This window comes from Mirounga leonina, unplaced genomic scaffold, assembly GCF_011800145.1.
Source record: "Mirounga leonina isolate KUSES-001 unplaced genomic scaffold, KU_Mleo_1.0 Mir_166, whole genome shotgun sequence".
Classification (NCBI taxonomy): Eukaryota; Metazoa; Chordata; class Mammalia; order Carnivora; family Phocidae; genus Mirounga; species Mirounga leonina.
In genome coordinates this window covers 6,027,607-6,171,785 of record NW_023270418.1, presented here as the reverse complement: position 1 = coordinate 6,171,785, position 144,179 = coordinate 6,027,607, and the positions used below count along the sequence as shown (strand labels likewise).

The 144,179-nt window shown below is 35.6% G+C and overlaps 1 protein-coding gene across 1 annotated transcript; it reads right to left on the bottom strand.

The window, feature by feature from the left end:
* Positions 1 to 62,741: 62,741 nt before the first annotated feature.
* On the bottom strand, positions 62,742 to 63,473 carry LOC118016249 (RNA transcription, translation and transport factor protein-like; the record flags this gene model as incomplete). Its single annotated transcript, XM_035013703.1, has 1 exon — positions 62,742 to 63,473. A coding segment is annotated over one exon (732 nt), but the record flags the coding sequence as incomplete, so codon positions are not given.
* Positions 63,474 to 144,179: the final 80,706 nt, after the last annotated feature.

The window sequence follows — 144,179 nt, the reverse complement described above, 5'->3', positions numbered from 1 at the left end:
CAACATCTGTTGTGTTCCCAACTTTGTCCACAGGTTTGAGAGGAGCTTGGATCTTCCTCTATGTCTCCTTCATCTCAAGCTCATATCTCCAAATGGACATAACATCTCAAAATGGATGTTAATGTATCATCTTCATATTAGGGTCTGTATCCATACCCCACATTGACCTCATCCTATTAAAGTATCAGACTATCATTTTACCTCTTGAGTTTTATGTTTTCTCTTTATTTTCACAAATGTAGATTTCCTTTTTTTAAATTTGAGTTCAGCTTCTTATCACTATCTTTTCTATGACATCATAATTTCTAAATTTTTAGCAGTGTGTGGGAGATATAGAGGTTGTTGGGGATGTCTGCGTTAGTTCAGGCTGCCTTAATGCTTAATCCAGAAATCCACCATGTGAATCTTTGAATCTTGGTTTCTTCAATACAATAATCTAGTTTCACAGGATTTGAACTATGAAATGAATCTTTGAATAATCAAATACTTAGGGTGTTATGATATTTATGCTGATTTGGAGATGTTAGCAATATTATTCACTATCAAATCAGATTACTTAATCTTATAAGAGTCAGAAGTATTGTGAGAAAAGAAGAAAAATTTTTATCAGGACCAAAAAATTACAAGGAAATTGAGTACAATACTGATTGATTTGAATAGTTTGAGGAGAGATTCTGAATAAGGGAGGCTGAATCTCACAGAACGATGAAAGATGACAGAATTGTAAGGCAGATCTTTTCCACTTTGGGGTGAGACTAGACTATGTCCCCTTTAGTATAAAGTTTGCAGTTGAAATCATTATGTCGATGCATGAGAAACAAGTAAAATATTTCTCTGACTACTGAGGGTTCCAAATGCATGAAAAAATGATCACCCTCCTGGAAGCAGGCTGAATATGGAATAAAATGTAACTCACCTTAATCTATAAAATCGTTACTATTGAACTATGTATAGGACTCCAGTGTGAAAATTGAGGGCAGAGTATGAGAAGGGGAAGGTGGAAGTAGACAAAGAATAGCCAAAGCCACCTGTATAGAACTTGATGCCTCTTTGGTTTTGTTTATTTGTTTAGAATGAAAGCTCTGAAGGAGACTATATACAAGTCTATCTGACATCTTTTCTAATGATCAACATGACCCTCTGTGTCTATCACATTAATCCACTTCAGATGTTACCTTAACTCAGTAAAGTCGTCTCTAATGTTCCAGATGCAATGGCAAACTGAAAGGAACATTTTATTCTTGCTTAGAAGAGTAAAATCAAGTACTGTGTTGCTTTGTCAGCTTATTCTACAAATTTATCAGGGTGGAACCAAGAAGGATTTCGTATTCATTGAAAGATGAGGAAGACGATGGAAGATTTATAGTAACCCAGTTTGTAAAGTCTCCATAGTTGGGGAATGTTAGAAGGCAGCTTTTCATTTGTAGCGAATGTACAGACTCGCGTAGGCAATACCATCTGAATGTTAGAAAAAATGAATTATAGACTAGGTTAAACAAAATGTATGTTACTATTTTCAAATGCATCTTGTATACTGGAGATGGGAAAATACATTTTCCTTAGATGGTTAAACATTTTCTATACATACGTGTTTTCTTTATTTGTTTACTTGTGCCAGTGACTATCAACCCTGCTGTACATAGAATCACCTACAATTAGAGGTAGATGATTTCCCAAACTCACACAAAATCTTCAGAATCCTTGCAGTTAGGTTCCAGACATCAGTTTTTTAAAGGAGCCCCTAGGATGATTTTCACACTGTTGCGAGCATGCTAGAAAGTCATGTACATGAGTTGCATCTTTTCACAATGTTCACAATCATAAAGCAAGTTTAACATAATTGTATAGCAGGCTCAGGGTTCATAACTCAGTGACATTTCGCTATGCATTTATCTTGGCTTCATACACATCACACAAAGCAAAGCACAGTATAAAGTCACACAGATACAATAAGGGGTAAGAAGGTAACAAACCAAACACATACTGAGTGCATAGTTGAGATGAGGCCTCTGTCTGGTCTGTGTCAGCTTTTGGCACCTACTCCTTCTTATGTTCAAGCAGTGAAAGATCTTTATTATGTTTAGAGATTGGTTGGGCAGAGCCTTTGGTAGCAGTTGCTTTTTTAGTGTGGTCAGATGTGGAAGGGTCAGGGTCTGGAGAGTCTGACAGTTTGCTGCAAAAGTCCTCCCTTTTTAAAGGAGTTTAATCAGTCTTGGGCTTTCATAGGTCTCCTCTGGTTACAATGATTATCAGCTCTTGGTTCTTCCAGGTTTACGTGGCCTTACAGTTTCAGTCCTTAATATTGTCAGTCTGTGCTGGTTTTCGTGACATGTGGTCTTAGCTGCCATGTCCTTGGCTGCTTGTATCACTGCTTGACATGAGTCACTGCTTGGCATGACTGACCCCATCTTGCTCTCTACACACATACATTTAAATTTGAGAACCACTGAGATAAGCAAATCTTTCCATTCCCATCACTTTACAACAGAGCAAAGTAGAATTTCGGTGGTGTTGTCTGAATCATCAAAAACTTCAGTTTCTAAAGTCCATTTTTAAAAAGGCTTTAAATGAATAATGATGATACAAAATATTTACAAGAAAAATGCTTTTGGTTTTTTACAGCATTTCTTGAAGACTTCGTCCTCTAGTTATTCAAGCAAAATACATTGGATTTAGACCACACTGCCACCTTTCCATATTTTACCAATTTATTTTTGTCAGTTTTCTGTTTTTCTCCTTTAGAATGTAACTTCCACTGGAGCAAGAGTTTTTGGGTGTATAGCTTAATGCTTTACTCCTATCAATGTATGACACATAGTAAGTATTCAATAACTCTTTGGATTCAATGAATGAAATTGCTTCTAAAAAGCAGTTAAGAAAGCACCTGAAGCATCATGTTGATGCAATGCCTATATCTGATCTCAAGCTTTCTAAACAAGAATTATATGTGTTAATACATGTGAAGATGCTATAAAATGGGCTGTAATTAGCCTTGGAAAATGGAAAAGAATTGAATAAAGTAGCTCTATCACTTATAAAGTCTTCCCTTCCAAAAGTCTAGTCCAGCTATCTTAATCCAGATTACCTTGCCCTCTGCCTTTTCTGAAGCTCCATTGCCTTCATATGGGAGAGAATGGAATTGAGCAACTCCTTGTTTTCTGAGGATCTATATAAAATACAGTTCAGTCCCATTGAGACTTTTTTTTTAAAGATTTTATTTATTTATTTGAGAGAGAGAATGAGATAGAGAGAGCATGAGATGAGGGAGGGTCAGAGGGAGAAGCAGACTCCCTGCTGAGCAGGGAGCCCGATGTGGGACTCGATCCCAGGACTCCAGGATCATGACCTGAGCCAAAGGCAGTCGCTTAACCAACTGAGCCACCCAGGCGCCCCCATTGAGACTTTATAAGATCCTTAAAACCAGAGACAGTGCCAGTTATTTTTTTTTTTTTGTACATTGATTATGACTATTCAAGGATTAGCAAATGATAGATACTTACTCAGTAAATAATTGGTAGAAAAACTATTCAATTGCACCAAAAAGGCTGATTGCTCTATAGAAATAATTTGGAAGACAGTCTCCAGGAAGTGCCTGTTTCCTGACCTCAGCCAATTCAGATTGAAGCTTCTGATTTATGGCCAAAGGACTGGGTCTTTTCATCTACCTCTTATCTCATCTGGTGTGGCAGTTTCTTGAAGCATGGTATAAAAATAAACTTAGATTTTTATTGAAAATTCAGATTCATGGACCATAGCCCATAATATACTGAATCAAAATCTCTCATATTGGGGACCAAGAATTTACAGCTTTGATAAAGTACCCCAGATTATTCCTTATACCCTAAAGATTGAGAACCATGTTGCTTAATGATTATAGCCAAGATCTGGAGTTTACCCATTACGCTTCCTGAGGAAAAGGCCTGTTTGAAGAAGAGTGCAGATACATTTTGGGGGATCCAAAAGGAGCTGCAGTTTTAAAGTTTTCTAATGTACCACTTCACTGTCTAGACTACAGCAGGATTTTAGTTAGAGGTTGTGTATATTGTCCTTATTATCTGATCTTTAACTCAAGTAATATTAAAATGGCCTAAGAAAAAACGTCAGTTTCCTAAAGTTCCAAATAGGAATGGTTCACCAAACCCTGCAGCTGTATCCTGATGCTGGATGATATGTCTTTGTAGCCCCAAATGGGTTAACGTAAGTTAGCTCCACCACCTCAGAGGCACCACTGCCAGAGCTGCGGCTGCTCTTCACACCGGATGTGTCTTTACTGTGTGTTCTGTCACTTCGGGTTCCTTTCCCCAACACCTGACATGCCTAGTCCGTCTTTTCCAGTCAGTCACATCCTGGGATCCAATGTATAAATTCAATATTGCATGTATTGTACATAACTGTTCTAAAGGATCTTATTTTGTGTACCATGTATGTCAGAATATAGTGTACATGGCCATATAATGTAAAAAGACAATGCAACCAACTAAGTGTCATACCAACTAAAATACCAGATAAATTTTGAACAGTGGAAAAAAAAATTTTTTTTTGTTTTTTGTTGGAAATCCATCACTTCAATGAGAACTTCTTCTCCTGTACTGAACTCTCTCCCCTCCGAAGACTCTTTTCCTGTTGAAAGCCAGTATTTTATATTCCCCAACCAACTCCTAAACTCCAGATGTAGCTCTCTTCCATCTTCAGAGTTCCAGCCCTGGAGAGAGCATTATGTGGAGGGAGGGTAAAAAGTTGATAGGAAAAAGGGGATAATGACATGCCCCATGGTTCATTTCTGGGTTTCTTCCCAGGCCAATTCAAAACCTTCCAAATACGGTCAAGTAAACCAACAGGCTTGCACTTTCATCACAAATTGTTCACAAAACTGCCCACATCTCTCAGACTAGGTGTCCTCCCCACATGGGCAAGGCCCCATAGGAGGACACCCCAGCTTTTCCCAATAGTAATAAATAACCCTTTGGTCTGAGCAGCACTGGAAGCTGGCTTGGGAACTACTCATAGCTACCGCGGTGTGGCCACGCCTGTTTTATAGCCCTCTGTCTTCATGTCATCAAGCCCTAGCTCCTCGTTTTGGTCAAATGTGCGCTTATAATGCTCCACCTTCATCTGAGGATCATCTTCAGGTGCATACGCATTTCTTCCAAACTATATGGTCCACTTTTCTCTTTCTAGTTTGCTAACATTAAAAGTTATAATTTAATGTTTTTAACCAAAAACCTTTTTAAACAAGCGATGGTGTATAATTTTGTCATAAGTTTGATCCCAGTTGCTAAGCCATTTTTTTGGACCCAACGAAACACCCCTAGCTCTGTCATTATCTTAATGGCCCTTTTACATCTGGCATCTGACATCTACAGTAGAAAATAACTCTGTTGTTAAGTGACCAGTGTCTCCAGACCATAGTCTTGCTTACCCAAACTAGTACCACACTGTGAATTTTATCATTTATAAAATATTCATAGTTGCCACCCATATGAACTTGTGTCCATCTGATAACGTGATAAAATTACTCTATCAGTTGCTGGAAAAGAGAAGAGGCAAAGTCAACTATATTAGCTGAACTTGTATAGAATCAGCTTCTGTCATTTACAGAATGTGGAGTTCACAAAGCACAAAAAGGACTAGGCACAAAACAAAGAGTTGGCTTTCAATATATCACTCCTAGACACTTGCATTTTAGGGAAAAAGGAAACATTTTTTGCTGAATAACTTTCTCTTTATTGATCTTTTCTGGTTTTCAGGCCCACTTACTGGGAAAAAAAAAAGGCAGATTAGTTGGATGTGGTACACTGGGCATTTATATTTAAATGTTTGTTTAATCAAGAACAATTAAATTTAAACTCTGCTCATTAAATTGCTATTGATTATTAAAGACTGTATTATAGAGAATACACAAATTTAGAAAGCAAAAGGAAAAAAAGACAAAAAGAACAAGATGTTAAGAACTTCATGGACATGTTTTTACTTTGTACATTTTATCAGTGCAATGGAACCATTAATGTAAGATTAACTAAATAATGTTAAGTTTGTCTTGAAAATAATATAGTAAAAAATGATTCATTAAAAGTGATTTCTAATATATTTTTATTTTATTTATTTATTTATTTTTAAAGATTTTATTTATTTGAGAGAGAGAGAATGAGAGAGAGCAAGCACATGAGAGGGGGGAGGGTCAGAGGGAGAAGCAGACTCCCTGCCGAGCAGGGAGCCCGATGCGGGACTCGATCCAGGGACTCCAGGATCATGACCTGAGCCGAAGGCAGTCACTTAACCAACTGAGCCACCCAGGCACCCTCTAATATATTTTTAAACTTGCAACTTAGAGAGAAAGACTCTTACAATTTGAGAGGCTTTGGGAAATAGACCTTGGATGTCTTTTGCCAAAGTGATTTTTTAAAATTCAGAACTGAATTATACTCCCCTTAATTTTCAGGGATTTGTTACTATCACTGGGAAAAATCTCAGGCACCTTAATATAGTATAAAATATATTTTTAAATGGCCTTTTTTTTTAGCTTGCCTTTTCTGTCTCCTCTCTTCCCTCCACTCTGATGGACTCCTAGACTAGAATCTCATTTAATATATGCCATTTCCAGAATATCAGAATATGCTACCATCTGACAAATCTGTTCTTTAATATATTATTTCTTTTCTTTTTAATGTCCTGTCTATAAAAAAATATCATTGATCTGGGGTGCCTGGATTGCTCAGTCAGTTAAGCATCTGACTCTTGATTTTGGCTCAGGTCATGATCTCATGGGTCATGGGACCAAGCCCTGTGTGTAGGGCTCCTCACTCAGCAGAGAATCTTGCCTAAGGATTCTCTCCCTCTGCCCCTCCCCCTACTTGCAGTCTCTCTCTCTCTCTCTCTTTTTCTCTCTCTCTCAAATAAATAAATAAATAAATCTTTTTTTAAGAAAGTATCCTCAACCTTGAATATTCAACTCAACTGTTCAGGCTCTTAAAAATCTGAGGCAGAGTTCATTACTTCTGTGTTCTCATATCTCTTGGTCAGCACCATTAATATGACCCACATCACATTCATTTCCTATCTCTTCAAATAAACTCTGAGTCTCTCAATTCTGGAACCAAATCTTAAGATTATTCGTATTCACGGTTCTTAGAACAGGGCCTACTACAGATTATTCATTAATATTTTAGTGTTAAATAAATGATTGAAAATAGAATGAAAGAAATCAAAATTTTTCTTAAAGAAACTTGAATTTGATACTTACATTTTTTTTTAATTTTATTTTATGTCTTTCAATCTAGGTTAAATCTTCTGACATGGGATGGTAACTGTCCTTCCGTCTTGAAATTATTTTGGTATACCCAAATCATGTTGGACCAGGCCAGTCTCAACTGAGTTGAAAATTCCATTTGCATGAACATATGAAAGGATCTGAGATGAATTTGAGGTATGTACATGCCCAAGACTTAGGGTATCTGTCTCTGAAGTACTAAAATGGGAAACACTTCCAAATTGCTAAATAATTTAGAATTTGCAGATTTTTTTCTTATTTACATAAGAAAATGTGTTTTATCTACACCACAGAGGTTATCATAAAAACAACACTTTAGGGGCGCCTGGGTGGCTCAGTTGGTTAAATGTCCCTTGATTTTGGCTCAGGTCATGATCTCAGGGTCATGAGATTAAGCCCCATGTAGGGCTCTGCACTCGGTGTGGAGTCTGCTTGTCCTCTCTCTGCTTGCTGTCTCCCTTTCTTTCTCTCTCCCTCTCTCAAATAAAATCTTTAAAAAAATCACTATTACTAGGTATGGAAAGACTTTATAATGTAAAAAGTGTACTCAGAGCTTTGAGTATTGTTATCTTTTACCATTGGAAATGGCAGAAAGATGGGAGAAGAAAGTATCTCTGCTTTTAATGTTTTTCCATTTTTTTCTTTTTTAAAAATATCCCTCTTCTTTGAAAAGAGTACCTTTATAGTGTTTAACCTAATGAAACTCAAACAGAAGTACAGCATACTTTTCAGTTCATGAAAAATAAAAGATTAGTGCTATGGGATTGGTATTGGTAAAGTGCAAAGCCACCTACCCAGTTCTGTGCAGGTACAGAGGACGTACATCTTGACTGCAGGTAGTTATTTGACTCAAAGCAGGAACAAAGTTTTGGTTTAATTCAGTCTGATAATTCTGAGTGAAGCAGTTTTATAATTCTATAGATGTGTTACATTTATGTCCAACTCACAGTATATTTGGTTAAGTTTATCATTACATTAACTATTTTGTTATAAACCTGAATGTGTGGGAATTTCCTGACTTCTAGGCTTGAGTGATTTACTATAAGTATAATATTTGTTGAAATAAAAATTAATATTTATTATTTCTCTTGGCACATCACAGGAAAAATGTAGGAGGCATTCAGATGGGCTTGTTTATGGGATCACACATTTCTCAGAAATGATAATCAGAAAAATTTATTGTTGCAGATAAAATTTCAATCAATGTCAGTGAATATGCTCTGGGATATCTTCTTCATATATTTCCATTAGAAGCTTATTTGGATTTGCATTGTGTACATATTTTCAATCTTTCAGTACTAGCAAAAATATTTATAAATTTTGGTCTTAATCTCTGTGCAGTCATCTCACATATAATTTTAGAAATAACCTGAGTAGTATGCATGAATGAATGTAGGGCAACAAAACAGAATGAAGTTTCTGTACATACAAAAAGTACCTGCTTTAAATAAGAACATTTTGCTGGGAAGTCTTCAGAGTAGGGTAACTATAAAAACAGTAATTTAATGTGTTTAATTGGTTGAGGGCCATAACAAAATGCTGTCCTTAATTTCTCTCTCTTGTTCTTCAGTTTTCTTAGCACTGTTCTCATGGTGTTGTTAAGAACGTTAAATAAAAAATAATAATAAAAGTAAAAGCGGGAATGGGAAGATGCAGTCTCAGGAACCAAACCCCACCATAAGATCAACAAGGAAGTCTGTGTGGCTGAGGCTGAGAATAAATTTATTCACCTGTAGTTTATTTCTACTCTGGGGTCAACAGGCAGTTATATCATTATGTGAGGTAGGGAGATCTGTCTCATGTTCTCATTCAGAAGATTGGTTTCTCTCTCCATCAGAAGAGGAATAAGATGATCTCTGTCAGGATTCAAATTTCTCCAGATTATAACCACAGTCTAAAATTACAGCCACAAAAAAATAAAAATAAAATAAAATTACAGCCACATCCTTGTTTACTTACACATTCAAGTTAAGATGAAAACAAATGAACTACTTGGCTTACCCTACCCTGCACTGAGAAAGTTAGATTTTTTTTTTACATTGAGAAAATGAGCTGCCTGACTTACATTTTCACCTTTGTCTATTGCATCACCTTGATAATGCCGATACACTTTCTTAGACATAGTTAGCTAGTTTCAATTTCTACTCATTCAAACTGAGGGAAATAAGTGATCTACTAATTAGTCAAGAGCATATAGATAAACATTCTTTCTCTCATATCACTTCAATTTTGCAAATCTTAAACATTTAGGGCTAGTATGCCCTAAAACTTCTACGAAGTCATATGTACATTTGTACTGGAAACAAATCTATTACATAAATTCAACTGTATTGGGCGCCTGGGTGGCTCGGTCGTTAAGTGTCTGCCTTCAGCTTGGGTCGTGATCCCGGGGTCCTGGGATCGAGCCCCTCATCGGGCTCCCTGCTCAGCGGGAAGCCTGCTTCTCCCTCTCCCACTCCCCCTGCTTGTGTTCCCGCTCTCGCTGTGTGTCTCTCTGTCAAATACAATTTTTAAAAATAAATATATAAACAATAAATTCAATTATATTTATACAACTTGACCCATCAAGAACCTCTAGTAATATGTACATTAAAATAATGTATTTTAATGGCTAACCATCCCACACCTTATTCACATGCCTAGTGTTTCTCTGTTATTTTTGCCAAAAACAACTTAGTAGCTTCAGGAAGAGTTGTTAGATTTAACAAAAGTACAAAATAATTAATTTTGAATTTCAGATAAAGAACAAATAATATTTCAGTTTAAGTATGACTGTAAATTATTTGTTTATCTGAAATTTAAATTTAACTAGGCACCCTGTATTTATCAGACAACGCTCTTCCTGTGGGTTCCTAAAGAAAGAATCTGTAGTCAACTTGACTCATGTTGGAAACATGACCACCTCAAGATGTGGAATCTGGGTAATAATGGGGATGCCCCAATTGACACATTTAGGGGATTTTTCCAAAGAGGGATTTGGAGAGTTCCTGCCCAAACATACATGTAGGATCAAAGAATCCCATAGAAGATGATCTGAAATTTATAGGGGTAAAAGGACTGACTCATCACCTTGGATGTGCTGTTAATTTAACAGTGGAGAGGAGTAGGCCTGATCATGAAGTAAATCCTCTGTTCAGCTCTGGAGAGAGGCTTATAAATGAAATAAGGGAACATGCAAAGATCTTTTTAAAAATTTAATCAAAATGTTTGTATAGAGTATTACAACTATTCTAGCCATAAACAATTTAAAGTTCATTTTTTCAGCTTTATTACAGTAAAAGTAATGAATTATAAGCTGTATATATATATATATACATATATATATAAATTGTACAATTTAAAACTTTTAACATGTGTATACACCCATGAAATTATCATTATAGGAAGATAAAAACGTACTTGTCATTTCCACAGTTTTCTTCATGTTCTTTATAAGCTCTCTACCCACCCTTTTATGTTCTCCCACAGAGCTCATCTCCTTTATATCACTATGGATTAGTTTGTAATTTACTAGAACCATGTATAAATGGAATCAGAGATCAGTGCATTCTCTCTCTCTCCCACTGCATCTATCTTCTCTTATTCAGCATTATTCTTTTAAGACTCATTCATTTTCATAGATACATCAATAGTGCAGTTTTTGTATTGTGGAATAGTATTCTGTTACATGGATATACCATAAATCTGTGTATCTATTCAACTACTAATGGACATTTGTGTCATTTCTAGTTTTTATCTATTATAAGTTAAGCTGCTATCGATATTCATGTATTTGTATAATTACTTTTATTTATCTTGGGTAAATATTTAGGCATGCAAGGCACAATCATTTGCCAGGTGTAGATTTAATTTTTTTTAAGAAATTGCCAAAATGTTTTCCAAAGTGGTTGCACCATTTTATATTACTAGCAGCGGTGGTTGAGTGTTTATGGTGTATAAATATACATGTAGGTGAAAAACAATTTTAATTATCCGAGCCTGATCCAAAACTGTTTTACATGTAAACACAAAACACTTTTGCACATTTTAATATATACAGAATTTTCTAGGAATAAGACTACCATGTAAATCTCCCATGTTTGTTTGGAACTTTATCAGGTATTGTTCATTTTGAAAAATCTTGTTTTGAATTGCCAGCATAGTACACCCATACCAGTGTGAAAATATCAATATGTCAATATGTTACATCATTATTTCTGTCATATTCATGGTACTTTTACATTTCAATGAAGATATCTGCATAATTATATTTTTAGTGCAGTTGTGCCAAAGCATCTACATACTCAAATGCATATTTTATTATAAGTTTCCTTTTATTTCTGTTATATATTACAGTTAGGGAATTTTATATACTAAAGATAATTATAAGTAAAGATACATTTTATTTTATGTTAATACCATTTCACAATAGCTGTGTTAAGCTGAATAATGTGGCCTCCCAAAAAAATTCCCAAACACTAAATCCCGAACTTGTAAATATGCTATCTTACATAGTAAAAGGGACTTCTCAAATTTGATTAAGGATCATGAAGTGAGGATATTGCTTTGGATTACTTAGGTACACCCAGTGGAATCACAGGATCCTTATAAGAGGTAGGCAGGAGAATCAGAGTCACTATTAGGAGATGTAACAAGATGGGCATGAGGTTTAAGTAATACAAAGAAGAGACCAGAGCCAAAGAATACAGGTAGCCCCCAGATGTTGAAGAAGACACTGAAATGGATTCTCCATTTAGAGCCTTCAGAAGGAACTAGCTTTGCCAGCACTTTAGCACAGTGTGACTAGTTCTGGACTTATCCCCAGAACTTGAAGATAATAAATTTGTGTTGTTTTAAGCCACTGTGTTTGTAGAAATTTGTTACAATAGAACAGAAATACAGTGAAATAGAAATATAATAAAGGGATCATATACTAAATCATACAGTAAAGAGATAATTTAAAACTGTGGAAACATTGGGTCCTCGGTGCTTTATTTTTTATCATTATTAAATAATTTTTTTTTTTTTTTTTGAAAGGGAGAGAGCACAGGCGTGGCAGGGAGGGCAGAGGGAGAGGGAAAGAGAGAATCTTAAGCAGGCTCTATGCTCAGTGCAGAGCTGGAGCTGGGGCTCCATCTCATGACCCTGACATCATGACCTGAGCCAAAATCAAGAGTCGGATGCTTAACTGACTGAGCCACCCAGGTGCCCCTCAGTGCTTTATTTATGTTTATTGTGGAGACCTATTATGGCATATAAAATATACAAGAAATGTGTCTTAGAAATCACACTGACAGGCTTGTCAATGTTGGCTTGGAATTTGAGGATAAGGCCGGAGGTAGAGACTACTTAAAAGCAGTTGAAATGGTACTGTAATTCTTTCTATGTATGACCTTTTGACTGGACTGGGAGCATCTCAAGGGGAGGAGTATTAGTATATTTGCCTTTGTTTCATCTACTCCAAATTATAGTTGGCATACAGCTAATTCACAGATAATATTTGACTAGCGTACTGCTAAAGGTGTTGATCTTGCCAAGTACACAGAAAGAAATAGTTTTTTGGTCATTAATTCTGAAATATTTACCTCATTATGTTTATCAGTAGTGAATGACTATCCAACCTGCTTTCCTGAAGAGTAAATGTGATTTTGAAAGTCGTATTTGTCATAAATTATATTAATTTATTTTATTTTTTAAAAGACTTTATTTGATAGAATGTGAGAGAGAGCACAAGTGAGGTGAGGGGTAGAGGGAGAAGCAGACCCCCACTGAGAAGGGAGCCTGATGAGGGACTTGATCCCAGGACCCTGGGATCATGACCTCAGCCAAAGGCAGACGCTTAACAGACTGAGCTACCCAGGCGCCCCATAATTGTATTAATTTAATTAACTGAACTGAAATTCCATGAGGTCAGAACCTGTGTCGTCTTTGTTCATTGATGATTCCCAAGTGTCCATAAGAAGATCCACTGGGTACACAGAAGGCACTCAATAAATATTCATTGAAAGGATAAATTATAAGAGAATCTGAGGAATGCTTCTACATCTCATTTATAGTACCTAAAACTGTTTCTGTTACTGTACGTTTCTTTTTTTGGATATACTTTCACTATATTTGATTTAAACTATGTCATTGCTTTGTAATTTTAAGGTGCCTAACTAGACCAATTTATATGATGACCCTTTATTAAAATTTCTACATTTTTTGTCAATTTCATTTTCATCAAGCAAAAATATATTTCTATAAATTATACTTTCAATATATTTTTGCATAATTATGCCTAATTTAGCTCATCTTCCCTTTCTTCAGACTTTTTTTTAAACTCAAATTTAACATTTATTTTAGGGAGATGAATTGATGAATACCTACTAGGTTTTGAGCACAAATATTTGATTTTTAAGTAATCTTATGGGCTAAATTTTCCATTGTATCAATAAAGAAGGTGAGAACCAGATATTAAGTTATTTGACAGAAATTATACAAATAACAAATGGCACAATTGGAATTTGATTTTGGTTGTCTGTGTCTACAAAATTCAAGTTCTTTTCTCCAAACCCCAGTGGTTTTCTTATATTGAATCACCTATGCCAACATTTAAGCGTTATGGACTAAGAGAAAAGTCAGTGGTTACAAACCCATCTATTTCACTTCAACATCCAATTGCAAAAGAAGAAACAGCTGTTAGGTAGAAAATAGAAGAACTGCAAGGTGAGACTTTTTAAACCTGCAATATCCAAACTATATCAACGTGAAATGATTTATTCTTATTTGCACCCAAACTCTAGGGCCAGGCCCTGGGGGAACATATCAAGGAAATCATCTTTTCTACAAATCAAGTAACCAGGCTTCTTTTTCCTTTCTTTTTTCCCCCCTCCTCTTTCTCCTTCTCTGTCTTCCTCTATATTAGCCAGAGTTCTCCAGAGAACAAGAACCCTTAGATGATAGATAGATAGATAGATAGATAGATAGATAGATAGATAGATAGATGATAGATAGATAGATTTATTATAGGAATTGACTCACATGATTATGGGGTCTGAGAAGTCTCACAATCTGCTATCTGTAAGTTGGAGAATAAAGAAAACTAGTGGTGTAATTCAGTCCAGTCCAGGTAAACAGTCCTGAGAACCAGGGGAGCTGATGGTAGAAGTCCAAGGGGGAAGGCTCCAGGACCAGGAGCACTGATGTCTGAGGATAGGAGAAGGTGGATGTTACAGGTCAAGTGAAGAGAGCAAATTTACCCTCCATTCATTCTGTTGTTCTTTTCAGGCCCTAAAGAGATTGGATGATACTCACATTGCTGAAGGCCATGTTCTTTACTGGGTCTATCAATTTAATGCTAATTTCTGCTGGACCCCCCCCCCCCCACACACACACACTCACACAGACACACCCAGAAATAAAGTTTAACTAGCTATCAGGGCATCCTTTAGTCAAGTGGACACATAAAATTAAAATTAACCATCCCACTACCTTACCTCTCTCTCCTCTAACCTCCTCCTTTTCACCTTCCCCTCTTCCTCCTCCTCCTATTCATGCTTGCTGTTAAATATTTCATGCTCTAGAAGAATAAAACAGAAGGAATAGGCTTAAGTTGCAGAAAAATGGCTCAGGTTAAACAAAGGTCAAATATGAGAAATCCAAATAAACAAGGAAATAGAATATTGAAGAAAGTGTAGAATCTTATTTCCTGAAGATGTCATAGAGTACCATTAAAACACGTAAGCATCCTTAGGAAATAATTGAACAAGAAATAACATGTCATCTGCTTCTCCCCTTCATACCCAAGACTTCCTCATTCTGAATAGATAAAACCCTATAATAATTTATTTAGCTCCAAAAAATTATTTTGTACTTGGTAAGTGATGTAGGAAATGTTGGGGTTCAGAGCCAATGGTCAAGAAAGAATTCTTGAGATGTCTTCGGTGCAAAAAGGTGCTTTTAGTAAAAGCACAGGGACAGGACCCTTGGGGAGAAGGTGCTGCACTGGGGTTGTGACAGGTGACTGATACATACTTTCAAGTTGGGAGGAGGTTAGGGATAGCATAAGTCTCAGGAATTTTGGAAACAAGGTTTCCAGGACCTTCAGGGGGCTAGCTTGAGGGGACCATTTAGGAAAAGGTCATTTATTACTGTTTAGTCATGAGACCCTTTGGATGTATATCAGTGGATCATATGCTTGGAGGATAATTGCTAGCATATATCTTGGGGGGTAGAGATAAATGAAATTTCCAAAGGAATTTTTATATGTTAAAGTAGACTTACAGGATCCTGGGGGGTTGGGCTAAGATTGCTTTTTTGCCCTTAGCAAAGTGTCAACATCAAGGCAGCTGAGCTCCCGGAGGAAGGTCACTCTGCCTGTTTGAAGGACTTGTAAATGGGCTGTAGGCAATAAGGAAGTTTTTTTTTTTTTTTCTTTTGCCTTTGTTTGCCACATCAGTAAGTGTTTGTTCCCATAAAATACTGAAGAAATGTGTGATTCTGTGCCTTTGAAAAGCTCACAGTCAAATCTAGCAAAAAAAAAAGCATAAAATGTTTTGTTTTTGTGTGATTTTGGAAAAAAAAGAAACATTTACTGATAGAGTATTTGTATTCATATGAAGAAGGAGTGACTCTGTAGAGGTAGGAGCTGAGGAAAAATCTGGCTTAGGGGAGATATCTCTGTTTAAATTCTTTTGGGATTCTCTTTATTGTCGGCTAATCCTCCTTTGTCCTACAGGGTTGTTATAACTCAACTAGCTTAGACACATCCCAAGTCAAATCTCAGTCAGGTAAAGCCTATTAAAAGAATCAGTGAGTCCAACAGACTATAATTTTTATTCATCATCTTCCCCTTCTCTTCCTCTCAGTTTTATACGTGTATATATCAGCAATAGGCTTAAATGATTGCAGTACAGTGCTCACTGGAAATAGAGAGGTGTGAACTAAATGCCTCCTTAGCATCTTTTCATCTCTTTTCAGTTCTTTATATCCACTGTTTTGGAAAAGATTCATTATAAAAATATCTAGCCATAACATTTTTAACATTCATTCTTCTTCTAAGGAAAATGAAATTGCATTGTGTTTATAGTTATTGCCGTCGTTTTCCCCACGTTATTTCTAGGCCAAGAAGATTTTTGCCATTCTTAGCCTGATTTTGAAAGTACCATTTATCTCCCAAAAAATGTCTTTAGAAAATCTAGATGTACCTTCTATGGCACAATTAATAATACTCCCAAGCCACTGGGAAAGTAGAAAATACCTTTTTCCTTAACAGTTCCATTTACCATGTCTTCTTCCTTCTCCCTCATTTATCTGTAGACCTTCAGTTAGGGTTTTAGAAGGCAGAAGTGTGCTGTCCATTAGCTCCACAGTAAACTACAGGAAGAGATGTAAGCAGTGCAATAAGAGCAGGTGAAAGAAGAGCTATTTTTCCTGTTCAAGAAAACAGAAGTGACATCCTTGTAAACTTTCAGAAATGCAATATCAAATTCATCTTAGATGACAATATGTGCAAAGTGTGATGAGAAATCAGCCCATGCTATTTATTCATCATTATTATTCACATAATAAAGAAGGGAGGCCCTGGGTTAAAGCGCCAGTATCTTAAAAAAAAATGTATATATAATGTTTTTTTTTTTTTTCTTGTGAAAAATGATACTCAAACTCAGCTACTTAGCTGAGTCTTCCATTCCAAAGTGAGGCCTCTTCCACTGTAGTTACACCCTGCAAAGGGACTTCTCCATCAGCCCCAGGCTACCAAAACAGCTTTAGAACAGTAAAAGATGGAGAAATATAGCAGTGTCTATCTGGCCTTCTTTGGACAAAGATGCCTACCAAACTTTGATTAAAACCATCTTCCTAAACAGTCTCACTGAGCAGCTATAGAAATCATAATTAAAGAATCTTAAGAACGTCATTCTTTTTCTACTGAATTCAGAAATTCCTAAAAGAGTAACACACTGAGATTAAAAAGAACAACCACTTTTTATCCAAGAATTAGAGCATTGTCTTTTTTTTCCATTGTCATGGACAAATTTAAGGGGCTTTCTTCTTATATTAAAGGAAAAATGCTTTGATAATCCATGGTCATGATGCTTTTTTTATTTTTTGTATTTAGTTTTGCTTTCCATTGTAAAACCTCAGATTGAGTTCATGTTCAGATCATCAATTGTATGGCTTACTGCCCTGGCCTCCTCCTGTTTTCTTTGCTTCCAGTTGCTTGTCTAACTCCAGTTCCCTCTCTCTCCATACTGTTGTTGGTCTCCTTTGAAAAGTAATCATGTGTATTAGTTAACGTTCTCCAGAGAAATGGAACCAACAAGGTGTTTGTGTGTGTGTGTGTGTGTAATATATAATACATATATTTATTTTATATAATATGCAATCTCTTTATATATCATATCTTTATAAATATATATTTATTTTACATAATATGCAATCTCTTTATTGTAAGGAATTGGCTCATGCATTTATCGAGGCTGATAAATGCAAAATCTATAGTGGTAATGTTGCAGTTCAAGTACAAAGGCCTGAAGGCTGCTATAGAACTGGGAGGAGCTGATGTCCTGGTTTTAAGGCCCATCACACAGGAGAGTTATCTTTTGCTTAAGAGAAGGTCAGCCTTCTGTTTTATGAAGGCCTTTATAACTGATTGGATGAGGCCCACCTACTTTATGTAGGGTTAAGAACTACTGTAGTTTTTTGTGCAGTTAATTGCCCCTCCTCAGTTATGAGCAAAGGCAGTTTTTTTCAAAAGTGCTTTTCAGTATCTAACACATGACATGGAACACTATTATAGGCTTTCAAAAAACTTTTTTGAAATTTAAATGAGTTTGTGTGTGTGTGTGTGTATATATATATATATACATATATATATGTATATATATATATATACACTTTGTCTTTACAGCTCTGTATTTATGTCAACTTCTGGAATTTTAGATCAGATTTCTTTGTGGGTAGGAGGACGTCAAGGATTGTTGTGATTCTGAACTAACAAGATGGCCCAGGTCATTCAGTTGTTCATGCTAAGATTTAAATAAAAAAGAGGCATGAGGCACATGAATTACATAATTTCCTTTGACCCTCAGCAGAAAAGGACATGCCATGATTTTTTTTTAACTTTTCATAAATACCACTAGCAATTAATTAAATTTATCATAAATGTGACCCACTGGCCTACTGATCAGCAGCCCACATGTTACAAGGTATTGAACATTCTTAAATCTAAGACCTCTAACTTTTAAGTAGTAAATCTAAAATATGCATTTTTCAGAATATTAATAGTTGTACTTCATAATTTTATAGAGCCTTTCATACAGGATTTTAATAAAACTTGGAGATATTAATTAAACCTATTTGGGGTTTAATTTTCTTTTAAATATGTGCGGAGGGGGTCATGATACTACTATATTTCATTAGGTATTAGAAATGCCCAAATGAGTCTTAAAAATGCTATTTTCTTTTTTACTTAATTTAGAAAACAGTTGAGAGATCCATCACTAACCAAGTGTTTTACCTTTCTAACAAATTTTCCATACTTATGATTTAAAGATTTAAGAATTCTACCAAAGGAAATGCCCACTGTAGTTCACACAGTGAAAATATCCATCTAAGCTGTAATTCCAGCTCCACTATCTTTTTCATCTCCGTAGTCATTCTCACTATGAGCCTTTTTAGGGTATTTCAGTATCTTGTGTTATAATAATTTGTCAATATTTCTTACTCAAATATTATTGGAAGTATATTAAGTGTATGAGAAACTTTTTTCATTATTTAGCAGTGTTCAACTTTGAAAATGAGGATTGAGTGAATACTGTATCAAGAGCATACCCTCAACAATAAACAGTAAATATTAGCTGCTCACTGTTGGTACTAATAGTATCAATTGAACCTGTCTCCCTATTCCATACCAATGTTTGGAGTGATTGACTCTTCTGAGATTTAGCAATAATGTATCGTATGTAAACACATTGTAGCCGATGGGTCCATTAGGAAGAGCAAACTCATTGAGGCTAAACTATATCTTAGTTATTTTAGTGTCTTTAATTTTTTTTATCAAGAAACAGTACAAAGTAAAGATCAATGAATGTTTGATGAGTAAAAAAAAGTGATTAAAAATTGAATGAATAAAAGAGGAAATGGTCTTTCATTGGTCAGTTTATGACATGAGAGGCTGCTTCTTTCTCAGTGGGTTTACCCCATCCATAAAGGCATTCTGTCAAAGAATCGTATTCATTTTAATGATAGCCATGACTTTTCATATGAAACACACGCTCTCACATTTGATCATTAGCCATATTTATGCTCTAAATTTCAATCCCCATTATGGTACGAGTTTAAATGTCCCTTTAAAACTATCATCTGGGCTAATTTTAGTTTTTTTGCCCTTATAAAAAATGATGGCTATGACAATTCTTGTACATATTTTAGTAAAATTAGATAAGAACATGGGCAATTTTTAGATTTCTTAGTTCCACATTAAAATACTTAAAAGAGATGGAAGTAATTTTAACAATAAATTTTATTTTGGGTACACTATGTCCAAAATATTTTCATTTGACATACTAGCCTAATGCTCCTCTTGGCTTAACTAAACTTTAGACAGGTTTCTTCCTAACTATAGGTTCCTGACCTCCCTTTTCTTAGAGCATTTACTTTAGAAAGCTTCCATTTACAAATTCTTTCTTTACCCCTTTGAGATGTAAATCTTCTTCCAGCCTTTTGATATTTTATAACCAAGGGCTGTCTTTCTCTAGGGCCAAGAGTTATCCCTTTGAAATATAATCACCAAGAAAAATAGAGGCCCTGTCCTCCCAGCCTTGTGAGAGGGTAGGAGCCTAATTTAGTTAGGTGCCCATTAGCAAACACAGCCAAATCACACTGAACAACCTCCCAGTTTATATCCTCCAGTACTTTTCTACTAGCTCACCCTAGCGCTTAAAATCTCTTCTGCCTTTGGTTCAGGATAGTTGTGTTCAGTCTCTCTCCCCTAGTACAATAGTGTTGAATAAAGTCTTCCTTGCTTCTGGTGTAATTTTTCTTTGACAATATAAAGCTATAAAAGCACCAATGATACATTTTTCCTTATATTATTTGCACTAAGTCTTTGAAATCTGCTATGTATTTTACCTTTATAGCAAGCACATCTCAGTCAAAGCTAGCCATATTTCAAGTGTTCATTTGAAGCTAGTAACTATTGTTTTTGACAGCACGGCACTCAAGTATATTCTAGCATAGAAGTCAAATGATTGGATGAAAGGCTATATGCATATTGAACTTTATAGTTTATTGCCCAAATGTTTTCCACAAAGGTCTTAAATTATCCCTTCAATAGTGGGGCAGTATAACTCTTTTTTAACATCCTCACCTACAGCTATTATTATATAACTTATTAATTTTTCCAGTCTTGTTAGTGCCAATGGTAGCTTATGATGTTCTTAACTATATTTTCCTGAATACTAATGAAATTGAGCATCTTTTCTTAGGTTAATTCACTGTTGTGCTTGTTTTTCTTTCCTTTTTCTTTTTCTTTTTGGAAACATGCCTGATTATTCAATATGCTCCTATTCTTATTAATTTTTTATTTTTTCTTATTCATTTACATAAGTTGACTTTATACTCCCAGTACTCCTTTTTGAACTTGCAGTTATTCTTCTCTCAGTCTCTCTTTTCAGTTTCTTTAAGATTTCTGTTGATGAACAGTAGTTCTGAATTTTAATGTAGTAAATGTAATCTTTCAATTTATTTTCCTATTTTTTAAAAATCTTTCTGTAACCTTGATGCCAGTAATATCTTTACTTTCTTCCAAATTTCATAAACTCTTTCACATTAAATATTGAATCAATTTTGGAGTACTTTCAGGTTAATTGTTATTTAGGGAGGTGACTTAATTTATTTCAACATGAATGATTTTTTTTTACATTTGTTGAATTGTACACTTTTTCTCAAGGAATTGCAATTTTAGCTTTACCATGTAAGTTTCCTTTTTTTACAGTGCTTATTGCTAAGTTATATTTTTTCATCTAGGATTTCAGATGTATCAGTTTAAAGATTTTCAGAGTATTCTCTTTATTTTTTGAAATGTCCTAAATATAGCAACATTGTTATTCTGATTTCTGTTATTATTTATTTATGCTAACTTGTTTATCAATCTTTGTTAGTCTTAAGAATTATTTATTTTATTAATATTTTTAAATAACTTGTTGCCTTATTTTCCTTTTTATTCTAGATTTTTTTCTATTTCAGATATTTCTCCTCTTAGCTTTGTGATCACCAACTTTCACTTCCTCCTATATATTGTGTACTTCTACCTCTTTATTAGGGGAACTTGAAAGTTTACCATACATACTTAAATTATAAAAAGTGAAATAGTTCTATCTCTGACACAACACTTATTTTATGCTGATTGTTTTTCTGCATTTCATTTTCTCCCCTAACTTTTGTATAATTTGCAAAGGCTTGAGTTTATGTCTAGTCAAGCTATTCATATTACAGTATTTATGTCTGATGTATGGTAAGAGTTCAATTCTTATTTTAAGCTTGAAGTTAATTATGTGAAAGGTGAAAATAAATTTAACAAACTGGTGGATGTCATAGAACACTAGTGAAACAATCATATGCATATTTTTTCTTAGCAATAACAGGAAAATAATTTTTCTAATTTCAGTAAAACTTTTTTGTATAATGCCTATAAATGACATGAAGAAAATATGTACTTAATGAGTATCTGTTGTTCCATACATGAAAATGTTTTTGTGTGTAAAGAGTAACCATAATTTCATCAGCATTTTGCTACATGTGGGTAACTGTGGCAATGGTTTACAACCTAAAATTATGTTCATGGAAACCTTGGATATATGACACCATTGTGTTGATTAAGACTCAAGATTTTTGCAGACAGAATTGGTCATCCATAACCAGGGAGATTGTGAGAGTGTGAGAGAATAAGTTGAGAAAAATGGGATAGTGTTTTTATTTAAATTCCAGTTAGTTAACATACAGTGTAATTGGGATAGTGTGGTTTTGATTTTCCTTTTATTTTTTTTGGGGGGGGGGGGCATTCCCCACCATTCCCCAGTTAACAAAATGTCAGAAATAGTTAAACATAATTGGCCTAGATGGTTCTCCTTCTAACATTCTGCTCAAAGGTACAGAAACACTTTGTAAAAGCTGGATGGCACTGATTCTTCCCCAGGGAAGAATGTTAAGCTGTGATCAATACTCAGCTCAGGTTTTTCTGATTGCAAAGTCCAATCGTTTTTCTCTGGGTTCAGTCTCATTCTGGAATTAATTCATCAGACTCAAAGCTTTTTTTTTTTTTTTCTTTTTTTTCAGTTAGTGCCAACCACTTACAGAAAAGGCGTATTTGGGGGTTGCATTTATAATGTTTAAATATAATCAGTTTTTCCATTAAAGTTGAAACTACAAATTTTCATACTTCATTGCTCAGACTAGTATAGTGATGTATAAATTTTTATTATTAAAATTAATATATGTATGGGACTTCTCCTAACTGAAGTGAGTTGAGATAACTTCAAAGTTAACACATAAGCTAGAAAGTTAAGGACCCAGATATTCAATAGATAAGTACTAGAAAAGTTTTCAACATATTATTGGAAGAGGGAAATTTGCATTGTCATTTCTTTCCTCCTATTCTCTGTGCGTGTAAATAATTAATTCAGGTCCTTTTATTGCCCTGGCTTCTAAGTAGCTAGGGCTCATTTCAGCATCCCAAATGCAAAAGTCTCTAGAGAAAGCTCCTTATATTCTGGGCATATCCCTTGCCTCTAACTTCCTATTAAAAATGGAGACCCTTTCCAGAATGTATACTTTATGAGAAAACAGAATAAACATTTAGAGACATACTAACTGAAATATATACATATGTATAGTTTCAAATATGTGTGTGTGTGTGTCTGTGTATACACATAAAACAGAGTTTTAAATGTAAATGTTTAGGGGTGCTTGGGTGGTGCAGTTGGTTAAGCGTCCCACTCTTGGTTTGGCTCAGGTCGTGATCTCAGGCTCCTGAGATTGAGTCCCGTGTTGGGCTCCATGTTGAGCACAGAGACTGCTAAAGTTTCTCTCTCCTTCTGCCACTCCCTGTCTCTCTCTCTCTCTCTCACTCTCTAAAATAAATAATTAAACCTTTAAATGCTTTGTCGAAGATTATTTGACCATAGAGATGAGGGTCCATATCTGGGTTCTCTATTCTGTTCCATTGGTCTGTATGTCTGTTTTTGTGCCAGTACCATGCTGTCTTGGTGATCACTGCTTTGTAATATAGCTTGAAATGAGGCAATGTGATGCCCCCAGCTTTGTTTTTCTTTTTCAACATTTCCTTGGCGATTCGGGGTCTTTTCTGGTTCCATACAAATTTTAGGATTGTTTGTTCCAGCACTTTGAAAAATGTCATTGGAATTTTGAACAGGATGGCATTGAAGGAAGGTATAGATTGCTCTGGGCAGCATAGACATTTTAACAATGTTTATTCTTCCAATCCATGAGCATGAAATGTTTTTCCATCTTTTTGTGTCTTCTTCAATTTCTTTCACGAGTGTTCTGTAGTTCCTAAAGTATAGGTCATTTACTTCTTTGGTTAGGTTTATTCCGAGTTATCTTACGGTTTTTGGTGCTATTGTAAATGGAATTGTTTCTCTAATTTCTCTTTCTACAGTTGCATTCTTAGTGTATAAGAAAGCAACTGATTTCTGTGCATTGATTTTGTATCCTGCCACATTACTGAATTGCTGTATGAGTTCTGATAATTTGGGGGTGGGGTCTTTTGGATTTTCCACATAAAGTATCATGTCATCTGCAAAGACAGAGAGTTTGACTTCTTCTTTGCCAACTTGGATACCTTTTATTTCTTTTTGTTGTCTAATTGCTGTTGCTAGGACTTCTAGTACTATGTTGAACAATAGTGGCGAGAGTGGGCATCCTTGATGTGTTCCTGATCTTAAGGGAAAGGCTCTCATCTATTCCCCATTGAGGATGATACTCGCTGTGGGTTTTTCATAGATGGATTTTATGAACTTGAGGAATGTTCCCTCTATCGCTATACTCTGAAGAATTTTAATCAAGAAAGGATGCTGTATTTTGTCAAATGCTTTTTCTGCATCAATTGAGAGGACCATATGGTTCTTCTCTCTCCTCTTATTAATGTGTTCTATCACATTGATTGATTTGCGAATGTTGAACCACCCTTGCATCCCAGGGATAAATCCCACTTGGTCGTGGTGGATGATCCTTTTAATGTATTGTTGGATACTATTAGCTAGGATTTTGTTGAGAATTTTGGAATCCGTATTCCTCAGGGATATTGGTCTGAAATTCTCCTTTTTGATGGGGTCTTTGACTGGTTTGGGGATTAAGGTAATGCTGGCCTCATAGAATGAGCCTGGAAGCTTTCCTTCTGTTTCTATATTTTGAAACAGCTTCAGGAGAATAGGTGTTATGGAAAAAAGACAGTCTCTTCAATAAATGGTGCTGGGAAAATTGGACAGCCACATGCAGAAGAATGAAACTCGACCATTCTCTAACACCATACACAAAGATAAACTCAAAATGGATGAAAGACCTCAATGTGAGACAGGAATCCATCAAAATCCTAGAGGAGAACATAGGCAGTAACCTCTTCAACATCGGCCCCAGCAACTTCTTTCAAGATACATCTCCAAAGGCAAGTGAAACAAAAGGGAAAATGAACTTTTGGGACTTCATCAAGATAAAAAGCTTCTACATAGCAAAGGAAACAGTCAACACAACAAAGAGGCAACCCACAGAATGGGAGAAGATATTTGCAAATGACACTACAGATAAAGGGCTGATATCCAAGATCTATAAAGAACTTCTCAAACTCAACACCCAGAAAACAAATAATCAAGTCAAAAAATGGGCAGAAGACATGAACAGACACTTCTCTGAAGAAGACATACAAATGGCTAACAGACACATGAAAAAATGTTCATCATCATTAGCCATCAGGGAAATTTCAATCAAAACCACACTGAGATACCACCTTATACCAGTTAGAATGGCAAAAATTGACAAGGCAAGAAACAAATGTTGGAGAGGTTTTGTAGAAAGGGGAACCCTCTTACACTGTTGGTGGGAATGCAAGCTGGTACAGCCACTTTGGAAAACAGTGTGGAGGTTCCTCAAAAAATTAAAAATAGAGCTACCCTATGACCTATCAATTGCACTACTGGGTATTTATCCCAAAGACACAGATAGAGTGAAAAGAAGGGCCATATGCACCCCAATATTCATAGCAGCAATGTCTGCAATAGCCAAACTGTGGAAAGAGCTGAGATGCCCTTCAACGGAGGAATGGATAGAGAAGATATGGTCCATATATACAATGGAATATTACTCAGCCATCAGAAAGGATGAATCAGCATCAGCATGGATGGGACTGGAGGAGATTATGCTAAGTGAAGTAAGTCAAGCAGAGAAAGTAAATTATCATATGGTTTCACTTATTTGTGGAACATAAGGAATAACATGGAGGACATTAGGAGAAGGAAGGGAAAAATGAAGAGGGGGAAATCAGAGGGGGAGACAAACCATGAGAGACTATGGACTCTGAGAAACAAACTGAGGGTTTTAGAGGGGAGGGGGTGGCGGGCTGGGTTAGCCCAGTGATGGGTATTAAAAAGGGCACGTACTGTATGGAGCACTGGGTGTTATATGAAAACAATGAATCATGGAACACTACATCAAAAACTAATGATGTACTGTATGGTGACTAACATAACATAATAAAATTAAAAAGAAAAAAAACTTTAAATGTAAATTTTTTTTTCAGGGTCTTTGGTTTTGGTCAGAGTAATATTGGCCTCCTAGAATGTATTTGGAGGTTCCCCTTTCTCTTTAATTTTTGAAATAGTTTGAGGAAGATAGGTATTAACTCTTCTTAAATGTTTGGTGGAATTCACCTGTGATACTATCTGGTCCTGGACTTCTGTTTGTTTGGAGTTCTTTTCATTACCAATTCAGTTTCATTACTAGTAATTATTCTGTTTAGATTTTTTGTTTCTTCCTGATTCACTCTTGGAAGATTGTATGTTTATAGTTTCTTATAGGTTGTCTAATTGTTGGCATACAGTTTTCATAGTAGTCTCTTACAATCCTTTGTATTTCTGTGGTATCAGTTGTTACTTTTCCTCTTTCACACTTGGTTTTATCTGTTTGAGTCCTCTGTTATGATTAGCAAATACTTTTAAATGGGTTAAACCTTCCATCCATCTTGGTGAGGTTCTATTACTCTCTGAACTTCCTGACTGGGACAGTTATCTTTCCTTTCTGTTTCTGTTGTAAATCTTTATCCCACCACTTGTGCTCATTTCTTAGCTTTTAATTACTAGTTTCATCTATGCCTCTCTGGTTACAAACATAAAACAGTGACTTTGGCAAACTTAAACACATATTGCTACTGGCAGAACATTGGAAGCTCACAATATCAGAGACATTGAGAGAAAAAAAAAATCCCGGAATGGCATAGAAAAAAGCAATCCCATAGGTCAGGTAGCATGTGGGTAAGAGTGGTTTTATAGCAGAGAACCCTATTGAAATGAGGGTACCCACCCATTTTTAATCACTTTATACTTACTTCAATATTTAAATTCTGTGGAGGAATGTTCCCATATCTTGAGTCCATATGTAAAGTAAAGCTGGGTGTGGGATGCACCAAACTATATGCTCCATTCTGTATCCTGTGAGGAAGAGACTACTCTCCAAAAGGAGATCAGTTACTAGTAGGAAGAGAGAAGAAATGATGAGAAGAGATGTCCATTTACTGTTTGTGAGCATCGTGAACTCAATAATTATATTTATTTGTTGTTGACTTTGATTCCAGTATCCTAGCATAATGCTGTCACAGTGCGGAAGCTTAATAAATGCATGCTGACTCATGGTACTGCAGTAAATAAAGTTGACACATTTTAATAACATGGTTATAAACATAAAACATCTATTTTCCTCAGCAGTTACTTTTCATTCTCCTCTTTATCCTAAGAAGTGTATTATAAAAAATGATCAAAAGAAGAAAAGCAATTTAACAAAAAATGCTTGCGCTTAAAATATGCACGTATGATACAATAGTGAGAACAGTAAAATGTCTTCATTGTAGGGGCTCCCAGCTTATCAGGAGAGAGAGTCATGTAGACTACTGATTTCTGGTACTAGTTATCATAGTGGCTGATAACAAGAAGACTGATATTCATCACCACATTAGCTAAAATAAACCCAATCTGAAAACAACCCAAGCCTCCCATCACAGGGGAGTGATTTTTATAAATTTTCTCAGATGCACTCAATGGAATATTATTTAGACACTGAATATAAATATGAAGCCTGTATGGCAACCTGGAAACATTAAAAGCAAAATCCAAAATGGTGTGGGTTATAAATAATTGTGATTACGAAAATATAAATCTATATGACCAAAAAAGACTTGGAGACAATACAGAGAAATAAAAGCAGTTATTGCTAGAAGAGTAGATGCTTTATTTTTTCAATTTTTTAGACTGTTATAATATGGTTATATAATAAATTTTATAGGGAAAAATTGGAACTATTTGTTCAGTTTTCTCATTATTCAGCAACAACAAAATACTCTAAAATTGTTCTTTTACCTGTTAATGGGATTTAATTCTATTCTTTAACTTACAGCTGCGATCTCTGCTCTGAATGCCTGGGGAGACTGTCATTCTGTGTTAGTCCTTATTTATTCCTCATTAATTCTTGTTGGCTTTACTGCCTGGGAGCACCTGTACTTTGTGGGCTATGAAAGGAAATGTGTAGGTGGTTCAGTAGATTTTAGTTAGAATAAATGGTTGCTTTTGACCCTTGCTAATGTATGTTTTATTATTTTTTTATTCCTCTCCAATAGCATGTCTCTATGTAGAAGTCCCAAGCACTTTGCACTCTCTAATCCAAACTGAAAACCTCATCTTTCCTCAAAAAAAATTTTTTTTCTCCTGGATACTCTCTGTGGAATTCTCCCAAAAGTGCAGGTCGTAACATTTTCTGAAAACATAGGATCACTGACCAATTTCTGTAGCTTTTGAGATCCCTATAGGCATGTTATGTAGATATTAACCCTTTGTTGTCACCTACCTTGTCTTTTTAATAGCATCTTGCTGTTTTGCTCAGCCTATTTTTATTTTTCCTATTCTAATTCTGCCTACAAACTGCTACTACTTGCCTCTGACAGGGAATGAATAATATTGCATCTCTGCTTTAAAACCTCTAAAAGACTCCCCATCGGGCGCCTGGGTGGCTCAGTTGGTTAAGCGACTGCCTTTGGCTCAGGTCATGATCCTGGAGTCTCTGGATCGAGTCCCGCATCGGGCTCCCTGCTTGGCAGGGAGTCTGCTTTGCCCTCTGACCCTATCCCCTCTCATGTGTTCTCTCTCATTCTCTCTCTCTCAAAATAAATAAATAAAATCTTTAAATAAATAAATAAATAAATAAATAAAATAAAAGACTCCCCATGCATTACTTAAGTAAAGTACAAATTCTGTAGCTCAAATTCCTACCCAGTTCTGGAGCATTATTTTCCATGACTATCCTACTCCCGCCATATAAACTAGCCAAAGGGGCAGCTTCCTGTTCTTGGATCCCATAACTGACTACTAGCTCCATATCTTTGTTCATATTTTTTTCCTTTTCTTGGAATGTCCTCTCCCATTCTGACCCTAATCATTCTAATTTATAGCTATAATTAATGAAATGTTTAAGCAATTACCCATTTTATAATGCTTTTGTTATTAATCCAAATAGATTTGATTTGGAATAGATAATAATGGTTATTATTTCAAATAGATTTCCTTTCTTTCTAGCCAAATAGAAGTCTGCATGTGTCCCCTTTTACATTATTTAATCTGCTTTATTGTAATCTAAATGGCGATTGAACTGTGTATACTCTGAGCACAGGTGCAATACTTATTCATCCTGGTATCTACCTCCAGCATCCAGCACAGAGCCTGGCTTGGTTTTTATCTTAAATTAAAGGTGGACTCCAAAATTGTTGAAAGTAATGTATAGGATTAGAGAGTATAAATTTTTATTTCCAGTTTAATTATCTTACTGATTCTGAGAAAAGATACAAATGGGAAATCAGTAGGGGTCCTACAGATGGAAGAAAAGGAGAGAAAGATGAGTGAGAGATGGTAAAATAGTAAGTGCCTTCTAGAATTTGATGACTAAATTAATCTTTAATAAGTTAAGAGAAAGAGTAATAGCTTTCCGTGTGTGTGTGTGTGTGTGTATGTATGTATGTACTCCAAACCATGCAGTTTGGGTGTGTCAGTTGAAGAAATGTATTAGTAAAATATTGTGCTTTATTTTATCTTCTGTCTCTGAATGTTTTGATCAATTCATTTTTAATGATTTTCTTAAGTGATCTTATTTTATTTTATTAGAAACATCAGTTTCATAGCTGATACCCCTGCTGGGGTCTGTAATTGTTTGTAAGAAAATATCAGTACTGCATGGAAAGTAGCATAGTTGAACAAGCCTGGGTAGATTTTCATATCAGTGGGTCTTATTTATATTCTGACTCTACTCCCTAATATTCACTCCAGACAAAATTTTGGACACAAACATGTTAGCATTCACTGAAGTGATTTTTCTTCAGCCTTCAGTAACTTCACTAACTGATGAGAGTGAAGTCATAATTAAACCAGCTTTGCCTAAGGAACAAAAGCACTAAACTGAGTAGTCGTTCTTTCTTATAAAGTCCTAGACTTCTTTTTCTGTCCCCAGTATCAACAAGTATTTCTTCTCATCAACTCCAGCAGGGTCTCCATTCAGGGTCAAACCTTTCCCATATTCACCCATAGATGCCTTTTCTGTCATATTATTTTAATCTAAATACTGAATATTTTAATTCTAGGCTCTCATATACCTATTGTTTCTGCAGAGTTAATTCCAGGCTCCCTTTTGTTCACTCTGTCATCTCTTTTTCCTGCGATTTTCTTTTTACCATTTTACAGCCCGATGCTGATTACACCGCCCTGATTCTTGGACATATTCCTCCTACTTATTGCTCTGTACCAAAAAAGCAATCAGATGGCTGTTCTGCACAGCAGTTAAAATGCATTGTTGATAATATTAAAAGCTAAGATTAAGTAAACATCTAATACATGCAAGATTCTGTGCTAAGTGTTTTACATTCTTGCATTTTGTCTTCATAAGTAACCTAGAAGGTAGGTGCCATCCTAACTTTAAGAAAGAAGGAATTGAAAAAGGTTAAGTAATTTGTCTGGGATGACAAAGCAGGTCCCAGAGCCAGGATTCATATGCCAGCAGTTTGCTGTGAAGCCTGAACTCTTAGTCAACAGCCTTTTTTTGCTTTCTATTTATTTGGGGATTCTGGGTCACTTGAAATAAGTAGGGTATGATTGGCAAGATGTGAGGTTCCTTAAAAATTAGGATATGAAGGGCCCCTGAGAGAATCTTGATTGGATTCTATGACATCACTTCTTTGCTTTGTATTTTTGCGCATGTCAGTTAGCATCTCTGAGATTTGTTTTTCTCATCTGTGAAGGGCAGTTGTAATATTTCTCCCCCACTGCGTTCCCTTAAGATTAAATAAGATCATACAAGGGAAACTCTTTTGAAATTTTACAGATGGCAATAACTGGTATTTCAGTTGTGTAATCTCAAGTCAGTGTTAGGTCCATGCTCAGCCTCTACAATCTTGCTGCTTCCTGGGGCACATAGGAAAACTATAGACATCAGCAAAATTTTCTCAAGTGCCGAAGATAAATAAGAATCATCCACATTTATCTTTTTCTAGACTCTTCAGTCTCACATTCTCATCCTTGCTGCTGCCTTTGAAATATTTCACTCTAGTTGGGGAAAGAAGAGATCCTACAAACAAAAGCCACATCAATATATTACTTAGTGGATAGAGTTTCAGATCAGGAGAAAACCTATGATAGACATATTTAACCTCTGTAATACCTAAGAGAAACATACTCTGTTTTACAAATAAAAATCCAGAAAAGTGGTTAGTATTTTGACTGAGAGCACATGGATTGTTGGCAATGCCAGTTTTAAAAACTAGAGGCTGTGAGCCCTAGACCCATTTCTGCTGGACTCAGTTATGAGTTACTCCTGAATAAAGCCCCAACAAAGTGCAAGCTAAAAGGAAATTTGGAGACAATTAGTTGACCAGAATCCAGCTATCTTCTTCTGTTTATTCTCATAAAGAAAAGACGTAGGAAACCTTCTTCATAAGTATTTGAAATGTGACTATTTGTTTTTTCCCTTGGCCCTCATGCCACTCTGCACTGATTCTTCCAAGCCTAGCCATTCTGAGGCAGTAAGAAAAGGGGAGAGCATGGAAGAACATCTAACAGTGCCACATCAGTAACCCAGCTGCTTTTCTGAGTGCTCACTGCTTGCCAGAACTTGAATGAAAAACAAATCAATGATTAAATCAGTAGTTTCCCCTACTTACTCTGTGGAGAAAATGAACCCCTAAAATCACATACTTCTGAAATAGCATCTTTTTCTGTCTCCCCTATTCCATTCTCTCACTTTTTGAAGTCTTAAATTTTGAGATTAATCATGGCTAAAATGCTCTCAGGGAATTTGCAGTGTTCTTTTCAATAAATAAGAAAATAAAAGCATTTTATTATGAAATTATTATGGGACACAATTATGGGCTTTTCTTTTGGAATACATCTAAGGTATCATAATTATTTTAAATCAGGATTCTTAGATGACTTTCTGGGATATCATGAGTTTTCTCTAATTATTTATACATTTGCTTATATCTGCATTTTCTGGGCATCTGGTCCACTGCTGATTGTATCCAATTTACAAAATGGTCCATGACCTCCCAAAGAAAAAACAAAAACAAAAATGTAAACAGTAATTAAAGGAGAATATTATCTCATTAAACTACACATGGAAATATAACAGTACCTGCATAATGTCAGTAGGACTAGTGCGTTCTTTAATTGAAGTAAACCAAGTTATATTAAAATGTTTTAGTTCATGAATATGGGACTAGAGCAAATTCTTGTGGTACTGTCAATGCCTTCTGTCAAGCTGCAATAGCCTAACGTATATATATTTATGATAGGACTAGATCTGCCAAGAGACTGGAGATACACTCATCTAGCAGTAATGACATACTCTCACCTACACAGAGCCAGAGAGTTATTTTTTATGATTCTTTAATTATTTTAATTTTGGGGGGGGTTTTTTGAGAACTATTTTTTGATGGCGATGACAATGATAACAATGACAGGATTCTTAAAGGGTGCATTTGTTTAAAGGATGCATTTTTAAATAGCATATTGTGTTTTCCAGAGATTATCATTGTAGATGGTAAATCACAGCTTAAAAAGTTAGTACAACATCAGGATGAGTGTGAACTTTAGTGTGCATCACAATGACAGGGACAAAATATTCTTTCCATGTTTGTAGAATACAGAAAGCATAGTAAGTGAGCACTTACTGTGTCTCACTCTGGGGCTACAACAATAAAAAAAAAAAAAAAAAGATAATTTTCAGGGCACCTGGGTGGCTCAGTCAGTTGAGCAAACGACTCTTGATTTCAGCTCGGATCATGATCTCAGGGTCGTGAGATGGAAGCCCGTGTGGGACTCTGTGCTCAGTGCGGAGTCTACTTGAGACTCTCTCTTCCTCCTGCCCCCTCTCTCTAGCTCTCTCTCTAAAATAAATAAATAAATAAATAAAATATTTTTTTAAAGGATAATTTTCTACTTTTTGGTAAACAGAGAATTTCATATAAAATCTAGCTATTTAATGATAACAGTAATTTCTTTTGGGATACAGTCCCATCATGTATTCCCAGAAAAGCTGAATAAGGATTATTGATTGATTGATTTTTTAAACGACTTTATTTTATAGAACAGTTTTAGAATTGAGAGGAAGGTATAGATGTTTCCCATATACTTTATTTTTACATTGTCTTTCACAGAACCAGAAGTTTTTAAATTTTAATGAAGTCCAGTTTATCAGTCATAGATCCTGTCTTTGGGGTTCTCTCTAAAGTTATCACTATACCTAAGGTCTCTATAGTTTTTCTCCTGTTATCTTCTAAGAAGTTTTATAGTTTTGTTTTTTTGTTTGTTTGTTTTTTACATTTATGTCTGTGATCTGTTTTGAGTTAATTTTGTGTGTTTGAGTGAAAAGTGTAAAACCTGTATTTCCTTTTTTTTTTTTTTTTGCATTCCAGCCCCATTTGCTGAAAAGGCCATCTTAGCTCCATTGTATAGCCTTTGCACCTTTGTCAAAGATAAGTTGCCTGAATTTGTGTGGGTCTGTTTATGGGTTCCTGTTATTCTGTTCTATTGATCTATTTATTCTTTTACCAATACCATATTATCTTGATTACTTTACAGTAAGTCTTGAAGTTGGGTAGTATCAATTTTGTTATTCTTCAGTACTGTGTTGGTTATTCTGGGTCTTTTGCCTCCCCATTTAAACTATAGAATATATTTGTCAGCATCTGCAAAGTAACTGTAGAGATTTTGACTGGGATTGCTTTAAATCTATAGATCAGGTTGTAAAGGACTGATACCTAACAATATTGAGTCTTCCTATCAATGAACATGAAATAACTCTCCATTTATTTATTTTTTGAGTTCATTCATCAGAGTTTTATGGTTTTACTCATGTAGATCTTGTACATATTTTGTTAGATTTATACCTGAGTATTTCATTTGTGGGGGGTGCTAATGTAAATGATGCTATGTTTTTAGTTTCAAATCCCACTGTTCATTGCAGATATATAGGAAACCTCTTGACTCTTGTATATTAATTTTGTATCCTGCAAACTTGCAATAATTGCTTTTAAATTCCAGGCATGTTTTTGTCTGTGCTTTCAGATTTGCTACATAGATGATCCTGTCATCTGCAAACAAACACAGTTCCTACTTTCCAATTCATATACCTCTCATTTCCTTTTCTTGTCTTATTGTATTATGTAGGACTTCCAGAATAATGCTGAAAATGCATGATGATAGGAGACATTCTTGTCTTATTCCTGATCTTAGTAGGAAAGTGTCAAGCTTCTCATCATAAAGTATGATATTAACTATAGAGTTTTTTGTAGATGTTTGTTATAAAGTTGAGAAAGTTCTCCTCTATTCATAGTTTACTGAGAGTTTTTATCATGAAGAGTGTTGGATTTTGTCATATGATTTTTATGCATCTATTAAGATGATCATGTATTTTTTAAAAATTTTTCAGTCTGTTTATGTGATGGATTATATTAATTGATTTTTGAATGTTAAACCAACCTTACATAACTGGGATAAACCCCACTGGTTGTGGTATGTAATTCTTTTTATATATCATTTGATTCAATTTGCTAATATTTTGTTGAGAATTTTTGTATGAGTGTACATGAGAGATATTGGTTTGTAGTTTCTTGTAAATTTTTTTGTTTGGTTTTGGTATTAGAATAATGCTGACCTCATAGAATGAATTAGGAAGTATTCTTTCTGCTGCTATCCTCTGAAAGAGATCATAAATAATGATGATTTCTATTTTAAATGTTTTATGGAATTCACCAGTGAACCTATCTGAGCCTGGAGCTTTTTGTTTTTAGAAAGTTATTAATTATTGATTCAGTTTCTTTAATTGACTTTTCATTTAATTTTTACTTCTTTTCCTAGTTCATAAGATAATTAATTTTAGATCTCTCTTCTTTTTTATAAAGATGCATTCAGTGCTAAAAAACTCCTTCTAAACACTGCTTTCACTGCATCCCACAAATTTTGATCAGTTGTTCATTTGAATTTAGCTGATCATATATTCAGATTGTGTTTCTCTTTTGTGAATTTTGGCAAACTATGTCTTTCAAGGAATTGGTGCATTTCATTTAGATTAAGAAAATTGTGGGCATAGAATTGTTTATAGTATTCCTGTATTCTTTTAATTTCCAGAGTATCTTTAGTATTATCTTTTCTTTCATTTCTGATATTTGTAATTTATGTCCTTCCTCTTTTTTTCTTAATTAGACTGGCTAAGAACTTACCAATTTTATTAATCTTTTCAAAGAATCAGCTTTTGGCTTTGTTGATATTCTCTGTTTGATTTCCTATAATCGATTTCATTGAATCCTGTCCCCTTATTGTTATTATTTCCTTTTTCTACTTTTCATTTAATTTTTACTTCTTTTCCTAGTTCCATAAGATAATTAATTTTAGATCGCTCTTCTTTTTATAATATATGCATTCAGTGCTAAAAACTTCCTTCTAATCACTGCTTTCATTGCATCCCACAAATTTTTATGTCAGTTGTTCATTTGAATTTAGTTGATCATATATTTTAGATTGTATTGATGTTTCTTCTTTGACCTATGTGTTATTTAATCTCCATGTATTTTGGCATTTTCCAACTACTTTTCTGTTATTAATTTTTAGTTGAATTCCATTATAGTATTAGAGCAGACATTATGATTTCTATTGTTTTAATTTGTTAAGGTATATTTTATGGCAAATTTATTTTTTAAAGTATCAGTTTTATAAAATACTGAGGGTCCAGGGTCTCTAATATATACAAATTTATACTTTAGTTTCATTAATGTTTATAATGTTATAATTGTATTCTTTTTTATATTAATAAATATTAATATTGAATCTATTTGTTAAATCTCCTTATATATATTTGTTTTATCTTCATTTTCTCCCTGTCTGTTCTTAAACCTCAAAAAATATGCCCTGGAAAAATCGAGGCATTTTAAGTTGAATCAACAAACAAACAAAATACAAGTAATAATGAATATGTGTCTCAAGATGTAAGACATATTATTTTTTTTAAGATTTTATTTATTTGTCCGACAGAGAGAGAGAGCATGCACACAAACAGGGGGAGTGGCAGGCAGAGGGAGAAGCAGGCTCCCCGCTGAGCAAGGAGCCAGATAAGGGACTCAGTCCCAGGACCCTGGGATCATGACCTGAGCCAAAGGCAGACACTTAACCAACTGAGCCACCCAGGTGTCCCCCCTTTTTTTTTAAGTTTTTATTTATTTGTCACAGAGAGAGAGAGAGGATGTAAGACATACTCATAAAGGGTTCTATGGCACTCACTGCAAAAATAGACATAAGCTTTTTTTTAAAAAGTTCATGCCAATGTGAGAATTACTATTTGCATATAATATCCATAATTAAGCTTTGTACCTTTAAGTGTGAGGAAGCAAATGTTTTTGGATGTGAATTAGGTAGTTTTTCCCTTAGAAACTGTTACCAGGCTTTTAGAGCATTTTGAACATGAACTCTCAGAGAATTGAGTGGGTGACCAGCAGGTTCAGCCACCTGCCCAACCCCACAACTATGGCATGGGAAACTTATAATATGAAAGAGTCAGCATGTGATTCTATATTATTCTTCCTAATAATTAAGTAAAATTATAATTATAGTGATCTCCTACTAAAGTAAGAGAGTTTTTCTTTGAAATAAAAACAGGAGCAAGTTTTTAAAGTGTAAAGGTTTGCTCTGTGTTTTTAAGCAGTTCAAAAATGTTACGAAGTTTTAATTCATGGACCTTCTCAAAATCTTTTAGCTCAACTCTGCTTGCAGATGAGAAACAGTGTTGAATAAACTCAAAACCAAGTCATCAATGCAAGTGAAAAATCTGAAGGAGTACTGATGGACATCTGTTTGAAAAGAAATCAGGCTTCAGCTAAAAAAATAAGGCAGGATATAAGAATAATTGAATCATTTAAGTCTCTTGTCCTGGGTGAGGGGGGAAAAATTACCCAGTAAAATTTTCCTGTGTTTTTAGATATTTTAAGGTATTAAGATATATTTTTTTTAAAGATTTTATTTACTTATTTGAGAGAGAGAGAATGGGAGACAGAGAGCATGAGAGGGAGGAGGGTTAGAGGGAGAAGCAGACTCCCTGCCGAGCAGGGAGCCCGATGCGGGACTCGATCCCGGGACTCCAGGATCATGACCTGAGCCGAAGGCAGTCGCTTAACCAACTGAGCCACCCAGGCGCCCCGATATTTTTTTTTTAAAGATTTTATTTATTTATTTGACAGAGAGACACACAGCGAGAGAGGGAACACAAGCAGGGGGAGTGGGAGAGGGAGAAGCAGGCTTCCCTCCAAGCGGGGAGCCCGATGCGGGGCTTGATCCCAGGACCCTGAGATCATGACCTGAGCCGAAGGCAGACGCTTAACGACTGAGCCACCCAGGTGCCCCAAGGTATTAAGATATTTTAACATGTACAAAAATAAGATAGAACATAACTTGATTAATAAGAAATAGAAATATAATGCTCCACAGTTTCAGGGGATGGTAGATTGATTTTTTTAAGGATTTTATGTGTATTTATTTTTAAGAGACAGGAATAGGGAGTCATAATTCTCAAGTAGGATTTAACATTTGATCTCTATTTTGAAAGATAGATTCATTATTGACACTGTGTACAATGCGCAGTCAGGAAACTTCAGAAATAGAAAAAAAATGAATTCAACATAGCTTAGAGTATTGGATCCATTAGGGAGTGTAATGGGATATGATCCTGGAAAGAAAAGAGTTTGGGACTGGGTTGTAGAGGGCATTGAATAGCAAACTAAGGGGTTTGTACTTAGTTTAGGAGGTAAAGGGGGCCTATTTTCCTAGAAATTAAAAAAATTACCAAATATGTTTCCTAGGAAAAGAAACATTTGAAAAGTTCTGTGTTTGCTATTGATTTAATTAAGTGACTTAAAGTGTTTGATTTTCTTATAGAAAATAGGACTTACTAAAATCATGGAGTTTTGTCTTAATTTTCAAGTCACTCCGTCTTTTCTGTCTGCAGTACTTTCCTGTGTTCATAACTTTTCACTCATCACCAATTCCACAAGCCACTCAGATCATTTCAGTAGCCTGCACTAATGGAAAGCTCTGTCTCCAACCACTTTTTGCAGATAAAGACTTGTAACATCTCTCTTTCCAACTACTTCTTCCAGATAAAGACTTGTAACTTGTAACAAGAAACTATAGTTTTTACTGCAGATAGTGTTTTGAATTCAGAGGTTGCAAAGTCAAATATGTTTGAGCCAAATGGATGATGCAAATGAGCAAATTGAATCAGGTTGCAAGGTCTAAATCAGCAGTTCTTATCTCTAGGTGCAGAGTACTACTATCACCTGGGGGGCTTTTAAAAGTTCCAGAGGAGATTTTAATGTACAGATAAGGTTAAGCGCCACTGTAAATCAATATCCTCAAATTTTTGTGAGTAGAAAAGTCACTGGAGAGATCTTTTTTGTCTTGTTTTATTTGTTGTTGTTGTTGTTAAGGAATATTCCCAATCATTGACATTGGCAAGAAATTATAAGTGAAAATAAGAACTGTGTGGATCTCAGGGCCTTTGTTTTTAACAAAGAATATTCCCAACACACACATCTAATGATTAAGAGGCAAATGGCTTGTGGGCCACAATTTGAGATATACAGATGAAAAAATAAATCTTTTTTTGTGTAATAATCATCAGTAGGTGTTCTTCTTCTACCAAGATACTTTACATACTTAATTAGGCTCTCTAACTGTGGGTTTTCTGATGATTTTATAGACTTATCCATGGGTTTTGATTATGGGTGGGTGGGAGTCATCCCTGAAACTTTTATCCGATATGTAACCACTATATACAAGCCCACTATGTAATGAGGTTGTGAAATCTATCAAAACACTGATGTGACCATTCATTTATAACTTTGTCATAATAATCATCATTTACCAATAGGCTAGTGACTTGAGAAACAAAATCCAGTTTGGAGTGAGTCCTTTCAATGCAGGAGTCACAGATGTGTTCCTTGTTTTGCACAGTGCTTCGCATAGACTATATGCATATTCGTCTTTGATTCTGGAATAACCATATTTAGAAAGAAAAGCCACAAGGCATTTAGGTCATGGGAAAAATATGTAGCATTTATTGCCTGTCTTAATATTACTGGGCATATTGCTACTCAAGTCACATAGGTCTGTTTATGTGATGAGAACCTTTAAAATAGTTTTAATGTTAGATGCAAGGAAACATATCCTCAAAGAGATTGAGCAATGTGCTCAAGGTCAACTGCTTGATGTGATCTATTTATACATAACACATTTCTTTAAAAATGGAAGCTTAAAACAAAAAGTACTTATTATTTATAGCCTTGTGGGGGGGGGGGTAGGAATCTGGGAACAGCTGCAGCTTATTTTTGTGGATCTGTCTCTGAGTTTTTCCCGAAGCTGCGATCAAGGTGTCAGCTAGTGTGCAATCATTTTAAGCTTGACTAATTCTGGAGGATACACTTCCAGACTCATATTGTGGCTGTTGGCAGGAGATTTAATTTCCTTGGCACGTGGTTCTGATGGCATGGTGTTTCCTAGAGTATGAGATCCAAGGAAGAAGAATACATCCAAGATAGAATTCATAGTTTTTATAACCTAATATTGGGAGGAATATGCCTTTTGTTCTGCCATATTCTATTTACTAGAAGAGAGTCCAATACACATTCAAGAGTAGGGAATTTAAAGGTACACCTTTTAAAGAGAAGAATATTTCAGAATATGTGGACATATGGTAAATTATTAACAGAAATAGCTGACATAATATCATTTTATGCATTGGAAATGAATTGTCAAAAACAAGTTTCTTGTAAGATAATATCAGAATGGGGGTGCCTGGGTGGCTCAGTCGTTAAGCGTCTGCCTTCAGCTCAGGTCATGATCCCAGGGTCCTGGGATCGAGCCCCGCATCGGGCTCCCTGCTCAGCCAGGAGCCTGTTTCTCCCTCTTCCGCTCCCCCTGCTTGTGTTTCCTCTCTAGCTGTCTCTCTCTGTGTGTCAAATAAATAAATCTTTAAAAAAAAAAAAAGATAATATCAGAATGATAAAAGCCTAACAATGTTCTTATTATTTTAGGAATAGAAGCATTTCATGAGTTACTAATTAGCAGTGGACACAAATCATTTGTTCAACATAATTGTTTGGAGTTTTGTATCATTAATGGGGCTGAGTTCTTTGGATACAGTGTAATAGAGGAGCTGAATAGGCATGCCTGGGTGGCTCAGTTGGTTAAGCATCTGCCTTTGGCTCAGGTCATGATGGGATTGAGCCCCACATCAGGCTCTCTGCTCAGTGAGGAGCCTGCTTCTTCCTCTCCCTCTGCCTGCCGCTCTGCCTATTTATGCTCTCTCTCTCTGTGTCAAATAAATAAATAAATAAAATATTTTTAAAAAATAGAGGACATGAATATAAAAAGAGTTAACAGAGTAGGTAATAGCAAATGCTATGACAAGAATGATCAAAGTAATGTGGGGGCACAGGAGAATTGGCCAAATTTACAGGATGAAGAGAATTGGAGGAGGGACTAGGAAAGTCATCCTAGTGAAATTAATTCTTAAACCAAGTATTATGAGAAATCGTTCGGAGAATATACCTTAGTGCAAGTGCACTCCCGAGAGAAAGAGAAGCTTCCAAACAAGGAGATAGCATTCCAGAGGAAGGGCACAGCTTGTGCAGAAACCCTAGAAAAATCAGAAAGAAATGAAATGGTCTGGAGGCCCAGGGAACTCCTAGAAGTGTGTTAAGATTGTAGGTTGCAGAAGACAGGGAATGGAGTCCTAAAAAGGTAAGGCCAGAAACATAGAGAAATGAATGGAATACATTGCTTTCCACTAGGGAGTTTGGATTTTATTCTAGACCAATGTTTTTCAATTTTAGTAAGGTATATCCCATTATCACAATTTTTGCCAAGTCTTTATACTGTCCAAACTATTATTTATGCAATATTTAAACTATAGTCTCATTTTACTTGAATATATTTATCTTAAAATGAAACATCTGGAGTTGGGTATACTAAATTTATTTATATTTTAAGACACACATTAAATATACCACCTGTTTTGACAATAAGTAGAATGGAGAAGAGGCATTGAAGGGTTTTAAGCAGATGAACAGTATAAGATTTATGTTTCATGGAGATACCCTGAAAATTGTTTGGAGGGTGAATAGTAGGGGTACACACAGGACATACTTTCCAATTGCATGTGCCTTGAACTGTGCTGGGCCGCAAATAAGTGTTTATTGAGGCGGAGTCCCACTTAAAAAAAAAAAACCTTTGTCTACTGCATGAGGATCATGATAGCACCAAGCTAAGCAGCACAGAATATGAGTAATCCTGATTCGGGGGGACCCTCTTATTGCATTTTATGAATTCCCAATAGAAAGAAGCTAATCCTGCTGTCTTCCTAGCCCATAGGAAGAAGGTAGAAAAATTATTTGAAGTTTTGGTAACTTTTTTGCCTAAATTTTGCTTCTTGTTTTGCCTAAATTTTGCTTCTTGTTTTGCCTAAATTTACCTAGAATACTCTGATTAGTGATAAATACTATCAAGTGTGTTGCCTTCTTTCAAAACATTATGGTTATTAGTTATTAGCGTCATCTCAGAAAACACTTACTTAGTAATCTTAATATTTAAGTTACCTGAGCCATGGTAAAGGTTCCTAAGTTGGTATTAGAGTCACGCTGAGTCTTAAATATATTTACAGGTTTCACATACTGCATGTAACTTTTGGAAGCCTGGCAGGGTCATTTAGAAAATGAGCTTACATGTGGTTTTTCTTTAATAGTTAGAGAAAACATGAAATAGATCAACAAGAGCTTAAAGGAATGTAAAATTTTCAGTTTGGGATATGTTCAGGATACTCTAAAATGGATAGAGTCTCAGCAATTTGCTTAAATGATAACACTGAAATGACATAGAAAAAGAAAAGGATGTACCTGCTCCAACTCATTTTTCTCTAGCTCATAAATGTGCCTCATATTATTTAATAGTATAGTGAGAATTAAGGAAAATTTGCAGTCCTTTTTACCTTACGGATTGAGCTTTAATGTTTGATTTAAATAAGTTTTGCAGTGTTTCCAATTCTCAGAGGCAAAAAGCATTTGTTTATATATACACACACACACACACACACACATTTCATACATACTGAGGAAATGAAAAGTAACAGTGGCTTTAAATTGGCACTGGGATCTCATGCTCGGTTTCCTATGTTATACCTGCTTACATATTTTTTAACAGGGTAGTTTATTTTACAGCATGGCACTGTATAAGGACAAAGAGAGGAGAGAATGAGTAGAAAGTAAGTCCTAGAGCAGAGGAGAGAAACTTTGCCAGCTTTTTCAAATTAAAATTGAATTTGGCAATAATTTGTGAAATCCTCATTTGATATTACATCATGTTTATTGTGTGGTATTTTAGGCTCAGATGAATTGTTGGCAGATATTTGATTTAAAAATAAAATCCCTGGGGCGCCTGGGTGGCTCAGTCGGTTAAGTGGCTGCCTTCGGCTCAGGTTGTGATCCCAGGGTCCCGGGATCGAGCCCCGCATCAGGTTCCCTGCTCAGCGCGGAGCCTACTTCTCCCTCTCCCTCTGCCTGCCTCTCTACATACTTGTTCTCTCTCTCTCTCTCTCTCTCTCTCTCTCTCTCTCTGTCAAATAAATAAATAAAATCTTTAAAATAAAATAAAGTAAAATAAAATCCCTAAGCCATTCATTTCCTGCTATATCAGTCTCAGTGACCACACATCATTGTCATTCTGGCTAAGATGCATCAATGCATCAAGCCATCTGGAAAGATTGGCTTCGTATACAGTATACTCACTCCTGTGGTATTTTTTCAAGAAGGGTAGTCTAACTAGCCTCCAGATATTAGACATGTTAGATAGTTTCTGAGGTCTCTGGACCAAGAGACTGCTTTTCCCATCAAGTACCAATCTTCACATCTGCCCTCCTATAAAGCATAAAGTCATGTGATTATATCTCTTTGATATAAGAAATCTTATGGATATCTTAAAAATAGTAGCCATATTCATTTGGAGGAAGAAAATTGAAGCAAAAGTAGGCAACATTTAAAGTTATTATTAAAAGTGCAAATGTACAAATTAATCTGAATCCATTTTTCTTTGACTCCCTCAAACAAGATGCATATTGGCTTCTTCCTTTCTGCCTTCATGGTACTTTGTTTATTCAAGTAGTGTAGCTGATATTATCATCTACCTTATTTACTTACATAAGGGTTTATTTATCCACCTACCTCTATGAGGTTTCTCTACATGAAGTAGATTAAAGAATTTTGAGAATATTGGCTATAAGAATCTGTTTATTCTTTTCAGTACCTACCAATAAATGTCCTTGCTCTAACAGACATTCAAAATGTATTGAATAAAATTTCATCATTTCAACCTAGAGAGATCAGAGATTTAAACAAATAGAACTCTTTCACTGTACAAATGAGTAAATTAAAGTTCAGAGGAGTGTGACCTTCCCGGAGTCACCTGAACACTCAGTGGAGAGTCTTTATTTGAACTGCCACTCTCCAGTCTAATACTCTTAATACTGGCTCTCAACTGGCTCAAAGTCATTGCTATGATTTAGCATCTTATTTTCTTATAACTTCTTTCCATTTCTGACATTTTCTTAATAGTTATATATATTGAGACAGTAATTTTTAATAGATGCATAAAAGGTGGTATTGTTAAAACACTGGCTGAATATGCAGAAGTACTCTAAGCAATGTGGTACTTAATTCCAGTTTTTCCCTCTGAAATAAATTGTAGTTGTTTTTACCTGCTGACCCCTTTCATCTCTCAAGTAAATAAGCAGAGAGAAGTAAGAAGTTTTATTTTATTTTACTCTGCTTTGTTTCTTAATGTGTCACAGATAGTTCTTGCTGTTAGAATTTCTGGTTGTCCAATTATGCATTTGACTTATTTACACTGAGTTTTTAGAATGTACTAGGAAAAGGTCATAGTAATTCTAATTGGTCTCTCTTGCAATGTAGAATGAAGTTATGAATATCAATAATGGGGTTAGGGCAACAGGCAGGGCAATGATCCAACTTTAAGAGGTGCCAAGAATAACTGTTAATCTACTGCATCTACTTTATCTTTAAAAGCTGTTAATTCAGTCATAGCGCCCTTTGATCTAGGCCCTAGTAATTACATATTTTATTTTGATAAATAATTTCTGTTAAAGTCAAAATATACCAGGTCATTGAATTGATTTTACTCATTCAGTTTACTAAATAGGAAATGTTTATCTCTGCCTTAGCTAGTTTCAGGGGGACAGAGTTCTCACTTTAGTTAATTGCTTATGAGGACAAAGAATAAAAAATTAGTTAGGGGTGAAAGGGGAAGGGTCTGTCTGGCAGGTTCAGATGAAAGGTTCAGATGAAAGGGGAAAGGTCTGTGTTTAGCCTTGTCATTTATTAATGAGATGTTTGTGTTGAAGAAAGATGTACATGAATCATAATGAAAACCATCCCTCCTTCATGGGTAGTTTACCTCGAGGAAGCTTTATTATTCTTCCACTCCCCTGTCTCCTCTCCATAAGACACAAATATCAGATCAGCTTACCCAGTCATCTTAAGAAACCTGTATTACTTTCCTGTGGTTGCTATAACAAACTACAGACTAGGTGGCTTAAAACAACAGAAATTATCCTCCCATGATACTGGAGGCCAGAAGTCCCAAAACAACGTAACTGGACCGAAATCAAGGTATGGCAGTGCTGCCCTCCTTCTAGAGGCTCTAGAGACAAATCTCTTCCTTGTTTTTGTCAGTTTCTGGTGGCTTTCTCCATCCTTTGGCTTGGGCTCTCATCCCTCTGTTCTTCAAGGCCAACATCTTTAAATCTCTCTGTTCATCTTCTCACTGCCTTTTCTTTGTTTATCAAATTTCTTTTGCCTCTGTCTTATAAAACCTAGGATTGTGTTTAGGACCCACCTGGAGAATCCAGGTTAATCTCTACATCTCAAAATCCTTAACTTAATCACATCTGCAAACACCATTTTTCCATAAAAAAATAACATTTAAAAGTTCCAAGGATTAAAGCCTGATATCTTCAGGGGCCATCATTTAGCCTATTATAGACTCATACATTTATTTTCCCGAGTTCTTACAGCTAGTAAGTGATAAATGAATCCTATCCTGGAATGGGCACTTTGCTCTTTTCCTTAACTGTGTTAAATCAAGAAAGGGGTCAAGAGAGTAATTCAAATTTGTTTAGCACTTACTATATATTTCCCCAGGGTGGTTACATCCATTATCTCGTGTTACATTTGAGTCAGTATTTAGAGAATAATTGGCAGTATTTTTACTTTACAAATGAGGAACAAAAGACAAATCAGTTTTGTCTGTGCTTTTTAAGCACTGATCTGCCGATAAATATGATGAAGTCTTCAGTAGTCCAGAGATGTAGAGGACATGGAAAAATGAAATAATTAATTATGTGTTAGTGACATTTCCATGAATCAGTCTTTTTTTCTCTCCCCACCCCCAACTTCAGTTCAAAGAATGATCACCTATTTTGAAAGAATTGATCACTCTTTCAATATTTTGGATGTTAAAATGTCCTTTGTTCTATGAAATAGTGTTGAAATATTCTTTGTTCTGTTTATTGGTTTATTTGTTTTCATGTCAAATTTTTATGTTGGCAATTCAGAATTTTGTTATTACTGCTTAATTTCACTCTTCCATAAGATAGCACAGTCCAGGAAATTCTACATGCTTTAACTTACTACATTATCACAACCAGAGACATTGTGATTCACATTCCATTACATGGGCTCCAAAGCCTGTTTGCTCCCACCACAAAGGAGTTCTGCTGATTACTGGAGACAAGAAATAATGACACCTCCATTTCCCCACCACAGGCTATTTTGTAGTGTTTTCATGCAAAGAGGTAAATAATTAACAGGGTTTGTAATATATAATTTTGTACTTTCCTTGTGAGTGTGGTATTATATTATCACAATTGGCAGGTGGCAGTTCATGGTCAAGAAGAACAGAAATAAACTGATTCTTCTGGTGGTGTTGGTTGGAGGTATGTTTGTTGGAGAGCAGGAGTGTAATCATTGTTAATAAAGATACATTCTTAGCTCGTTCCATTTCATAACTTACAGACCCAGGAGTGCCCTTCCCTAGGTTTCCTGTATAATTGAATGGACGAGCTGCATATTGAAATAGCTGTATTTGTGCATGATTTTTCTAATCAAACTGCATATTTCATTACCTGAATTTCCAGATACAGGTAGTTTGCTAAAGAAGTTGAATTTTTAAATAATTAAGATGATAGAAATGGTTTGAAGAACTGAGCTTTCTCTCTGATTTTTCTTTTTTGCACAGTTCTCAAGCTCAAGTATTATTTTTTTATTTTTTTTATTTTTTTAAATACAGAAAAGTAGTTCCTTTGTATAACCAGTCAACCTATACACCTCATTACATTTATACCTATACTTAACAAAGTCAAATTTATATTGTTCATCTTATATGAAAAGAGAAAAGTGAGATCTGAAAATTTTCTTTCTTTAAGAAAATTAACTTGGGATTCAATCTGACATAGGTTGTAGGTGGATCCTATTTCCAGGCATTGTTCCATTTGAAAACTTATAGTTAGGAAATGTAAGAACCTGTGCATTGTCCTATAGGCCAACTCTGTAAAGATAAACAGTTGCTGTATACATGACCACATATTTTGGGAAAGTGATAGATCACCCATGTTCCCATTAGAAAGGGGAAGATTTAGATGGAGAGATATGTAGGTATGTATTTGTATTATTTCAAATCCAGTGGAGATATCAAACCAAAAAGGAAGAAAGAAGGAAAGGGAGGAAAGCAAGAAAAAGAGAGAGAGAGGTACTGAACTACAGTGCCTTCAAATGTCTAATACTTTATTTTTTTAATTTTTTTTTTTAAATTTTTTTTTTAAGATTTTATTTTTTATTTGCGAGAGAGACAATGAGAGACAGAGAGCATGAGAGGGAGGAGGGTCAGAGGGAGAAGCAGACTCCCAGCCGAGCAGGGAGCCCGATGCGGGACTCGATCCAGGGACTCCAGGATCATGACCTGAGCCGAAGGCAGTCGCTTAACCAACTGAGCCACCCAGGCGTCCTCAAATGTCTAATACTTTAAACATCTTTGCCTATACCACTTAAAACAATGATAAACATTACATATTGTTATCCTGATTTTTACTTATGATAAAAATGAAATCCAAAGCCATTAAGTCATTTTTCTAAGGTCATACCACAAGTAAGTGGTAGGCCTGAAATTTAAACACAGGTGTGTCTGAGGCTAGTGCTCATATTCCTCGCTCACACCTACCCCACTTTGTGCTAGCTCTTTTCTAAGGAATGTGGATGCTGCAAAGGTAGGCACTTTTCAGGATGCAAATAGCAGAGTCTTTGGAGTCAGATAAAATCATTCAGATTATTATTAGATATTGACTAACCCTAACCCTAACCCTAACCCTAGGCGTTTAGTTTAGGCGTTCTTAAACAGTTAACTCAGTTAAGTATTCTAGTTTCCTCCTCTGTTCAGTGAGGAGAAGGGATGGAAGAGAGGGTAGTACAAGATGATATGAGGTCTACTAACTTAAGAACAAATAACTATAAGGGTGTTATGGGCTGGGTGTAGGACAATCATGTATCCTCAAAATTCTTATATTGAAGTCCTAACTCCCAGTACTTCAGAATGTGACTGTATATAGAGAATGTGCTTCAGAATGTAACTGTATATAGAGATAGGATCTTTAAAGAGGTAATAAAGTTTAAACTAGATTATTAGGGTGGCCTCTAGTCCAATATGACAGGTATTCTTATAAGAAGAGGAGATTGGGACACAGATAAGCACAGAAGAAAGATCATGCAAAGACAGAACCAAGGAGAGAGGCCTCAGAAGAAACAAACCTGCCTTGATCTCACATGTCCAGACTCTAGAACTGTGAGGAACTAAATATCTGTTGTTTAGGCCACCTGATCTGTGGTACTTGGTTATGGTAGGCCTAATAAACTAACACATATGATTAATGTTATTAAACTCTTTATTGAATTTGTGATTATAATTAAGAGTTCATGTTGATTGTTGTATATTTAGAAAATACTGAAAAGTATGAATAGAAGTAAAAATACCACTCTACCTTACTCTACCACCCAGATATATCCATCATTATATCATTAACAGATTGATGAATTTTCTCTTAGCCTTTCTCTCTTTCTGTTTCTCAATTATCCTAGCAAACACACATTCAGATTTATTTTCTGTGGTGTTTGGTCTGTAATAAGTGATAAAAAAGCAAAAGTTAAGCAGACATTGTCTGTGTTCTTTGATGATGCTTGCTAAGCACAGCTCTGTTCATCTCCTATGGCATCCACACCCCTGTTCATCCTCCCCAGGTGTGCAGAAACCTGAGAACCAGTACTTAAAGGATCCACAATTATGAACTGATAATCGTAATAATGTCTGCTAATCCCAGGAATCACCACAAAAAAATGGAAAGCAGCATGGCTTTGTGTCTAAAATACCATCTGCAATCCCACCACCTAGACACAACTATATTAACAGTTTGGTATATTTATTTTCATTTTTATGTGTACTGTATGTTTCCCATAATTACAACATTTGCCATACATTTTATATTGTACTGTTTTAGAATAAACACTTCTACATTCCTAAATGATGTTTATAGACATTATATTTATGATTATAAAATATATCATCAGACTATTATATTATTATTAATTAACCATACTATTTTTGTCCCACCATTGACTTATTTTCTGCTTATTTTCCTGTTATACAAATCACTATAATAAACACCTTTGAGTGCAAGTTTTTTATGGAAGATTATTTACTTTAAATAGAAAATACCTCAAAGTAAAATTACTAGATCATAAACATATTTATAAACTTTTATCTCTCTTTTAAAGCCAGTTTCCAAAGTTTGTGTATGAATTTATTTTCACACAAGCATTGGAAGAAAGAGAGAAGAAGTTTTTATTATATTCTAGCCAAGGGTATGTATATTAATTTTGTTTGCTTAATAAGAAAAACACATTTATTTGTTTTAATGACTATTGAATATTTTATTTTGGTGGAGTTAGATTAGGTGAGGATGGCATTAAACTAAATCACTGTGGTTTACCAGACCAGTGTTTCTTTGCTTCTAAATTTTAGATCTTACCTTTCTCTTATGCCTCAGACACATTCTTTTTAGATGTTCTTGTTCCTTTCCTCTCCCTCTTACTTCAGTAATCTGCTATGACTTGTTAAAGTCCTTAAGTTGGTAGTAGGTAGTGTGGAGGGGGGTGATTTAGGCTTGGTCTTAGTTCCTGGCCTTGCAGATGTGGCCTTCTAATATCTTCTGCCTTTACCCTGGTTGTAGTTGTTTCCTTCATACTTAATTTTACCACTTTTCCAGAAGTAAAGTTCTTCTAAAAGAGGGTAGAAATCCCCCCAATGTCTGCAACACCCTGGGCTTTCAGTGATCCTGCCCATCCATACTTGACTTTCACGATTTGTTAGCTATTCTATTTGAACTCTAGTTCTAGCTGCCTAGTTGTGTCTATCCTAGGTCATATTTGCTTATGTTTTCTCTGTCCCTGGAGACACCATCTCTCCTTGTGTTTTGAGCCAGTTGTTTGCTCTGTAACCTCAGCTACTTAAAGGGCTTTTTTAAAAGTCTGCATTTTTTCAGCTATATTTGGATATAATCAAAAAAATTAGAAGATATTTAAAATGTATGTGGTAATTTGATATACATTGTGAAAGGATTCTCCCTCAGTGAATTAACACAGCCATTACCTCACATATTTACCTTTGTGTGTGTGTGTGTGTGTGTGTGTGAACATTTAAGTTCTATATCCCTAGACAATTTCAATTATATAACACAGTGTTAGAAACTATAATCATTATGTTATAAATAAGAATCTCAGACCTTAGTCATCTTATAAAAATCTTACATTTGAAATTAGTGCTCCCCTTTTTTTATTATAAGGGTGGAAATGACTCTCCTTCCAGCTTTCTATATCCCTAGACAGATGCTAGCCTTTCCTGTAGTAAATTTTTATTAAGTGTTTTCCAAAATTCTGAGACAGGGAGAGAGAGAGAGGAGAAACCCTGGTATTAGACTAAGTAGAGGTTAATATTATTGAATGAATCACAATCAAACTACATTTCTATCATTCTTAGGGAATTCTTCACATCAAAAGAAAAATTATCTCAAAGTCTAGTGAGAAGTTTTGAGTTCTAGTGCTGTTTTCCAGCTTAAGCTTGTTTTTGTTTATTACTTAAATATTGTGAATATTATTAATAATTATAACCATTTAAATTTGTTCTATGAATTGTACTTAGGAGGAGTAAAAATGTCAATGGAAAATGATATTTTCTTCCTATTTTCTATGCTTATGCTTATGGAAAATCTAGAATCCTGGATGATAAGGAAATGAAAGTGACGGTTGCCAAAAATATCACCTGATTACAGTTGAACAACCTCAAGTAAACTAAACAGACAGAAGTACTGGCTTTACCAATGGTTCTTGCATATAGTGTGAAAAGATAATTGGGAGGAAGATGTGTATATATTTGTGCATCTATTAGTATGGTGGGGGGAGGTCAGTAGTAGAGGGTTAGTCTGTAGATATATAGGGTAGGAAAGAAACATGGTTTTCCTTCCTTCCATGAAGGCAGGAATTTTTCCCCTTAGGAGCTTTCCGTTTAGATCCAATGAAGACTTCCATTACTAAGGATATTGAGGATTGATGAAATCTCATGTTGTTTGAAGGTGTTTCTAGGAATCATTTGCATGGCTGATTTAAGCATCAGATGAATCTTCCAAAATCTTGGTACAGATCTCAACACAGATTCTATGATTTAGAGAAGTTTATTAATAATCCATAGATCACTTTTGTCCCTATAAATTCGTAATTGAATATATTAGTCCAGAAGGTTTGTAAAACCATATGGTTTGGGGATATATTAGCTGGTATATAGAGATTATTTATTCTTAAAATTTCCCTCTCAGTAGGAAATTTCAAATGCTATGTGGCACATAGGTTTTTTGCATGTAGTTTTACAGTGTACACTATTCACATGAAACACTCTAATGTAGTTATTTTTTTTTCTTTTTTAAGTAAACTCTATACCCAGTGTGAGGCTTGAACCCACAACCCTAAGATCAAGAGTCACATGCTCTACCAAGCCAGCCAGGTATCCCTAGTTGCTACTTAATGCAGTTCTTGATACATTAGAATAAGATGGTTGCTGCTTTTGACTATTTACATGTCTTTTCCAGTAATCCAGTTAGTATATTCCTAATTCATAAGCCTTTCTATTCCAAGTTGAAAAATACTCCTTTTTGTATACAAGTAAATGACAGATTCTTGATTCTTGAAATGGCCATTAAAATAAAATTAAATCATGCATTCAAGCATTTATTTTTATTTCATGTATATCCATCTCAAACTTGAAGAAAGTATACAATTTTATATTTGCATTTAGTTCTTGTTTAAAGTTACCATCTAAAAAGTATTGAGGGAGCACCTGGGTGGCTCAGTCGGTTAAGTGTCTGCCTTCGGCTCAGGTCATGATCCCAGGGGAGTCTGCTTCTCCCTCTCCTTCTGCTCCTCCCCCCGCTCCTGCCCACTTGTGCTCTCTCTCTTATCTGCTCTCTCAAATAAATAAATAAAATCTTTTTAAAAATAAATAAAAATAAATAAATAAAAAGTATTGAGGAGGCACTATGGTATAGAGAAAAGAATATAGAAATTGGAATCAGAACTGTCTTAGTAAATTATGTAACTTTTTAAAATATCAGTGCTCTTGTCCTTAAAATAATACTACCTACTGCATAGGGCTATTGTTAGCATTAAAGACAATATTTCTAATTCATTTTTTAAAGTATAAAATTCTCTAGAATTTTTAAAGAAAAAGTGGTTATTTTTTTCTAGTATGTATTGGTTGTAAAGTAAAATAGATACTTTGTATAAATTTCTATGCACAGTGGGAAGGAAAGGGATAACAAAAGGACTGCAATCCATTCTCTACTATTGCTGTGTGAAGCCCAGGAAAGAAAAGTAACCTGATCAGATTTTCTTGTAAACAAGCTAATAATGGATATGACAAAACACTCATGGTACTTACTACCATGAGAATCCTTCATTATGGAATGCTTCCAACCTGATTAGCTTGATCTGTCTAGGATTTCTTATGGTAAATAAATCTGGAATCTGTGAATTTATGAGCCATTGCTTACTTTTGTTGAAAATATACGTTTATTGAAGACTGCTTACATTCGGTATGTACAATGTGCATCTAAATGCAAACAAAAAGTCTGGATAGCATTAGAAAACCTGACTTTCTCCCTGTTTTAATTGTGGCTTTTATCCTTTAATTACAGTAAAACTTGACACTGAATAAGGTTTTTGTTTCTTGAATATGATTTCATAATCCGTTTTTTTTACACAGCTAAAAATTATTGTTTTTAGGAGCAGTAATTATTCAAGCTAAGAAACCTTCAAGTTTCCTTTGGTATCTTCTTTCTCATCCCCATATCTAATCAATATCATATCCCATAAATTTTGGTTCTAAATATGTCTTTTTTTTTTAAAGATTTTATTTATTTATTTGAGAGAGAGAGAGCGCATGAGAGGGGGGAGGGTCAGAGGGAGAAGCAGACTCCCTGCCGAGCAGGGAGCCCGATGCGGGACTCGATCCCGGGACTCCAGGATCATGACCTGAGCCGAAGGCAGTTGCTCAACCAACTGAGCCACCCAGGCGCCCTCTAAATATGTCTTGAATGTGTTTATTTCTCTCCATTCCCACTGCCATCACCTCAGGCTAAACCCCTGTCAACTCTTCTGTGTTTCTGATAAAAGCCGCTTCTGGTATTTCCTATCCTCAGTATTATCCATCTTCAGTGCAATTTTCACACCACAGATTCTTTATTTAGAGGTTCTCAGTAGTTCCCCATGGCTTTTCTTCTAAAGGTCAAAATCTTTCACATTGCTTTATAGGCCCCTGCCTGCCCTGACTTCCCACTTTGTGATCTAATGACATGTGTTTTTTTCTGTTTCTCAGTTTTGTCAAGCTTCTTCCCACCACAGCATATTAACACATGTTGATTTTCTATCTGGACCATTCTTCCCCAGCTAATATACATCTCATATATTACTGAAATTTCACTTCCTCCCAGAAGACCCCTTCACCCCATATTCTGGAATGGAAATTTATGATATAATCTTGATGCTTCTTCAATGTCTTCAGATAACTTTTTCAAGTTGTAACTTTTAAAATGTCTAATTTCTATAGTCCCATATGTACCATAATGTTCATAAGAAAAGAAATTATGTCTCCTTTGTTCACTGCTGTATCCCAGTGAAAAAACAGCATTCATCAAGTAGTAAGTACTCTCAAAAATAACTAACACAGCAAGTCATTTCCAGGTGATGAAAGCACAGTGATAAGGTGCTGTGTGTTAGTAGATCTTTAAGAGAGAACTAGCCTGGTTCTTTTCTTCCTAATCCCTGTTTGCTAAATGTTCTGTAGAAACAACCCTATAATGCAGTTACGACAAAGGAATAAGTCGAGTGAGCTATCAAAATTAATACATTGCTTAAATCAATAGAGCAACTTTTTTGAAGGGCATAGTGTTTAGAGAAAGCATTGGTTGAGAATGAAGCAGGTAAAATATCTTCTGTCAATAAAAAGAATGTCAAATGTGTGTAGAAAATAACAGGTCAATGTCTTCCATAGACAGAGAAGATGAGTTATAAGCTTGGGAACAAATCTAGGACAGACATTTTAGACTCAGATTTTCATGGGGGCTAGACTTGTCAGGCAAAATATGTGCATTCAGAAGAATGCTCATTATTGTTCAGTCTGCCCTCAGCACAGAACTTTTTTTTCATTATGTTTCTTTTCCATATACGTATAGAGTTTGTGTTTCTTGGTCAGTCTTTCAGCTATCATTTATCAGCATGTCAAATGGGGAGAAATCTGAACAGACTGACACAACAGTCATTAAGTTGCTTGTAGAGGAGATGAACATCTGATTGTTCTCAAAGATGCTTCTGGCTTTTAACAAGTAATAAAAAAGCAGAGCATAAGCAGCTGCAAGCAAGACAGAAGAGGTCTCTCATCTGATTCTAGCTTCTATTACATTGCCAGTAAGGATGGGTGGGTTTCAGTTTTGATATACCACCTGGGTCACTGTAGAAATGGCTCAGTGGGTTGGTAGATTGTCATTCTAAATACTAAATCTTTGAGGAATCTTTTGGTTCAGTGGTCTGATATAGTCTTATCAATTACACATGTCACCGAGCACTGGTCTTTCCTTCAGTAGTTTGGTATATTGTGCAATACAGGTGATATATTCAGAGATTTTAAACTCTGTAGAAAATTTATGGTAATAGGATTGCAACTACTTATTTTGTTATAGATTATGTAGGTTGGAAAATGATATGAGAAGTTTATATTTTCACAGAGCAAATGAAATGTCATGATTTTTATGGCATGGTATGATCTAATGAAGTGTCTCCTAATCTGTCAGTTTCACACACTTAAATTGTGTTTAATCCTCCCTATGCTATGTGTATACAGGTGTGTCTACTGGGAGATGATGATGTAGTCTATGTTACACTACTGTTCATGAGGCAGTATAAACCTGGAAAGAATCAAAGTGGATAAGTGCTATAGGGAGAGAAGACTTTGGTGGAAGGATAGAGTAAAAAGGACAGAGTTCTATATAGAAGGCCCCTGGGCTAGGAGTGCAAATGTGAAAAAGAGTATAATTAGCCAGAAGGGCCTCAGTCCTTGACTACAGCTCCCCTTAAAGACTGCCCAGTAGCGGGGCGCCTGGGTGGCTCAGTCGTAAGCGTCTGCCTTTGGCTCGGGTCATGATCCCAGGGTCCTGGGATCGAGCCCCACGTTGGGCTCCCTGCTCAGCGGGGAACCTGTTTCTCCCTCTCCCACTCCCCCTGCTTGTGTTCCCTCTCTTGCTGTGTGTCTCTCTCTGTCACATAAATAAGTAAAAATCTTAAAAAAAAAAAAAAGACTGCCCAGTAGCTTTGACTATGCACCAAATCTGGTGTGGGGAGGGCAGCTTTCTCACATGATGCTTTCCAGGTAAAGCCTTTGTAATTGCCTATATTCAGTCTTGAAAAGACAGATCTAGCTTTTGGCAAAGATCTGTACTTTTCATTCCCTGTCTTTGAAAAAGGGAATGTCAAACACCTCAAATACAATGGTGCCCTTTCTCTGAGGACAGTTCTACGATAAGAAAATGGAGAAAGAGAAAAGACAAGTAAAAGAATCAATGCATTTAGCTGGGTGGGTAGTGTCAGATGCCTGTAAGCCTCTTTTGCGTGTTTCCCAGTAGAACTCAGAGAGAGAAGAAAAGAAAAAAAGAAAAAGAAAAAGAATGTGAAAATGAATAAAGGAAACCTAATTCTAAATGGAGTTGGGAAGCTATGAAGGGAGGGTTCTCACTCAGAAGCTACTTGTTGCAGCTTACTTTACATACCCCGTAGGAAGCAGCTTACTTTACATAACCCAGCAGGAAGAAAGATTCTCTCCTTGCCCAGTAACAACCCAACCAATGAAAAACTACCACAACTCAGCCAATAAAAAGCCACCACAACCCAAATTCTCATTTGCCTCCAGTGAAACTTCATTCTGAATAGCCCCTCCCAGTGCCCTCCTTTCCTCTATAAAAGTTTATACTTCAGACTTGGCTATGGTTCTCCATAGTTTACATGTCCCATGTTGCAATTCCTCTCCTATTCCTGAATAAACTCATTTTTGTTGGTTAAGTAAGTGACTATTTTATTTTCAAGGTTGACAGTAGATAATCAAAACTGTGGATAGTTTGTCTGGTATGTGGAGGAAAGTTTATATAGAACATTTTAAAAGTTTTTAATGTCATGATATGGAAGCGTTTTTATAGGAATGTTAGTTAAAAATTCCACTTCTTGATTAAGTGGCTTTCGAGGCTTTTCAGTTATAACATTCACCCCTGACACTGACAAGTGAAAAGGCAATGAATAGGGGCGCCTGGGTGGCTCAGTCAGTTAAGTGTCTGCCTTCTACTCTGGCCGTGATCCCAGGGTCCTGGGATCAAGCCCCACATTGGGCTCCCTGCTCAGCAGCGAGCCTGCTTCTCCCTCTCCCTCTGTTCCTACCCCCTGCTTGTGCTCTCTCTCTCAAATAAATAAATGCAATCTTTAAACTTTTTTTTTTATTTTTTATTTTTTTTTAAGATTTTATTTATTTGCGAGAGAGAATGAGAGACAGAGAGCATGAGAGGGAGGAGGGTCAGAGGGAGAAGCAGACTCCCTGCTGAGCAGGGAGCCTGATGTGGGACTCGATCCCAGGACTCCAGGATCACGACCTGAGCCGAAGGCAGTCGCTTAACCAACTGAGCCACCCAGGCGCCCTAAAAATTTTTTTTAAAAAAGGAAAAGGCAATGAATAGACAGACATTTTTTGAAAAGGAAAATGGCATCATTAGAGCTATGCTTTAGGGATTGCCATTTTTAGAACAGTCTGAAGGGAAAGAAATGGAAGCAGGGGAACCATTTAGAATGCCATGTGTATAGTTCAGGTAAAGATGAGGCTGACCTGAAGTAGAGTGTTTGCAGTGGAAATTGATGGTAGAGCATACAGGTATTATGTATATTTCATAATCTCACATATATGGTTTGATAATTGGTCCAGGAATGAAAGATAAAGAGAGGCAACACAGTAAGAGATCTAATTTTAGAAAGACTTCAGTTGGTTTCCTGATTCTAACATTTACTAGGTATATGACCATGAATAAGTTTTATGCCTTTTTTGGTCTTAGTTTCCTCATCAATGAAAAGGGATGTTTATAAATAACAACTGCTAGATTTCTTGTGAAGTTTAAATGCATCATAAGACAGGCTTAGTAAATACTAGTGTGTCTATGATATGCTATGTAATATAGCTATAGCTATTTCAGTGAGATTATTGATCATATTTTTAGGGAAATGTTATTATTTCTAGAATTCTGAGTTTAGCACAATGTAAAAACATTCATAAGACAGTGGATCATGAAACTCTATGCACTGTACATTTGTAGCCAAATCACAAGTGATGGGACTCAGATCTTCAAGTTCAGATTACACTTATTAAGCATAATTCTTAGTATTTAAATATATGATTTGTGCTTACAAAACATTCTGACAAATCAAGTCCTAAATTTTTCAATATTAAGTTGATTTAATATGAAAATAGGCAATTATAGATGAAGATATAAAAATGCAGATGCAATAAAAATAAATATTGAGCATTGCATACTACTAACAAAGTTATTTTGCCCAGCAGCATGTCCTTGTATTAAGAAAATTGGCCTTTAAAAATGTTGCGAATGTTGTATTGATCAGCTGTCCTGTAGAAATAATCCTACTATGTATATTAGGAACATTTAATCATGTTGTATAAGTAAATGTAACATGCATTTTCACATTGATTTCTGCTGAGAATATAATCTCTTCATAATAATATCTTTGCTGAGACAGCCCTCCTCTATAGGTGAACATACTGTGCTACACGTATAACAAAGGATTAGGAACATTGCTGATTATTTCTTTTTTTTTTTTTTAAGATTTTATTTATTTATTTATTTGAGAGAGAGAATGAGATAGAGAGAGAGAGCATGATAGGGGGGAGGGTCAGAGGGAGAAGCAGACTCCCTGCTGAGCAGGGAGCCCGATGCGGGGCTCGATCCTGGGACTCCAGGATCATGACCTGAGCTGAAGGCAGTCGCTCAACCAACTGAGCCACCCAGGCGCCCCGCTGATTATTTCTCAAGTCTCCAGTCCTTCATTAAGTGTTGCAGGTAAACTAAATTTAATCATGAACCTTGCTCTCACTACTGTATAAGTGACTGATAATCACTTCATATTCCTCTTATTAGTACAGAACGGTGATTATAAAAGAGTTGATTAGGAAAATGAGAAATAGGTGAAGATATAAATAAAAGAAGAATGAAAGAATGTTGATAGCTATGGAAGTGATGAATATTTTATTAATTCTGTATAGATTTGGAATTTCTAGTAAGAAGTGAAAAGAAAGTATGACTTTGGAATCAGATAGACCTACGTTCTACTTTTGGGCTTGTTAGTGACTAATTCTATAACCTTGGACACATTTCAGTCTTTCTAACCCTCAGTTTCTTTGTGAAGTGAGGGTACTCTCCTTTCAGAGAGGGTTGCTATAATATAGGACATACGGATAACATCTTCCACAATCTAAGCATAGTTCAGAGCCACCATTTCCTTGTGATGTTTTGTGCATATGTGTTTGTGTGTGAATTAGGAAAGTTTCCTTTCCTCAAAACATCTTCCTGCTACCTGTCAGAACAAAAAATTATATGTAACAATTTATAGTGACTGTAAGATGAATAGTGACCCCAGTGTTGTGAGGTGTATACCTGCCCAATTGTGTGCGGTAGCACTAAGTCTCTGATACATACTACATGCTAACTAGACAATTGCTATAATTCCCCATCACCAAAGCCATTGAACGATGGTAAGAAGTTATGGAATTGGAATTTTAGATGAGACAGTGTATGGGAGAGAAAATTGAATTTCACTGGGGGACAGTCACTCCCACTCCTACCCTAACCTGATCAATTTTCTACTTTTCTGTTAAGATTCTAGTTAAATCATGTTCATTTTTTAGGCAATTAGAACAATATACTACATTTTCCCTTTACTTTCTTTAACTGCCAGGAACCTGTGAAGAGGCTTCTCCGTGATGAACACTGTAATCATCCCCTATCCCAGGGAAGGGGTCTGGCAGCATCTCTGTTGTCCTGGATCACTTTCCATGTTTTTTATTAGACTTTTGTTCCTAGTAGTTCTATTTTGCATAATGTCTGCTTTGTAAGAGGCTTCAAATGATTTGGTTTAGAGAAAATGAAGTGTAAATCCAAAATAAATGTATTCATAAATACAAATTATATTTGAAATGGGAAATGGGCGAAGCTTCACATTATCTGGACTTGCTGAATAGAGCACTTTATGAATTGTAGAACCATGTTGAGAAAAGGAATGCTAATGAGATGTGAAGACTCTACAAGCTTGTGTTATTTCTGTACTTAGAATTCAAGGACAGCAGAGGTGTTCTCTACTAAATGTTATTAATGAAGGCCATTCTCCTTGGTATGGTTATAAATGTGCTTTGCAACCACACCAACTGAAGGAGTAACTTTAACAACACCAAGTACAGAGCCAAGAGCATAATTTGTTTTCTGAAGTTCTTACTTTTTATGTATTTTTAGATACACTTAGGAATTACTTGTGGCAAGCAATTTACATGCATTTTTCTCATTTAATCCTAAGAACATCCCCATGAGGTAGAGAGCATCACTATCCTCAGTTTACAAATGAGGTAACCAAGGCAAAAAACAAAAACAAAAAACAAATAGCTCCTCCAAGCTAATAAGTGGCAGAAGCAGGATTCCAAACCCAGCCTTTAGCATGAAATCCTCTGCTCATGACACCACACTGTGTTGCCAGTAGGTAACTTGCAGTTAACATAAAGTGAGAGGCCATCCATGAACTTTATAAAATGGTGCAAGAATCTGGAAAACCACAGCTTTTCTATAGAATAGAATAGGGCAGTATAACTTTAACAGCATTATTATCGTGTCTCCATAAATGGGAAAAAATGTTTTAAGGAAAAATAAATAACCCAACTGCTTTCTCCTTAACCAAATGAGTTAAATTATTCTTTTTTTTTTTTTTTTTTGGTCTCACACTTCATTTAATCTGAAGAATATTATAGGCTCTTTGTCTTCAGATATAAATGATAATGTTATAGAACAAGCATTGAAATCAACAATTTAAAAACTAAATTTACATGATGTTAATTTCTGGCGACAGTCCTCTCAATCAGGTTTTTAAAAAAAGTTACCCCCCTGCCCCCATTCAGTAGATGTGCACCATGCCATAGATAATGTCCAGAACAGGACAATGGTGAAGAGGCCTCTGATGAGACCTCCTGTAAAGAAAGGTCTTCTTAATTAAAAATATTTGTTCTATCTCCTTCCCACTTTGAGAATTAAGAACAGGGAGAGCAGGATGGAGGCAAGCAGGTAGAAGATGAAGCCGTAGAGCCCGGCGAGTCTAAGGATGCCAGCCGTGGCCCCCGCTGCGGCACTGACACTGAGGTCCAGCAGTAATCCAGGACCATGGCATTGCTTTGCACCACTGCGTAAGGGTGGGGACAGATAAGGCTTAGAGGCTTATTTGATCTGCAGCACTTAACACAGATAACTCAGATTTTTATAATATCTCACCTGTGCCTCCAGCCCTTGGGAATGAGACAAGGAGCCTGAAACTCTGGAAGGGGGAGGGGAGAAGAGAGGATGTGTGCAACTTTGAGAAGCCCCACAGGTGACTGAAATGCTGCTCTTTGACTGGCCAGCTGAGTGCCACTTTTCTTATTATTTGCTCAGTCATGTAGTAATAGGAAGAGTCGAGTGGAAAAAGGTTGATAAAACAGGACTCAAGGAGTACACTGCCTGCCTGTCTGTCCCTCTCTGGAGACCCTAGAATGTTGATGCCTTTAATGAGAGGCAATTTAAATATATATCTTTCAAACACAGAAGAAATTGCTTAACATAACACTATTTATAATCACTCTGTGGGTGCCTGGGTGTCTCATTTGGTTGGGAAACTGACTCGATTTCATCTCAGGTCATTATCTCAGGGTCGTGAAATCCAGCCTTGCGTCAGGCTCTGCACTCAGCATAAAGTCTGCTGGAGATTCTCTCTCTCTCTGCCTCTCCACCTGCTCATGCTCTCTCTCTCTCAAATAAATAAATAAATCTTTAAAAAAATAAATAACTGAAGTTACATAAAGTATGCTTCCTCTAGCAACAGAAGAATTATTAAAAAATAAAATAAAATCACTTAAAGGACTGTGAGAATAACTGATCCACATTATACAACTACAGTCAATGCAAACATGTATTTTATATGTGATCCTCATGAGGGAGTTGGTATAAGATGCTTCCTCAAAAGAGAATTGGTGAAACCCATATGGAATATAGCAAAGGCAAATAGCTAGGAAGCGATAACATCTAGATTCTTTCATCTAAAATTTGTCCTAATTCTAAGTTATCCTTTAATCATCTGGCTCTTATATCACTTTGCTTTGAAGTGGCTATTTTTTTTTGTAATGGAGCCTCAACTCATTGTGAAGATGCCCCAATCTCTTTGTCTGTAATAGCTCATCAGGTATATGTATTGTTCTGCTTATTCTGGCTTATATGAGATATTGTACAGCTTTGTGTAAGGCTGAAACTTAGGAGAGTTTTCTCTAAAAGTACCTGTAGTTGCCGCCTGGAGTGTCTCATCTGAAGTTCCCAGAGTTAGAGTTGTAATAAAGGACTTTTAGCAGGGATTTATAAGTCCCATAAACTGTGCAGAAATGATTTATTCTATTATTTTATGTGTTATAGGTACACTCCCTCTTCCCTGCTACAACAACCTAAGATGGTTTATAATTATATTTTGTACATTCATATGCACAGTAATAATTGTAAATCAAAATAATTAGTAAGTCAAATTGTAAAGTGTTGCTTTAAAACACTTTAGTATAAGTTGTGCAATATATATGTCTATGTTAGTTGCAATCTGTTCTTCAGGGCCATTACTTAATATTTGAAGCTATTTAATCAGTTATGCATTCTCCAGGATGGCGTACTACAAGTCTTAAATCTGGACTATATGGTCTTAACTTGAATGTTCCTTAGTTACTAAATGATATGAGAAGTAATTTTCTATGGAGAAATTTCTGGTAGTCAAGATATGTGGATTGTTTATAAAGATTCTATAGACACCTTTGCCAGAAAATCCAAATAGGTCCCTGTATCCTTAGAGCGGAGCTCTTAGCTTTGGGCTCAGATTGGATCCTGTGTCCTTGTACCTTAGAGATAAATCTTCCCTGATGAGACCAGAAAATTTGCTAAACCTGCTATTACAGTATTGTTGCATCTGACTAAAGGGACTATTCAAAGGATATTTCAATGTTCTGTAAGAAAGAGAACTGAGACTTCACCTGTTTTACCAGAAGAGGATGTGGAGCTTCTGTGGTATACATTTGTATATGTGTGTATACCTTCTCATTGATAAGTGTCTCCATGTGTAACAAAATTCAAGATGCAATTTAAATCTCATTAAAACATACCATATGGTAGTGAATCTGTGAGGACAGAGAAATAGAATCATAATCAGTCACCAGTCTCTCCCAAAAAGAACCCAACAACTGTGAAAGTGAAATTGGCTTAGTTCACATCTCGACATTAACAGCTATAATAGCTAGCATCTGATAAATGGGGACAAAATATTATTGACATCCATAACATGTTGTAAGGATTAATTGTGATAATCTGTGTAAAGGGCTCAGAACAGCATCTGGTTCATGGTAAGCTTCTATAGATGCAGTCATTGTATAATTACATCATTTTATGTGTGTATGTTATTTTATGTATATATATATATTTTATTATTTTGTACATTTTACTTTTTCCCACTTTCATGAACTTTATTAAAGAGAAAGCAACGATAGTAAATACCTAGAAACATAGTCAATTTTCTAGGATCCTTCCCTCGAAAATGTGACATTTGATTTCCAAACACATGCCAGAGCATACATGGTTCCCAGTTGCACTAAGTAGGTGAGAAGCTGAAATCATAAAATATTTGTCTTCCAACTTTCCCCAGCCTGTGGTCTGTCTTTGGATCAGCAATAATTGCCTGAACAGCTACTATGGCTTCATGAATTTTTGTCTGTAGCTCTCTGAGCTCTTCCATAGGCAGCAACCACAGAATTTGAGCAGCTTCGTTCAGAACTGCATCTCTTGTGTCAAAACCAAGACTATGTTTGTCTAAAGCAACAGCAAGCCCTCTTTGATTTGCTTTAGCAACTGCATCCTTTTTCAGGAGCTCCTGTACCAAAATGTGAATTGCCTTAAGCTTTATCAGGTAATCGTGACGCTGAATCTGAAGAAGGTTGGCCAAAGCCATTACAACAGCCTTAAAATCGAGATTATTTACATCGGAATTGATCAATGGCTCTGCATTTTTAGCTGCATTGTCAGCATTTTTTATATTATCAGGTACCACGTCCATGTATTTTTCAGCATTATTTCCATATTCAAGTCTAACCGCTAAACCAAGAAGCCAGTCAATTGCTTCTCCTCGATCTTGAATCTTGAACAGATGGTTCACATCTCTGAGATACTTTTCAAAGAACTTGGGCCTGTCCCTGCTGTGGATGTTTCTTAAATTACCTCTGTCTTCAATCTTGTAGTGTCTGATTTTCTGGCCTTCAAGCCGAACAATACAGTTTCTAAATTCTGTTTCATTTTTGCAGTTGAGGTAATTGAAGGCCGTCAGCCAGTGTCAGAACGTGGTCCCCACTCTGGTCCCCCAGGCTTTGGCTGGGTGAAGAGAGGCCAGGAGGAGTTGGCAGTGCAGGCACCTGCGACACGGCAAGGATATTTTGTAACATTTTAAACATGATTTTCCCAAAATGGTACCTTTAGTCCTGTTAGTCTTCATAATACTTATACATTTAATGACTATATATAGTAATAAGTTGTAGTAGTATACCATTTCACTAATATTGTGTACTCTAGTTGCTTCCAGTCATTTGTCTTCCCTTTTGACAATAGATAATACATTGATAAACATCTCTATGCATTAACTGTTTTGAGTTCTGTTGAGTTACAAGCATATAATAAAACGCATGGGGAAATGTTTTTATGACTATTGCCATATAGTACTTTGTTGTTTTTTGAAAAGTTTACACAACTTTACAATATCAGTAGTACTATATCTACTCTTCAATTTTATTGCAACTTTTTGCAGTAGGCATTATAAATATATTGCTAGTATTTTGTTTTATTTTTTATTATTTTTTTCAAAAGATTTATTTATTTATTTTAGAGAGACAGCACGAGCAGGAGGGGCAGAGGAAGAGAGAGGGAGAGAGCAGAGGGAGGAGGGGCAAAGGAAGAGGGAGAGAGAATCTCAAGCCGACTCCTGACTGAGCAGAGCCTGACATGGTACTCCGTCTCAGGACCCTGAGATCATCACCTGAGCCAAAACCAAGAGTTGGATGCTTAACTAGCTGTGCCATGTAGGCGCCCCTAGTATATTTTATTTTAATATTGTTAACTCAGGGTTGTTTTAGTACACATTTCTTTGATAATATAAACAGTGAATATATTCTTAGTGTGTTTACTATTTGCCTTTATTCATTTGTAATTGACCTCTGTACATACATTATACTTTTAAAAATTTAGTACTAAATATAAAAGTATATATTTAGTATTTAGTTACTAATTGGTTATAAGAGTTAAAAAAACAGTTTAATTAAGCATTTTTATTTACAACACTAATGCATCTATTAAGATGAGTTGGCACATCATTACAAGATGACTCCAGATTTGATAGATTACTGGGAAACAAAGAAGAAAACTCTCCAGAGTTGTTTAGGGATTGCCATGATTCTCTTAATCCAGAGCTGCCTTATTGACTGTGCTCAAAATGACTAATAAGGGGGGAGAGGCAAAAGTATGGAAAACTAGCATTTGAAAGGGAAAAATCGAGAAACAAAGTAATTTGCAATTCTGTAAAAAATGCATTAAAAAAAAAAAAACAGGTAGGCTATAGTTCTCTTGAAATACATAAAACAAATAACCTAGATGCTGACCTTAAAGCTTAATCAGCTGTGCTATTTACAGGAAAATATATATCAAGGGACCAGGTAAGTAAGAGTGAGTTACATGGAAAGAAACCGAGAAAGGGATTCTGGCATAAGAAAAATGAAGATAAATCTTGAATTATTAATTCTTTTGCATTTCCCAGTTGTTTTCCAAGGTAGATGATTTCCCTAGTCATTAGACATTAGTACCAGAATTGATAAATATTATATTTGAGCCAGGGGTCTCCCTACCCATTTGACTACCCTATGGTATAATTTAATTTGGTCATAATTAAGATGCCTCTCTGTTGAAATGCTTAAGTGATAAAGGAATGTTATGAAGGAGTGTAAATCCATTCAGGTTGGTATCCTATCTGGCTAATACAACACACATATTATAGTCTACATTTAGACTTCTCCATTGAAGCTAAAACTGACACACTTTCCTTGGAAATATGGTATAGGGTCTGCCCATACTGTTTTTGTTGTTTATCTAAAGTGGATAATGGCCTTGTTTCTAACCCTGGGTTAATCAAATTAGAACCCTTTTTCAATTGATATATAGCAGGTAAGGACATTTATGACTATGAGTGAATGAGTTTGTAGATAAAGGAATGCTTTTTGATATTCTATAACTTAGGACAATTTCTGAGGCAAGAGAGAGAATGGTGGGATGAACACTCCATTATCTTACCACACATAGTCTTTTACTGCACTGTCATTAGGCATATCCAAGTCCAAATCACAACTCCATTATTCTTGATTATATATCTCCTCAATTTTGGGGGGTCTCATGTTTAATTCCCTACATAATAAAATATAATAAAACATAACTTGGTATTATTGAAGGGATTAAAATTAGTTCCCTCATGGAAATCTTCCAATAAAACACCTGGTTCAAAGACGAAAAGAACCCCTAAAATGCAATGTCTCCTTCCTTTTCATGTATATTCTAAAATACATAGGTAGTGGGGTAGTGCCACTCTCCCAGCATCTCGATGTGTTCACCACTCAGAAGCTCTCTGAACTCTGTTATTACTGTTTCTTTAAAAGGAGGTTTTATTTCATAGGCATGATTGATTGAGTCATTGGTGACTGGTGATTAATGCAAATTCCAGTCCCTAACTCCTTCCTCTCTCTGGAAGTCAGGGGATAGGGCTGAAAGTTCCAACTCTTTAATCACACCTTCAACTTTCTTGAAAGCAGCCCCCATCCTCAAGCTAAGGACCCCACCTATCTGAGACCTCCTCATTAGGACAGTCTGCTATCATCCAATCACTCAAAAAATTCCAAGGGTTTTAAGAGTTCTGTGCCAGGAACCAGGGATAAAGACCAAATAGCTTTCTATGATACCACACACAGTATGTTAGGACAGGAAGGGACCATGCAGATCTGCCATATCACTATACAGATGAAAAGGCAGTAAGTCAGAAAAGGGGAAGGGACATGTTAAGAGCAAAGCCTGAGTCCCAGTTCTCCTGATGCCAAGGGGTATAGGTATATATCCTCTTGAGAATCTTTTTTTCTTTGTGTGCACAGTTGCTAATATTCCTATTATTCCTAATCCATGTGTTAGTGTACTAGGTATTTTATTTTCCTTCATCACTTCAATTTACCTTGATTATGGAAATACATTTATATTTTGCCAGCTTGTTAATTATTTTAAATAATTGGTGGATAATTAACTCCAGTAATATCCTAGTTAGCTAGAATTTAACTATAGCTAAACATACTCTAAAAATAAAAATCAAACCTGGAAGGTAATTTCCTTATTAGGTAGCATTAAATAAAAATTCATTCTTCCTTTTCTCCTGCTAAATTTAATAAAAATCTTCATTTTACTTTGACATTTTTGTCTTTCCATTTCCATGTTTTAAAAGGTTAGAAATAGCAATATTTCCCAATTATAAAGGCTATTTACTGCTTACAATGCAGTAAACAGAACCAAAACATTCATACATTTCTAGCCAGCATTTATTAAATCTCTAGTTTTGAATGATGCGTCAAGGTTTAACAAGATTTAACAATAAAAATACAGAGCACAGTCTCTATGGGTTAACATGATATTAAATATATTAAATATATTTTTTAAAAGTCACCATAGTTCAGTTTACTAAAACGATTTGAAACCAGAAACCAGTAGTCGATGCACTTAACTTTGAGGTAAAGATTTTTTTGTGTGTGATTTAATCAGATGATAGCTCACAGGTAATATCAGGAAGGACAGTGGAAAAAAACAAAAGGTTATGATGTTGAGACTCATGAATAAATTTAGTATTTTAGTTTTTTTTTCTTTTTACCTAATATTCTATGCTTATTTAAGAATATAAACACTTAAAAATTATAATGAACTATAATGAAGACCCAAATTAAATATATTTTGGCATATTCACAAAGTATCTTTTGATATTTTCACAAATCTAGGAAAATTAAAAATTATGTGTTAAAGTTGATGCTTGTATGTGTTATACATGCATACAGTTACGTGTTCATTGACATGTAGAAAGTGTGACAGATACATAAATATATATACATTTAGGCCTTAACTATCTAAAAGACATGATTCTATATGTATTTTACTTTTTTTTGTTTTATTTTTATTTTTTATTTTTTATTTTTATTTTATTTATTCTATTTTTTCCATAAAGGATTTATAGTTGTGGAGGTGCTACAAGTGTTCTGAACAATACAGTATTTAGGTTCCGAGGAGTTTGTAGTTTGCATAGTTAGAAAATGGGAGTTGGAAGGAAAAAAAAGAAAAAGAAAATGGGAGTTGGGTAGAGAGGTTATACCATGTATTAATTAAATCAGGATTTATATATTTTAGTAGTGATTCTCTGGTAGGAACATTTTATTATCAGTAAACCTGAAGTGAATAATCAAGTACCTGGAAATTCTGGAACTTTGTGACCCATAGAAGAACTTGAAAATTTTATATAATTGTGAGATGTCCATAATGAATATGGTGAGTTTCATTCACAATTTTTTAAATTCCTTACAATAGAGTTACTTTATAGGTCCATTATGTAATGTATTCTAGAGATTACCTTTAGGAAGTATTTGCAGTCATCATATGAGTTGATGCTGGACATTATATTCCAAATATCATAAAGATTCTGTATCTTTCTTGGCAAACTATAAAAAAGACCAAGCCTTTGTAAATGTGAATTAAATATGCCCCTTTTTTTTGCTTCTCACAACTTTAACAGTGCCTTTTTTATCTTACCAATTCAGTACATTAAGGATTCAAAGTACTTATATCAGCAAGATTCTTTCTTTTTAAGACTTCAAATACCAATATGACCTACAGAATATTTCAATTTTAACCAAGGTGGAATCTTTTTTTTTTTTTAGATTTATAATTTATATCTATTATGTCCAACAAAAGGCATGTGTAAGGCAAAGCATCATTAAAGCCAGTATGTCTGGGTAATAAAAACCTGTACAATAGATCTTAAAATATGTATTGTAAGTGTAGATAGGTCAAGTTAAGAAAGATTTTAAGGAACATTGTGCTCTATCCCGTAGGCATCAGAAACAAATGACGATTTTTATTTTTTTTGTAAGAAAGATCATTCTTGTGGACTGAATGACTGTCAAAATAGTATAACGGTTGGGATGCTATTAAAATGGTGTGTAACTTTCTTTTTTTTTTTTTTAATTTTTTTATTGTTATCTTAATCCCCATACATTACATCATTAGTTTTTGATGTAGTGTTCCATGATTCATTGTTTGTGCATAACACCCAGTGCTCCATGCAGAACGTGCCCTCCTCAATACCCATCACCAGGCTAACCATCCTCCCACCCCCCTCCCCTCTAGAACCCTCAGTTTGTTTTTCAGAGTCCATCGTCTCTCATGGTTCGTCTACCCCTCCGATTTCCCCCCCTTCATTCTTCCCTTCCTGCTACCTTCTTCTTCTTTTTTTTTCTTAACATATATTGCATTATTTGTTTCAGAGGTACATATCTGAGATTCAACAGTCTTGCACCATTCACAGCGCTTACCAGAGCACACACCCTCCCCAGTGTCTATCACCCAGTCACCCCATCCCTCCCACCCCACCCCCCACTCCAGCAACCCTCAGTTTGTTTCCTGAGATTAAGAATTCTTCATATCACTGAGGTCATATGATACATGTCTTTCTCTGTTTGACGTATTTTGCTCAGCATAATACCCTCCAGTTCCATCCACGTCGTTGCAAATGGCAAGATCTCATTCCTTTTGATGGCTGCATAATATTCCATTGTATATATATACTACTTCTTCTTTATCCATTCATCTGACCATGGACATCTTGACTCTTTCCACAGTTTGGCTATTGTGGACATTGCTGCTATAAACATCGGGGTGCATGTACCCTTTCAGATCCCTACTTTTGTATCTTTGGGGTAAATACCCAGTAGTGCAATTGCTGGATCATATGGTAGCTCTATTTTCAACTTTTTAAGGAACCTCCATACTGTTTTCCAGAGTGGCTGCACCAGCTTGCATTCCCACCAACAGTGTAGGAGGGTTCCCCTTTCTCCGCATCCCCGCCAACATCTGTCGTTTCCCGACTTGTTAATTTTAGCCATTCTGACTGGTGTGAGGTGGTATCTCATTGAGGTTTTGATTTGGATTTCCCTGATGCCGAGCGATATTGAACACTTTATCATGTGTCTGTTGGCCATTTGGATGTCTTCTATGGAAAAATGTCTGTTCATGTCTTCTGCCCATTTCTTGATTGGATTTTTTGTTCTTTGGGTGTTGAGTTTGATGAGTTCTTTATAGATTTTGGATACTAGCCCTTTATCTAAAATGTCATTTGCAAATATCTTCTCCCATTCTGTCAGTTGTCTTTTGGTTTTGTTGACTGTTTCCTTGGCTTTGCAAAGCTTTTTATCTTGATGAAGTCCCAATAGTTCATTTTTGCCCTCGCTTCCCTTGCCTTTGGCGATGTTTCTAGGAAGAAGTTGCTGCGGCTGAGGTTGAAGAGGTTGCTGCCTGTGTTCTCCTTTAGGATTTTGATGGACTCCTGTCTCCCATTGAGGTCTTTCAACCATTTGGAGTCTATTTTTGTGTGTGGTGTAAGGAAATGGTACAGTTTCATTCTTCTGCATGTGGCTATCCAATTTTCCCAACACCATTTGTTGAAGAGACTGTCTTTTTTCCATTAGACATTCTTTCCTGCTTTGTCAAAGATTAGTTGACCATAGAGTTGAGGGTCTATTTCTGGGCTCTCTATTCTGTTCCTTTGATCTATGTGCCTGTTTTTGTGCCAGTACCATACTGTCTTGATGATGACAGCTTTGTAATAGAGCTAGAAGTCTGGAATTGTGATGCCGCCAGCTTTGCTTTTCTTTTTCAATATTCCTCTGGCTATGCGGGGTCTTTTCTGGTTCCATACAAATTTTAGGATTATTTGTTCCATTTCTTTGAAAAAAGTGGATGGTATTTTGATGGGGATTGCATTGAATGTGTAGATTGCTCTAAGTAGCATTGACATCTTCACAATATTTGTTCTTCCAATCCATGAGCATGGAACGTTTTTCCATTTCTTTGTGTCTTCCTCAATTTCTTTCATGAGTATTTTATAGTTTTCTGAGTACAGATTCTTTGTCTCTTTGGTTAGCTTTGTTCCTAGGTATCTTATGGTTTTGGGTGCAATTGTAAATGGGATCGACTCCTTAATTTCTCTTTCTTCTGTCTTGTTGTTGGTGTATAGGAATGCCACTGACTTCTGTGCATTGATTTTATATCCTGCCACTTTACTGAATTCCTGTATGAGTTCTAGCAGTTTTGGGGTGGAGTCTTTTGGGTTTTCCACATAAAGTATCATATCATCTGCAAAGAGTGAGAGTTTGACTTCTTCTTTGCCGATTTGGATGCCTTTTATTTCTTTTTGTTGTCTGATTGCTGTGGCTAGGACTTCTAATACTATGTTGAATAGCAGCGGTGATAGTGGACATCCCTGCCGTGTTCCTGATCTTAGGGGGAAAGCTCTCAGTTTTTCCCATTGAGAATGATATTCGCTGTAGTTTTTTCATAGATGGCTTTTATGATATTGAGGTATGTACCCTCTATGCTATACTCTGAGGAGTTTTGATCAAGAAAGGATGCTGTACTTTGTCAAATGCTTTTTCTACATCTATTGAGAGGATCATATTATTCTTGTTCTTTCTTTTGTTAATGTATTGTATCACGTTGATTGATTTGCAGGTGTTGAACCAACCTTGCAGCCCAGGGATAAATCCCACTTGGTCGTGGTGAATAATCCTTTTAATGTACTGTTGGATCCTATTGGCTAGTATTTTGGTGAGAATTTTTGCATCCATGTTCATCAGGGATATTGGTCTGTAATTCTCCTTTTTGATGAGGTCTTTGTCTGGTTTTGGGATCAAGGTAATGGTGGCCTCATAAAATGAGTTTGGAAGTTTTCCTTCCATTTCTATTTTTTGGAACAGTTTCAGAAGAATAGGTATTAATTCTTCTTGAAATGTTTGGTAGAATTCCCCTGGGAAGCCATCTGGCCCTGGGCTTTTCTTTTTGGGAGGTTTTTGATGACTGCTTCAATTTCCTTAGTGGTTATAGGTCTGTTCAGGTTTTCTATTTCTTCCTGGTTCAGTTTTGGTAGTTGATACATCTCTAGGAGTGCATCCATTTCTTCCAGGTTATCTAATTTGCTGGCATAGAGTTGCTCCTAATATGTTCTTATAATTGTTTGTATTTCTTTGGTGTTGGTTGTGATCTCTCCTCTTTCTTTCATGATTTTGTTGATTTGGGTCATTTCTCTTTTCTTTTTGATAAGTCTGGCCAGGGGTTTATCAATCTTGTTAATTCTTTCAAAGAACCAGCTCCTAGTTTCGTTGATCTGTTCTACTGTTCCTTTAGTTTCTATTTCATTGATTTCTGCTCTGATTTTTCTGATTTCTCTTCTCCTGCTGGGTTTAGGCTTTATTTGCTGTTCTTTCTCCAGCTCCTTTAGGTGTAGGGTTAGGTTGTGTACTTGAGACCTTTCTTGTTTCTTGAGAAAGGCTTGTATTGCTATATACTTTCCTCTTAGGACTGCCTTTGCTGCATCCCAAAGATTTTGAATAGTTGTGTTTTCATTTTCAATGGGTTTCCATGTATTTTTTTAATTCTTCTTTAATTTCCTGATTGACCCATTCATTCTTCAGTAGGATGCTCTTTAGCCTCCATGTATTTGAGTTCTTTCTGACTTTCCTCTTGTGATTGAGTTCTAGTTTCAAAGCATTGTGGTCTGAAAATAGGCAGGGAATGATCTCAGTCTTTTGGTACTGGTTGAGACCTGATTTATGACCTAGGATGTGATCGATTGTGGAGAATGTTCCATGGGCACTAGAGAGGAATGTGTAGTCCATTGCTTTGGGATGGAATGTTCTGAATCTGTCTGTGAAGTCCATTTGGTCCAGTGTGTCATTTAAAGTCTTTATTTCCTTGTTGATCTTTTGCTTAGATGATCTGTCCATTTCAGTGATGGGGGTGTTCAAGTCCCCCACTATTACTGTATTGTTGTCGATGTGTTTCTTTGCTTTTGTTATTAATTGCCTTATATAATTTGTTGCTCCCCTGTTAGGGGCATAGATATTCACAACTGTTAGGTCTTCTTGTTGGATAGACCCTTTAAGTAGGATATAGTTTCCTTCCTCATCTCTTATTACAGTCTTTGGTTTAAAATCTAATTTGTGTGATAGAAGGATTGCCACCCCAGCTTTCTTTTGGTATCCATTAGCATGGTAAATGGTTTTCCACCTCCTCACTTTCAATCTGGGGGTGTCTTTGGGTCTAAAATGAGTCTCTTGCAGACAGCAAATCAATGGGTCTTGGTTTTTTATCCAGTCGGATACCCTGTGTCTTTTGATTGGGTCATTTAGCCCATTTATATTCAGGGTAACTATTGAAAGATAGGAATTTAGTGCCATTGTATTGCCTGTAAGGTGACTGTTACTGTGTGTTTTCTGTGTTCCTTTCTGGTCTATGTTACTTTTAGGCTCTCTCTTTGCTTAGAGGACCCCTTTCAATATTTCTTGTAGGGCTGGTTTCGTGTTTGCAAATTCCTTTAATTTTTTTTTGTCCTGGAAGCTTTTTATCTCTCCTTCAATTTTCAATGACAGCCTAGCTGGATATAGTATTCTTGGCTGCATATTTTTCTCATTTAGTGCTCTGAATATATCATGCGAGTCCTTTCTGGCCTGCCAGGTCTCTGTTCTATTCTGTTTTAAAGTATACTTATTTCACTATTGCCACAGAGGTGTTTTTTTTTTTTTTTTAATTTTTTTATTTGTTTTACTGATTTTTTTTGCATAATCTGTTATTGTGGTGGTAAAGATTTAAATAATCTATCACTCCTACTAACTAATGTATGACTTCCCAGTAGCCATTGCCATGTGTAAATTGTGATTATTCAATAGTAAGGAAGAAATAATTGATCTCACAAGTGAAGTGTAAACTCAGGTTCTTTTGGTATAAAAGAGACAACTTCTGGCCAATTCAGTCACTTTGAAATAAATTCTCAGTAAGTTCAAAATCCATACTCCTTAACGGGGTTCTTTTCTATTCTCCTAAGTGTTTCCCTTACTCCCTTCTTGCCAAAATGATGCGGTCAGCACAGAGGTTATGTACCTTTAAGAGACAGAGGTATAGACCTTAATTCTGATTACTCTCCTCTGGGTCTTGACATTTTCATGGCAATGAGAATGCTGGGGCCGATTCCATGTCCCTGTGTTAGAGTCCGCCAAGCTATGTTTCATCCTACCTATCATTTGAAGTATTATGCTGGCCTCAGTAGGGTGGAGATTATGTTTACTGTCATTAACCTCTGGTCCTGAGATGCTTGAATTCAGTGGCCCCAAGGGGCGCCTGGGTGGCTCAATCAGTTAAGCATCTGCCTTCGGCTCAGGTCATGATCCTGGGGCCCTGGGATTGAGCCCCGCATCAGGCTCCCTGCTCAGTGGGAACCCTGCTTCTCCCTCTCCCTCTGCCTCTCCCCCTGGCTTGTGCTCTCTCTCACTCACTTTCTCTCTCTCTCAGATAAATAAATTAAATCTTTGAATTCTATGGCTCCTTCACATCTCACAGCCATACCAAGCCAAGTCCTTTCAGCACTTCCCTATCTCTTTATCCTTTTCCAGAGTCACAAGAGGGCTTTTTTGTTTTTTTTTTTTAAGATTTTTTTTATTTATTTGACAGAGAGAGAGACAGCGAAAGAGGGAACACAAGCAGGACCCTGGGATCATGACCTGAGCGGAAGGCAGACGCTTAATGACTGAGCCACCCAGGCACCCCCATAAGAGGACTTTTTTGCATGTCATGAACAGATCATATCTTCATCTTTTCATGGCATAGTTTTTAAATTTGAAGCTCTATCAATGTTGAACATAGCAGGAAAATGCAGTATCTGAATGTTCTCTGATTCTTTCAAAACATCTAGGAATTTATTAGGGTCTCAAGAATCTTAATTCTTTAGAAATTGAGGTGACAAAAATATTAGATCCTTTCTCACATTTAAATTTTTCCCTTTCCTTCTCAGGGTAGCTTTCTATTTCCTCTACTTTCTTTTCCTAATTGGTGGAAATTTCCTTTATATCAATCTCCTGTCTTTTCTACAATATTCTTTATACTGAAATTCTATCATTTAAATAGCTCTTGATACAGAGCTTTTGCAATTGAGGAAATATCTTACTCATTCAATAATACTGTAATGTCAGGACTATTATGTGTTTAGTTGTTTTTTTTTTTTTTTTTCAGTTTGGAAGTTGATTCTTAAACTTTAATTGTTTATTTATCCATCCAACATTGCATTAATAATTTCGAACCAAAGGCTGTGAATTGTTTTGACTGAAAAGAGGATGATCTTACAGTGTGAGGCATGAAAAGTGAAAAGGACATTAATATATTTTCAAAAGCATTTTTAAAAGATTTTATTTATTTGTCAGAGAGAGGGAGAGAGAGAGCACAAGCAGAGGGAGCGGCAGGCAGACGGAGAAGCAGGCTCCCCTGTGAGCAAGGAGTCTGACTCAGAACTCAATCCCAGGACCCTGGGCTCATGACCTGAGCTGAAGGCAGACGCTTAACCGATTGAGCCACCCAGGTGGCCCTCAAAAGCATTTTTTAATTGATCGTTTTATGACATGTATATGCTGTTTCCCCGCAGATAGCCAACTGTCATTTCTTTATTCACCAGTGTCTACTGAAAACTTTCCATGTGTCATACCTTGATCAATGAATTTAAAATGCATTATGTGTAAGCATGATAATTATGGGCAGCTCTTATATATATATATTCATAAAATTTTAAATCTTAGAATATTATTTTTCTTACATATGTACACAACAAACATATCTTACCAAAATTATTTTAATAACTCCTTAACATTACTGAATTCATTTTGTCCTGAAATTATTCTTCAGATTGGCCAGAGCAAACATTAATAATTGTATAAGTTATATCATTTTGTTTTTCATTGCAATGATAATTAAGACTTAAATTTCTACTAATGACCTAAAAGGCTTGACAGGCACCAGATCTGATTTGTATCTGTGTTTTAATCTGAGTGGCCAATATATAATAATCCATCTTTTCTCCTCAGCTAAGGTTCACAACAATTATGAGAGGGACAAAGTAAGTACAAAGTAAATTAAAATGTGACCTTTACTATTGATAATGCCTAGATTGCCATATATGGCTTAGATATGTTAGCCAAATGAGCTTACAAATATTTTATTCCAAAATTAGACTTAACCACTTGGTAATATGCTCAGCTATACAACGGCAGGCCAAACTCATGGAAGGTCCACTTGTGAAACATTTCACATGGAGAAGTATAGGAAATTGTGTACTTCTTAAAAGTAATCCTCAGAGAAAAAGAAAGAGGAAGGGGATTGAGTCCTGTCTGTTCCTTTTTTCTTCTGCAAGAGTGTAATTAGTTCATAATACTATAATTAATGCCCCCCCCCCTTTTTCTAGAGAGAGAGTGTGTGTGTGAGGAGGGGTGGGGAGGGGTAGATGGAGACGGAGAGAGGGAATCTTAAGATCGACACAGGGATTGATCTCACAACCCTGAGATCATGACCTGAGCCAAAATTAAGAGCCAGACACTTAACTCACGGAGCCACCCAGGTGCCCCATGATGTCCCCTTTCATAAAAACATGAAGCTTGGAGATTTCCTTCAGTGTTCTCCATAAACATCCTGCATTACTCTCTACTTTCTATCACTGTTCCACTGATCTTTAAATTCCTTGAACACATCTTTTTTTTTTCTCCTGACTGATTCAATAGGCAATTCTATCTGCCTTCTTCATCTTACCATCTTCTGTTCATCTTTCATATCTCAGTGGGCCTCCCTTACCTACTCTCTTACACTATATTTTTTTCTTTATGTCACTAAAAAATGTTTTAAATTATGTATTTTCATAGCTATTTATTTAAAGTATGCATATCTTCCAATACACTCTAGGTTTTATGGAATCAAAGAAAGTGGCATTTACTGCATATTTTACTGCAGAAGCTATCATTGCTTGGCATAGAGTAGCTAGACCAAGTGTTCAATAAATATTTGTTGAATAGAGCAGGAACTAAATTAGTACTCCTGTATTCGTTTGCCTTTTTTGAAATACCTGAAAGTTTCCAGACTGATATTGAACCATACACTCTGGAAATATTAACTGGTTTCTTATAAGTAAAAGTGGGTTCTAGATATGACAATAATCTAAATGAGACCAACATCTTTCTAGGTCCTTCAGTCTTGAAACCATACAGTTGGAGTGCATGTTAATTGAAAGCTAGCTACTTCAGCGTTCAACAACTCAATGAAAGCTTTTGTTTATTCACATTTACAAAACTTCAAGAGTCTGCCCAAGGTTTCTGTCTCCATTTATTATCCTCTTCAGTATATCTTTTAACTCACGCTCAGATTATTTATAATGGTCTTATGATAACAACATTGACAGCACCAAAAGATGATAACAATGCTATAAACATGTGTATGGGCCTATATATTACTTTTTAAAGTGCTTTCAAATCCTGAATTTTATTTCATCCTCACCAAAATCATTGGAGGTAAATAATCTTATCTTGCTTAATGTAGAGTCAAGAAAAATAAGATGCAAGAAAGTTAAGTAAATGAAGATAACACTACTAATAAGTGATGACTCTGTTTCAGATTCATATCTATTGTATCCAAATTAATCGATATTTCCACACTCAAAATATACGAACTGAATACCCACTCAGAAATGGGACTCTTGTCCCAAACTGAATACACTGTGAAGAATCTTCTTTGAAGCACTCAAGGACCACTCAACCTCACCCCACCATAACACACCCCACCATAACCACATAAAATGGCTTTAGTCTACTTTATCTACTTCATCAGTGCTCACCTTTAAACTTTATTATAAAGACTAGTTTTATCGCTCATTTCTTAAACTATGCCTACAGTCCTGTTTTCTCTTTCATAAAACTGTTTTGCAAGGGAGGATGATTCAGGAGTCTGTCCCACTGCCTGTCTCTCCCTCTCTCATTTTCATGTACATGTGTATACATATGTGCTTGCCAATTTCTTGTAAATAAAAAGAAACATCTGTATTTATTTGAAGCATCCTCCTAGTGATTTCTCAGACTGTTACTTGCCTATATTGTTTTTTTTTCTTTATTTATGACATGTAATAATGTAAAAATCCAGATTTTGCCATCACAGATGTTATAAATTTGTTGAAGAGAAAAAGGGGCATGTACAGAGAATGAAATAATGCAAGAAGAACCAAATAGTGGTAGAAATAATAAGAGATAGAGATAGAATTTAAGAATGGTGATAATGATTATGGTGATGACAGCTAAGATTTATTGAGCATTTAGTAAACAATATATGCACATGCTATCCTACATGCTTTGCATAAAAATCTCATAATAACCTTAACTGAAATTCTCTGAGCGTCAGTTTTTCAGGTGAGATGAAAGAAGTTAAGTAACTTGTTCAAGTCACATAACTAGTGATAAATGAAGTCAAGATTTCAGTACAGGTCTGTTTGACTCCTGAGGGTGATTGGATGAGTTAGAACAGAGGAAATTTTTTAATTATATTGTTTCTGCTCGAAGCTACCCTGGAGGATGTAGAACCTGAAATGATCCTGAAAGTCATTTAAAATTTATATTGATGGAGAGAAAGAAGACATAAATCTAGTATAACATTAGGCAAGTAAATGCATTACCTCCATATCTTAGCAGTTATCCGTCTTCCCTTGGCCAGTATTTTCAGAAATTGATGAAGAATATGAGATGAATATTTTACTATAAATCTTTGCTTTAATATGCACTGTTGCTAATCATGATGTGGAATGACGACAGAATGGATTTAAAAGATCTTAGGCTCTTTGAGTTAATCCTGAATATACCATCTAGAAAAACCTCATGAGAATTGAAAAAATCTGGAAACATTCCTTTCTCTATCACTTACTGATAAAAGCAAAAAAATAAGTGTTTTCTAGTCTGGTGAAATGCAGAGAGCCTAATGTCTAGGACTGAAAGATTCATCATTCTGTCAGGACACCTTGTGTATAACCCCACCCAATGCAGACAGAAATGTTTGTGGCAAACACTAAAACAACTCAGATTACTGAACAATATTGTGACTTGTCCACAAAACACTATTGCAGTAAGTGTCAAGACAAAGGTAGTAAAACAGCTTGTAAAAGATTAGAAGTGATGAAGCTTTGGAATCCAAACCCTGACATTCAATGTGTCAGTCATTTGTTTCCATTAGTAATAAAATGGAGGGGGTTGCCCAGATGGATCTATCAGGAAGAAACCCTGCAACAATCAGCATCCACCTCAGGCCTGTTCAGTAGTAGGGAATATATCACTTCTGCCTGTATTTCAGAAAATCAACCTATTTTCAAGGTGGCTTCGGAGATCCTGTTTTTTTTAAAGAAGTAAGGAAGAAAGAAAAATGAAAAAAGAAAATTTGGCCAAATCAAATGCTGTGTTTCTGCATTTTGTTTTGTTTCATTTGTTTCTTGTTTTTGTTGTTGTTGTTGTTGTTTCTTTTTGTCTTTTGTAAAGAAAAAGAGAAGTTAAGTTGTTCTCTAAAATAAGTCACAACAAGCATTCCTGCATGCTCACACACACACACACACACACACATCTTCACATCTTGAGTCCTACTGGGTGGTAGGCTGGCTTAGTAATCTTCATAGTATAGCACAACAGTGTTCCACAATGGTACAGATATTTTAGGTACTCACTAAACATGAAATGAAATTATATTCCCAGTGAAGAATGACTATCCACACAGAGAAGGATTGGTAGTGATATTGACAGGTCTAGATCTTCCCAGATTTACCACAAAAGAGAAAATGTGAGGCCATGTTCCTCATTCAGTCCCACCAACTAACCATGCTTTGCCATACTACTATTGAAACTTTAAAATGATCCCTGACTAATGATTTTTGAAGGGAGGACACTTTCCTTATCTTTATGTTGCATAGTCTCATCTTGCCTGTATACTTACAACAATTGTGTCCTTTGTTTTCAGTAATCAATAATGGATTTATTTGTTTCACCATAATGCCATGTAGCTTACTTGAGCTTCCACTCAAGATGGGGAGATATAATACTCTCCTAGCAGCCCTGGTAACTCTGACCTGAGTTCAAGAATCGGTTAAGATATAGATCTGGAAAACTATTCTACAAAACCTGCACACTTACTTACTCATTGCCTTAAGATTCAATTATCAAATTTCTAAACACGAACATTCCACCCTGGTAAATAGCAAAACATTTTTGAAGCATTTTGTCTACATAATAAGTCTAGATTAGATCATCCTCAGGTTTTACTCCCATATTATTTGGAAATCATTTGAAATAATAGTAATAGAAATGATACAAAGATTAGGAACAGGAATATTGAAGGAAGTAGATGCGAATAGCAGAATCAGAGTAAATATTTTTGTCAGTTAGCTCTGAAAAAAATAAAGCTGAGCCAATGACACACAGGCAATGGATCTCCTCTCCTACTGTGAAGAAAGAAGGCTGAGATTATGTAAAAGAGGTTGAGTCCATTTATTTAATTGATTCCACAAATTTTATCACATCCTGCTATGGATCAGGCATTTGTTAAACAATGGGGTAAATAGATGAAAAAGAACGTCAAAATCTCTAACTGCGTGGGTAATTCGAACAGGTACTGAAATGAAAAACTAAACATTAAATAATTCCACAAATAAGAATGTAAATGGTTGAAGGTTTCAGGCAAAAGTGTCTAGATGTACTCTGACATAAAGCCATCATGGACAGATCTAACCAACAGTGTATCTTGTGGGCAGGATAGGGGTGGGTGCTTTGTGTCCACATGAGGTCTCCTTCTAGTACTAATCTGAACACAGGAGCACAATTACTATACATTATTATTTTATAAATCCTCATTACCTTGCTTCTCCTAAATTATAGAATAGAAAAAAGGCAGTTATCTTAAAAAAGTGTGTAAGATATTTAAAAACAGCTCTATTGGATATGTGTCATATACTCCGTTTTGCCAAGTATAGTCCTGGCTATTTTCTAGGCAGCCTGGAAATTTTAGCATTGAGGGATTCCTCCACAACCTTTTATTGACTGGGGTAATATCACAATTATGTTTTGAGTAGTTGTATGCACTTTAGAACTCCAAATTATTGAAAGTGTTTATCTCTGAGGAAATTAGATAAGGGTGATGAGATGAGGATTAGATCAGTGGAAAGCCTAAAACAAAAGTTTTTCTGATTTAAAATAATAATCAATGACAGTATTAAAAAAATTCATTTCTGTTTATGTTGAGGCTCTGAATAGACAATGATTTCCATGTTTAAAGGAAATTGTGTTACTAGGGAAGCTGAGCCTTGCCATTGGAAAGCTTCATTTCAGTACCCGTTATAAGGGAACAGAATTTGGGGATGTTTGCATCATTTTAATGATGTTTACACCTTGCCTAGAGAAGCCGATGACTGCTGGCGCAAAGGATCAGGGTTGAAACTGAACTGCATTTGTGTTCATTGTCAAGCAAATTCTGGGGAGATGACAAGTATTATGTTTACCACAAAGGACTTTTTGTAATAAGCTATTTAGCAGGCAGTTTCTACTTCAGAAGTCATGTTAAAAGGGTGTATTCTTGTGTTATGTTTGAGAAAAAAATAGTAACTTGAAATAGTATAGATAGCAATAAAGGGTACCAAAAAAAGAATGAGTTGCTTACCTTCTACTTAGGACTTTGTGAGTTTCAGTTTCTGCATGTATAAAATGGAGACATTGTCTGCCCTGCTAGGAGTCTCATATCTCTCTCTCTCTCTTTCTCTCTCTCATCTTAACATCTCTCCATAAACCAGTCATGACAATTATGGATGATCTTTATTGAGTGCTTACTATATGCCAAGAAGTCTTTTATGTTTTATGTGTGTTAACTCTTAATTTTTATAACAATCCTATGAGATTCATACTGTAATAATCCACATTTTACAGATTAGAAAACCAAGGCACAAAGAGGTAGGTAACTTTCCCAAACTTAAATATCTAATTGGTAAGGAGCAAAAGCTGTCCCTCAAACCCCAGACCATCTGGTTCCAGATTTGTGTACTCTTAAATCCCACGTTATCCTGATTCAGATCTTTAAGACTTTGTGCTTGGATCTAGGTCTGCCAAAATGTTTTTGTTTTTTTTTTTTTTTGCATCCTTCCCTAAAGTAATTTCTAGTCACATTTCAAGTTTCTCTACAAGTATCATTTGATGTGGGAAACAAAGGCAAAAGAAAACATTACATTTCCTGTCTGCCTACAGCCCATTGACAAGTCCTTGAAACAGGTGGAATGACTTTCCTCTAGAAGCTCAGCTACCTCGATGTTGACACTTTGCTAATGACAAAAAGCAATCTTAGCTTAACATTATCATGATCCCCCAGGATGCTGTAAGTCTACTTTAACATATAAAAATTCCTTTGGAAACTTTGTTTATTTCTACCCCCCAAGATACATGTTAGTAACCATTCCCCAAGCATATGACCCACTGATACACATCTGAAGGGTCTCATGACTAAGGTTTTATTAGACAGTAATGAATGTTCTTTTTCCCAACAATAGCTAGCCCTCTCAAGGTCCTGGAAAACTTGCTTCCAAAATTCCTTAGAGACTTCTGCTATCCCTAACTCCCTCTTAACTTTAAAGTATATAATCGGCCACTCATGATCCCAGTGCAGCTTTCTGCCCATGGATCCTGTCCCCGTGCTTTAACAAAACTACCTTTTTGCGTCAAAGACATCTCAAGAATTCTTTCTTGACCATTTGCTCCAAAACCCAACATTTCCATATCATAATTGTTGTTGAAAACTGACATCTGTGTTTCTCTATAATACCAAGATAGAATTTGGGATAAAGAGGAATAATAGCTTTATTGCTTTGCCGGGAAAAGGAGGCTACAGCAGGATATGGCCTTAAAAAACGGTAAGATCCCCCCCCCTCCATGGAGGAAGAGACTAGGGGGGCTTTAGGGAAATACAGGATCTAGCCGGTTTTGACAGGAATTGTATGTGTGCTGCCAACCTCCTTAGTCATTTTCAGTGTGGCACTGGGTTCCTGAAACAAAAATCTAAAAAGGGAGAAGGAGAGATTTATGGAAGAGAGGAAAAAGGTTACTTTAAAATCAAGCTTTGCTGAAGCATTAGTGCAGCCATTTTGATTTTTGTTCAACATTATGCTCTTAAGCAGTTTCGTAATTTCTTTCAGAAATATTTCACTCAATTCTTCCACTCTAGACTTCTCTGTGCTACCATGTGGATCAGTGTTAACAACTTGAATCACGCTATAAAAAGTATATATATACTTTTCTGTTTTTCCCAACTATTCTGAAAACTTTAGGGGCAAAGACATTATAATTTCTCAATAAATTTTTCCTGTATGTAAATGGTAGTATGCAGACATAACATGAGACAATTTGGTAAAGCTGCTTTATGAATCATAAAATACCCATGCAAATGTTACATATAATGATTAATCATTAACAAGGCACTCAGAAAAGTGTTCTCTATATTGAAAATAGGAAAACCATACAAGGAAAGTAGTTCAACAGTGCAAGTACTACTAATTTATGCCTCTGATAAAATAGAAAACATTAACTCTGCTGAATAGCAGATATTAAAGGAAGAGATTTTCTGTTAGTGAATATCATGATGAAATATACCAGATGCAGATAAATAATGACTGTGCAGCCCACATCCATTATATACTCAGTTGAATAGCTGAATAAGAAGGTGAGAAAAGGCTAGCTACACTGGTGCCCTATATATGCAATGAAGTTAGAGATCTCTATTCTTGGGAGATTGCTCAGTGAGAATGAAGGTGGGGATGCCAAAAGGGATTGGCAAGGCTCTCCTTCCAAATACAAGTGGACTATCACTAGCATCTTTGTCTAAAGTGGAGACCTGAAATAGTGTCTCTAAGCTTACAAGAGAGGAAATAATTGGTTTCCAGAAGCAGAGAGACCATCTTCTCACTATAGAATTGCCCCCTTGACAAGATTGTAGTACAGTTCCTAATCTTTCCAATGTGGATAGCAACATCTATCTCATTGGACTCTTTTGGTGATTGTGTATGTTAAGTTGCACATCAGCACATTTGTAAATAGGCTTTTAATAAATTTCAATTTTATCTAAATCCAAACCCTTGTTTTCCTCCTATGTGTAGTGACCTACATTAATTAGTAGGCCATGTAATTTTAACATTTTGTCTTTAAATGATATACATATAGGCCTGATTTAAATTGGAGTTTCCTTTAAAACTGTCCTTAACTAATCCTGTTCGTACAGATGACTAAATGCAATCAATTATGGTGGTTACCTAAGTTAAAGTTTTAATTACTCTCAGTAAATCTACAGTGGTGTAACCTTAACTCCTTAGTAATCAAAGATTATCACATTGCCCAAGAACAACAGAAATTAACCATTCACTGTTAGATACAGCATACTGATTCCTAAGAAATTCTATGACTGAAAATCAGATAAAACATAGTAGTAAAGAAATTAAACAGACTGAGGAGCAGAGCTTATTTAACAGTAACTTTCATTTCAATACTGATAGGATATTTGAATTTGTATATAGCATAAACATCAAAATTAAATATAATTCAGGACTTATAGCAATAGCAGTCCTGGTTATTCATAAAAAAGTATGGATTAGATAGCATGTCTGCAGAGATGCATACTACAGTTTAATCAAAGCTTAAGGACTAGTTGTCGAGAGATGAAGTTGAGAATTATAAATCAGGATTTTTAATATCCACTCACTTTCACATGCATCAGCATAGATAGCCAGGGTATGTATTAATTTTTCCCATTTTTATAGATGAAGATATAGGTTCATAGAACAATTAATGCTCTAGGCCAAACCACACAAAGATGAAGAATATGTTATGAAACTTTAGAGACAGTATTCATAATGATAACATTAAGTGTCTATGAAGTGCCAGACACTGTCCTACATGTTCAAGATATAAAAGTAAGCCAAAGTTCTTGATTTCACAGGTTTTTTGCTTTTTGTTTTGTTTTGTTTTCTGGGAGAAGAGGAGCAATAATGTAGTCAGCAGATAAATAACTAGCATGACCTTTAGAATAATGAGTGCTGTAATATAAATAAAGCTGGAAGAGGGGATAGATCATGATGAGGAAAGTACTTATATTTCAAATAGTTTATCTATAAAAAGCTTTTCTGAAATGTAAAATTTGAGCATTATCCAAAGGATGTGATGTAGTAAGTTATGAGAAGCCCTAACAGGAGATGTTCTTAAGTTGAGACCTTGGTAGAAATGAATTTGGCATGTTCCAACAATTTCAAGACCAGTATAGTGGAACCAGAGTGAGCAAGGGGAGAAATGATAGGAATTGACATCAGTGAAAGAGGCAGCAGCTGAATTATATGTGGCCTTGCAGGAACTTGGAATAATTTGAGCCAGGAAGTGAAATGATTTTTGTTTTTAAAGGATGAAGGCATTATTGGATATCACAATTCCTTGATATCTCTTAGTTTCAGTAATTCTTACATTGATCATTATGTAATTTCTGGTCCCTAAAAGAAAGAGATGAACCACCTCCCCAAAACTGGTGTTTAATGAATGGAAGATTTACAGAGGTTTGAATAGGGTTAGGAGGAAAAAAAATAGAGCATAGTAAACCTTTATCTGTTCTTACTATGAGTCCTTGGTGGCTTTGTCTTTATTTGCATGATACAGATTTCCATTAACTAACACTATTGGCAAGAAAGTATGAAGAAGCTTCCCAATGTATTCAATGGTTTCAGATGCAGTCTTTGCTCCAACAAACCAATTCTCTTTTGTAAACAAACAATACCAAGCTCCTGGGCCAATACTGTGATTCTCTTCTCTGCCTCTTGGTTTAATGGCCTGAGAAGTCCCACATGAAGATTTGAATGTCCCATGGCTATATTCCTACATTGAGGCATTCTTCCATTTGAGTTCAAGGCTTCTAAACTTATTGAACCAAAAGATAAAGGAATAGAAAGCAGAAATTTCTCAGTGGAATGGTTAGTGCCAAGAGCCACTTTTATTTCTACCTTTGAATTCCTGGATACATAGTAACGTAGCTATAAAGTAGAATTCACCTTATATTATTCACTTGTTTAGAGCATAAATTACATCCTTCAAATCGGAACCACATGTTTGCAGGGTGTTTCCTCCTACCTGTTATTCTTAAGCTTTCAACAGGCTATTCCATGGATCTATCAAAATGGCTTTTTCCAGATGGATTGAGATAGCAAAGCTAATACAACCCATAATGCTGAAACCAATACTTTAAATCTAAAGTGAGTGCATGTGGACAAATAAAAAAAAAATCCATACATGTGTTCATGATCCTTCTGATTTAAATTGGCAAGAGCTTGTACTTCTGTTCTATAGGCGAACTCCTCTTGGACCAGCCCTTGTTTTTCTGTGCCAGCTCTGCTGGGATCTAGCTCTCAGTATGGGCTTAGACTAGGTCGTGAGAGAAGGTAGGAGTATGTTCTTTTTAGCAAAGAAGTTTTGTGGGATTTAGATTTTCAAAGTCCTTTTCCTTGACTGTGTCAGATCAGATGTTTCCATCCTGTATCTCAGAGTCCCAGTCTTTCCCCTACACTATAAGAAAATTGGACAGGTTGAATATTTACTTGATTTGGCAACTTTACACCCCTTATATTCAGACCCAGAGAATGTTCAACAGTTGTTGAAACTGGTGAATAGTCTTTCTTCTGTGCTGAAGTAGGCATTAAAAGCATTTACTTTCTCCATTCCTCTGTGTAGCCCCTATTCTTGTGAGAAGCAGCACCCTAAGTGAATTTTTCTTTATTCTTCAATGTCTTACTAAATTGTCTAAGATACTCTAACTCCCATATCTTGTCCTCCATTTGTACTACTTTCCAATACCATTATCACTGTAAATTTTCTAATCACAATGTCATCGCAAGACATATTACTGGAGGCCCATATTCCCATTTTGATTGTTTGTTTTTTGGGTCCACTCCTGGTATCAATGTATAAAATTCCTAGCAGGAAAATAAGTGTAAGTTCAAAAGGATTAATAAATAACAGCTTGATAGAAGGACTATTATGAGAATGTGGACAGAGTTAAAGAAAACCAACAAGGGTTGATGAAGCACCCTGAGGCTAGCAGCAGAGTTAAGTAACCACTTTGTCAGTGTAATTAACCACATTTGGTTTTTTGTTTTTTGGTTTTTTTTTTTAAAGGGACTAAGAGGTGGAGCTGTTAGCAGAACCTGAGAGCAATCTGGCTGTAAAGAACCACAAATCAAGAGATATGATTTTTTTAAAGATTTTTATTTATTTACTTTAGAGGGAGAAGGGGGTGGGCAGAGGGAGATGGAGAGAGAAGCAGACTCTCTGCTGAGCACGGAGCCCGACTTGGGACTGATCTCACAACCCTGAAATCATGACCTGGGTCGAAACCAAGAGTCAGCCGCTTAACTAACTGAACCACCTGGGCGCCCCAAGAGATATGATTTTTAATAGAGGAAATCATTCTTTGCCGGCCTAGAGTCCAGAAAGGAGAACTTCTCTTTTTATCCCATTCTCCAGTCTCTAGCTAGTACTTTTCATTGATCAAAACCAAATAGAAATTAGAGAACAAAACAACCATAAAAATAACACTTCTGGAACACTCGGTAGAGGAAGGTGGAGAGTATGAAAAATGGATCTAGAACTTACAAAATATGCATAGCATAGCCATCCTTCCGTTCTGTTCATAATATCTAGCAATGTTCACAAAAAGAATAAATTGCCCTTAGATGTGAAGCTTCAGATACTGAGAACCAGGCTATATAATTCTCACTTAATCTCAAACTTGAAATTTTAGGTGTCTCAGTCTAGGAACTCTGAAGCTAAGCCACAGATTCACATACATCCTGTGAGACCTGTTCTGCAGTAAGATAAGTAAGCTTTAGAGTCATTTTTCAGGGACCGTGTTTTGTTATTGATTTCTTAAAAAACAATCAGGCTAGATCGCCATTAAAATTACATCAATTTACTGAAATTGCTGTCGCTTTGGTAGCTCTTATATAGACTGCAATTTGAAATCAACTGTCAAGACAATGCTCCATAGAATCCCTTATTCTGCCAGTCTCTTTTCATGTAATAGAATAGAATAGAAATGAAAAGAACAGCATTTGGGCATAATTCACTTTAGGAAACACATTTTCATCTATTATATCATTATTACCTGGTTGGAAAATTAAATATGTTTCTCACAGGCATTCCCAAGAAAGTGTCTATAATTTAGTAAGGTGATAAAAATAATTCAGCATAATTTATTTAGTAGCTATTGTATGTCTAGTACTGTTGAAGGTTGGCTTAAAAAACTATGAAATTTTTATATTCTTCCTTTAAAAGGTTAATTAATTGACCACCTCACACAGAAGATATAGATACAGTAACTCATATGCTGGTGTAGGGGCACTGGACTTCAAAATTGAAATTTTTTTTATTTGTATTTTATTTTGTTTTGTTTTAATTCCGGTATAGTTAACATACAGTATTATATTAGTTTCAGGTATACAATATAGTGATTCAACAATTCTATACATTACTCAGTGTTCATCATGATAAATGTACTCTTTAATCCCCATCATCTGTTTTGCCCATGCCCCCACTCACCTCCCCTCTGATAATCATCAATTTGTTCTCTATAGTTAAGATTTTGTTTTTTGGTTTCTCTCTCTCTCTTTTTTCCTTTTTCCTTTGTTCTGTTTGTTTTGTTTCTTAAATTCTACATGAATAAAATCATGTGCTATTTGTCTTCCTCTGACTATTTTGCTTAGCATTATACTCTCTAGCTCTATCCATGTTGTTACAAATGGCAAGATTTCATTTTTTTGAATGAATATATAGTGGAATATTATTGGATATCATTGATATATATATTATTGGATATATATATATATATATCCATATATATCACTTCTTCTTTATCCATTCATCTGTCGATGGACACTTGGGCTGCTTCCATAATTTGGCTACTGTAAATAATGCTGCTGTAAACATAGGGGTGCATCTATTCCTTTGAATTAGTGTTTTTGAATTTTTTGCTAAATACCCAGTAGTGTGATTCCTAGATCACAGGGTAGTTCTATTTTTAACTGGTTTGAGGAACTTCCATACCATTTTCCACCATGGCTGTACCAGTTTGCATTCCCACCCACAGTGCAAGAGGGTTCATTAATCTCCACATCCTCACCAAAATTTGTTGTTTCTTGTGTTTTTATTTTAACCATTCTGACAGGTGTGAGGTGATATCTCATTGTGATGTTGATTTGCATTTCCCTGATGATGAGTGATGTTGAGCATTTTTTCATGTGTCTGTTGGCCATCTGTCTTCTTTGGAGAAATGTCTGTTCATGTCTTCTGCCCATTATTTAATTGGATTACTGTTTTGGGGATGTTGAATTGTATAAGTTCTTTTTGTATTTTTGTATTTTGGATACTAAACCTTTACCAGATATGTCATTTGCAAATATCTTCTCACATTCCATAGGTTGCCTTTTAGTTTTATTGATTGGTTTTTGTTTTTGTTTTGATTTTTGTTTTTGCTGTGCAGAAGCTTTCTAATTTTGGCAAGGTTTGTTTTTGGTTTTATTTTCCTTGCCTCAGGAGTTTATATCTATCTTTCTCTTATTGATGTGATATATCACATTGATTGGTTTGTGAATATTGAACCACCTTGCATCCTGGAAATCTATTTGATCGTGATAAATGGTTATTTAATGTGCTGTTGATTTGATTTGCTAGTCTTTTGTTGAGGATTTTTGCATCTATGTTCATCAGAGAAATTGGCCTGTAGTCCTCTTTTTGTGGTGTCTTTACCTGGTGTTGGTATCAGGGAAATGCAGGATTTGTAGAATGAATTTGGAAGTCTTCCTTGCTCTTCTATTTTTTGGAATAGTTTGAGAAGAATAATATTAACTATTTTTTAATGTTTGGTAGAATTCACTTGTGAAGCCATCTGGTCCTGGAGTTTTGTTTGTTAAGAGTTCTTTGATTACTGATTCAGTATCATTGCTGGTAATTGATCTACTCAAATTTTCTATTTCTTCTTGGTTAAATTTTGGGAGGTTAAGTGTATCTAGGAATTTATCCATTTCTTCTAGATTGTCCAATTTGTTGGACAATTTGCTTCTTGAGGTAGGCCTTTATTGCTATAAATTTCCCTCTTAGAAATGCTTTTGCTGCATTCCAAAGGCTTTGGACTGTTGTGATTTCATTTGTATTTTTTTCCGTGCACTTTTTAATTTTCCTGGTTGACCCATTCATTGTTTAGTAGCATGTTATTTAACCTCCATGTATTTGTGGTCTTTCCAGATTTTTTCTTGTGGTTGACTTCTAGTTTCATAGTATTGTGGTCAGAAAACATGCATGGTATGATTTCATTCTCCTTGAATTTGTTGAGGTTTGTTTTGTGGACTAATACGTGATCTATTCTGGAAAATATTCGTGTGCACTTGAAAAGAATGTGTATTCTGCTGTTTTAAGGTGGAATGTTCTGGATAGATCTGTTAAATCCATCTGTTCCAGTGTGTCATTCAAAGCCATTGTTTCCTTGTTGATTTTTTGTTTAGATATCTGTCCATTGATGTAAGTGGGGTGTTAAAGTCCCCTACTATTATTGCATTATTATCGATTAGTTCCTTTATGTTTGTTATTAACTGTTTTATTTTTTTGGGTGCTCCTATGTCGAGTGCATAAATATTTACAATTATATCTTCTTGTTGGATTGCCCCCTTTATTATTATATAGGGTTCTTCCTTGTCTCTTGTTACTGTCTTTGTTTTAAAATCTATTTTGTCTGTAAGTATTGCTACCCAGGCTTGCTTTTCACATCTATTTGTATGTAAACGCTTCTCCATCCCTTCACTTTCAATCTGCATGTCTTTAGTTCTGAAATATGTCTCTTGTAGGTAGCATATAGATGGGTCTTGTTTTTAATCATTCCATCACCCTATATCTTTAAATTGGAGTGTTTTAGTCTATTTACAGTCAACATAATTATTGATAGGCATGTATTTATTGCCATTTGTTACTGGTTTTATGATTGTTTTTGTAGTTTTTTCTCTGTTCTGTTCTTCTCTTGCTCTCTCCTCTCACAATTAGTTGGCTTTCTTTAGTGATATACTTGGATTCCTTTCTTTATTTTTTTGCTTATTTATTACTGGTTTTTTATTTGTGGTTACTATTCAGTGTGTATATAACATCTTCTCTATATAGCAGTCTATATTAAGTTACTGATTGCTTAAGTTTGAACCCATTCTTTACTTTTTCCCATGTTTTAGGTATATGGTGTCATATATCACATTCTTTTATTTTGTGAGTCCCTTGACTGATTTTTACAGATATACTTATTTTGTGCTTCTTACTTCCCTTACTCTTGCTTATGGTCTTTCCTTTCCACTCAGAGTCTCCTTTAACATTTCTTGTAGGGCTGGTTAGTGGTCATGAATTCCTTTAACTTTTGTTTGTCTGGGAAACTCTTTATCTCTCCGTCTATTCTGAATGATAGCCTTGCCAGATAAGAGTATTCTTGGCAAGGGGCACCTGTATGGCTCAGTCGGTTAAGCATCTGCCTTCAGCTCAGGTAATGATCCCAAGGTCCTGGGATCGAGCCTTGCATCAGGCTCCCTGCTCAGCTGAAGTCTGCTTCTACCCCTTCCTTTGCCCCTACCCCCACTCATGCACGCTCTTTCTCAAATAAATAAATAAAATGTTAAAAAAAAAAAAAAAGAGTGTTCCTGTCTGCAGATTTTTTTCCTTTTAGCACTTTGAATATGTCTTGCCACTTCTTCTGGCCTGCAAAGTTTCTGCTGAAAAATTAGCTGATAGCCTTATAAGGCTTCCCTTGGATGTACTTGTTTTCTTTTCTCTTGCTACTTTTAAAATTCTCCCTTTATCACTACTTCTTGCCATCTTAATTATTGTGTGTCTTGGTGTGGACCTCCTTGGGTTGAATTTTTGGGGGGATCTGTGTGCCTTCTGGATCTGGATTTCTGTTTCTTTCCCCAGATGTGGGAATTTTTCAGCTGTTATTTCTCCAAATAAATTTTCTGCCCCCCTGCTCTCTCTTCTCCTTTTGGGATTCCTATAATGCAAATATTATTACCCCTGTGGAGGCACCAATTTACCAAGTTTATTCTCACTTTGCATATATATATATTTTTTTTTTCCTCTCACCTGCTCAGCCTGATTACTTTCCATTACACTGTCCTCAAGGTCACCGATTCATTCTTGTGCTTCTTCTAGTCTATTATTTATTCCATCTAGTGTATTTTTAATTTTAATTATTTTATTCTTCATCTCTGATTCGTTCTTTTTTATCTAATTGTTAAGGGTCTCACTGATATCTTCTACACTTTTCTCAAGTCCAGTGGGTATCTTTATGATCATTAATATAAATTCTCTATCAAACATATTACTAATTTCCATTTCCCTTAGATCTTTTGCTGTGCTGTGATTTTGTCCTGTTCTTTCATTTGGGACATATTCCTCTGTCTCCTCACTTTGTCTGACTCTCTGTATCTATTTCTGTGTGTTAGGAAAGACAGCTATGTCTTCTCCACTTGAAAGTAATAGTCTTATGAAGAGGAGGTACTATAGTGCCCTGTGTTCAGTGTCTCTGTTCACTGGAACCTGGAGCTTCATGAGTATCTTCTATGTGTGATATGTGTGCCCTGCTGTTGTGGCTGAGCCACGTTTTCCTTCAGTCCAGTTGTCCACAAACGTTGGGGCTCAATCATGACCAAAAATTTATTTGCCATTTTTATGCAGTCCAAAGTTAAAGAATCTGTACCAGTACCTGCATTTGATACCCACAACCTGACCACTAAAATAAAGTTTCAGGAGCCCAGAGTAGACCCCTCAGATAAGCAGCACTACCTAGAGAATGTGGTTTTAACAAGTAAAGGTTTCATTTGTAAGTTGCACAGGCCTCCCCCACACTGTAAAAAAGCATTTGGTTATTTAATTGCCATGAAGAGAAAACTGAAATACTCAGGACCTTGTGGAAAGATTAATAGTAAATAATAAATATGTCTGATTCCCTTGGGTCATAAAAATTTATATATACATTTCTTTGGGTTCAGAGAGACTATGAAATCTAATATATATCACAAAACAAGATTAGTATGATTATAATATAAACTTACATTTCAGGGAAAAAAATGTACATTAGAAAATTTTATTTAAAGAATTGGAACTTTGTCTCATAGCAACAGATAAAAAGATTTGGATAACCAGATATTCAAAGTTAACATTCAGATAAGAATTGATTGAGCATTAAATATTCACAATATGCAAGATTATCATTCTTTGGTATTACAGTAATTAAAATAACAGCTACTGTTTATTGAATGCCTTATATATATGCTAAGAATTATACTCAGTTTTTAAAATATATGTTCATATGCCCTAAATAAGTTTTATTTTCCCCATTATATATAGGTGAAGAACTCAAATAGTTCAGGTAATTTGCTTTTGTTAACGTAGCTAATAAATTAGACTTGGTAACCAAGACTGTCTAAAAAATCTGTGCCTTTATTTCATTATTCTTGGTTCCTGCCTTTTTTCCTTTGATATAGGGACAAGAAAGCTGTGATTGTTACCAAAAAAAAAAAAATCTCTGAGGTCACTAGCTTTGGGAACAGAGCTGGATTGGAGCACAAAGATGAAAGACAGCCTGAATATTTCTCATCCCTTCAAAATTATTTGTGTACTTCATGAAGCCAAGGTTCCCCATCTTGCACCACAGCTACTTTCTAAAAAGTTTGCAGACTCTGGCTGGTAATTGATTCCTACCAAGATTTTACTGAATGCCTTAGGAATTAATAGGATAAAAGCAAGTTAGAAGAAAACAAAACAAAAAAGCTAACATTAATTGAGCTCTTACAAAATGGCAGGGCCTATTTGCAGAACTTTGCAAGTATTGTAACAATAACTGTGGAATGGGTTCTATTATTATCTGCATATTATAGGTGATGAAATGGAGTTTTCCAACATCACCTGCTGAAACTATGATTCAAACACAGGTTATTACAGATCATGAAGGCTTAAATGATACTATATTAAATTGTTAGATATAAAACATCCTATACTCTATCATTTAAACACCATTGTGTATCAGGTATTTGATATTTCTCTCTCCAAAGACAAGCAATGAGAAATATGGTTCCCGGGCCATACTAGGCCTCCTTAATGAGGGTGAAAGGGAGGAGAAGAAAACCTTGAAGACATGATTCTCCACTCTGACTTACTTCTCAGTACTCTTCCACTCCTCGCTCTTCCCCTTTGCCCTCTTTGTCCTTCAGGGTCCATAGGATTCAGGAGCCCTTTGTTTAAGCAGTGAGATGAGCCCCACATCGGTGTTAATCTATCTGACCTTTGACCAGCATGCTGCTCCATGGGGGAAAATGGAACTGGGGGGAGTTGGCACCTCCTTTGGGTTAGACTGGTTTATATTTTCACCATAAGTGATGAGAGACTTCACTGTTACTTTCATTTTGGTTCCTTGTTTTTAATCAGTTACTCTAACACCTGACAGCTCAGCTGTCTCACCTGCTCAGCTGAGTTCCTGCCAGACAAGAGTGATCTGTTTATGTTTTCTAACTTTGTGAGAGATACTTTAAAATTGGATGAAACAGACTTTCCCTTCTGGTTAGGGTACAGAAATTCACTAGAGACTTTCATTCTCATCCTTACAATCAAAACAAGACAGATAATCTTAAAAAAGTCATAGTTTGAAAAAAAATCAGAGTGCTGAAGTGGCCAGGGCCTCCCACAAATGCAGATACAGCCACCCTCCAAAGGCAGGGATCAGAGCAAGAGAGCTAAGAGAAATCCATCAGAGTCTCTTTGAGATGTCAGTTACCAGAAAAGTTTAGAGAAATCTCCCTCATCCAATCTCTTCCACCCAAAAATACAATTAAGAAAATGAATAGGTAAACACACAAAAGGCAAAAAATTATTCTCACATTTCTGTCAATTGACTTATATTAAAAAATGAAAAGAACTCATGAAAATTAATAATGAAAAGATAATTTAACAAAAATAAAGAAACTGGAAAAAAAACTCTTAAATAATAGTTCACAAATGAAGGTATATCAGTGGCACATAAACACATAAAAAAAGGTTCTCAACATAAGCAGTCATCAAGGAACCACAAATTAAAACAACTATAATATAATAATATTAGCACTTTAGAACTAATAGAATAGCTAAAAAATAAAAGCCTGATAATGCCAAATGTTGATGTGGTATAGAACAAAACTGGAGGTTCTATGTGTTTCTGTTGGGTAAAATTATAAAACTAAATTGGAGAAGTGCTTGGCAGTTTCCTGTAAAGTGAATCGTATACCAACCTAAGGACCATACTATAGTAGAATGAATCCTGAATAAGTCACAAAACATAGATATCTGCCCCAAGTCTGTCATTTAATATTACTTATACTACAGAAATACTATTTACTCTTTCTAAAGCTCATTTTCCTCATTTATAAAGTAAATACTTTGAAGAGGTAGCTTTAAAAATCTTTACAAACTCTCAAATATTCGTATGTAATGAAGGCACAGAATGAGCATGCAGAATGCATGAGAAGTAGACTGCATCTTAAAGACCACAAATGGACTATAGATTGAATAGGAGTAAGACAGGCAAATCTATTGACACATTCTGTGGCCATAATTGGATACAGTGTTTAATAGAATAGGCTAGTTTAAGATCAGTCTGTTCTGGATATTTTACTAAGCTGCTAAATTTTAAAGCTTTACAAGCCTGATGTGAACTCCCTCTCCTGCCTTTTATTCCTTTATCCTGATTCCAGGCTTTCTGGTTCATAAGCAGATGCCTGAAATATGAAAACAGAGGGATTTTTTAAAATTTGTGTATTTTTCAAAGGTAGGAAGGGGACTCTATAGTGAAAGTGTGAAGTATTTTATTTATGGGTTTTTAATAGGATCAGGAGAGATGTGGAAAATAAATTTTAGAAAGGAGAAAAATGCTCCCTTCTCAGTAGTTTTCTGCCGTCTTCAGGATGGTGTACCTTAGGACAGCACGTAGCAGAAGCTAATTCCCATGTCAAAGGAAACAAGCAGTAGAGGTCTTCAAAATTAAATCATCTGGAGTTCCCTAGAGCCTCCTTGTTTCCAGTTTCTACTAAGGACCATGTGTGTTCAATGTTTCCTTAGATTTCTACATTCTTTTATTAAATACCATCTGTTGGGTAGAGAGCCTAAGAGATTAGAGTCACCTTAAACCTTGATACTCTCTACTGCAATGTTTGGGTGGCTTCATTGGTTGACTTACTATTTTTTTCTTTATATTTTTGTGACCTTTTTTTGGCAGAAGTTAGTAATTTCATTACTAAACATGTATAATACTGCCAAATTATGCAATAGTGCACTTTATTGTAAAAACTTTTCAGCTACCTGAGTATAACTGACCTGCACTTTGAGGAATTTTGCAAGTTCAATCGGCTAGAAAACTTTTTTTCTTTTTCTTTTTTTTTTTTAAATCACTGAGTTATGTGTGAAAATTAGGGTAGATTAAAAATCTATCTTGGGCAATGTAGTTGCATCAAAATGCAAATCAAAGTTTGATTTGAAAGTTCTTGCAAGGGGGAGTAGGGAGAACTACATTTGGTAAAATGTTTGTTCCAAGACAAGCAGTTCTAGTCTTAATGTGTTTCTGAAATAATTTGGAGAATTTGGGGAACTCAACTATTTTTTTTTTTAAGATTTCTTATTTGAAGTAATTTACATGTTCTCATAAGAGCAGTTATAATGAACTGGGGTGTGTTTTTTGAGTTAGGTCTCTCCTCTTTGGGCCAACTGTGAGGAAATTGTGAGACGTTGCCCTTAATGTTTTTGACAGAACCATTTTCATTTTAGAGGAGTTCTACAAAGAAATGTTTTAATTATGTCAAAGATTTTAACAAGGGTTCTTACATACTCATCCTTAATTCCATATTTACTCTAAGGCTATTTCTCATTTTGAAAATTTGTGTTGGCTTCAGAAAATCACTTTGGCTCTTCTTCATTTACTCTAGACTCTTCTAGAAACAGAACTGTTTGGGGTTTTTTTCCCTTTAATTTGTCTTTCTCCTAACAATCTGTCAGTGCAGCTGAAAGAAGCCAATTGGAATTTGGAACACTCTGTCTGGAAATTGCTTTGGCTAACTGTGTATGTTCACTAAGTAGTTTCTCTACCTTCTAAATTACAACAACCTCTAACAGCAAATCTCTCACTGTTCTTCATGCCTCCAGCAGCAGTCTCACTTTCTTTCCAGCCTTCCCCCTCCAACTTCATCCTAAAGCCATTGCCACATGTTTTAGGTTTTAGTTATGGTAGCATCCCACACCTGGAATTGATTTCTGATTCAGTTATCTATTGCTCTGAAGGAAAAAAAAAAAAAAAGCTGCCCAAAACTTAGTGACTCTAAACAGCAAGGATTTACTAGTTTTGGCAATTTTTTTTTTTTTATTGCCCACGTAGTCAATTGTTTGGTTTTCTCCAGGGATTACTTCTGAAGCTTCAAATATTGATAGTTTGACTGGAGTTGGAGGATCCAATATGACTTGCTTCATATGCATTTGTTTATACAGGCTATAGGCTCTGCTGCCTTAGTGTTCTTCCGTGTGACCTCTCTTCCTTTCAGTTGGCTAAACTCGGCTTCTTGACAGCAAGGTGGTTTCCAGATTTCAAAAGATTGTGTATGATGTGTTAAAGCCTAGTTTCAGAAACTCACAGGATATTACGTTTGTTTCATTATATGGCTCAAAGTAAGTCACAGTGCTATTCAACATTCAAAAGGTGAAGAAATCATCTACTTGTTGGAAAAAACCACACATTCACATTGCAAAGAAGTGTGGGCAAGCCAAGTTATGTTTAATTGGGGTCATTGTTACAGATATCTAACACATCATTAAAATGTTCATTTTATAAATTTTTCTTCTGGTTATAGTGAAATTCTTAAAATTATTAGATCTTTCCTACCAATCTGCTGGCATCACTTACTCTTCTTCCATACCTGATTACAAAGGTCGTCAGTTCTAAAGTTCTGTCAACCTGAATATGTTTTGTCCTTGCGTTTCCATCTTAATATTAATGGTCGAGAAGGGTACTCCAAACAGCGTGTGTTTTCCTAGAAGTACTGTAAACTCTATTTCTTTTTAAAAGACTTACTTTGTACAGTTTAAACTCTGAGATATTCCATTATATTCTTGCTTGCATATTTTCTGACAAAAAAACTATAATCAATCTGATCTTTACTTCTGTGTAGAGTAGACACATCTCCCCTGCAGGCCCCCCACACATTTGGCTGCTTTTTAAATAGTTTCTTTATTGATGGTTTTCAGCAATTTTATTTTAATGTATTGTTTCATGCATGTGTGTGTGTGCACATTTGTGTGCATGTGTGTTTTGCTTTTTTCCCCCCTTAGCTTCTTGGACCTGTTGTTTTTATAGTTTTCATGAGATTTGGAAAAATTCATTCATCATTCCTTTAATTCCCCCCCACTACTCATCTCTTCTTTAGGACTCTAATTATACATTCATTAAATTGTTACTAATTTTTTCAGCTACCTTTGTATGAATGTTTCAGTTTTTATAAATTCTATGGATGTATCTTTAAGTACATTGATCTTTCTTTCTGTAGTCTCTAGTCTTCTATTAATTTTATCCAGTTGAATTTTTATTTCAGATATTGTATTTTTTGTCTCTGAGTGTTTTATTTTTTATTTTTTTTATTTTTTTTAAAGATTTTATTTATTTATTTGACAGAGAGAGACACAGCGAGAGAGGGAATACAGGCAGGGGGAGTGGGAGAGGGAGAAGCAGGCTTCCCGCCGAGCAGGGAGCCCGATGCGGGGCTTGATCCCAGGACCCTGGGATCATGACCTGAGCCGAAAGCAGACGCCTAACGACTGAGCCACCCAGGCGCCCCTCTGAGTGTTTTATTTTTTTAATATCTTCTGTTTCCCACTTCAATATGTCTGTGCTATCTTTTAAGCCCTACCATATATATATAACTATTATGGTATCTTTATTTCTGGTTCCTAAATTTCTGTCATTCCCCACCCCTTACCCCCAGCCTTTTGACTTATTCTTGTTTGGCTTAAGAGTCATATGTTCCTGTCTCTTGGCATGTCTAGTAGATTTGTATTGGATGTTTAACTTTTAATGTCTGGAATTTTTTATATTCCTTTAAATAATGGGTATTTTTCTGGACACTGAGCTTGTTGGGAATGAGTTTCACCTCTCCAAGTCCTGTTTTTTTTACTTTACTAAAAAGATTCAGAGAAGGCTTCACTCCAGTGATAGGTCATCCCTATTACAGAATGTGGTTTATCTGGAGGCACTAGGGAATGTTAAAGGAATTCTCCAAGTGCTCTCTATTTTGACTGTACAGAGCAAGAGCAACTTCCCAACATGTGTGAGCTTTTAGAGTGGTTTAGCCTGGCTTTGTGGAGATGCACTGTGTACTTTCAGAGCCTTATACTTACCAGTGACTCAGGGACACCTCTTCAGAGTTCTGCCTTGCAAATTCTCACCACTTCATCCTTCCTGCACTCTGATCTCCCTTCCTCTCCTCAACTCAGAGAAATCACTGTGCTGAGAAAAATGCCTCCAGGCAGCAATCTCAGTCAGTGTCACAGCAGTTGTTTTATAGATTTCTGTTGTTTCCAGGTGTTCACAGCATGAGGATAATCTGCGCACTATGCCACACATTCAAAAGCAGAAAGCCCCCGGTAATAACATCGTTAATGTTTTCTCTTTCACACACACACACTCACAAATTTGAGAAGGTTGAAAATGCATCATTCGTCATCATTGCCATTGATTTTCTCCAGACCATTTTCATTTCAAGAAATAATTTTAAATATTCTTAGCTTAATTTTAAAAGTGCTGTTTATTTCACCAAATCAAGATATACTTTGCTGGTAATTGCAATTAATGACATGCAGACTTTAGTCCCCAAACACATTTTATTTTATTTTTATTTTTTAAGTAGGCTCCATGCTAGGCATGGAGCCCACCATGGGGCTTGAACTCACAACCCTGAGATCAAAACCTGGGTTGAGATCAAGAGTCAGATGCCCAAATGACTGAACCACTCAGACTTCCCCTCAACACACTTTAAATATGATTATGATAACAATGTTGAATGCTTTCTACTTGATGATAAACATTTATATTCCTTCTCCAATTATGTGGTTCTTCAATTGTCTTTTGAGACTACTATAGCTTTTATTGTTATCTAGCTTCATAGTAAACCATGAATAGAAAAGTAGATATTGAAAAGAAATATGATTATTCCCCATCCCTCCTTCTCCCTCCCCCCAATATTCTTTCTCTATGTCAAAACACAAATTATTAAGGTTTTCGTATTTGTGTCTAATGCATGTAAATGTATAGCTACAGTTTTTTGGAAAAGTCAGTCTTTTAGGAATTGTTTTTCAGATCTTCAATAATTTTTTTCTTTAAATTTCAACAACAGAAAACACAAATTATTTTTCTACTTGTAAACTCTTCAAAAGTACAGGCCAAATTTCACACTGGGCTTCAGGTATGCGTAGAATGTGATAGCGAATCACAATTTACAGTTGGGAAGCTTGCTTAATTACCCAGCAACTACTGGATCAAGTCTATGTATGGCCCTTTTAACTTTCAGCCTCACATATTCTGTTCCCTATTAACATTGGACTGTTAATGAAAACTATAACTTTCATGTCTCAGCCCTTGATTCATTTTGTCCTCTCAGCTTAGATGTCCAAAATAATGAATTACATTTCTAGAAGACATCCACTTGCAAAGAAACTAGTTAAAATTTTCTTTTCTCCGTAAGAATGCTTCTTCTCAATCCCCAACTATAATCTTCCAGGACATGTTACTATAATATCTTAATTAGCTGAGGCAGATTATCTACAAGGTTTGGGTTTACAGTGTGCATTTCTCTTAGCATCTGTAAAACACGACTTGTGAGTTAAAAATGCAGTGAGTTCTGCATTGCTTTCCCTTTTATTTACTTATCTATAGTTTTTTTTAACAAATATAAATGCTGTATAATTAACTGTTTCATAAGCAGTACTGTGGTGTCTATTTTCTCTCTTTCTCTTGAGAAGAAGAAACAATGAAATCTCTGTCATCACTACTACTGCTAATAATTATTATAGCTAACATTTCTCTTGTACTTGCAAAGTGCTAGATACTGTTCTCAGGACTTTCTGTGAAAAACTCATTTAAAAAACAATATTACAAGGTATGTTTGATTATTTTCTCCTATTTTATTTTATAAATGGGAGAACCAACACAGAGAGTCCAGCAGTAAGACTGACAGATGGTGAAACCAGGGTTAAAACCCACACTATGTACCACAACTGCGATGAGCTAACATGCCCACATTGTCTCAGTTAGGAGGGATGAAAATGACCATTGTTAAGTTCTTTTGCTTAAAATGTCTGCACTAAATCTTTGATACATAAAATGTTGTGAATGTTAAAATGATGACATACAAATGCAAAAATGTGCTGTAAGTTTGTAGAACTATCATTGGCTAGAAATTAGTTCATTGTGTAATTAATTGCCTAACCTTGTTCATCTATGAAAAGGAACTGTTTCTGTCAGATATTCAGTGCCTTTCTATATCTAACTTACGCCTTATACCTAATAGGCATTTAATAAATATTTATTGAAACATAAAGATGAATAAACATATGTGCATAAAGCTATAAAACTTTGTCCCTATGTATGTAAATATTCAGAATGATCAAAGTATATTACAATTTTCAAAGATGTGTGTATTCTAAACTCTGTGTGTGTGTGTTGTGTATATGTGTGTGTGTATTTTGGGGGGTGAAAGTACTATGTCTCTCTCTTTTTTTTTAAGATTTTATTTATTTATTTGACAGAGAGAGAGAGACAGTGAGAGAGGGAACACAAGCAAGGGGAGTGGGAGAGGGAGAAGCAGGCTCTCTGCTGAGCAGGGAGCCTGATGCGGGGCTCGATCCCAGGACCATGGGATCATGACCTGAGCCAAAGGCAGACGCTTAACAACTGAGCCACCCAGGCACCCCAAGTACTGTGATTCTAAATGACTAGAATTACTGTTCTTCATCCACCTAATGATACTTAATTATGGCTTAAAGGAGGGCGCCTGGGTGGCTCAGTTGGTTGGGCGACTGCCTTCGGCTCAGGTCATGATCCTGGAGTCCCGGGATCAAGTCCCGCATCGGGCTCCTTGCTCAGCGAGGAGTCTGCTTCTCCCTCTGACCCTCCTCCCTCTCAAGCTCTCTGTCTCTCGTTCTCTCTGTCTCAAATAAATAAATAAAATCTTAAAAAAAAAAAAATTATGGCTTAAAGGAGCCCTGTTGCAGTTGAATTAAATGGCCCTCAGAATTAAAAAAAAAAGTAATTTTGACATTTCCCATGTATACTAATAGCAATTGAATTCAGAATGTAAGTGATCCATTGTCTCTGAGCTGTCTCTTTGTGCCTAATAATTAGTAGCTCTTATTTTGTGTGGTATCACATCTTTAATCTGGGACATCTATTGTGTAGAAAATTAAAATCTGCATTTATCAGAATAATCATGATAGTACTTTGTAATTGATAGTACTTTTTATCCATGGGCTTCACTAAAGCATAGAAGTATTAATTAAATTTTATGGTATTGTATTTCCTTTAAAATATGTGTGCAGAAGGATCAAGATATCTTTATATTTTCCAAGAGATTAGAAATACACAAATGTTTGTGAAAAAAACACTGCCCTTTTTCTCTTTTATTTGATTTTGAGAATATTTGACACTCTTGACTGACAAAGTGTATTACCTAATGGACTCTCCATATATAAGATCAAAATATTTAAGATTTCAAGTCAATAATCAAGTCAAAAAATGGGCAGAAGACATGAGCAGACACTGCTCCAAAGAAGACATATGAATGGCTCACAGACCCATGAAAAAATGTTCAACATCATTAGCCATCAGGGAAATCCAAATCAAAACCACATTGAGATACCACCTTATACCAGTTAGAATGGCAAAAATTGACAAGGCAGGAAACAACAAATGTTGGAGAGGATGTGGAGAAAGGAAAACCTTCTTATACTGTTGGTGGGAATGCAAGTTGGTACAGCCACTTTGGAAAACAGTGTGGAGTTTCCTCAAAAAATTAAAATTAGAGCTACCCTATGGCCCAGCAATTGCACTACTGGGTATTTACCCCAAAGATACAGATGTAGTGAAAAGAAGAGGCACATGCACTCCAATGTTCATAGCAACAATGTCCACAATAACCAAACTGGAAGAAGCCAAGATGCCCCTCAACAGAGGAATGGATAAAGAAGATGTCATCCATATATGCAATGGAATATTACTCAGCCATCATTTGCATCAACCTGGATGGGACTGGAGGAGATTATGCTAAGTGAAATAAGTCAAGCAGAGAAAGTCAATTATCATACGGTTTCACTTATTTGTGGAACATGAGGAATAGCATGGAGGACATTAGGAGAAGGATGGGAAAAATGAAGGGGGCAAAATCAGAGGGGGAGACAAACCATGAGAGACTATGGACTATGGGAAACAAACTGAGGGTTTCAGAGGGGAGGGGGACGGGGAAGATGGGTTAGCCCGGTGATGGGTATTAAGGAGGGCACGTATTGCATGGAGCACTGGGTGTTATATGTAAACAATGAATCCTGGAACACTACATCAAAATGATGCACTATATGGTGACTAACATAACATTAAAATAAAATAAAATGAAATGAAATGAAATAAAATTAAATCAAATTAAAATAAAATAAAATAATAAAATAAAATAAATAAAATAAAATAAAATAATAAAATAATAAATGTTTAAGATTTCAGGGGCCTAGGTGGCTCAGTCAAGCTAAGCATCCAACTCTTGATCTCAGCTCAGGTCTTGATCTCAGAGTTGTGAGTTCAAGATCCCCATGTTAGGTTCCACACTGGGCATGGAGCCTACTTTAAAAAAAGGGGGGAGGTGCCTGGGTGGCTCAGTCACTTAAGTGTCCAACTCTTGGTTTTGGCTCAGGTCTTGCTCTCAGGGTGGTGAGATAGAGCCCCATGTTGGGCTCCATGCTCAGTGCAGAGTCTGCTTGAGATTCTCTCCCTCCTCCCCCACCTCTGCCTCTCCCCCACTAAAATAAATAAATAAATAAAATCTTAAAAGAATTTCCTTCTTTAAAAAAAAAAAAGAATTTAAAATTTCATTAAGATAAAATACCTGTTGTGGCACTTGGATCGCAGTCAGTTGAGTGTCTGCCGTCAGCTCAGGTCATGATCTCCAGTTCCTGGGATCAAACCCCATGTTGGGCTTCCTGCTTGGCAGGGAGTCTGCTTCTCTCTCTCACTCTGCCCCTCCCCACTGCTCCTTCTCTCTCTCAAATAAATGGGTAAAATCTTTAAAAAAATAAAATGAAATGCTTGTTTTATTTTCATAGAGAAAACCAACTATTACTGGCCAATACTTCTCTTTAGTTAATGTTGTTCTTTACTTCAACTCTAAATATTTCCAGTTATCTTCCCTAGCACCATTAGCTTCTGAAAGATATTTCAGTCACACCTGTGTTTTTAAAAATAATTTGTTGTATTTCTTATTCAAATTTTATAAGAAAAATAATTATGTGGAAAAAATTCACATGACTCTTTTTTTTTTTTAAAGATTTTTTATTTATTTATTTGACAGAGAAAGATACAGCGAGAGAGGGAACACAAGCAGGGGGAGTGGGAGAGGGAGAAGCAGACTCCCTGCCGAGCAGGCAGCCCGATGCGGGACTCGATCCAGGGACTCCAGGATCATGACCTGAGCCGAAGGCAGTCGCTTAACCAACTGAGCCACCCAGGCGCCCCATGACTCTTGATTAATATTCAAACATGCTTTTGTTCCAGAGCTTTCCTAGGTTAAACATTTTTTTTTACCTACTAAGTAACATATAATAGTTAAGACTAAGCATTTTAGAATCAGCTGAACCTGAATTAAAGCCTCCTCTCTGTTCATTATGTGTGGTTTGACTGAAGATAAATCACTTCCAATGTTTAAGTCTAAATTAGCTAATCTTTAAAATGGGTTTGTATACTTCATGGGTTTATAAGGATAATCAAATAAGATCATGGATGTAGAGGTCTTCTTAGCACATAAACAATAAATTGTAGGGGCTCATAGCTATGATTTATCCCTTTACTAGTTCTCTGGCCTCATCCTCTGCCACATTATCTAACTCATTCTGCTTCAGCAACAGTGGATGTCTTATTCCTCTAAAGCACTGATGTCTTGTGGCACTTTCTACAACGAAGGGAAAACACTACCTTATGCAGTTTCTGCTAGCCATGTGTGGTTATTGTATATTTCAAATGTGTGTAGTGTCATCAAGGAATGAATTTTAATTTTATTTAATTTCAGTTAATTTAAGTGTGAATAGCTAATGACTCCCTTATTTTATGATACCTCTCTAGAGCACCATGGACCTTTTTGTTTGCTGTTCTTCTGCCCTTAGTGCTTATTCCTGTATATTTGCTTTCCCATATTTTTCAACTGTTTGTTCAAATACCACTTTTTTAGAGATGCCTTTTTTGACCAACCTATATGAAATAGCAATACATGTTCAAATAGTCATTCCATATTATCCTTACATAAGTTTAACTTTATGTCATTGATCACTATCTGATAAAACTGTGCTTTTGTTTTTGTTGTTGCTTAATCTTTCTTACACTAGATTAAAAGTTCTGTGAGAACATGGATTTTGTGTAATTCTTTTCACTGTTTCATCCCAGTGCTTAGTATCTGGCTGATAGGGGGCACTCAACCCATATTTGTTAAATAATGAAATAACTGAATAGATCCCATTTGCTGTCATTACTGGGACTCTCTTTTCTCAAGACCTTCTCCCTACAGCTCAGTTACAGGTCTCCAATGTAAAGTTTGCAAACTCGTAACCCACAGTTGTATGCAGAAACAGATATACTTATTTCAGACACTGTAGTAGTTAGGATAATAGCAGCGAACCTTGTAAAATAAAGAAAAGTGACAGGGAGGCAGTTATGATGGTCAGGCAATTAAGGCTTGTGGTAGGGTGAGAGCTGACCTGTAGAATCAGGACAATTGGCTTGTGAAGAATCTGAGGAATAATCAGAAGGAAGTCCTGAGCAGTAGTGGTGGGAGAAGAGGTACTGAAGTCAAGAGGAAAAGAGCAAGGGCAAAATTGCAGGAAGACAGGATAAACTGGTGCTATGCACAGAAAAATGGAAATTACTGAGGAGTTAGTAATAGAGTTTAAGAAAGAAGTCTGTCTTTAATGAGCTTGAGGCAATAGGCAAGCTAACAAGACATCAAAGATGCTTCAAGTATACATGAGACCTTCTGTGGGATAGAATTCTAGGCGAATGAGTCCAGTGAGAAGACTATGGCTGGAGCCTGAGATTTGGGATATGTCTGCTGGAGAGCAAATTTTCGTGAGTAGATGTGATTAGAAAAAGAGAGAAGATAGCTTATGGAAGAAGAGTAAAAGAAGGTGCTCTGGTAATATGCAAAATTTTAGAGAAATGGAGTCATGTAAAAGGTAAAGGGTCTTGATGCTGATTGCCTGGATTTGAATACTTGTTCTGGCACTTGCTAACTGAGTAACCTTGTTCAGTAACCTACCATTTTGATGACAGTATCTCTGTAGTTGTGAAATAAGGACTATAATGATATCTACTTCAGAGGGTTGTTGTGAGGCCACATAAATTCATGAATGTAAAATGCTTAGTGGAATTCTTTGTTTACAGAAAGTGCTCAGGCCATGATGTTAGATAACACCAGACGATTTTAGGAGAATAAAGCTCCTGTTAACCTACTGGAAGCAAAAAGGTTGTACAAGGTCAGTGAACCCCATGAAGGAGAGTGTTTCAAAGAGAATGAAGTCAGATAATAAAAATCACTTTGAGTATCTAATTTGTTTTCAGAGTTAATTCTCATAGCAATTCTGTGTGAGATGAAAAAAAGCATCCATTTCTAGATAAGGAGACTGAGGCTCATAAATATTAAATATGGAGTTGGAATTCTAGTCCAGGCCTGTACAACTCTAGAGCCCATTCTCTTAACCTTCATTTCACACTTCCCAGAGCGAAGATGAGGGTGCAAGGAGGTCAAGAATGAGGATGAAGACCAAGTTGGTACCATTGAGCTTAAGTGACAAGAGTAAGTAGCATGTAATAAATGAAGGACTGCAAAGCAGATTGCCAAGAATTTAGTTGAGGGTACCTGGAGAGGAAATGGAAGTGACTTATGTGGACAACTCATCTGGCAACCTTGATTAACAACGAGAGGCAAAATAGAGTAATAGCTGGAGGGCAAGAACGAGTCAAGTAGAGCTGATTTAGGGAAGGGAAATAGGAACATGTTTTTACCCAGATGGTAGGAGAAAATGGGAAGGAGACTACTGGAAAAGGAGGTTTAGCAAAGAGGATAAATGGCAGCTATTAAATTGAGAGGAGAGAGAACTGGCTAGGGAAACCTGAAGCGGGGGTGGGTAGATGAGTGGACCTGGATGGGAGAGAAGAAAAATAAAGGCTGTGTTAGATTTGGGGGCTCTTACTCCATGAGACAGAAGAGTAAAAGATCATTTGTTTTTTTGTCTACAAGAGACAAGAGATTTTTTCAGATGAATGAATGGTGGGAAACTGGAGCTTGCTAAGTATTTGCAAAGGAAGACCATGAGTCAAGGGAGAGAGAACAGGGAGATCATGGCCTGTGGTGTCTACTCTGCATTTCAAAGAAAAGGAGAGATAAGTAGGTTTCCAGAACTGGCGTGACAGCCCTGGTGCAACCATGTGTCTGGTGCGGTGTAGCTTGCAGGGAAGAATATGGACCACTCCCACGGTGTACATGTATTTGTTTCCTATTAATGCGGTAAATATATATATGACAAATGTAATGACCCACAGTCTTACAGTTCTGAAAGTCATAAATCCAGAATCAGTATCACTGGACTGAATCAAAGTGCTGGCAGGGCTGGTCCCTTCTGGAGGCTAGGGGAGAATCTGTTTCTTTCCTCTTCTAGCTTCTAGAGGAACCTGGCATTCTTTGGTTCTGAATCGCTCTAATCTCTGCTTCTATCGTCATATGGCCTTGTCTTTATCTCTGACCTCTGATCCTCCTGCCTCCATTTAGAAGAGCATTTGTGATTACATTGAGCCCACCCAGATAAACCAACATATTCTCCAACCTCAACACCTTAATCACATCTTCCCGGTGCCTTTTACCATGTAAAATAACATACTCAAATATTCCAGAGATCAGGACATGGACATCTTTTGGGGGGGGGGGGGCATTATTTAGCCTATCATAGCACATATCTCTAAACTAGTGTATACATCTTTCTGAACTAGTGTGTTCAGATAATTCTCCCTGTTTGTAGGAGACTAGAGAGTCTCTGGTGAGAATATCTCCTGAGAGAAAATTAGAACAGCCAGGTCTGTGAACTCTAAAAGCCTCAGAGTACCTGAAGGAGACCTGAGACCTGTGGTGGTGGTACAGTGCTCTATGAAAGAGGATTTGTTTCTGAGTACCCGTGAGACAGCTCCTGCTGGTAGGCATGGGAAGGGGCAGCTCCAGGTGACTTTACAGGTGGACAGGAGTCAGGAAAATGTAGGAATTACAGATACTAAAGCCTTTCTCTAGACCTGAGAAGGTCTGGTAATGCCTGAGGAAGGTCCCTGTAAGTATTCTTGGACATGTAACCAACTTTAATTCACCTTCCACATCTCTAAATGAAATCCACTATTTCCTGAGTTCCATACAGTTTAAAAGTACTTGCATTTAAAACTCACAGACACTCTAGTTCCACTCTAGTGGAACAGGACTCCTTTTTGTCAGTTTTTTTGTTTTTGAATTTTATTGTTGTCGTTGGTTTTTAAATAAGGAAACAAAAGTTATGTGATTTTTTCCAAGGTTACACAGCTAGTATGTAGTAGAACCCAGTCACAATTTAGGAATTTATATCTTATATTTTCCGCCATCTCTGATTAAATCTAATGGTCCTCCATAATAATCAGTGTCTTGCATACACCCTCAACTCCCTTCCTTTTGCTTATTCAGAAAAAAAAGACCAATTTTAGCAAAATAAACTTTCTGCTTACTCTTACTTCACTTACATTAGTTGGACGTGGCTAGAGGAAACCTCATCATACTGGTAAATCCATGATTATTTAGTCTCAAATATGCCGTTGGTGCTGTCCACAAATCCTGCTTTCTTAATTTGGTACATCCCCTTTCCCTGTCTGTGAGGTGACTATTTCATACCTTCTTTGTCCTGACCTCAAAAGCTCCTTCTCATCTGGAGTCTCAGCTCATGAGAAATCAGCCAACCAGAAGAAAACTTTCACAAGCATCTTCATCTGAGTCCCCAAAGTATATTGATTTATCCACGAATACAGTGCAGACACTGAACAATCCGAATTTCCATTGGTCCTAAACCATCACTTCTGGCTCATGAATACTTCTAAGTAGTGTGGTATCTCCAACTCAGGCCACCAAGGTTGAACTAGATGGCCATGTTCCTTCTCACACATTCTACTTGCCTTCCCACTGCTCCCAGTGAGGAAGTGGAACAGAGGAGGAACTGTTAAGTGAGCTCATTAATAAAGAAAGCAGGGCCAGTGTTATGTTGGACTTGTCTGGTTAATACGTGGAATTTGGAACTAGATGCCTGATTTCTAGTACTGGCTTGGCCCTGTACAGGCTGTGTAACCTTGAAGATGATTTGGTTTCCCCCATCCTAACAGAGAGTTGATAATAATACCCATATCATATGCTTATTGAGTGGATTAAATGAGATAATTCATGTAAAACGCTCAGATCACGTACCTAGTAAAGAATGCACCAAGCTTAGGTGAATTCTATTGCTTACTCACTCCTGTGATCTTGAGTCTCAACCTGTGATCTGAGCCTCAACCTTTCCTATATCAAGAACTCGGGAAGTTTAAATAGACAACAGACCTGCCTGTGAGGTTAACTCATAATCTTGATGATTCCTTAGAATTTTTAGGGAGCTTTTAAAAATACAATAGAAAAAGTATTATTTAAAAGCCTTGCATTTATAATAGTATTCAAATTACATATGTAGCTACTAGAAATAATTTTTTAAAAGTAAGCAATTCCTTGATAGGCTACACTTTGAGGTGATCTTCATTTATGATAAATATTGCATCCAAATACAAATATCTCAGAACTAAAGTAGAAAATTGAACATGCCTACGCATAACCTCATTGATGACATGCTTCATATTCCAGGTAAAATGCAGGTAAAGTATCTTAAGGATAAGATATAAGAAATTTATATCAAAGCTAAAGAAGTAGGGGCACCTGGCTGGCTCAGTCAGTACAGCATACAACTCTTGATCTCATGAGTTCAAGCCCCACGTTGAGTGTAGAAATTACTTTAAAAAAAAAAAGCTGAAGAAGGGACAGGTGTCCATAAATCCCCTCAGTAGAGGAGTTGATCCAAATATATCAGTTTGGCGTGGCATCCTTCTAATAGGGGACCAGACTGGGCATTTGTTTGGAAGTCTGTGTGTCTTTGGCACAAGGCATAGCTAGTTCATTCATCACACAAAACAGATGAGGCTGCTTTCATTCATCAGTCAAGCTGTCTCAGGGCTCCATTTTGAAGTGTATTTTGTAATGGTCACATTAGATGATGCCAAAGGACCAGGTGGGATTAATTTTAGGCCCCTTTCCATTTATCAGAAGTGAAAGAGATCCAGGTCAGTTCATCCATTAAAAGACATATAATACTTGGTCTATTTCAGGGATGGTGCCAAAAGATTACTGATGTCTTAGAGGACCTATCTCTGAAAGTTCTTGGTGAGTCTATCTTTCTGGAGTTGGTTGTAAAAACACTAAATTCTGAACCATTACCAATTTGTCTCTGTTTTGTCTTTGTATTCATCAGGGGCTTGTAATTCATATCTGTGTCCTGTCAGGCCTTTTTCTATAGCAAGAATAGATGCAGAGGGCCTGTGGATTTTTATTAAGAATAAATTTCTGGGGTTTACAGGTTTCCTTTGTTTTCTGGGGAAAAAAAGCATCTGTTGGGATTTATTTTTAGTCATATAACTTAAGTAATGAAAAGAAAATTGAGTGTATTGAATTTTAAATGCAGTTTAACATACTTGAGTTCATATACTTAACTGCATATATAATAGATATTAATATTATTTTAAGGCCCTTAAAAATGAAGGCTAAAGTGGCAAACACAGTAGCAAAAAGCATAACTGGCATCCAGATACTGGTTTCTAAATATCGTTTTTCAATAAAATGAACCAGTGTTCTTTGGAGAAATGGTTGATTTTAGGGACAGGGGAGGTAAAATATAAGATATTCTTTAGCCACTTTTGCATGTTGCCATCACATTTTGAACTTGTATCTTTTTTTATACCAGCAACACTATCAAAGAGAAGCTATTCATTTTTAAAAGGAAGGAATTATCATTATTGTATGTGAAGAGAGTATCTCCTGTAGGGTTTATAACCTGTACCACATGCCTTCAGTGTAGTAAAGACTTCTTTAACATAGCTTACAACCACTTTGCAACAATATTTTCATTCTTTGAATGTTAATTTAATTAACATTTATTTCATTCAAGTACATAGTGTGATTGCTGATAACTTATAATGGCACTGCTTCTTAAAGTAATTTAAAAATTTGGGACATCTGGGTGGCTCAGTCAGTTAAGCGTCTGCCTTTGGCTCAGGTCATGATCCCAGGGTCCTGGGATCAAGCCCCAGGTCCGGCTCCTGGCTCAGCGAGGAGCTTGCTTCTCCCTCTGCCTGCCGCTCCCCCTGCTTGTGCACTCTCTCTCTGGCAAATAAATAAATAAAATCTTAAAAAAAAAAAAACCTTAAAAAATTTTGAATGAATTTAAGAATGTACAGAATATTTGTTGATTGTTTCCTCAGTAAGTCAGTTTAATTTTCATTTTCCCATTATTTTGAAAGTGGGATAAAGAATACAAGTATTTGAGAGCTCACTCACTTGCAAATAGAGATTTCAGTGTTAAGCATTATTTTTCCGAAAATTAGCATTGTGATGCTTTCTAAAAGAAATATTTTGCAAACCCTATCTCACTGCAAAATTTCCAAGTCTATATAGGAACAATTAAAATTGAACAAGGATTGACAATTATTTTGTGAAGATTTCCTTTGAGTTGTATATAAATCTCTTCTAACATTTAATTAAAAAATTAGAAGTTTATTTTAACCTAAAAAAAATATTGTAACGTCAAAAAGGAAGGGAGTGCTCAAAAGATTAAAAATTATAGAGGCATGTTGTGAAAGGGACTGAACTTAATGACCAATTTCCAAAGAATATAGTAAGGTAGGAGGAAAAACATGTAACTTTACAGTGGAGAAGCCTAAGAAGCACATCTCTGCCAGGTAATCAAGGTTAATATTATCAGTAATAAGTAATAAGTAATTAAGTAATAAGTAATAGCAATAATTATCAGACAAGCCTCATATGTAAGTTCCCTGCATCTTGTGTTGAAAGCACATACCCTTGACAAGATGTGATGAGAGTAGCATTTCACCCTTGTGGTCTTCCTCACAAAACCACATAATCTTGGTCTAATCATGAAAAAAAATACATCAGATAAATCCCATTTGAGGGACCTTCCACAAAATACCTGACTGGTACTCCTACAAATTGTTAAGGTCATCAAAAACAGGGAAAGTCTGCAAAAGTCATTATAAAAAAAAGAAAAAAACTAAAGAGACCCGATGATTAAACGTAATATAGCATCCTGGCTTGAATCCTGGAACAGGAAAAGGACCTTAATGGTAAAACTAGTAAAGTATGAAGTCAGGAAAACTTCATAGCAATGGTGGTTTCTTAGTTTTAACAAATGTACCATGGTGATATAGGATACTTATAACAGGGGACACTGGGTAAAGACTATTTAGAACTCTACTATTTTTTAATAATTTTACTATTAAAAAATCATTACAAAAATTTTGTTAAAAGAGGATGGCTAAAATATACTTGACCGTGAAATATGAAGACACATACAAAACTATCAAAAGCAAACCTTCACAGAATATTGTAGCTTTGAGCCTTACCTGAGAAATTTACTAGGGGGAAAGAAAACCAAAAAGTTTAAGACAACTAAAATGACAGGAGATATCAAAATAAGGGCTGGTGTTCAGGATTAAAAATTTACTTGTTTATATCATTTAGAAATTCTACTGTGTGTTTATGCATGTGTAGTTGTAGGTGCATATATGTAGGTACATATATGTAAATAGGTATGTGTATGTATATGTGTAAATATCTACATATATTCATGTCCTGAGCTGCAGGCAGACACTTAACTGACTGAGCCACCCAGGCACTGTTTTGGCCATTTAAATTTATGTGTATTTCCATTAAGGTCTGAAATCAATATGCCAAATTTCTACAAGAAAGTTCCCAGGACGCTATTAGGGATTGTAATAAATATATAGATCAACTGGAAGACAAATGGCACTTTTAACAATATTTAGGCTTGCAATAAGTAAACACAGTATTCCTCTCTATATTTAGATATTTTTAATTTCCCTCAGCAGTGTTCCGTACAGCTATATATATATCTCCATTTTATCTAAAAAGTTGATCCTTTAACAATATTATAAATGATAGGCATTTTAAATTTTAATTTCTAATTGTTCACTAATGTATAGAAATACAATAAACATTTTTATTGATATATTAATCCTGCATCTTTGCTACTCATTATCATTTCAAGTAGCTTTTTTTAGATTCTTCAAGATTGTCTAAAAAGGAAATTATGAGGTCTGTGAACAAAGACAATTTTTCTTCTTAATTTTCAATATATGCTTTTGTTCCTGTTTCTTACTTTATCTCATTTTCAAGGACCCCAGTTAATTCTGAATAGAAATGTTGATTGTGGACATCATCCCTTTGTTCCCAGTCTTTAGGGAACATGCTGTCTTCTATCTTTTGCCATTCAATGCACTGTAAAATGAAAGTATTTTAAGGCTGAAGACATAGCTTTCTATTCCTAGTTTCTTGGAGGTTTCGTTATGAACAGGTATTATTTATAATATAATGTGTAATGAATTTTTGCTTATAGTAAAATAACTATATACCCCCCTTGACTTCATTCACATGAATTAGATTGATATATGAATGTTTAAGTGACCTTGCATATCTGAGCTTAAACTCTACTTGGCCATAATATGTTATTCTTTCTGTTTATATATTACAAGATAAATATACATATAATGATATATGTAAGTGATATATATGATATATAAATGATGTATATTATATTTAATGATATATAAATATATATATAGGGGCACTTGGGTGGCTCAGTCAGTTAAGCAACTGCCTTCGGCTCAGGTCATGATCCCTGCTCAGCTGGGAGCCTGCTTATCCCTCTCCCTCTGCCTGCCTGCCGCTCCCCCTGCTTGTGCTTGCTGTCACTCTGTCAAATAAATTAAAAATAAAATCTTTAAATATATATATATAAAGAAATGAAATATAAATAAAACACATGAATATTATATATTATATAAGATAAATACATCAATTATTTACAAATAAAACATATATAAAATAAATGTGTGTATACAAATAAAAATGTTTTTCTAAATGTTTGGTACCATACATCGTGAAGATATTTAGGCCTGACATTTTTTTTTTTTAAAGATTTATTTATTTTTGTGAGAGAGAAAGAGCAGGGGGAGGGGCAGAGGGAGAGAGAGAATCTCAAGCAGACGCCCTGCTGAGTGCAGAGCCCAATCAGGACTTGATCTCATGACCCTGAGAGCATGACCTGAGCCAAATCAAGAGTCTGTCACTTAACTGACTGAGTCATCCAGGCACCCCAGCCTGGCATTTACTTTGTAAGAATTTGCTAACTATAAATTCAGTTTATTTTATATAGAGCTATTCAAAATGAAGGTTATCCTTTTAGTTTTGAGAGTTTTGGTAGTTTTTATCACTGAAGGAATTTTTCAATTTCATTTACATTATTGAATTGACTGGCATTAAGTTGTTAATAATATTTTCTGTTATGGTTTTAAAATCTGAGCATCATTAGGGTTGTCACCACTTGTATTTTTTTATGTTGATAATTTGAGTCTTCTCTCCTCTTGGTTTGTACATTTAGAATTTTACTGATTTTATTGTTACCTTTTGATTTAATTGCTTATTTTTATTTTTATTATTTTGTTTATTTTTGCTTTTATCTTTACTATTTATACTTAATTTGGGTTTATCTTGCTCTTTTGTAAGAGTTTTTTAGATCACTTTTTTTTACTATGCTTCTATACAAGCTATGGATTGTCTTTAAAGTACTGTATTAGATGCATCCCACACATCTGATGTACTATGCTTTCATTTTCATTTAAGTAAAAATATTTTCTATTTTCCCTATGACTTCTTTTCCCGTGGTTTATTTGGAAGTGTGCTGTTTAATTTTCAAATACTCATATGTTTTCTAGATATTGCTCTGTTTTCAGTTTTTCATTTAATTCAACTTTATTCAGAGAATATACTTTTAAATATCCTGATATTTGTTTTATAGCCTAGAAATGGCCTGTTTTGATGAATGTCCCATGCGCACTTGAGATAATGTATGCTGTTGTTGTGTGGAGTGTTCTATAAATGTCAATTAGGTCAAGTTTGTTGATTTGTTGTTCCAGGTTTCTGTATCCTTACTGATTATCAGATCGCTTTTTCTATGAATTACAGAAAGAGCATATTTGAATTCGCTACTTGTAATTGTGAATTTGACTACTTCTTTCAATCCTGTGACTTTTTTGCTTCACCACTTTTAGAGCTCTATAATAAGACACATATGTTGAAGAGTATTATGTGAATGCCCCGCTTTATTTCTAATTACATTGCTTTTCTGAAGTCTGCTTTGTGAGATATTAATATAGCCACTTCACTTTTTTGCAGTTGATCAGTGTTTGTTTATATCAAATGAATGATATAATGATACATGATATAATGGTATATCAAATGGTATCTGTTTCCATCTTTTTAAATTTAACTTATGCATGTATTTATATTTGAAGAGGTTTTCTTCAAAATGGCTTATCAAGTTGACATCTTGCTTTTTTATCCATACTGACAATCTGGCTTTTAATTTGATTATTTAGATTAGTGCTGTCCAAAAGAGATATAATGCAAACCTCAAATGCAGGAACAGACATTTAAAACTTTTCAAGCAGTATTAAAGAGGTAAAAAGAAATAGGTGCAATAATTTTAATAAAATTTTATTTTAAGCAAAGATATCAAGGCAATAAATATATATCTATCAATAATTACTTTGAAAGTAAATGGACTAAATGCTTCAATCAAAAGACATAGGGTGGTATAATGAATAAAAAAAACAAGACCTATCTATATGCTGCCTACAAAATACTCATTTTAGATCTAAAGACACCTGCAGATTGAAAGTGAGAGGATGAAATACCATATAGCATGCAAATGGAAGTCAAAAGAAAGCTGGAGTGGCATTACTTAGACAAAATAGACTTTGAAACAAAGACTGCAACAAGAGACAAAGGAGCACACTATATAATAATAAAGGGGGCAATGCAACAAAAAATAAATATATTTTCAGCATATAATCGCTACAAATATATTGAGTTATTTTATTACTAAGTCCTCAAAATCTTATGTATATTTTATGACTTATAAAACATCAGTATTTTACAGTTAAGACTAGCCATATTTCAAGAAATCCATAGTCAGACTTGTCTAGTGACTACTATATTGGACAGCCCAGATTTAAACTATGCTTATTTAAAGAAATTGTTTATAGCATTGGATTGACATCTGCCATTTGCTACTTGTTTTCTGTTTGTACCTTCTCTTCTTTGTTTTCCCATTTCTCTTTCCATATATTCCTTTATTTACTATTTTTGATGATTCACTTTTATCTTTGCTTTTGGCTTATTAGCTACTGTTTTTTTTTTTAATTCGTGCTCTAGGGTTTATAATTATGAAGAAAAAAAAAAAACTAACATAGCAAGCCTCAGACCACTGTCCTTAGAATGTCATGCTTGCTAGGTTTACCCTTGGTTATCATCTGGGAACTGGGATGTCAGGAAGATTTTCGTCATTCACTGTGCGTAATCTCTATGTACAAACAAAATAATTTGCATTGAAGACCTGCTTTCCTTCTGAAAGTCTAGAATTTTGGAATAGGAGAGACAGAGGGTGCCTATGTAATTATCCTCTAATACAAACCTTAAGCACTTAGTCTCTAATGAGCTTTCCTGGTAGACAACATTTCACATATATTTTCACAACTTGTTGCTAGAGGAATTAAGTGGCATTCTTTGTGACTCCACTGGGAGAAGGCTTTTCAAACCTTGCAACTGGTTTTCTCTAGACTTCATCCCATGTGACTTTTCCTTTTGATTTAGCATTGAATCTTTTTTGTTATCATGAGTCTTAGCTGCAAGACTGGCCATATGCTGAGTCCTGAGAGTCCTTTTAGTGAATCATTGAAACCTGAGGTGGTCTTGAGGACCCCTGACAATATACATCTATAATGTATAACAGCCCAATGTTCTATGATATTATACCACTGTATACATAGAATAAGCATATTGAAACAACATACTTCATTTCCCTCCATCCCATTCTTTGTCCTATTTTTTCGTAACTTTTATGTATATTATTAAACCTTATAATGCATTGCTACTATTTTTGCCTTTTTAATTGGTCACTCTACAGCGTGGCCTTGAATGAAAAAAAATAGCAGTAATTAAATCATTAGTTTTCACTCTCCTCTACATACAGAAGGTAGTACTCTAGAAAAAGAAACATCTAAAATAGTATATGGTAAGCCTCCTATCACCACCCATCCCACTTCCTCCTTCTACTGCTGAGTCCTTATATTTATCACTTCTAAAATAGCCCTTTATAACACCTAAATATATTTTACATTTATATATATGCTCTTTAGACCATATCTATTTATTATTTTTGTTTTCTTTTTTCTTTTATTGGGTTATAATTGACAATTGAAATCGTATATATTTAAAGAGTACAACATTATGATTTGATATATGTATACATTGTGAAATGATTACCATATTCAAGTTAATTAACATCCATCCATTACCTCACATAGTTACCTTTTCGGGGGAGTTGAGAACATTTAAGATTCACTCTCTTAGCAAATTTCAAATATATATTACTATAACTCTAGTCACTATGCTGTACATTGGATCTATTTATTTCTAATTAATTTTACTTAACATCCATGGAAATACTTCTGGAGGATTATAATTTTCCTAACATTGTATGTAGATTTGTTGCTTAAATTCACTTGTTGAAAAGATGGTCCACTTATTTCATATAATTTTCTAAAAATTCCATGCTCCTAATAATAAAAAGTGCTGATTTATGAATAATTCAATTATTAATCAATACTTATAAATAGATCTGAACTTAGACCAGAGTATCAAAGCAACCCAGGTGTTCTTCCTTTTAAGGCAAGCCTATTCAAGATGCCAGTTTATAATAACAATAAAAAAAAAATTGCCTCAGGATCATGGGATTAAAGAAAGCAAATTTGAGTGGATAATCTCAATGTTTTGGGTCAAACTGAAATATTATGATACATTTATATTAACTGCAGGACAAGACCTGCCGAGAAGACTAAGTGGTTTTCATCCCTTGAGCATGACCTACTCTCATTTAGGTAGATCCGAAACAGTGGTGGCGTTTTTTCCTCTAGCCTTTCCAAAAGGATATATATTAGAATGACATTTAATATTCTTCAAGAGAACATATTTATTTTATGCTTGAAGCCACATCTTCATTAATAAAGTTTTGGGGTGATGCCCTAAATCACAGTGAGATATTACAAGAAAATATTCTTTGCCTCGCTGAGAAAATTTAATGAGCTTATGTTATGTCCCAAGCATTCTGGGGACTATAATAGTGAAAAGGGGTAAGTCCTCTACCTGTTGAGAAACAGACAACTTTATTTTTTTTTTAATTTAATTATTTTTTAAATTTTTACCTTTTTAAATTTGTATTTAAATTCAGTTAATTAACATAAAATGTATTATTGATTTCAGAGGTGGAGGTCAGTGATTCATCAGTGTTATATCATACCCAGTGCTCATTACATCACATGCCCTCCTTAATGTCCATCACCCAGTGACCCCATCCCCCCACCCCCTCCCCTCTAGCAACCCTCAGTTTGTTTCCTATGCTTGAGTCTCTTACGGTTTGTCTCCCTCTCTGATTTCATCTTATTTTTTTTCCTCTCTTCCCCTATGATCCTGTTTCTTAAATTCCACATATCAGCGAGATCATATGATAATTGTCTTTAAAATAAAATCCTGCTATGCATGAAATATAATTTATACTGGAAAATAATCACTTTCGGTAACAATAAATACAACCTTGATTAAGAAATGCTTAATATAATTTTAAAGTTAAGAATTCTATGTAATTTGGGGCACCTGGATGGCTCAGTCGTTAAGCATCTGCCTTCGGCTCAGGTCATGATCCCAGGGTCCTGGGATCGAGCCCCGCATCAGGCTCCCTGCTCCGCGGGAAGCCTGCTTCTCCCTCTCCCACTCCCGCTGCTTGTGTTCCCTCTCTCGCTGTATCTCTCTCTGTCAAATAAATAAAATCTTTAAAAAAAAAAAAAGAATTCTATGTAATTCAATATGCTAGGACCCTGACATAGATAGATAGATGATGGATAGATAGATAGATAGATAGATAGACACACATACTATATATATAATTTTTTCTATGTTAATCTTTGTGTGCAATGTGGCAGGCATATTTTACCTTAACCAGTCTATTTGTTGTAACTATTTCTTTTGTCTTTTAAAAAATTTTGTCTACTTTATTCTTTCTCAAGCATCCTCAAAGTGTATTAATTTTCAAATACTGCAATAACAAATTGCCATAAGCAGTTTAAAACTGATATTTATTATTTTACAGTTTGTAGGCCAGAAGTCTGACATGGCTCTCACGGGCTAAAATCGAAATCAATAAGGCGTCTTCCTTTCTGGAGGTTCTTAGTGGCAAATCTGTGCCCTTCATTAAGTTTGTTGGCACAGTTCAGTTCCAGGCTGTTACAGGACAGAAGGCCTGTATCCTTGCTGACTGTCTACTGAGGGCCATTCCTAGCTTCTAAAGGTCACCTGTGTTCCTTGGCTCTTTGCACTCTTCCATCTTCAAAGCCAATAAAGGAAGATAGAGTCTCTCTCACATTTGAAATCTCTGCTACCTCGTCTATCATCTCTCTTACTCCAGCCTAAAATAATCCTCCAATTTTAAAGACTCCAGTGAATAGATTTGGTTTGTCTGGATAATCCAGGATAATCACCTTATCTCAAGGTCCAGTTACCTTAATCACATCTGAAAAATCCCTTTTACCATTTAAAGTTAACATATTCACAGGTCACAGGGATTAAGGTGTGAATATCTTTTGAGGATCATTATTCCAGCTACCACAGTAACCCGCCAAAACAAAGAAATCCTTCAAGTTTAGTCAACAAAGGAAGAAAATCCATATTCCGTGCAGTGGAATTTTCAAGATATAATATTAGTTGAACAAGGGTTTAATGGCCCTTAGCACGAAAGCAGAAATTTAATCATTTAAAAATGCTAGTCCATGCCACTATGAAACTATGTACTCATATATGACATATAACAGCTAGAATTTTCTCACCAAGTGTGAGAGCAAACTGACTCTATTAGAAGTATATGGGATTTCCATTAACTTAAAGCCAAATCTTTATAAATTCAAGGTCATATAGAAATCTCTTAAGACAGATGTACATTTCAAGTTGGTGAAACAAAGACCTTCTACCTTCTCCCTTTAAAAAAAAATTTGTTGAGAGAGATAAATAAGTTAATGACATGAGATTTTTTTTCCTGTGTGAACTCAGAATTAATGTTAGTCTTTTAATGAGTCAGTATTTCTATTCTTATTCTTAAATTCAATTTATTGCAGTCTTAGAATCTGAGTCTCTAAATTATGGTAATTTAATCTATACTACCTATGACATAAAGTCTGGTTTCTAAGGGTTAAATTATAACATTTTCCTCCAAGAAAATGGGAGAGTTTCAAATTTGACTACAGAATCATGTAGCTGCTGTCCCTTAAATGGAAAACCTTATTAAAGATATAATTGGCTTTGATTAAAAAAAAAAAAAGTATATGGGATTTCCATTAATTTGGAATGGGATTTAGGGCTTTTAGGAAGATCAACTCTCTGATAGATGACTAGTAGGTTTAGCAATCTATTGTTCCCATAATCATTACACGAATATTGTTGGAAAAAGAAGTCAAGAAGTGCAATACTATAGTAATCTCTCTAGCAAATAAATAAAACCTGGACTACAGAGGCATCATATTGAAGGAAATTATATTTATACTGTTGGTGATAATAGCAGATGGTTTCATAACATGTGAAGCTGTGCTCAGTGTTTTGCCATATCCCAGAAATGTGATGAAGTGCTAGGACTTTGAGAGAATCAAGCTTATAGATAATTTCGCTTGAAAAACTGCAACTGTCAATGATCCTTTTGGACACACTCAAACTCAGTCTTCAGTATGGTTGACAGGATTGGAAATGTCTGCTGTTAGAAACTGTTGATGCTTAAATAAAATTAGGCTGGAGTCTGTAATAAGAAAGTTACCAGTTTAGCCCCCTTCCTGTGCTAGCTGCCAAAAAGGATAAAAAAAAAAAGTGAATTAATCAACAATCTTGCTTTTAAATCTTAGAGATTGAAGATATACAAATATAATACAAAGGAAAACATGTGAATGTCAAGGAGGGGTAGAAACTGATCTATAGGTTCAGAGGAGGGAGTGATTTACTTCCATAAATGGAATAACAGGAGGTAAGGAATGCTTTTGGCAGAGCATTTGAGCTGTATTTTTTAAAAAAAGGGTAGGTTTTTGACTATGTAAGCAAATGTATAGGGGCAGGAGATTTCAGAGCAGGAAGGAGTAATTCTTTCAGTATAGCAAGAATAAATTGTGTAAGAATGGATATAGTGCTATATGCTTTGCATTGAACCCAGAGCCCTATATTCAGATTGGTTCTTAATTTATTAATATTCATAATGATAGATAAAGAAGATTCACAAGGTAATTTGGGAGCAAAAGGGGAAAATAACATTTAGAGGGTTTGTTTGTTTTTTATTTGGGAGAGAGAGCACTCGCATGCCTGAATGGGGCAGGGAGGGGCAGAGAGAGAAGGAGAGAGAGACTCTTAAGTGGGCCCTATGCCCAGGCTGGAGCCCAACACAGGGCTGGATCTCACCACCCTGACATCATGACCCTGAGATTATGACCTGAGCCGAAATCAAGAGTCAGATGCCTAACCAACTGAGTCACCCAGGCACCTCGGGGGTGGGAGGGGAGGGAATAACATTTATTCTCTGTGCTCCTACCCAGGCATTTTGCTGGGCATCTAGTAAATATAATCATGTCTGTTTTTTACCTTACATATGTTGAAACTCCATTTCAGACAGGCTGATCACTCCTCAAGGTTACATATCTGGTGTTATCTGTAATAATAACAGAACCATTATATGTTGAGACACAGTGCTCATCGGTGTGTTAGAAGAGTAGATGCCTTACTTATCCTAGGGATCTTGTTAAACCTCTAAATCTCAAGTCACACACTAGACCAATTAAGCATAAGGTCGTTCTCAAAGCTCTCCCAAGTGATTCCAGTATGCAAACGAGTTGGGAAACAAGTGTACTACATGATCTCTTTTGAGCCTCACAAATCCCAGGATATAAATTTTAACCTTATCCCCATTTTACAGCTAAGGAAACTGATACTTAGATTATGTGAGGTGGCTAAAGCCTCTCATTAGAAATGATGGAGCCGGGACTTATCTATAGGTGTTCTATTTTCAAAGCCACCTCAGTGCCTTGCTGGGATAAGTCACAAAGCACAGTTTTTATTTCCCTATAAAGCAAGAAATCTAATTTAACTAAAATTTTAACTAATTCTGAATGAGGCTGCATCATCACCCAGTTATTTATAAAGTACCAATAAATTTTGGTTCTGCAAAAGTTCTAGTGTTTTAACTGACAACAGCACAGGAGAATTAATTATGGAAATTGCATACAAAGAAGTTTTTGATTATCCGATAAAAATTAGTAATCTCTTTTCATTCTTACCCAGCACATCACAGAATGAGAATGGTATAGTGAAGTATCATTTGAGATCTGGGTTCAAATGCTTTTTCTTTGCTAGGTGACTAAGCCTAATTTCTGTCATCTTTTAGAAGTAGATAATGCCTTACCAGGAGGCCATTCAGAGAGGGAAATGAAATTGACATTCATAGCACCTGCCACATAGGAAGTTCCTGATAAATGTTATAGTTTATTTTTATAATCATTATTTTATAACACCATCTTAGATTACTAGGTAATAATTTTGTCTACTTTTTTTTTTTTTAATTCCTCTTACTATTCTTCTGTGAGTGGGAAGAGGATGTAGGGAGAGGCAGTAGTAAGAATCAAAATAAACCAAATCTTTCCATATGAGTTGACTTCCGGACTAGAATTTGCATGTTAGCTCCTACGTAATGTATTCCCCTGACTGAGAGCACAATCTCACAATCTGCTCATATACAAAAATATCAAATGTTGACATAAATCTAGATATGGACAAAATGACCTCAGTTCTTGGAAAAAGGACTTTTAAGAAGTCATAAACATTTTCTAAGCCCCTAAGGTGTTTTCATCTAGAATGATTGCAAGAACCAAAGCTGCATTTATTAGTGTGCATTTGGACCTACGGTGAGATCTCACATGAGTCACTGAATATTTGCGTTCTGTCTTATATGCTTACTGGTGATATTATAATTAGGTCTCTGTAGTAGGTAGTTCATGCCCAAGCTGAACATTTTTTACATGTGTGTCAGAGAGATGATCAGTGAAAGAGCTAACATAACCTACACTTACTTGGACTGGGTAGAGTAGATTCTCAAAATGAAATGTCTCCACAATTCCCAAAGATTAAACCTCACAAAATTCTTATTATTTTGTGAATAGAAGTATCATGTGAATTACTACTTAGTAGTGGACACTCATGCGTGAATTCAATACAACTGTTTGTGTCATGTATCAGTAACAATACTGGGTGTTAGAGTACACTGGTGGAGAAGTTAGAATTAAGACCAATTTAAATATAGTAGCAATACCAGTGGTGTTACAGAACTAAATACAATACACCTTCACAGCAGAATTAAATTTAGCCAGTAGAAATAGCAATAGAGACTTTCAATTAAATATAAAATTAACTCTTTTTGAGAAGTACAGTATCTAGAAATAGAAGGAGTCACATGTTGAGGTAGTAAGTTATACCATTGAAAAATGAAAAATATTCACTCATATTCAAAGCATTGGGACTGTGAAGGGTAGGTAGTCTAGGGATTAGGTGATGCTAGGATTCCTTTCAATTCCAAGTTTCGGTGGCCATGAGAGACTTCAGTGAAAGCTAATAGGAGCACACTTGATATTTTAGTGAATAAATAACAAAGGAGAAGCATTTCAATTTCTTTTGGTAATACATGAGACTGAGTCACATAGGGGAGAAAGCCTTGAAATCAAATAGACTTGGAATCCTGAATGTGCTTGTCCTTTGGACAATGACTATTATTCTGAATGTTGGCTTTCCTAATGCATATAATGTAGATAATGTTCTCAAATTTTGATGTGAATTATAAATACATGGTGAACTTGTAAACAATGGCACATGTCTGTTGTCAGTGGTCTTTGTTCCACACTTTGAGAAACACTGATGTTAATATCTTGAAAAATTTTTTGAGATGGTCACTTATAATAAATATTAACTGTACAGAGTTTTAATAAATATTAAAATCATTAATGTCCTTATTAGCAACTTGCTCTACAATTTTTATATTCTAGTTTTCTGAATCTTTAATAGTCGACGTTTGCCTCAGAAGCCATGCTTATTCTGAGATATCTTCTCGGGTTCTTTCTATATGCTGCATGCATCCTCTGTAAATCTGGTGGGGCCATTTAGGAAATGGCCTTTGGATTCTTTGGTATTTTTTTCTACAGACTTAGAAAACTTGAAATGGATCATGGAGAGCTCAGGGGCATATTGAATTTTCACTTTAGGGTATGTTTAAATTTACTTTGAAATGATTGGTTATTTTCAGCTTTTTTTAAAGGATAATATTGGAGTCACATGGAGAAAATAAAAGATATACCTGCTGTATCCCATTTTCCTGCAGCTTTAAATTGTGCTTCATATTGTTTAATAGTATAGCAGGAATTGAAGAAATTGGGCATTTTATTTTAATTTTCACTTAAGGATTAAGACTTAGTGCTCAATGTGAATGTGTTTTCCAGTGTTTCTAACTCCTAAATGTAGCAAATATTCATTTTTTTCTTAATGAACTGAGGGAAAGGAAAGAAAAAATATGGCAAGCACTATGAGGACTGTCTTGGTGTCCTGGTGTTACATTCTCATGCACATCCCTTACCAGAAGGAGTTATTCCATAGCAAGTCGTTGCCTAGGGACAGTAAGAAAAGAAAAATGGGTAAATTTAAGTCCTGGAGCAAAAGAGAGAAAATTATGCCAGGCTTGCAAGTTAAAACTGATTTTTTTCAGGGATTTGTGAAACCTTCATTTGCTCTGTTCGCAGTAATTACTATATGTGTCCCAATTGCAGGCTTTGATGAGTTTTTGACATAAGCTTGACTAATTTTTTTTCCCTAGGCCAAATGTGCTCTGCTGTAACTTGACCCAGAGAACACATGTCTAGAAACATCACTCTGGCTGCACTACATTAAACAGTCTGAAGGGACTGCTTCATACAAACCTCGTTACTGTGATATATGTGTGTGTATGTATATATATACATATACATATATATTTTTTTAAAGAAGCAGTTGTGCTTCTTGATATTGCAGACCTGGTGAATAGTTGTCACACTTTTTAGACCAGTTGGCTGCACTTGTCTATTAGGTAACTCTCCTGTGTAAGACCTGACTTTAGGGCATGTCATAGTGTGACACTGATTTTATTTTCTTACCATAAATCTATGGACATCTAAAGATTGGGTGTCAGTTGTTAATATGGGGAATATGAAAAAAAGCTATGCTCAGTAAGGTTACCAAATCAATGATATGCAAATACAAATATCCATAATTCTGTGACCTACCCTAAGAAAAATGTTAATTCTTTTTTCTCTGATCCTCAGTATTTGGATTAAACTTATGTTTTAATCTATATCACAGACTAATCTGCATTTCTAATACTTGTATAAGGTTTATTTTATGCAATAGATTGTAAGCAATTTGAGAAAAGAGACAATAAAAATCTTTGTATTTCCTTCATCACATAAAATACATGTTAGCAAGAGCTTAATGATATTCGTCAAATAAAAATACAGTTTTCAAGATAGATGGGACTATATATTTTAATAAACTCATTCACTTTTATAGTTGAAGAAACAAAGTTTCAGAGAAGGAATGTGGCTTGTCTAGAGACGCGGTCATCAATTTTGGAAGGACTAACTCCTAACCTGAACACTTACCATCAGCTACATCAAGTGGAATGAAAGGCATCGCCTTGATTAGGCATCCTGTCTTCCACTTTAGAACTTCTTTTTTCTCTTCTATTATCATTGAATTTCTGATTTTTAGAAACATATTAAGACAGTGCCAAATCAGAATTTTTTAATAAATGAGACACCCATTTGATACACAGTGGTGCTATTTCAGAAGCATGAGCCCAAAATAGATGTCTTTCCAAGAAAATGGTCTTTTTTTTTTTTTTACCTAGGCTCTATGCTCAATGTGGGGCTTGAACTCACAACGCCAAGATCAAGCATTGCATGTTCTACCGTCTGAGCCAGCCAGACACCCCTCAAGCAAATGGTCTTTAATTACACATTTTTTCCTTTTATAAAAATAGTACTTGTTCTTTTGTCTCCAGTCTCTCCTGATTCCTAGTTAATGCTAAGTTTTTCCCTTAGAACACTGCCTTAGATGCATCCTGAAATTTTTGATATGTCATTTTTTAAGCTTTATTTATTTCAAAATATTTTCTAATTCCCCTTGTGATTTATTATTTGACCCATGGGTTATTTAAAAGGGTATTGTTCAGTTTCCAAATGTATGGCCCTTTCCAGATATTTTTTCCATTATTAAGTTTTAATTTAACTCCATTGTGGTTAAAGAACATATTTGTGTGTTTCAGTTGCTCAAAATTTATTGTAACTATTTTATGGCACAGAATAGGATGTAGTTTTATCTTGGTAAATGTTTTGTGTGTAGTAGCAAAAAATGTATATTCTGCTATTGTTGGGTGGAGTCTTCTATAAATATCAGTTGAATCAAGTTGGTCAGTTGTATTCAAATTTTCTATGTCCTTACTGGTTTTCATCTACTTGTTCTATTAATTACTGAGGGGATAATGTTTAAATCTCCAACTATAATAGTGGATTTTTTGTTTCTCCTCTAAGTTCTATTGGTTTTGATTTTATGAATACTGATGTTTTGTTATCAAATATGTAAACATATTATCTCTTGATAATTTATCATTAGGAACTGAATCTCTTTGTTTTTGGTAATATTCTTTATCTGATACTGATATGTCTGATATTAGTGTAGCCACTCCCAACTTTCTTTTGATTATTTGTAGGCATGATATATATTTTTTCATACATTTACTTTTATTTTAGATGTCTTTATATTTAAGCTTGGTATGTTATAGATGACATAAATTTGGATTTTGTTTTTTGTTAAAATCATATCTACTTCAGTTTTTATTTTAGGCCACTGCTCAGTATAGGTTTTAGCCAACTATGAGAAAACTGTTAGTCATTTCCAGTTACTTGAGCTAACACAATGGATCCAAAATCTTAGTGAATTCACTCATATTTGTAAGTGTTTTCTGATCTGATATTATGTTCTCTTCTTTCTTATTTAACAGAGCCAGAATACATCCCAACATATATTTCACAAATTATGCTGATAGAAATTAGCAAACTCTTGTCATTTATTTTTCATATATAATCTGTCTACTTCTGGGTCAGACTTTGAATTTTTCCCCTAACTGAAGAAGACTAGGATGAGAGTCCCATTATAATCTGGAGGGAGTGAGGGTGATGGTCTTGGAGAATGAAGAGAATTGCTGTTCTTTAGCTGGGTGCCCACTCCAAATCACTGTTAAATAAGGCAGGACAAATCACACAGAAGAATGTGATTGCTACTGTTGGTAAGATACTCAGAGTTTTATTCATGATATTCAAATTCATTTTGCATTTCTGTTTTCAAGATCTGACTCTTTCCTTGAAGGTCCCTAACTCAAATAGGACACCTGGTGATATTATTAATTTAACCTAAATTGTAAAACAACAACATATAGAAAAATTTTAACTGATTTTCAAGTATATCATCCTGGTGGCTATAAGAGATCAACTTTATTTTTAAAGTATAGTCATAATAGTTCTGATCATCTAATCATGCCTTCTAAGCAGATGATTAATCTCTAAGCTTTTTGTTTATTTTCTTTAAGATCCCAGTGATATCAGAATTATCAATTCACCCCTACCCCAATTCTTATATTCTGTTTGGCTTCATAATAGATTCTTATAGGTGGTATTGAGTCTGTCAAAGCCTTGCCTTCATTATATACTTTATTCCAAATGATCACAGGCTGATTATTTGAGTAACCTTTTGCTAGTCTTTTGCCATTTTATGAAAATGACCAAGTGATTCCTCTTTTCTACCAATGCTGATGTCTCCTCAATAATCTAACAGGTATAACCAGTAGCAGATATAATCAGTAAGGCAATAACTGATCTCGTATTTTCATCTTTGTGGGTCTGCAGTTCTGCTTCCAAATGCTATACCAGTCAGGATTGAAGGAATAAAACAGAAATAACTCGAAGTATTTTAAAAAGGAGCAGGAGCAGTAAAGGATTTAAAGTGAAGAGAATTATATCCTGTCAAAATCATTGAAAGATTAGAAAGAACTAGTTCTATCCTGGACTCCTTGAAATGGTATCCAGGACCACACAGAACTAGCCCTCCAGGTATGGACCTATTGCTCTTGCTACAGTTTTCATCCAAAAATTCTGTGGCTGTCTCATCACTTCATCTGGCTTCTGCTCAAATGGCAGTGAGGCCATCTCTGACCACACAGTATAACAACCTGTTATGGGTAAGAGAGTCTGCATTGTGTGAATGGAGGTGTTGGTCCTTGGATTCCCCAGAAGATTATTTAGGTGGGAATCTGTGCTCGGAGTAGACAGAAGAAAAGTAGCAAGCACAAAGCAGTTTATGAAAGCGAAAGTACAGTCTCAAGGTGGGAAAGCAGGCAGGCTCCCTGAGGTTGCCCCTAGGTTGTTTTAGAAGTGGATCTTATTGGGTCTCTCTGGGCTAGAAGGATCTGTAACATACAGGGGGTTGATCTCTAATGAAGGTTGCTTCCAATCATTTGGTGAACTCCTTCCACAGGTTGGGAGGGGGAGTTTTTGACCCTACAAGTTTTATACCTGAACCATCATGGAAGCCTTTCTCCATGGGGGAAGGGCTGTTCCTGAAATGCAAATGCATTATAACAAGTCTACAGGCTACCTTGGGGCAGAGGTGGAAGAGGAGCACGCATGTTCTGCACCTGTGGCCTTTGGTCTATCAGCCTCAAGGTCTTGGAAGCCACTAGTTCAGGATGTTGTGCCCCTGGGTTTATAATGTGTAACTTATTTATTACCTTCCTTGCCTCCAACTCAAGTCTCTATCATTCCCTTTCTAAGACTTGGGACTCTGCTTCCAGGCGTTCCTTCTACTGCTCAAGTCTAGCTTCTACCTAACAAACCCACCCAACATATTTCATATATGCTTATACTGTGTTATTTTCTCTATAGTAATTCTCATCTGGCATATATTTGATTGTATATTTCTTTATTGACTATATCCTCCAGTAGAATATGGTTCATAATGAAGGAATTTTTTTTTTTTACTCACTAGTTTACTTTCCTATTTAGAATTGTGTCTGTCACACTGTGGGTACCGAATATCTGTGGAATAAATAAATGGATGGATGGATGGATGGGTGCATGGATAAAATTATATGACTTTGTGGTTTTCTTCTTATCTTAAATGGCTGTTTTCGTCCTCTATGTCATCTCAATTTCTAGACACTATTAAACATTCAGCTCACATCAGGCATCCTTATGGTTTCTTCACACTATTTACTATGCCTCCTTCCTGAGATCCTAATTGATTTTGTAGTCTATACCAGATTATTTAGGATTCTGCCATATATTTAAAACATGCATATACTACTAAAACCTTGCAAGATTGGTGCGGGCAGAGAATATACTTTTGATTTATTTCACATTCCAAGAACCTTATGTTTTAATGAACATATTTCAATACCGAATTATTTATAACTTCCAACAAGTGTGACGCCCCATTTTTAAGTAGTTTATCTATACTGTCATACCAAAATAAACATTTTTGATTACTTATCATACCAGGTATAGCTGTCTATATTTTATATTTACTGTAATCAGAAAAAATACCCTGTAAGAAAGGTATAACAATTTTATGTATGGAGAAATTTATCATCAGGAATTTTTGAATTTTCTCCCATTTTTATAAATGCTATGTTGGGAGGAAGAGAACCAGACCAGAGTTATGGGATTTGAAGCAAATTACTCCTCAACCTTGGTCAGAGTTTCTTTGTATGCCAGTTGAAGGTATTGACAGGATTATCTCTAAGGCACCTTCCAGTTCCAATAATCTATGAATGTGAGTTAGAAAAACTGAAGCAATTCAAGAATACTCTACAAATGTATAAAAGTAGAAAAAGTAGGCTATTTAAGAAGAAAAATTCCTCTGAGGAAAACAGACATCATCCAGGCTTAACTAGCTCCATTGTCTCCAGTTCATGAATCCTGAGTTCACCATCATTTTTCAAAAACATAGTTTAAGTAAATTATCTCATGTTTGGATATAGTTATTTGAAGACAAAAAGCTTGAAGTCTTTGCTAAACAGAGACTAAAATTCTCTTTCAAAAGGAAATTTTAGTCTAGAAGTAAATTAGGCAGAGACTAAAGAAGATAGTATTACTAGGAAGAAATCTTGAGTTCACAGAAAATTTCATTGATGGTTGTAGGAATTGGGATCCTGACAGGAAATGGATCTTCACACTCAAATATTTGATGTCAGGCAGTTTACAGAGGTATAAACAGGATAAAGTATCCAACAAAAAATGTGAGGCAGCTACATAGTAACCACATCAGAAAACTGTTTACTTAGGCCTAAAAGAGCAAGAGGAGGGAAGAGGGGTAATGAAGCCTAGAAATAAGCCATGGAAGAGGTGCTGTCTCACAGAGCTGGTACCTCGGGTCATTGCCTCTGTCAGACCCACTGCAAGGCAGGAAGACAATGGTGGAGGCAGGTGTGAGTATCAATATGTCAATTTTTTCCTAGGCCTACACTCTAAAATCCTGTCAGTGGCATCCATTGGCCAACCAAAATACATAGGCGCAGTCTATAGAGATTTGTCTCCTGGGCTGTAGGGTGGGACAAAAGTATGGGGTGAGGTAACACACAAGATCAGATTGTCAGATCAGATTCACACACATCAGAGATGTTGTCTAGTGTTAGATTTTCCTGATGATTTCAAGGATACAAACAATCAAGAGACACAGTTTAAACAGGAAAATGTCTGGCACATTCAGGAACATTCTACATGTCCTTCTTTATTAATGAAATACATGGGCAGCCTTTGGTTCATGAAACATCTTTTTATACCTTAGATAGTAACCTATTTATATGACATTTTCAAGGAGATCATGCCCCATAAATCCATATATCCTAGGTTTATTTCCCATAAGCAGTTGTAATTATGGACATCCAGCTAAAAATCTCCTCCTAGAAAAATATTATTCTATTTACCAGAAAGTCTGATACTTTTAAAAGGAGATTAGAATTATGCACATTCCTTTTTTCTTTACCTGGGAGTATTTGATAATGGGAAGACTTGGAGAAATGGTATCTCTTCAGTTACACTGCTAGCTGAATTTAAATTTGAAAGTGAGTTACTATCAGTAATCTTCATAGAGGATGAGCAAGTAAAAAGGAGTTAAAAATTAACATAAAACATCACTGCTTCATTTTTAGCTTCAAGGAGGCAGAATTAATCAAAGCTGCTTTCTTCCACCACCCACTTCATATTATGCTTACCCTCTCCCAACAGCTCAGTGTATTTTTTGTTTATTTCTGTTTGTTTTTCCTGCTAGGAAACCCACATTTTCTTTAGATGATCTTATTTCCATATATAGTAGTTTGCTAAAGCTGCCATAACAAGATACCATAGACTAGGTGGCTTAAACAACAGAAATTTATTTTCTCACAGTTTTGGAGGATAAAAGTCCAAGATCAAGGTTCTGGTGGATTCAATTTCTAGTAAGGACTCTCTTCTGGGCTTACAGGATGGGGTTTCAGTGCGCAAGGGAAGCTGTGCTCATGATGTCCAGGGAGGCATGCTGAATATGTCCAGCCACTCAAACACATCAAGACACTGCTGTCCTTATGTCTGCTAATATCTCACAAGCCACAGGTCGAATAAGCATGTCCAAAGTTAAGCAGGGAATGCACATTCTTCCCACCATGAAGCCAAACAAGCCACATGACAGAGCCCGCTAACAGGAGGGAAGTAAATACTTTAAATAGAGTATGTACTTTGGGGAGTACTGAGTCAATAATTTTATGCAGTAATCTACTCTATTGCATTGCCCAAGTCTAGATAGTGGACTCTCCTGTCTGAAAATTATAATCAAATTCTCATCCCTTTCCACGTTATACAAATATATATATATATATATATATATATATATATATATATCTGTATATATATATATATGGCCATAGCTATATATATATATCTATATATAGATATATATATGGCCATAGCTCTCTTCATGGTACTATCATGCCTGTGCTAATCAGTATCTCTCACATTGCTCTAACCTGACATGGTTTTTGCACATAAGTGCCAACTGTCAATGCCTCATAGTCCCGGATTTACTTCAAAGGGTTATGGAATTTTGCCTCTGTGTCCCTTTGCTCTCTCTTACTGCAATGGAAACATCTACTCATGTGCTATGCACTTCCCTCTCTCTTTTTTTTCTCAGTTACATCTATTTCTCTTCATAATTATTCCTAACCATGTGTCTTGGAATATCAATACCATAAGAAATGACATATCATTTCATTAGTTAATAACAATTATTAAGAACTCTTTTATAAAAGTTAGTTCCATGAGGACAAAGATAGCATTTTAGACACTTATGGATGAATGAGTAATTTCATATATATGATCCTTACCCGTTAATGAGATTTTACTTATTGTGCAACTTTTATTTGCTAGGCAGATTATAGATAGTTCAAAAACCTTTATAATGCATTAATTATATCATTTAATTGTGTATCTGATATTATACTGTTGATATCCTTACTTTTTATAAAGATACTTGAGATGTATAGGCAGCAAAGAAATTGTATGTGGTCAAAGCACTGCGAATGGCAAAACTTATTTGAAAGCAGAATTTACTCTTCCAACTGCCATGTTTCTTTTAATACAACACAAAGTATTGTAAAGCTGGCATAGTGTCGACTGATGTTCCACTAGATATTGCATGCAATAAAACTATATATTTGAGTAAAGTTTGTTTGAAAGATACTTTAATTCTATTTTTGTATTGATCTGAAAATTTAGAGCACAATCTTGCAGCTAATGAACTTTGTTCCATTGTGATTGAGGGTCATGTCAGAATGAAGCCATTAATCACTATAATTCCACACAGAGGAGCCTGAAATTGCTAGAGAGTGAACATTTAATAAGTGGGAAATGCTATAAATGTCACTCCAGATGTGAGCCAATGAAGAGACAGGTAATGATTCAATAGTGTATTTTTAAAAAGTATATGTAGGCTGATTTGGAAGAAAAACAGTGATTCATTTGGGGAATGATTTTTATGGAACCAATTCATTTGAAAATTATAGCTGAGAAAATGGTATGTGTGTGACATTACTTTATCCATTTTTAACTGGAAGTTATAAAAATGAATGTTATTTAGAAGAAAAGTCATGAAGAGAAAACTCTTCTTCAAAATAGCTCAGCATGGGGCGCCCAGTGGCTCAGTTGGTTAAGCGACTGCCTTCAGCTCAGGTCATGATTCTGGAGTCCCGGGTCGATTCTGGATCCAGCTCCCTGCTCGGTAGGCAGTCTGCTTCTCCCTCTGACCCTCCCCCCTTTCATGTGCACGCGCTCTCTCTCTCATTCTCTCTCTCTCAAATAAATAAATAAAATCTTTAAAAAAAATAGCCTGCAGGGCGCCTGGGTGGCTCAGTTGGTTAAGCGACCGCCTTTGGCTCAGGTCATGATCCTGGAGTCCCGGGATCGAGTCCTGCATCAGGCTCCCTGCTCAGGGAGTCTGCTTCTCCCTCTCCCGCTCCCCCCCTCTTGTGCTCTCTCTCGCTCTCTCTCACTCTCTCTCTCAAATAAATAAAATCTTTAAAAAAAATTAAAAAAAAATAGCCTGCATTTGATAGGCAATTGAAGGATTACCTATTTGCATAAATCGGGAAAAGTATAGGTAAAATTTCGTACTTTTAATTTTATCTCATTTTTATTCTTATAAGATTAAAAAATGGAGGAAAAAAGACTTCCAGTCTAATCTCTGCAGATTAAATATACCACTGGCTGAAGAAGTATGACAAAACACACACTGAAAATGGTAGAAAAGCATTACCATAATACAAGTATTTTTATTCTGTGTGATATGAGATGTGAATATTGCTATAACCTAACTCAGCAAATTTCTTAACTTCCTGGTTCTCAATTTCCTTATCTATAAAACTAATCAGTCGTATGAAGTGACATATAAGGTGCCTTCTAGCCCTGAGAAGTTGTGATTATTTAGACAGTCTAATTTGTTAGTAACAAGTAGCTTTCTTGCTAGCAAAAATCATTATTGGTTATTAAGCATGAAGATCCTAACACTGCATTTCTCTTTGGTCTAAATAATTTTCCTCATAAAGAGAATTTTCAGGCCTCCTTCAAAACAGAAAAAAAAAGAGGTCTAATTGGATGGTTTGATTTTTTTTTTAACTTTATTATTCTTCAGGACACCCTGTTAATGTCATGTAGTTCATTTTAAATAATGGTTCTATCAGTTTATTCTTCAACAAGATTCTAAATCTTCTAAAAGTATCTCATATACCATAAACCAATAACAAACAATAAAACGGAGTCAAGAAAAACTTTGGTGGAAGGCAACTCTGGCATTAATTAGAGACTATTACTGACATCCAGGTTGCATATTTTCCTAGCAGACTGCTGCGAAATGGCATCTTGGGTTTTAGATAATAACATTTTCATGTCTGATAAATACATTCACGACCACTACTTTTTCAACAGGCAAGCTATGCATGTTTTATTTAAGCTATAGAGTCCCAGAGGTTGTTTGTATTCTTCTACTGCTTAAAAATTTTTACTGAATTCATGTAACAACTCTTTTCCAAGTGAAAAAAGAATAATGTACAGCTGTAAAATATTTCTTGATTTTTAAGGTAGAATTAGTCTGCATATTTTCCTCCCTAAACCCTTTTTTCTTTTGTTTTTTAAGTTCTATAGCGGTAATTCCCCTCTAGTAGGAAAGTACATATTATGACGAATTGTGTTTTAAAGATAAGCAAATTCTCTGGTTCTTTAGTGGAGGCATTTGCTAAGATTGCCAAAAGCAAAATATTTTCTTCCTTCTAGGGATGGAATATGAAATGTTTATAGAGAATACTGGGTGAAACAGTGAGTTTAGAGTAATAAATTATTTACACCCATGGAAATATTCTCTGTCTCCCTCTTTTTCTGTCTCTCTCTCTTTCCCTCTTTTCCTCTCCCTCTCTCCCTCTCTCTTTCTCTCTCTGTGTTCCTTTGTCCCTCTCTCTCCCTCCTTCTCTACCTCCCCACTTCCTCCTTCCCTCCATCCATTCCTCCCTCCCTCACTCTCTCCCTTGCTCCCTCCTCCTTTCTCTTTCCACGTTTAAGTGCAACTGTAAGTAGATCTCTGAAATTAAGACTCCTCTGTTTTGCTTAGCTACTGACTTGATTTGTTTCCTCAAATTAACATACATATTACTATTTGTATATGTAAAGTGACTGAGTCAGAACTACAGGACATTTATGAATGAAATTATTTTTATTTAAGACTTTGCTCCTGGGAAAAAATGAATATCTTTACTAAAGTCTAAAAATTTCCATATTTGAAAGGAAGGTTTTTGTTTTTTTATTTGTACCTGCTTTATCTTTTTCTGTGTGTATTGTTATCCCTCTTCTTCTGTTGCTATTAGCTTTACTCCAAAGACGTGATTCTTCTGGTGTACACTCTTGACACAAAACAAAGTCAAATCCAGCCTCTATCACTAATCAGCTGCAAAACTTTCAAGAAAGTCTGTTAACCTCTCTGAGCTTCAGTATCCTCATCTGTGTAAGTAGGGCATTGACTGAGGTTTGATTTAGATCTGAATTCTGTTGTAGAGCTACATCAATGTAAGTGATAATTACCTCTGTTTTCTGTTTTGAATAAATGGGCACTCAAGTGAGTGCTGTTATTTATCTGTTCTTGAACTTCAAAGCAGTGGAATTTAACCATTTGCACTCCCATCTTGACATCCATGTTAGCATCTTTGAATATTAATGAAAATTTGAGTTCATGTAAGGACAGCTTTTTATTTTACTTTATGGAACTATGTCAGATGACAATAATTTTGAAGGGAGAAACAATTATTTTTTTAAAAACTTGAATTTAGAAGGTATTTAAAATAAATTCTATATAAATCTTCACTCTAAAAAGTAGGTGATATCAACCTCATAGGATTTGGGAAAGTGAATTTTAAAGGTGATTGTTTTTCTTGGCTCTCAAGGAACTGCAAGATAGATGTTTTGAACCCAGGTCTGTATAGTGGCAAAGTTGGCCATTTCATACTACAGTTGACCCTTGAATGATGTGGGGTTGGGGTGCTGACTCCTGCACAGTCAGAAATGCACATGTAACTGTTGACTCACCAAAAATTTAACTATGAACAGCCTACTGTTGACCAAAAGCCTTGCAGATAACATAAACAGTCAGTGAACACATATTTTATATGTTATGTGTATTATATACTGTATTCTTAAAATAAAGTAAGCTGGAGAAAAAAAAAATGTTACTAAGAAAATCCTAAGGAAGAGAAAACAGTACTACACTGTATTTACTGGAAAAAAAAAAATCCACCTGCAGGTGGACCTGCACAGTTCAAACCTGTGTTGTGCAAGGGTCAACTGTTCTTATCTATTAAGAAACAGAGTCAATTATGTATTCCTTTTGATTCCATCAGGCAGCTAGGTTTTGAAGGCCTCTCTGTTAATCTGATTCTCTCCCCACCTCCAAATTTGCTTCCCCTCTTTTTTCCATAAGGCAATATTTGTTTTTTTTCCAGGGACCTGATGCCAACGTTACACTGGGAGTTACAGGAAGAGCACATAGAATAGATTTGTACCATTGCAACCAGTTGTGATAGAGCATGAGGCAGATTACACAGGTTCTGAAACATTCTGCCCATGCTTGATTGCATTTATTAGCTATTATTTTTTGCATGTTACTTAAATTCTTTGTGTCCCATTTTTCTCATCTGTACAAAAGAATATGAATTATATAATCATTATCTAATTAGTGTATAGAGTTTTAGATATATATAGTGAGTTAATATTATGAGGAGAAAATATTAGGTAGAGAAATTTAGCTAGTATTCCCAAGCATTCATGTGTCGCTGGAGCTTGAGATTGATTTATTATATTATTTCCTTACTTCTCATTACAGTGTCCTGCATCATTGAGCTTACTTAGACCATGTGACGTTGATATCCAGTGACCCTGACTTCCATTTCCTCTTTTCTGACCCTCCTTAACTCCAGACTCTGGTCTTTGCAGGTCTGACTCTAACTAGTAGCCAGACCCAACTCCAAATCTAGTTTTGCTTTACAGTCTATGTCTGGAGTTTTAATGGCTGGACTATATCACAAAATCTGATTAACCGAACCGCTCCAAATGAAATACTATAGTTTTTTATTCTGTCCTAGGAAGATATATACTATTGGTTTTATTTACAATCGGAGAGCCAAGCTCTAAAAAACTGGGCATGACACATGGAAACATAAGTTGGAATAATACCGGGACACAGGTTCTTTCTCAAGAGAGAAATCTTGGGCCATATTTTGGAATTAGAAGAGGAAAGCACAATCTCAGGTGATGAAGTTATTTTATCCTTAGAGATAAAGGTGGTATACATTGCTCACCTCTGCTTTTAAGTTCTCCATCTTGAAAAAAGACTTGAGAAAGTTATATTTTTATGGGCCCAATAAAACAATTATTTATGTTTCACAATATCTGTGACTCTTGTTATTTAATGTTATGTCTCATGTTCTATCACATTTGAGGGGCCATTGTATTTTCTGTTCTTTCAAGTTTAGGGAATATAGTAATACTTATATTTGGAAATGAGCTCATGAGAATTGCTACAGTATTTCTTATCATCATCTTGGTTTTACACAAAAGGATGGCCTTTGCAGATGACTGAAAGACATATTCAGTGGTTCAGAGAATAAAAATAAATAACTAATTAAAAGTGAATTAAAAGGCATTTTCTTTCTCTGGTAGAGAACATGACCTTACATGAGGCTCAAAAATAATTTCAGAAAATAATGTTCACTTGTGACTGCATGGTTAAAAGAAATAGTTCTTGGTCACAAGATATGCCAATATTTTTGCTAGTCACTGAAGATACTCTTTATCCCCATGTAACATAGTTGAGGGGAAAAATGATTTTTGCCATAAGTAATTGTTATTAAAGTGATAGTTATTATGACAAAAATCTGTATGAAGTGATATAGAATCATAGTGGGAAGAATAAACAAGCACAGAGAAGTACACAAGTGAGAATATTAGTTTGAAATAAGTATTAAAGGCTGCATTAGGCTTATCAAGCAAAGAAGAATAATGAACTATTTTAGAAGATATAAAGCAGTATGTGGCAAATAAAAAAGAATGAGATCTTGCCTTTTGCAGTAACATCGATGGATCTAGAGAGTATAATGCTAAATGAAATAAGTCAGTCAGAGAAAGACAAATACCATATGATTTCACTCATATGTGAAATTTAAGAAACAAAACAAATGAACAAAAGAAAGAGACAGAAAACCAGATTGTTAAATATAGAGAACAAACTGGTGGCTACCAGAGGGGAGGTGGGGAGGCTGGGACCTGGGGTTAGGGGGAGAAGATGGGTGAAATAGGTGAAGGGGATTAAGAATGCACTTATTGTGATGAACACTAAGTAATGTGTATTGTGTAGAATTGTTGAATCACTATATTCTACACCTGAAAGTAATATAACATTGCATGTTAATTACACTGTAAAGCAGTATGTGACAAGACACAGGTGAACAGAATCATCCTACAGGACTTCTATTGGCTTCAAACATACAGAAGCCTAGTTCATTTTTCCCATGACAGTGCTAGGCTGTGTCTCTAACTTCTCACTTTTTTTTAAATCTATATGTGCCAAATTAGTTATTGAGCAAAAAAGTGAGACTTTTAAAAACTTGATTATGCATATGAAGTCCAAATCAGGAACATGTTTAGAGTTGGATAGTGGGAAATCAAACAATGTCTTAGCTAATATATTGGGAGGAAAATGGGGAAAAAGTTACTATTTTTTTGTAATTTTTATCTGCCTAAAAGTAGCCATAACAGAATTATTTGAATTTTATGGACTGTGCTTTTCTTTTAGAAATATTTTATTGCCAGAGAACTCAGAGATAGCTATTTATATTTCAATGAAGAAGAAAAAGATGACAGATCCATGCATGTTAGAACTATATAAATATGATATTTGGGAATGGAGCTTAAAGATCAGCTTGCTCTTCTTCTACAGAATTTTCAACTAAGTTCCAGTAAAAGAGATAAATGAGAAAAAAGTAGATTTATTCTGCATAGCCTATTAAAAGTTAAATTTCTGTGAATGATTATTTGGATTAATACTCTAGAGCAAAGTTTCAGGACCTTCCAATATTTAGATGCCCCTTCCTTTACTGTTTTTTTCTTCTCTCTAATCAGCTGCCAGGAATGCAATCCCTCTAGGAAATTAATATTTTAGCTGATACCCAAAGCAATCAACCAACATTTCAGGATAAAAGTGTAACCCTTCATACCTAAGCCTATAAATTATCATATAACCTCTGTAAATTAAATAATTATGTGTTTAATTACATGTCATTTTTTAGAAGAAGTCTGTTTGATGTAGGTTATCCTATTAAAACTTTCAAATATCCAATGTATAAAAAATACAATATTTAAAGAGTCTAATATATTACTTAGTTCAAAGTAGATGTTTTAAAAAGATTAGTATTCCTTTCTCTCCTCACCTGTCCCTAAAAAGTGAAAGAATTTGGTTGCAATATCTCTCTTCAATGCCTATAGCCACAAAAATATTTGTATATGTGTGTGCTTTAATGATGATTGATGATTGGTGATGTAATACTGTCTGCAGCTTTTTGCTGGTCTGCCAGGACAGCCTGTCACCCAGCAAGGGTTTGATGATTAACTCCTTGATTTTTAAATCATGACAGAATTTCCAAAATGGTTTCCACATGTAACTGATTGGGTCATTAACATTTTGTACAAAATTAATTGCCATGTTGATGGTTTTGTTCTTTGGCTTCCTTCTGTGCTAAATCCCCAACCAAATGTTAGCAGAGGCATATGATTTCTGACTTCCTCATTTCAGAATTTGCTTTGTGATTATGGGCCCAAATTTTTAACAAGTGTGGTTATCTCTTCTACCATCATTTAATAATAATTTTTGAGATTTTTTAGCCTCTACTGTTGAGGTTTTGCTCTTTTTAAAGAAAATTATTATATAAAATGACTTCCTAAGAGTCCTGTAGAGATTTTTTTTCTTTTTCAAAATCTCCTGATACATGAAGTATAAATGCAAAGTAAAATTGTCAGGGCCCTGCATAGCTATCCAAGCTTAATTAAGCTTAAAAAATATCTTCCTTTTGTTTAAGAGTGGGGCTTAGTGAATTATGATGTAAAATTCATAACAATTACACTTTTCTCACTCCGATATAAAGGGCTAAGGAGAATTTGGTGTAAATGCATTTAATATTTTACAGAAGTTTCCTTTTAGGGTTGGATAGATTTTAACATGTTTTTAGAGCCTTAGTCAATGTTAGTTTGTCTCTGAGAGGAAAACCTTGAGATACTGACAGAATTTGCTTGGAAGAGAACAATTCTCTTCTGCCCTCCAACTTTAGCTTTGAAATTTAATCTATAGGTTTCATATTTTGGTTGTTTCTTTGTATTCCCTAACCCAGGTTCTGAAGGAGTTGTGCACTTAGCAGCCTTACTTGGTAGTATGTGGAGTTGCCACCTGGAGCAATTCTTGACATTTTTCTGTGAGTGAAAAATTTCATCTGATCTTGGAACTGTGTCCACATACCAACTGAGGAGATGGGCTAGCTTTCTCCTAGGGTGCAAGGCTGAGTGGGAAAACTATGGTCTATTGATGTGGAAGACCTAGATATCCTCCTCAAGTTTGATCATTTGCTAGAGTGGCTATGGAACCCAGAAAAACAATGTAATGACTGGTGCTGATCTGTTGCAAAAGATATTTAAAAAAAAATACAAATGAACAGCCAGATAAAGTGGTACAAAGGGTGAGGTCTGGAAGGGTCCAGAGTACAGGAGCTTCTGCCCCAATAGTACTGGGGTGTGTCACCCCTCGACACATAGGTGTGTTCACCAACCAGAGCCCTCTGAACCCTACAGTTCAGGGATTTTTATGGAAGCATCATCACATAGGCATAATTTATTAATCTCCAGCTCCTCACCACTTTCCAGAGGATGGAGAATTGGGCTGAAAGATCCAAGCTTCTAAACATGACTTGGTCTTAAGGTGACCACCCCCCATCCTGAAGCTATCCAGAAGCCCTTGGGTCACCTCATTAGAACAACAGATGTTCCTATTACTCAGGAAGTTCTAAGGGATTTAGGAGCTCTGTGTCTGGAACAAGGTGAAAGACCAGATAATAGAACAAAAGATGCTTTTAGCATCTTTATTGCTTAAGGAATTACATATGTTTTAGGAGCTCTGGCCAGGAGCCAGAGAAAAAGGCCAAAATATGTATTTCTTATTATATTATAATAACACAGCTGGTTTTCTCATCGATTAGGTCTTTGTTCAAATATTGTCTCCGCCCAGTCACTTGATCCAAAGTAAACTCCACACTCATTCCCTATCACATTCTTCTCTTTTATATATAGAACTTGTCATTTTTTGAAAATATCTTACTACTGCATTCAATTGTTTACCTGCTAATTAACATTCTCTCTGCTCTAATTCAAGGGTCATGACTTCAGTGTCCGGGTTTGTTTTGTGAATGAACAAAACAAACCCGGACACTGATGGTGGGACTAAACTAAATATTTTGTAGAGGGGATATAGTTACAGTTTCTTATATTTGTTTTTAGTTGATAGTCTAGTAGTTTCATAATAGAAGCCAAACACATCTCCATATTGACCAGAGAAGTATATAAATAAGGTTATTTGTTCTTTATATCCCTTCCGTTTAACATATACTTTCATATTCTATTACTTACTACATAAATTGGATGTAGAGCTTTATGCTAGCATAAATAGGAAAATAACTCTAAACATCAGAAGTTATGAACCTTGATATAATATTTGAGTCTCAGAGGGTCTGGAAATCCCCTGAAATAGTATATGGATATATAGTTATATTTAATCTTCACATATGTGCTCATTTCCTCTTTTAAAAAAATGCGGGCTCCTGGGTGGCTCAGTCAGTTAAGCATCCAACTCTTGGTTTCAGCTCAGGTCATGATCTCAGGGTCGTGAGATGGAGCCCTACCTTGGGCTGCACACTGGGTGTGGAGCCTGCTTAAGATTCTCTCTCTCCGGGCGCCTGGGTGGCTCAGTTGGTTAAGCGACTGCCTTCGGCTCAGGTCATGATCCTGGAGTCCCGGGATCGAGTCCCGCATCGGGCTCCCTGCTCAGCGGGGAGTCTGCTTCTCCCTCTGACCCTCCTCCCTCTCATGCTCTCTGTCTCTCATTCTCTCTGTCTCAAATAAATAAATAAAATCTTAAAAAAAAAAAAAAGATTCTCTCTCTCCCTCTGCCCTTCCCCCACAAAAAATAATAAATAAATAAAATAAAAAATAAAAAATGCGGTAAAATACGTGTAAAAATTAGAATTTTAACCATTTTTAAGTGTACAGTTGAATGGAAATAAGCACATTCACACACTGCTTGTGTAACCATCACCACCCTCCATCTCCAGAACTCTTTTCATCCTGCAAAACTAAAACTAAAACACTCTTCTGTTTTCTGTCTCTATGAATTTGACTACTCTAGGTAACTCGTATTAAGTGGAATCATACAGTATTTGTCCTTTTGTGATTAGCTTATGTATTATCCTTACATATATATAATAAATGAAAGCAAAGACATAGAGGATGAATGATAATAGAAATATATTGTTACAAGTTTCTTGTATTTTCCCTGAAGTAATTTAATTTTGCAATGAACTCTAAGAACACTATGAAAATTAAAGGTAAGGCTTATAATACTTTTATCAGTAAAATGTATAAGAAATATCCACTGTGGCTCAGGAATTTTCTCTTTTGGTCCAATCTGAAATCTTCTGTGTGTACTACAGGCTTTGATGTTTCTTTTCTACTTTCATTATGTGTTTGTTCTTTCACATTTTGCAAGAATATGGTTTTCTTATACAGGGTCTTTATCCTCATAGTAAAATATAAGTATATCTTTCTTCATCCTCTATAATTATAATATGTGCATATGGTATTTTTAAGAATTATATTTCCTTCCAGTATGTGCCGAAAAATTCTTGTCAATCTCTCTCTTTAGCTGTTTGCTCAATGCATAAGATTTATTCTTAAACTCCATTCTCTCCTCTCTTCCTATTGAGTTCTGCAATTTCTGTAAATTGTGGCAAGAAGAAGGTTTATTTTAAACTTCTATTGACACGAAGAATAGCTTCCCAAATGGACTGTAACATATAATTACCAGCCAGTGCCCACCCATCTCTAACCCCAGCTAGGAGTTTACCTGGATGCTAAGTCTTTGCTCTTATAACATAAATGCATTTTCATCCCAGACAAGCAGGAATTTATTTATTAACATTTTAATACATAGTATCAGGTAGGGTCCATTGTTTCAGGAAGGATAATGGAAATATGGACTTGTGGGAAACAAATGGGATTGCCTAATAGGAGTCGCTTAACTAGGAAAATTACTTAATGATAAGTTTCTGATTTCTCCTGTTTCCTTTTTTACCAGGTTAGCTTTGATTATATGTTATGGAATGACATTTACAGATTGTATATGAAAATAACTCAAGACCAAGGGTATTTATAACTTGCCCCAGAAAAGATTTTTATTTACTTTTGCCTGGTGACTTCAGGCACTAGTAATGCAGGATAACTTTATTCCAGTTTCAAGAATTGAGCTATTCTGGGGTGGCTGGATGACGCAGTCAGTTAGGCGTCACATTCTTGGTTTCAGCTCAGGTCACGATCTCAGGGTTTTAGATGGAGCCCTGCATTGGGCTCTGTGCTCTCTCTCATATATATATATATATATATATATATATATATATATATATATATA